At 41.5% G+C, this 138,304-nt stretch overlaps 7 protein-coding genes and 1 long non-coding RNA gene across 17 annotated transcripts; 3 read left to right on the top strand and 5 right to left on the bottom strand.

The window, feature by feature from the left end:
• Positions 1-10,878: 10,878 nt before the first annotated feature.
• On the bottom strand, positions 10,879-34,276 carry dnajb6b (DnaJ heat shock protein family (Hsp40) member B6b). 2 transcript variants are annotated; one of them, XM_053860375.1, is made up of 10 exons: positions 33,913-34,276; positions 26,641-26,729; positions 24,340-24,449; positions 24,187-24,246; positions 23,991-24,095; positions 18,453-18,575; positions 17,668-17,821; positions 17,527-17,597; positions 13,435-13,581; positions 10,879-12,366 (listed from the first exon to the last, which is right to left on the bottom strand). In XM_053860375.1, exons 2-10 carry the CDS (start codon positions 26,703-26,705, stop codon positions 12,257-12,259), a joined length of 945 nt encoding a protein of 314 aa, XP_053716350.1. In that variant the 5' UTR covers positions 26,706-26,729; positions 33,913-34,276; the 3' UTR covers positions 10,879-12,256. The 2 variants fall into 2 exon arrangements, with proteins under 2 accessions (XP_053716350.1, XP_053716351.1); XM_053860376.1 differs by lacking the exons at positions 10,879-12,366; positions 13,435-13,581 and having other exon boundaries at positions 16,560-17,597; positions 33,913-34,264.
• Positions 34,277-34,472: 196 nt separating this feature from the next.
• Positions 34,473-35,700, top strand: LOC128756334 (uncharacterized). Its single transcript, XR_008414221.1, has 3 exons — positions 34,473-34,577; positions 34,984-35,088; positions 35,160-35,700. It is a non-coding gene; the product is annotated as an uncharacterized LOC128756334 (long non-coding RNA).
• A 9,019-nt stretch (positions 35,701-44,719) lies between these two features.
• On the bottom strand, positions 44,720-68,787 carry ube3c (ubiquitin protein ligase E3C). Its single transcript, XM_053860690.1, has 24 exons — positions 68,648-68,787; positions 68,081-68,191; positions 67,602-67,655; positions 67,248-67,322; positions 66,868-67,002; positions 66,372-66,487; positions 66,102-66,259; positions 65,851-66,004; positions 64,573-64,793; positions 64,334-64,488; positions 63,703-63,890; positions 60,929-61,015; positions 60,676-60,833; positions 59,869-60,095; positions 56,857-56,961; positions 56,350-56,437; positions 55,466-55,563; positions 54,617-54,749; positions 53,539-53,786; positions 50,917-51,129; positions 48,764-48,952; positions 48,629-48,695; positions 47,733-47,863; positions 44,720-45,616 (listed from the first exon to the last, which is right to left on the bottom strand). Exons 2-24 carry the CDS (start codon positions 68,144-68,146, stop codon positions 45,446-45,448), a joined length of 3,237 nt encoding a protein of 1,078 aa, XP_053716665.1. The 5' UTR covers positions 68,147-68,191; positions 68,648-68,787; the 3' UTR covers positions 44,720-45,445.
• A 5,889-nt stretch (positions 68,788-74,676) lies between these two features.
• mnx1 (motor neuron and pancreas homeobox 1) lies at positions 74,677-77,080 on the top strand. The gene is made up of 3 exons (XM_053860711.1): positions 74,677-75,181; positions 76,238-76,398; positions 76,793-77,080. The coding sequence occupies exons 1-3, from the start codon at positions 74,677-74,679 to the stop codon at positions 77,078-77,080; spliced, it is 954 nt and encodes a 317-aa protein (XP_053716686.1).
• Positions 77,081-79,915: 2,835 nt separating this feature from the next.
• Positions 79,916-86,203, bottom strand: nom1 (nucleolar protein with MIF4G domain 1). Its single transcript, XM_053858363.1, has 11 exons — positions 85,227-86,203; positions 85,031-85,143; positions 84,083-84,278; positions 83,661-83,984; positions 83,463-83,573; positions 82,660-82,830; positions 82,255-82,376; positions 82,018-82,150; positions 80,961-81,092; positions 80,765-80,874; positions 79,916-80,292 (listed from the first exon to the last, which is right to left on the bottom strand). The coding sequence occupies exons 1-11, from the start codon at positions 86,043-86,045 to the stop codon at positions 80,115-80,117; spliced, it is 2,409 nt and encodes an 802-aa protein (XP_053714338.1). The 5' UTR covers positions 86,046-86,203; the 3' UTR covers positions 79,916-80,114.
• lmbr1 (limb development membrane protein 1) lies at positions 86,190-116,015 on the top strand. Of its 7 annotated transcripts, none has more exons than XR_008414088.1 (17): positions 86,194-86,457; positions 88,622-88,694; positions 91,831-91,870; positions 92,916-93,055; positions 93,571-93,674; positions 101,303-101,429; positions 102,262-102,330; positions 102,398-102,462; positions 102,647-102,719; positions 106,828-106,917; positions 107,865-107,941; positions 108,392-108,469; positions 110,854-110,927; positions 111,210-111,300; positions 111,884-111,950; positions 114,391-115,328; positions 115,651-116,015. XR_008414088.1 is itself a non-coding variant. In XM_053858370.1 (17 exons), exons 1-17 carry the CDS (start codon positions 86,395-86,397, stop codon positions 114,951-114,953), a joined length of 1,404 nt encoding a protein of 467 aa, XP_053714345.1. In that variant the 5' UTR covers positions 86,194-86,394; the 3' UTR covers positions 114,954-116,015. The 7 variants fall into 7 exon arrangements, 6 of the variants coding, with proteins under 6 accessions (XP_053714340.1, XP_053714345.1, XP_053714339.1 ...); XM_053858370.1 differs by having other exon boundaries at positions 93,646-93,674; positions 114,391-114,552; positions 114,868-116,015; XM_053858366.1 differs by having other exon boundaries at positions 86,198-86,457; positions 114,391-114,552; positions 114,868-116,015.
• Positions 116,016-117,131: 1,116 nt separating this feature from the next.
• rnf32 (ring finger protein 32) lies at positions 117,132-128,415 on the bottom strand. 3 transcript variants are annotated; one of them, XM_053858371.1, is made up of 7 exons: positions 125,735-128,394; positions 124,375-124,618; positions 124,169-124,311; positions 123,015-123,172; positions 122,513-122,621; positions 118,914-119,081; positions 117,132-118,637 (listed from the first exon to the last, which is right to left on the bottom strand). In XM_053858371.1, the coding sequence occupies exons 1-7, from the start codon at positions 125,747-125,749 to the stop codon at positions 118,413-118,415; spliced, it is 1,062 nt and encodes a 353-aa protein (XP_053714346.1). In that variant the 5' UTR covers positions 125,750-128,394; the 3' UTR covers positions 117,132-118,412. The 3 variants fall into 3 exon arrangements, with proteins under 3 accessions (XP_053714346.1, XP_053714347.1, XP_053714348.1); XM_053858372.1 differs by having other exon boundaries at positions 117,133-118,637; positions 128,295-128,415; XM_053858373.1 differs by lacking the exon at positions 125,735-128,394 and adding an exon at positions 125,151-125,726 and having other exon boundaries at positions 117,133-118,637.
• Positions 128,416-136,676: 8,261 nt separating this feature from the next.
• On the bottom strand, positions 136,677-137,970 carry LOC128756361 (uncharacterized). Its single transcript, XM_053860808.1, has 2 exons — positions 137,893-137,970; positions 136,677-137,596 (listed from the first exon to the last, which is right to left on the bottom strand). Exon 2 carries the CDS (start codon positions 137,592-137,594, stop codon positions 136,965-136,967), a length of 630 nt encoding a protein of 209 aa, XP_053716783.1. The 5' UTR covers positions 137,595-137,596; positions 137,893-137,970; the 3' UTR covers positions 136,677-136,964.
• Between the last annotated feature and the right edge of the window lie 334 nt (positions 137,971-138,304).

Below are 138,304 nucleotides of genomic sequence, written 5' to 3'. Positions count from 1 at the left end.
AAATTCTTATTAAATTGAAATTCTTATACAAATATTTTCAAAACATTATAAGACCTTTAGTTTAAATAAGGTGATATAAAAACTTGAATATAGCCACCATTCTGATTTATTGTGCTGTTGTCAAACTGACGCAAAATAAACAATAATATGTTGTTTAAATGTATGTATGGGTCCATCGTTTGATTCAGTAATATATGAAATTCATTCAAATTGAAAAATGTGTCTTCTTGTGGCAAATATTCTTATACCATTAAACTGCGATTATTTTTTGTTAAGCGAATCCCACTATATATATATATATATATATATATATATATATATATATATATATATATATATATATATATATATATATATATATATATATATATCCCGGTAAGCAATTTGAGAGATGTTCACATGAGCCAGTCAAATCTATAATGTTGGTACAGTGACAGCCCATTTCATAACTGGACTTAATAAGTCGATAAGGACTTTAAATCAGCCGGCACCGTGTGACCATGGTTGGGCTAAAACAAATGTCACATCTGATCAGCCCTCAAGTCAATTTGGCTTCAGAAAAAAAGAGGCTCTGTGGGAGTCCACAGTCAGTGGGGTGCAGCATGTGTGCGGCTGTGCGCATCTAAACAGGCAAAATCAATTTTCTCAGGATCAGCATTTTGACAAACAGAAGACAGAGTCACCCCACCGTGCCAAGTTTAAAAGCTTGTTGCTTTCTTAAGAAGATCAAACGTGCTGAGGGCTTGGACAGACATGAGAGACGGTCGCTGCAATCTGCTGTGTACTCACTCCCGACAACAGCAGCAAAGAAAAACAAGGATTCTCTCTCTGGGAAATCCTGGAAAGCATCCCAGACTGTTCTCCAAATGGGCAAACACACTGGGCGCTGCACTACCCTCTCCACAGGAAAATGACATGTTTGTTAGCATGTCAGCGTTTACGCGCAGGCTGAGCCGCAGGTGGTTTTAAAGTGCAGGAATCGAGAAACCTCTGGGAGTCGCTCTCAAAACCGGCCGTGACTTAACCAGTCAAGAGGACGTGCTCCCGTCTGTGCTTCGTATTCATGCCGAAAACCGCAGGGGCTTGAAATTGTTTTGGATCTGGTATCCAAGCCTACGTTCGTGTGGTTTGTCGAAATGAAGTGCTGTATCAATATTGCTGTCGTTGAAGGTGAAAGTAGAGATCAGCATCCAAACAAACCTTCCCGAGGCGATTCACCTGGCTATCTCGCACGCCGAGCCGCTCCAGACGTTTGTTACAACAGTAAGAGACAGATGATGGAGACGAGTCTCAGCGCGGGTCGGCGTCCGGCTGAGTGGGAAAGAACCCGCCAGTGAGAAAGCAAATCGTATCTCATTACCCCTTCACTTCCTTCTGGTTGGTTATTAGCGGCCAGCGTGATGACACGGCGCACACTGTGGCATTTTCCTCTGTTTCATCCCCGGCCCATCATGCACCGGGAGGGAACCCTGGCATTTGACTGCTGTGCTTCTATCAACGTCTGTGTGACCGACGTGGCTTCAATCGCGCTCACTGTCACTCAGCCTAAGTGAGTTTATCAACACATATCTAATCGCTGCACTCCGCCGGGACCCCGAGAATTTGCATACCAAGATTGCTTTCTTTTGCTCGGTTGAGGACGCTCCTATTTTGCATAATTATTAATGATAAAGAGTCGGTGAACAAATATGTCAGGAGGTATTAGCATGGCGTATACAACTAGATACCGAGGGACCTGTTTAGTGATGCGTCGGGAGGAGAGATGAGGGCGGGGAGCAGCGGGGTACGGGTTAATCAAAGACTCCGGGTGCAACAGCCCGGTGAAGCTGTTTTCAACTGCAGCCACTGGAGCGACCGTAGGGTGAAAGTTTGGCAAAGTCTGGCAGTATTTATGTTCTTTTCCCCAAAAGAACCATCCAAATTCCAGAACAGAAATATTCCTTGATATTCAGAATCACTGGGCAAAAAATATTATATTATAGCATATTTATATTATATTTATTTTGTTTTTTTCGAATATATTCTGAGTTCCTATTATTTGTTTTGTTTCCCTGACAGTCATGCAAGAAACCCATATAGTCATGTTAATGCACTACACCAATGAAACTAGTAAATCATTGAATATTAATGTGATTAATGACCAAAAAACTGATTAAAAATATGTCATTTTTGCTATTGCAGATTTTTTAATGAGATTATAAATAGCCTATATTCATTTTACTGTTTTATCCAGTTTATTTGGTACGTCTTTTTGTCACTGTTGCTACGGTTTTCTTTACTTTTCTTATGATGTAGTTTGTTGTTGATAGGGGACACCCTGCGCATGGTTCACTTTGGACAATGGGAGGAAACCAGAGTGTCCACACCTGAGCTCCACCCCATCACCACTTGAATATTAGGTCCTGAGGTGAAGCATGTCGTCTTTTGTCAACAGACGACCCAATTGTTTGAGGCTGTGGAAAAGTGAATGAAGAGTTCTGCTTTGGCCCATTTATGCTGCTTTAACCTATGAAAATGTCGCCGTTCTTTTGAAGTGATGCGACCGTCACTGATCACATATGTAAAGGCTGAAGAACCAGCGCGCGAAGAGTAACTTTCAGTTCACATTGTTAGAAACACTCTTCCGTCTCATTGCTGAAGGGGCGGGGCAAAGAAGCTACAGGAAAAAGACGATGAGTCAACTGGACGATCGCCGTGCTCTTTAAACTCGTGACTGTCCAAGATATGAATGCTTTTCAAGACAAAGTTTAATATCAGATTTCGCTCTAAACGGTCAGATTTCAAGTCGTCGCTGGGCAGGTTTACTAAAACACTTGCAGTCATCACAGCTGCTTCAGCAAATGAATACGCTGGTGATGATCTGCATTCTCTTCCATGAAAGCTGTTTGATGAGCACAGGCTGAACAACACCACGCTTGCTTCTAATTCAGTTGTATTTAGTCACAGACAGCTCTGTTTTACGCTGAATCACTTCCGATGAAACTTTAACACTCTGATTTCATTCTTCAGCGTGTTTCCAACTCCAGTGAGGAGGAGGAGGCGGAGCGACGCTTTGTTTCACATGTTGCTATTGTGACTCGTGTAATCTGTGCTCCATTGATCAGGGTTTTTGGCGTCCTCATGCACGTGGATGACACTTGATAAACCCTCGCTCCAAAGCGTTGTGCAACTCAGAGCTGGTGTCCACTTTTCTCTCCGGGTTTAGTGAACTGGCTTCTTGAATCGGGCCCCGGGTCGTGTTCTCTGAGGATGAAATCCCAGCAGCAAAGGTGAACTCTCAAACCGAGTCAGGAGCGGAGAAGTGGAGCACTTTCCTCTCTGCTATTAAGCAGAACAGCAGGAACCACCAGGAGGAGCCAGGCCTAAAAAAAGCAGCAAGTAATTACATCAAAGATGATATTTCTCCGGTGGAAGGAAAAACCCACAGTGGCGAACAGCACAACGTGTTTACAAACAGCCGAGTCACTTCAGTATTTCTGCTGTGTACCATTAAAGCAGCGGGGCCATATTGTCTGTCATCTGTTCTCTGTAATTACCACTTTTGCACCGTGTCCTCTGTGGATAATGTTCAGCGTCTGTGTTCGGCACAAGGAGCTTTAACTGTAGACGCTTTATACAAAACAGCTGCACTGTTTGTTTGGTTTTTTTTGAGACAGAGAGGAAAATGAATAAGTCAGACAGTGAGGCTCAGTGGAGGGTAGAGATGTCCTCCCCGCGCTCTTTGCTAAGCACACGCCGGCGTGGCTCTGCGCGGAATAATGGCGGCGAATGAGACGGGCCCAGAGCGACTGTTAAGTCACGGCAGCACGTTTGCACCAGGATGGACGACCTTTTGTGAGTCCTAATGAGGCCCTTTCAAGAGTCTGGAAAACAAAACACACTGTCACGTGCAGAGTAATAGCAGCTCAGTTTAAAAAGGCTGCAGAAATGTAAGTTTGTAATAAATTCCCGCTACTGTCTCATGCCGTCCTTTTAATGAGGCGCCGGCGACCGTCTGCTCCCAAATCGCTTGTTCTGCTTTATTTTCTTTCCATCTCTACCAACAGATGTAAAACATTTGTTCGACTCTATTATTCATCAGACTCGGTCTGTTCTTGACTTCTCTGCCCGACACTTGTTTTTCTGAAGAGCTTGTTTAACGCTTGGATTTTATTTCATTCTAAAGCCAAATTCTGCTAAGTCATCATCATTTGACATCCATTTAGTTTCTTCCAGGGTCACAAGAGGATCGCGCTTATCCCAGCTACTTTGGGGTACAGACAGGGACACCCTGGAAAGGTCACCTGTCATCACAAGGGTACATTTTATTAGACTTAGAATAAAGCTTTTATTTATCAATTCAAATCAAATTTGGTGTATTTCTGGCTATTTTGAATTTTTTACGTTTTATTGCATTATGATGTATTTTTTCACATTTTCATGTGAGTTTATAAAATCATCAAGTCTTGTTCATTTTTGTTCCCAACGTTTGGTTATAATCATACATTAATATAATATATAAAATGGCCACCTCTGTCTCTATTTTTATTTATGTATTATTTATTTTGTGCATCAATTCCCTGTGAACCGTGTTTGCAGTGTGTTGACGTGTGTTGTGCAGTTTTCACATTCACAACAACAGTCTTAATGACGCAACTCATAAAATTATTGCTATAAAAGTGACAATGAGTCTGTTTTAAATCAAGCTTTAAAAATGAAGCTCCAACGTTTGGCAGCTCTGTTTCGACATCACAGTGAGCTGAAGTCGCCATCTGTGAATTGCAATTTAAATGTCAGGTGGCATCGAGAGGCGTGAGGTTCACAGACACCCCCCTCCACACACACACACACACACGCACACACACGCTCAGAAAAGGCGCACCATTAAGGATAACCTCAGAGGTCGGAGGTCGTCACCGCAAGGTCCCGCTCTTGCCTTCCCTCAACAAATAACTGATAATGAACTTTGACCCGCCGGTTTTGCATGAGAATAGAGGTGAATGTTCCCCACACACCCTCTCCAGCAGCTCCAGGACCGTTTTAAACCACATCCAAATTTGATTTTTTTGAATTATTTCAATGAACCTATTTAGGGTGTGATTGTGGGGGGGAGGTGGGGGGCTCATCTGCATCACAGATTAGGGTGCTTAGAGGAAAATCAACCATCCATGATTCATTACATGTTTCCTGCTGAGCCTCGGTGATGGCAACCGTCCTAGCAACAGGATCCTAGCAACAGCAACAACTCTCCACTGCCACAGCAGCCTATCACCAACTTTGATCAAAATGTAGCCAATGAAGAGGCGAGCAGACATATAGACACCGGAGGAGGGAGGGAGATCTCTGCAGGCTGACTGTATTTCTCTTCAAATACTCATCTGTCTCGTGTTCTCTCATGTTTCTCTGACCGCCATCACGCCATCCGTCCTCTTTCAACCGCTGAAGCTTCCTTCACCCGAGGGATCCCAAGACATTCCCTGGCCAGGACAAATGAAAATACTCTCATTACCTGCCGCTGGGTGTAATCTGTCGATCTCTGACCATTCATCTTTTTATAAAGCCTCCACTAACACATGGTCAGTGGCGCAACCTCAGACTGATCAAGACTGAAGCCAAGAAGCTGAGTCAAGTGAAGCCATGGGACAGGCTTGGGACAGGATGGGACAAGTTATTAAAAGTGCTTATATCACATTAAAAAATCCTGTAAATGCACACTTTATTTGAAGATCCTGAGTATATTATTATTATGATGTGTGAATAGTTTCTCTTTAACTGTAGACTATGTTGGTGAACGTATATATATATACACGCCTAAATGCATTCACCTGCCTGTGCGACAGCCTCCCCTCCATCATGCACCACCCTTGCAGTCCCTCAGTCCATCTCCCTCTACTCCAACGTGCCATCTCACTCACCTTATTATGTGTGTATCAGTCATTAACCGTCATCGGTCGAGGTCTGGGTCGTCTGCTTGTTACATTCTAGAGCTCTAGTGTAACTTGCTGTTGACTCTCCTGCTTTCTCTTCTCATGTAAATGTCAGTCTTGGCGTACTTTGTTCGCAGCTGTCATCTGTCACCACGCAGATCAGAGTGACCGAGAGCGTCTTTTTAGAAACATGATGTGCTAGTTCTTAGTCATGATGTTTCACTCAAATGTGCTTCTCTCCAGCTCAGAGCCATTTGGCTCATCAGCTGAGCAGGTGAGAGCAGCAGGAATCTCACCACATCACCATGGAGGGAACAGGAACACGCCAGTGTAAAGACACAAAAACCCTCTGCAAAGAAATAACTTTCCAGCAGACCTCATTCTTCGACTCATCTTCCGCCTCTCGCACACAACAACTCATCCGTCCATCAATCTTCCTTCCTCACATCCATCCTCCCTGTCAACCCTCCATTTACTGACCTGGTATCTGCGAAGTATCTATTCATCTTTTCATTCATTGTATTTTTGTGTACAACGCAACTACGCAGTAATAACTACATAAAAAGAAGCCTTGTGTCACTTAGTGCAGCCATGTGTCTCTCTCTTTGTTAGTTGGGGAAAGTGGGAATAAGGTAGACAATTTATAAGAACACACCAGTGTCGTCACTTGGCTCCTTTCCAGTCTCTGAGAAATGTAAGACGAAATGGTGCGAACTACATTATATCTAATATCTAACGTTTCAGAAAGTAACATTTATCTATCCGTTGACTCCACTTCATATTTTTGTTAGGTCCCATGAGCTGGATCTAGATGGTCATTACATACAATGCACATGCACAGTTCTTGGCTGCAGGAATCCACAGCATGGCTGTTAAAGTGCCGCACCTACATCCCAGGGAATGGTGGGTATGTTGGTTGGAAGTAAGCAGACCAGCAGATGTTACAGGTGAGGGTGCGGTGCACAGTGACATTAGCATTGATTTAGTAGGAGGTCTGTTTTACTGTGGTTGAGTTTGTCGAAGTCATTTCCCCCCACAAGAATGTGATTCAAGGATCTGAGACAAATGGTGTCAGAAGAACCCTGCACTGTTCTTCTGAACAAAGAGGTGGCATCAGGTGAAGAAATGTGACAGACCTCCATCACCCACCGCCAAAACATCTCTCCAAGATTTGATCCTTTGAACACTTCAAATGTCTTGCCTCTGTGTTCACAGTATCTCTCATAACATACAGCAAACTGACATTCATCCATATACTAATCCATCCCTCTGTTGTGCCTTTGATATTGTACTCCTTCTGTTCTACACTAGTTGAACGTCACCAACCCTTCTATAACCAACAACGTGCCTTCAACTTCACAAGTGTCCACCCAGCCAACCTTCGGTTCCGCTACATTTTACTCACGGCACCGGTCATATATTCACTCATCCTTCTATCTGTCACCCTCCGTCTATATATCACCAGCTCTTGATATTTTAACTGAGAATATCCATCTATACGCGTTCCTCTTTGCCGCAGAATGACAGGAAAATCAACCCATATTTCAGGAGAATATTGTTGATGTCTTTTCTTGATCTGTGGGATTTCATTATGAAGGGCTGCGCTGTGTGTGCTGGCCCGGAGTGACGTGTCTCTGCAAATCCATCATAGGAGAGCTGATAGACGGGCGGCTGAAGAGGAAGGGGAGGATGTCGAGATGATGGCAGTGGGCGAGACACAGAAACAATGTCATCACCAAACACAGATGCTATCATTTAGCCTCTGGTGTAACACAGGGGAAGAAAGGGCAGACGACACAAGAATGAAGGAAGATGGCACTGGCAGATATAGATCAATGTTTGGAAAAACAAAGTCCACCTGAGTTCTCTGAGGAGATGATAAACCATTGACATTGGTATGAATAACTGCTGAATTCATTCAAAGGCAGGGTGAATGGATGAGTGGGTTAAAACATGAATAAATGTGAAAGGTTGATGGGTAGATAAGATCTGATGGATATGTGAGTGGATGGGTGTACCTGCGGCTGGGTGGAGGGACGGATGGATGGAAGTACACATCAACTAGTGAGGAGGTGGATGGATGGATGATGGATGAATGGAAGTACATAACAATTGGTGAGGAGGTGGATGGATTGACGGACGGGAGCATGCATGCATGCATGGATGGATGATGGATGAATGGAAGTACATAATTCGTGAGGAGGTGGATGGATTGACAGATGGGCGGTTGGATGGATGGATGGATGGAAGTACATGTGAATTAGTGAGAAGGAGGATGATGGATGGATGGATGGAAGTACACATCAACTAGTGAGGAGGTGGATGGATGGATGATGGATGAATGGAAGTACATAACAATTGGTGAGGAGGTGGATGGATTGACAGATGGGCGGTTGGATGGATGGATGGAAGTACATGTGAATTAGTGAGAAGGAGGATGGATGCATGGATGGATGGATGATGGATGAATGGAAGTACATAACAATTCGTGAGGAGGTGGATGGATTGACAGATGGGCGGTTGGATGGATGGATGGATGGATGGATGGATGGATGGGTGGATGGGTGAATGGATGGAAGTACATGTGAATTAGATGGATGGATGATTGTGAGTACACACTGATGGTATGTATGTATGAAATAATCTTTTGGTAAATGACGGATGAGTATCTGGATTATGTCTCTTTGTTGCTCCGGCAGCAACAGGACACACTTGCATCTTACTTCGGTACATTACATTGCACCCGCTTGAGCTCCCGTGTACTGCGGTCTTGGTGGACACTTCCCATGTCCCGCCAGTTTCACACTGAAACTGTAACCGGTTCAACAAGGAGAAAGAAAAGAGAGCAAATAACATAAACAGTGATGAACAGAACAGAACCCAATCACAAGGCATTGAAGCATGAATCCGTGTTTAGCAGATTGTAGGACATAAACTGGCACTGGAGTGCCACTCTGTCTTAATGCTATAGTGATGATATGAGAGCATGTGACGCCCATGGCCACATCCACCACACTCCCCTGGGCCCTCACAGCCTGCCTGTGTAAACGGGTGACTACGCCTGAGATAACAATGCACCTTTACTGTCCCGTCCCCGAGAGGTGGAGGCAATCACATTAGCTCTGTCATCCTAAATGTAAGGAGCAATGTCATCGCAGCTTGTGTGTGCGTTTGGCGTCGCGGTGCTCTCTATCGATCGTGGATGCTTAACTTCATTCTGCGTGCAGATAGGTTGTCAATAAACGCACCACTACACGCGGGCGAAAATGGGCCATTTTTCTTCTGAAGGGAGGCAGACGTGGAGTGACAGGCGGCGGTGAACTGTCACTGCGCTCCTCAGCCCTCAGGAGGTTGATGTCATCAGAGTGGAAGTCAGCAGGAGGACGTGTTTTCTCCCCAATCACCCAGACTTGTGCAATGACTTTGGAAGGCAATTGAGGGAGATTGGCCGCTGCCTCCACACAGTATAATTAAACCCTCAGAGACGACTGGCTGCACGGGAGGAAGAGCCAAATGAGTTGCGGGGTCATGTGCCTGCGTTTGGCCGTATGAATAAAACAAAGCGCCGCGCGCTCACCCTAAATAATCTCAGAATACTGCTGCCTCCCAGACTAGGCAAAATCCACGCTGCAAATCCTGCTTCTGTGCATTTCATTTGGAGGGAGATGGTGAAAAAAAAAAACTCCTCGGCACTGGAGTGAATGGTTTGTCTTCCTTCAACCGCGAATGAGGAAACATGAAGTGAATAAAACAATGTGTTGTATTGATGTAGGATAATATTTCATGTGATGTTTGATGCCTTTCCTTATGGTGTCCCTCAGGGGTCAGTTTTGGGTCCTTCGCGTATTTTCAGATTGCCCTACTTGGGGTGGATCGTGGTGTCGTTCCTGTTCAATATTCGGATTTGAACAGATCATTCAAGATGCGAAACATTTTGCTGTGACATTTCTGAACGTGAACGAAGAACAAGCAAGATGGCTTTCAGCGTACGCTTGAACTCCGTGATGACGGTCACAGCCCAGTCTGCGTCAGGATTGGAAGGACTCTTTTTCAAAGCGGTTTTAGATTGCGATCACAAAAGATGGTATGAAAGACCGAGGTCAGTCAGGAGACCCTGATACGATGATGTTCAAGGCTGACATTGCAAACCGCCACTGTTTCATTGTCAGAACATTACTCTGAAAGATGGTGGTGTGAAGTGAGTAGAAGGTAGAAAAAGTGTCTCAGAAGCAGAACATTTCACTATGTGATTTCAGTTGTATTTCAGTTTCAGTAGTGACATGGTCAAGTTGGGTTTAAACAGCCACAATTGAGGAACGTGGGGGTACAGGCTGAGGGCAGACACCCCCCCCAGACACATTCTGGAAGAGAGTCATCGGTGGATCTCCGCATGTACTCTCAAGTTCAGCCTCAAACCTGGCATTGTGTTATCATAGTCGTGAACCAGAGTACACTGTCATACAGGACGAACAAATGTGTGTTCATTTCTCAGAGGTCATCACTGTTCTCCATGTGTCCAATTTTAAAACCAGTTGAAATCGTTCTTCGCAGCTTCCGACACTCAGGTTTTCCCCTGAAAGCATAAACGGCCACCTTCTTTCAACAAGTTCCTTCCAAACTGCCTCCTCAGTTTCCATGACAATTGTTGACATTTAGAATCTCGGCATCCCCCCAAAAAAACTGCATGGAATCACGACATCATCAGGCCATTGTGGGAGATCTAGTTTTGGCTGAGATCGAAAGTGAATTGAATTCTGAGCTCCCGTGAGCCACATGAGCTGAGCTGCCAGGCCAGAACTCAGAGGTTTGTGTCAGAAACTGTTGTTTGTCAGTTGTGCAACCTTGACGCTTCTCTCCTTGCTCGCGCAGCTATAGATGTGCTTGTGTGTGGTGATGCGGGGAACATGTCATGTAACTGACGTACACATACAGTACTTATAGAAAACCCTCAGCCAGGACTCATGTTCCAGCATTTAATGGCTTACATAGAAATTGAATTTGTTCACAAAGCACAAGGTTGGTCAGAGGCAAACGAAGCGTTTCTGAGGACGGCGTCTTCAGAACGGTGCTCACTGACGAATCTCACAAAGGGACGAGGGAGTGTTTGCTCAGTGGGATTATCGAGGCTAATAATGGCTGATCGTCAGGGTGATGTAGGAACCAGGAGCTGCTGTAATAAGCCTCATATATTCCAAGGGAAACATGGTATTAGCGTAGAAAGGTCTATTTCTGTCATTCTCACACCAGCTAAGTCTTTAAATGCTTCGAAAAAAATATTCGTAGTATCTTCACAGCTGCACCGTGTCTGTCTTACAGCAGTCAAAACTCCCCCCACTCCCAAACCCCACCTGAACAGGAAGGGAAAAAGATTCATTTGCATTTACAAACAGCACAACCATTTGTTTACAGTATAAATGTGTGCGCCTCAACCTGTTTACCACCTTCTGCTTCTTTGCCCCTTCATCCAACTCATTCCCTTCATCATGGTTCGGTACTCTGCTGCTCATCTCTTGCGCGAAACTCAGGCACTTGCGTACACATCACCTAGAAACTAAGTTAGCAAAATAAAAGCATCAAACCAAAAACTCGAAGAAATCATCCAGGTATTAGAATATGTTTCGGGGGTCATGATATGGGGATATCTGACTTTGTAGGTTTCAAGATATTCACCTCTTTAGGCTTTAATAGTGTTTCTATTTGATGCAATTGAGCTGACTGAAAAATGAAGATGTTATGGATTTTATGAACTGAAAAGTCAACAAACATTAAGAGGAAATATGAGCCCCAACAGTGTCATTCCTGGAGGCTAAATTCAGCAGACATATGTTTGTGTAAGTTTCGCTTTCTATTTATTTTCAAATTCTCCACCTTCTACTTCTCGTATTTGCAAGTTTCTGGTTAATAGGTGGCGTCGAACTGTCCCGGCTGTTTAAGTGTGAAGCAAGAACAGTGACACAGTCATATCACAATATGCAGTGGAGCCTCAGATTAACACTGACCCCAGTTTTGACTGTTTCAAGCTCTCATTGGCTGGAAAACAAATGAATCTGTAGGCCAGATTTGCCCCCCGAGAACTTCAATTTGAGACATGTCATATTCCCAAATCCTCATGTTCAACCTAAAATTCCCTTCTCTGTCTGACTTTATTCATTTGAAATCTTAAAATGACACTTAAAAACATGAACAAGAGGGTATACGTCATGTGTGGCGCGCACTAATGTGGCCTATCTACTCATCCGAAAGTCAAACACTGAGATACGCATCTAAAATCTCCAACAAAATTTTTACACTTGGCATTCAGGCAGGAAACGTATGTGTCTGTGTTTAAGTGCTTGGATCTTCAAGTGTCCTCAAAAAAAGGAGCCAAATCCGCTGAATCTGGGAACAAGTCGTGGCACACGTTTCCGTCTGGACTCTGCCTCCTTCTGCCAGGGTTTCTTCCTCTTTGAGTCTGTGTGACCTGCAGTGGAGAGCAAACAGTCCAGGTTCAGGTAAATCATAACGGTTCTAATAAGCGGCATATGAACAGTACAAGTAACATCCGATCACGACCTGCTCGACTTACGTCCACCCGTAGTTACGACCACGGCCAGCAGGAGCTTTTTTTATTATAATTTTTTTTTTATTCAATGTCTGGCACCGCAGCACGTAGCAGCTTAGCATCGCGTACGACAGTTACGGCATCTCGCTCTCACACACTGATCTACCACTACAGTAGTACCTATAACCCTCACGTCGGCCATTTTGAATGGCATTCGACCTACATCCAAACTGACTTACAACGGAACCGGTCGGAACCGATCCCGGTCGTAAGTTGGATGTTACTTGTTTATTCCCAACCACGGGGAAGAACAGCAAGGTATCAGAAGAAGCAAAGCCAAACATACAAAACAACCAAAACAAACCAAAAATGACTTTAGCATTTAGCATCTCAACTGATAATGATATGATTTTGAGTGGTTGACTATGACCAGACGTATTTCTACGTCGCTATTGAGTCCTAACCTGAACCATGATACAGTGAAGCTCTAGCTGTTCACACACTGTTGCCTCACCTGCCAACGACGATTCTCTCTGCTTTCCACTGAAACAACCGCTTCCAAAGTTTGTCATTTTCACCTCCAAAAAAGTTGCACAGGACAAGTGCGGACAATAAAAACATCAAAAGGCGATTGTTTGCCTGCGAGCAGACGCACGCGACAAACTCACTTAGCTAATGACGGCGCTTATCTGAAAACCCTGTCTGTCGGCCGATAATGGCTCGGCTCTTTCGCCTTGACTTTGTGAACCTGTGGAGCGAAAAACCTGGGGCGACCTCTGACCTCTGCGGAGAAGAACACAGCTGCTTAATGAACACCTCTGTCCTCCCTGTTTACATCTGCCAATCAGCCGCGCCACTTTGGCTCGCCGTCTTTTGTGCGGCCGTCCGACACAAAAGCCCACAATTAGCTGCGCTTATTAAGGCTGGATGCTCTGAACGCAGGCCGCTGGCTTGGTAATGAATCAGCCCCCGTGCGGGCGGGCGCACCTCTTGTTACAGCCAGACTCTGCAGGCCGTGCTCCTCCTCTTCCTCTGAGGGATTTCTCAGATAGCGCTGGTGCAGGCCCAGGCCAGGAAGCGCGCTCTGTCTGTGGCGACGGAACTCGTCCTCCCGAGGTTCCTCGGCTCGCAGCTCTGCAGAGGAGAGCAGAGAGCAAATGAATCACCGCCTTCTCCACCTCCGCCGGTGGCCTGCGGCGCTCCGTCCTGCAACAGATCTTTATTTACTTCTGTCAGCTCCTGCTAGGAGCCTGGTGACGGCGTGAATTCAGATCAGACATGTCCAGCGAGTGGGAAGCTTTCATGTAACAGACAGCAAAGAGGTAGATCTAAAACAAGAATTTCCATTGAAGTGCACTTCATTTATGCTTTATCCGCCTGACTTTATTGTGATTAGTCATGTAAATAAAATGTGATTTGGCTACTTTTTTCTCGAGGTAATTTACATTTATATTGAATTAGTGGAAGGCAGGGGTGGGTGGGGGGGCAGACTTATTATGCTGTGAGATTACAGGCAGATCTCATCGCCATTGTGTCGTGTAATTAAAGCAGTGAAGAGGGGAAGAAAGGAGGCCAGATGCTCGGCAGGCTGAGGCGGTGGACACTGCACACACAGCCTGTGGTGGGACTGGAATCACAGTACTTTCACGTCTGAAGTAAAATGCTTGAAATAAGTGACTTGTGATAAGCCTTGTATGGACTGAGTTACTTTTTCACCCGAGTTCAGTCAAGTATGCACATGTTATTGGCAACTGTTGCGGTGCAATATGGGACTTGCAGTGTGAATGGTGGGAAGCTTTTGACCACCAGGTTGGTTTCTCAGCTGGCTTTCCACCTCTTTAAGGCCTAGGACATGTTTGCGCTTCTTCATGATGAGGGGACTCGCCATGACTCGAGCCACATCTGTGCTAAGCAGAAGGGTTTCTCACAGCTTGTGGTGGCTTCTATGACTTGTTCTGGACGCTTCTCTTACTTGAAATGGGGGCTTGTACTCAAGCTTCTTGTTCTGAACTTTCCTGACTCGACAAACTGACTGACCCGTTTGTTGAGACTGAAATGCGACTTCATGGCCTTCGCTTGTTTTCTTTGATGGATTTATTGACCGTGACTTTACAGCGGTGTTTGACATGCAGTTACTTCTGTCATTAGGTTGGAACTCCGGATCCAAATTCACTCATGTAACAGTCTCCAGTCTCATTATATCGCTGAGACTGGAGTATTGTTGGAGCAGACTTGTGTCATTACAGTCTCCTTGATATCCAACTTGCCACTGATCCCGGCACCACTTTATGCATTATGCACAAAGGTGCGTAGCTCCGGGGTGGAGCGCTCAACACCGCGTCACTGGCACCCGGAACACGTGACGGCAGCGCTTCTAAATGAAGATTTGTGTTCACGTCCTCTAACAAAGCCATTGTAACCAAGAACTCGCGGGACATTGATCCATTTTGAGTAGATTCAAGTCCCGAGACACTTGTTTGCTGCACGTTTTCCTCGCGACTAATGTCAGCAGTGAAACGAAGGGGCTCACAAGCGCTGTCTGTGTTTTCACAATGGAAACACTGCTATCTGGTGGACAAACAACGCTGGTGCACCACCCGGGTGGAGAATTCACCGTCACACATTACAAAGTAGTTTTAATAGTTTACCGCCAACTTAGTATACAGCGAATGCACCTGAAGTATCGGCAGCGAAATTCCCATAAAAATACATGCTTACAACGATGTTAAGGTCGATTAACGCAACGCCTCTTAAGAGCCTTTCACGGTGTCAATGGAAGAAAATAACGCCTGAATATTAACGTCAACTGGTAATGCTTATTTCAAGCCAGCAGAGGGAGCCACCGCACCCCACTGAACACGCCTTTTCATTCTTGCTCTGGAAGTCAAAGGCTGACGAAGTTGCATAAACAGCGAGGGGTTGGTTTCTCGCCACTAGAGAACAGAAACCACTGTCTTGGCGTGGCTTCGTAGATCCACTTCCACAGGTCATGTGAGTTGTTCCACACCAACATTACATGTCACATACCTGAGCCACTCTCAAATATTGACAGGCCACCAGAGGCTTCTTCACCTTGGACTTATCTCTCTTCTCTGCTCGCTCCTGACTGGGCTCTTGCAAAACATGCAGCTGGGCTTGTGTACATAATCTGGCCCCGAGCACATTCCACAGAACAGACTCGCGCTTCTCTGTGCCGGGCGTCTTGGAGGCAAGTCAAACCGAAAAGCACACCAAGTCCATGTGGCTCTTGAGTGTTCTATTGTGAAGCAGAGGGACGGATCTCAACATGTCAGTGTCACTGACCACATATACGATTCAGAGAACAATATTCTGTGGCAGCTCTTCCAATGGACCCGGTTCTAAAGTCTAGTGTTGTGGTTAATACCATTCGAGACCAGAGCAGAGAGAGACCTAACTGGATATAGAACAAAACAGTTTGCTCCATGATAGCGTTTCAGTTCTTGACTTGGTTTGGAAACATGACTACCACCAACTACAGTGGACAGTATGTTTCAGATTGTATCACACTGATGAATACGTGCTCAGTTTGACAGTAAATGTGGGGGCGACTGCATCTTTTAAGAGAAATTCATCTCCTTCAAACAGCTCCAACCATCACCTTCTCAATCACCATGTGGTACTCTGCTGCAACAGACAGAATAAACAGGCCTGAGTGGAAGTCCTATTAACTCTGACCAGTCAGTTTCATTCAAATGAATTTAGCGGCTGCTTCCATTTACATTCACCAGCCTCATGGTGAGGTCAAGCCCAGTGTACGAGAGAATTTAGTGTGAGGTGAAAAAGCAACCGTTGAGAAGTGCAGTGTAACTTGTGAGGTCATAGGAAATGTTGCTCAGAGGAGCCCCACCTTAAACATGAACCAGCTACCTGTCATTCTCAGGCTTCATGAGGCTGGATTTAGTAAAAGCGGTGTCAGCAGGTAATCCGTGGGGTGCGTCCAAACCTGTTGTGAGTCACTGCCACTCATATGGATTAGTTGGTTAAGAAAATGGTGAGCAAGTATACAGTAGAGTGAAAACAAGCCCGTGGTTGGAACGTGATCAGGCACAAACACACGCTGCTTCATTCAAGAAAGACACAAACAAAGTGAGTGGATACGACTTGCCACAACAAACAGAATTGAGATTTTATTTGAATTGTTTTAACAGTGAATGGAAAATATGTTAAGCAATTGGTTCATCGTCGATGCTTTGAATTTCAGAAATTACAGTGGAAGTAGAAAAGCAGCCTGCTGTTATCATGCAGAATCAACCTGGTGCTTTCAAATACACACACACGGACGTAAGACTATGCACATTCATGGAGATTGTTTATTATCTGTCGCTCAGCTTAAGCACACACGTGAACATAGTAACAGCAAACTGGTTAGCAGGGTGATGTTCCAGACATTAGGGTGAGGTGATTAAGCTTCATTGTTAAATCGTTCGATGAAAGAGGACATGCGAAATCAAACTTACACAATTTTCTTTTCTTGCAACAAGACAGACCCCCAAAGCACAATGCATTCATGCAGGTTGTGTCATGAAATACTGGCTACTTGGCAAAATTGAAATTAAAAGAAATGGAATGCTTGTCGTTTTGTTCAGTCTGTTTTTGTCAATAAATAAAATGTTGGGTTTTTTTTTTAAAAAAAACAGGGTTTTCATCAACTAAGTGCACACCAGTAACTAACCAATTAAGTCTTCATGAAAAGTTTAGTTGACAATTTTCTCTGCATGAATGCATTATGGTTTGGTAACAGGCAATATTTACTGAGAAAAGGGGACTATTTCATATCTTCACAAGAATGTTTGTGCTCCTTAGGTAAAGAAAAGAAATCCCTGGGCTGATGAATGGAATAAATACAAATGTACAAATAATGTGGTCATTCTCTTCCCTCTAAACCAGCAGGAAAACTGTTCTTCCAGATGCAGGACAGAAAGTAAACTTCCTCGTAGCCAACACAGTTCAGTGAAATAACGACAACTTTTTTTTTTTTCAGCTGAGGGAAACTCAAGTTTGGTCTAAAGCAGCGATGAGAAAATCACTTGTTGTCCAGTCGAAGCATTTGCTCCTTACCATTGACTGTTAAGGACTTTAACTGACCATCCTCCTCCACTTCCACACGCTCCTGTCCATTCTCCACGATCCTATGGGGACATGAAAAACAAGCTTGGCTTAGAAGATCTCTTGCCTTTTAAACTCGGGGTAAAGAAGTACCGTTTCGTGGTGATTTTTTTGCCGTTGACGAACGTCGTGGAGGTGGACACGGATCTGAAGTTACCCATCCCTCCACCGCCGCCGCCGCCTCCTCCGCCTCCGAACGAGGAGAAGGAGCTGAAGCCTCCGCCCATGTCCCCAAATGAACTAAAACCTTCAAGGAACATGAACAGGAACATGTCGTGAGCGCCATGTGTGTAATACACGTAGTAAACTGAATAGACAGCGACATCAAAATACGTGTGCTAATCCCTAGATTCTCTTCAGGCGTGACTGTGTTGTCTGTGGGTGATGGGTTGAGTCTAAGCCCCGGTCACTGAAGAAAGAAGGAAAAGCATGTGTTTCGACACAGTGGAAGTCTGCACTCTGAATCATGTGGAACGTAGACATAGCTGGAATATTTTGAACAGTGCTCAAGACCCATTAAATGGTATCAAAATTCTGAAGTAGCGGGTGAATGAGACTGCATCCTTGAGATAAACTTCTGGACAGGCTGATTCATCGGTGAGACAGAGCTTTCCAGCCTCAGTGGAGTTTGTTTGTTTGTTCATCCCTGTTTCTCCAACCTCCCCAGGGTTTAATATCCACCCTGGTGACAGTTCAAAATTTTAGTCTGACACAAACACTTCACCTACTCCACAAGCGAAAGACAATGCTGCTGCATTACACGACCCACAGTCAATTAACGCTCACAACGGAGCAAGTTTCTGCACCCAAACGGCAACAATCTGCTAAATTATGGACTGTATTACCTGGATGAATTTGAACACTTGGTGTGCGCTCACCTGAATTAAACCCTGAGAAGCTGAATCCGGGGAAGGCTCCAAAGCCATTATCCATCCGACTTCTGCTCATCCCTGTGTGGCGACTGTGACTTCCCCCAAAGAAGTTGTCAAATGGGTCATCAGCTGAGGACGGAACCAAGGGAAAAAAGTCACGTTTTTAAACCAGTCTAGCAGAAAGTGACAGGCTGGAATGAATACACATTTCATAACCTGAACCCAGTGAGGCCCAGCGCAACAGCCCCCAGAGGACTCGCGACTAATAATGTCGAGACAATCTGGGCGACCCAGCCAAGATAAAGATGGATCACTGGCACCGTTTGCTAAGAAAACACATGACCTTGAATTTATGGAGACAGAAATACAAGAGCTGAGTTGCCAAGTCACTCTTCATGAAGCTCCAGACTAGGGATGCACCGATCAGGGTTTTTGCTGCTGATCACCGATACCGATCTGACAATGAATTTGTAATGAAAATGATGAGACCTTCTGTGTACGTGAAAACATGAACCATTAAATCATTTTCATTCAGACACATTTTAATATACCTCTTCAAGAAGGCAAAAAATAGAAAAAAAAAAAACTTTGGTGCCAAAGGACAACTGAAAAACATTTAAGTTGATGTGAGACGTTGCAGTTTGGTGAGTCTCTTGAGACTCTGCTATGTCTGTGAAATATTTACATACTGGCTGCTTGTAGCGGGACTCCGAGACACAGTGCACTGCATTTATGAAAGTTTCCACTCGGGACTTCTTCGACAGTTTCAGATTCAGGTGGCTGATAAACACTGCACCTGACTCGAAAACGGCGATGGGTCCGCTTGTTTCTGTCTCCACACAAGCGACACCTGAAAAAGGCTGCTCATCTAGCTCGGTGAAATTATAGATTATTTCTTGGGCAACTGGCTCATCCAAATACCACGCTCGGACACGCAGGTGCTAACAGTCTGCTGCTGAGGAACCAACGGTCTCACTTTCATGAGCCCGCAAAACTTAGTGTTCCGTCAAGTGCTGGTGCAGGTGCTTTAAATGGCGCGTTTAATTTGAAGGTGCTTCATGTGCTGCATGTGCTGCAGGATGCAAACTGTAAATGACAGATTGAAAGAATCTTCACTGTAGACCACCGCTTCACGGCTGCTGCTGAGTGAGCAGCAACAAGGGAGGAGCGGATGTGTCACACGTGATCGGTTGTTGTGATCAGCAATGACAGGTAGTGATCAGCATTCACTGGTCACGCTGAAATCAGCTGATCACGATCAGTGGACAATCAGTCGGAGCAGCCCTCCAGACCGAAGTCACCCAGCTCTCTGACAGCACCAAGTGGGGAAAAAAAGTATATAAATAAGTAGACAGAAATTAATGAACAGCAGAACAATAAATGATCAATATAAAAACTGTTTGTTTTTTTTTTTACTTTGGAAGAACAGGTTCCTTTAGATTACTGTGTCAATAGCTGAGCCAATGATATGACTCAGTGAGGGAGTCAGTAACCGAACTCATGCAGTGAACTAGCACACAGCTTCATTCACGTCTTTTTTCTTAGCATTCGAATTCCCAGAAAAAAGGTGATAAAAATGTCTTTGTTAATGCGACGGGGTCTGAAGAAATTCAACTAAATTCATAACCCATTCCAGTGCCAGCTTCAGTGGACACAGCACCACAAAGTTGTCGACCAATAGCGCCGTGTTTAAAAAAAATCGATTTTCTGATTCTGAATCGATTCATACATTAATTCCATAAAATCGATTCGTAGGTCCAAAGATCAGATTAATTAATTTACGTTTTAACAGATATTGTCCAGGTGAAGTCCAACCTCTTTGACGCAGGCGCGTACCTGGGACACCAAAGTCAAAACAACATGCCTCCTCACAGTGGCAACACGAGCAACGTGCCGGGTTTGAAAACGCCTGAAACGCTCAAAGCAATGGTCTGGCACCATTTTGGGTTCAGACACGACCAAACCAAAAATGCGCTCGACAAAAGCAAAGCAATTAGCATGTTACGCCTAATGGAGGTATTGGAAGTGTTGTAGTATTGCGGAAATATGACCCACCTCACCTCCTGTCCAAGCCATCCACCGGGCCACAACAAATGAAACTCGAGCGAACTTTACCACTAGCGGGTAATTCTGCACGCTCTGTCAAAGTAACCGAAGCGATTGCGGGCTTCATTTGCAAAGATATGCGCCCGTCTTCCGTCGTTGAAAACGAGGGCTTCAGGCGTCTAATGAAAGTAACAGAGTCACACTATGTTACGGTGTCTCGCAAACGTCTGTTATCCCAAACATGCACCAGTCAGTCAAAGAAAACGTGAAAAGTAAGCTTCAGTCAGCAGTCAGGGTGGGCATTACAAGTGATACGTGGACATCTTCGCAATCTTACACGAGTCTGACAACTCACTATATTGATGAGGACTGGAATCTCTTGTTGTACGTACTACAGACCACAGAGAACTGTTCGCGTACTGCGCAATGACCGTCAGGTTGCTGTTAAGTCAGTAACCAGCACTCTGTTTACATTTTCAGTGGCTGAGAACATCTTTTTTTTTTCATTTTGATAATAACATAAAAATGCATTAGTATTAAACAGCAGCATCTTTTGGGTGAATTTTAATGTCATATTTCTAATAATGCACCAGTCCCATGAGCAGTCACATCTGGCGTTCTGTGTCTGGATCTTTATTATCATTTACTATGAATCCTTCATTAATTTCCTGTTGAATGTCAATATGATACTAGTATTAATACGTTGCGTAAATTGTCGTGTGATTATGGCAACAGCTCAGAAAATGGTTTTAAATACTAACCTGAATCGAGATTGGATCGGATCGAATCGAATTGAATCGTGATAATCGATTCTAAGTCATGAGAATCGGAATCAAATCGATTCTTGAAATTAGAATCGATACCCAGCCCTACCGACCAAGCTGATACCCACCAGACCACACAGTGACCCGGGCAGATGTTGCTGTTAGCGTTTAAAGTGGTGGCACAGATTGCCACTGTGGGCTGGTGCATCTTACTTCAGAGCTGCATGGCGCATTTTCCTTTAGCCGCAAATGGAAGTTTTTATAAGCAATTTAAAAAAAATGCATTGTATTACATCATTGTTGGTAATGTATTAATAGTTTTTTATAATATAATATTCGGCTGAAGATATTCGGTAACCAAATATTCAGTGCATTTTTAGTGAAGAGAATTCATGGACGCCCTGTGTAACCCTTTGCAATAGATCAGAAGTAAGATCTCAAAAATGTGAAAGCAAATGTGAAAACAAGTGACAAATTTAGAGAGACAAAAACTTCCAAGCGCTGAAAAGCTTAACAGGGATCAAAATTCGAGTAGTATTGTATTGTTTGAATGAATGAATGTTGTGGTTGTGAAAGTTTTGAAAACCATCACAGCTGATACAACTGGATGCATATCTTGAATAAATACATGAAAAAAGACAGACACGAGACTGCACATGACAATGGCTTGTAGTAAGGGAAAGAATCATTATAAAAATGTTTTATTATTATTATTATTATAATTAATCAGGGTCAGCCAAGTAAAACAATTGCCCAGGGGACCCTGCATCTCAAAGTGTTACTGTGGCAACAGTTACTGACTTCATGTCTGTTAACATTTGTCATTTGACTCAGATGCTTGTTTATTTGTTGTTTATCAAGTTATTTTGGTACAAATAGATGTTTACAGCTGTGTTTTTTACAAATCAAGTTGTTAGTTGTCAGTCGTTGACATACTGTGTCGGGAGTGGGTGGGGTTTGGGCGGGGTTATGGGTTGGTGGCGGGGGTTTAGACGCACGTTTCAAAATCCTGACTAAAAGCCAGCTGCCATCTGATGACTTCTATGGAAAGCCATCATCCTGTTTGTGTTGAATATGTAAAACAAGAACATAGTTTGTTCAAGCCAAGTTTACACTCCTGAATTTACACAAGTCCACAGAGCAACTGCAGAACCACGACTGGATCACCTGGGTTATGACATAAGCTGACGCCCAACCTTCATCCTTGTTTACTTCTCCACGTTTATCCGAGAGTGAGCGCAGCTCTCCTCTGAGCCCTAAGCGCCCCCTCATCAACCCCCACCTCCGGATTCTGTGGTTGGAGAGTGACAGATCCACCAGACCAGCTGCGATTTTAAAATGACATTTAAAGACCGTCTTCGTTGCTTCTCTGGAAGTTACTATTTGTGTTTCTAATTTGTACACTGCAGGAACAAACATAGATAAAGGCATCAATAGCGAGATACGCGAATCAATTCAAGATAAAGGTCAAAGATCATGATTACACATTTACTCAATCCCCCACTCATCCTTATCTTATGGCTATGGTCTGATACTGTATTTCGGCAGTTAACAAAAGTCTCTGTGGACTCTTCCAGGAACATGTCACACGACACATGCACGCACACTTAGTGTTATTACATCTGCTTTTGTTTAATATGGAAGCTATGTTTGAAAACATTCCAGCAGAGTGATGCAGACGCTCAATTTAATCCACTGCCTTGGTCTGAACTCCATATTTAGAGCTGTGCCGGGCAAAAATACACAGGCCTCCCAATCAGTCGGATCCCAGACAACCAACCGCCCCCACCTTCAGTTTTAGCATCCCTCAGTATCGATTCAAATTAATCCTGTTTCTAAATTTACACACCTTTCTTTCTTTTATTTTTGTAAAACCCTGACAAAATAGTCATACAAACAGTAGTATAATTCAATAAAGTCCAGTCAAGCTGCTAACAATGGAGAGCAGCCAGCTCGACCAAAAATGCGTACATTTAATTTTCACCATTTGCATATCAGCGTAATAGAGTAAATTAATATCTTAGGGTAATGAGACAGATCAAAATTCAATTGTCCAAGCCAGAAGTTGATGTACGAAATAGGGGTTACAATTTAGACTGGAGGGGTTACATAACAACCATTAAATCAGTTGCCCATTTACTGCTTAATACTGTTGTTTGAACTTTTGGTGGAGCATTTCAGGGTTAAACAGAGTCAGGTTAAGCAATATACTAATCAGTACTTCATGTATAATAGTTGTATAACACGCCACTCATTCCATTCATTAATACATCATTTATGGTGATGTGTGTTCCCTAATCTTAAGTGTAAGCAAAACACATTAGCTGGATTAAAAATCTATCTACATAGATAGATAGATATATTTACATCATCACAAACTACTTCATCAAACATGAGACTTCATTATCACAAAGCTGCACCTTCAAACGCTGCACCTTCAACATATACTGTACAGATACTGTAGTCTTGTGAAACTATGATTCACATCTTCCCTGACTACAGGACTACAGTATCTTGTTGTTGAAGGTGCAGCTTTGTGATAATGAAGCCTCATGTTTGATGAAGGCAAGTTGTCAAACACGGATAAGGGGTTTGTGATGCAATTCCATGACATCATTGGGAAAATAAACCTGAACATATAAATCTTTAAGTACCAGCACAACTACAGCAACAAAAAAGTGTAATGTCACACTTCACCGGGAGAAGTGGGCGGTCGACTTTGCCGACAACTTACCAAAGAAATGTGCAAATGGATCCCTGCCACCAAAGAACTCCCTGAAAACATCCTCAGGATTTCGGAATGTAAAGGTGCTGCCACCAAAGTGATCATGATGACCTCCTGTGAAAGAAATGAAAATACAGCAGTCAAGAAGTTAATAAAAAGTTAAGCAATGATAAAACATCTTTCTTGGTGCAGAACATCATCTTACCTCCACCACCTCCAGACAGACCTTCTTTACCGTATCGGTCATAAATATTCCTTTTGTTTTCTGTATTGAAAAGAAAATGAAGCCACAAACACGTTAATTGAAGGTAAAACGAACAAGTTCAATGGCTTGATGCAACAGAAGCTTATCACCTACCATCTGAGAGAACCTCATATGCCTCTGACAGTTCTTTAAATCTCCTCTCAGCTTCCTCCTTGTTATCTGGATTCTTGTCTGGATGCCATTTCAAAGCTAGTTTTCTGTACCTGAGACACAGGTGATCATGAACGTTGATTAGCGACAGTCGTAATCAAGTTTTGAATCTCTAGATTTAAATCTATGTATATGAAGTTATGTCCCAGTCATGTTCATGCAGGTCTGTTTGGAAAATTACTATCAAGCCCTTGCTCATCCACGTCATGAGAAAAATGGGTGCGATGAGCATTATTGGTGAGACTCAGAGGACTGCATATTTTGTCAATTTCAAGACGAGTGACAGGACTGGAAATAAAGTATATTAGTTGTTAAGTGCAAGAAGCTTCGAGGACCTGACTGCATTGGTGAAAAAGCAGATAAGTGACGGAACCTGGATATTTCACATGTATAGGCCAGTGGCATGGCTGTATTGTAGTGCTACTTTCTGCACATAAAAATAGTTTATTCACATGAAAACATCAAATAGGAGCTACTTGATGATGATGATGGACGGGGCCACAGTGGATGCAGGATTTTGTTCCAACCAATGAAAAGAATACCCTTTCACCAATCAAGTGTCTGAAGACTGTAATTGTCAGTCAGGTGTTGCTTGTTTCAGATGATACCTGACTGGCTAACCTATGTGTAATTGTTTGTTTGGAACAAAAAACTTGCACCCACTGCGGCCCTTAGAGGACTGGTTTGACACCCCTGCTATACTACTTAAAGAAAAACGAGAGAGAATTTTCAAATGAATTTATTAGCTAATGACTGGACAACTATATTTGGATTTGTAGTTTGGAATGAAACCTGAAGTTATTTTAAGCACACACTTGTGCTTAAACTTATTGCTGCAAACATGGACATGGGGCACCTTTGGGAGAAAATCGTACATTCATACATGTCTCCAACAGATTATTATAGAAGTGTCATTAAGGACGAAAACATAAATGTTGTCTTAAAAGACGTCCATGATAGAAAATGAAAAGGAGCATGTATGACTGCCATAAAGAGCAACACAAGCTGTACAACGTCTCCTGATCAGATCTCTGAATAAAGTCCTGAGGCACGCCATTGCACACTTGCTGCAAGGTAGTTTCCAAGGTTGTCGATCTGAGGGTGATCTGTGAGGTATTGGCTGAGGAAATTTGCAAAAGTGAGAAAAAAATGTTTGCCCTATATGGTTGGTCTGGACTTGATGGTACCAGCTGATAATAAGGTGTAATGATGGCTAAGATCACCTGACAACAATCCTCCTTGAAGTGCAGACCTGAATACTGGCTGAGGCCCATTCACGCACCTCCAGTAAAAACTTCAGCTTACCTTCACTTATGGGCGCACAGCGCAAACCATCATTTGTCCAATATAACTGCCTGACGGGTGGTGTTATCTCAGAGATGTGTAAAACAAGACAGCATCTATACTCTGATGAATATAATGCTGACGACATATTACAGTGCAGTCTGCACAACAGAATGCACAGTGCTGTGTAACAGATTAACATACACCAAGTACTCATAGCAATGTATTCAAAGTGTTAATGTGAGTTTGTGTATTCTTTTTGCGTCCTGAGTCCAGTGCTTGTCCATGGATGCTGCTCCTCTGATGCAAGACATTAAAACGCTGAACCAGCAAAATCTGCTGTTTTAGCCTCCCTCCCCTATTTGTGAGGTCAGGAGGTCTTTGTTGTTTCTGCTCGAGTAAGAAGGACAGCTGTGCATTTTCTTTCCTCGAGATAGTAGATGTCTCTGTTTATTGTAGTCATGGCTGCCAAAACAACACTTGCTATAAGATATGTGTCCGACAGGAGGGTCTTTATATATACGTACACACATAAACATTTTCCATCTCCAGCATTAAGAGCTGGCATTTTGTCCTTGGTTAAATATAGTGTCACACTATGTTTCATGCAACGCTTGAGAGTCATTTTTCTATGTGTACACAGCTATTACTACACATAAAACGGCTGAATTATTACAGCAGTTAAGATACCTTTTGAGACTCTAGTGACAAGTTCCAATTACAAATTTTATGAATACATTTCTTAGTAAAACAATTCCAAACAAAATGACCTAATAGATACCAGTCTAAGAGTTGCTTCTTCGCAGCAAAATAAAAGTATATTTAACAGTTCATCACAGGAGGAGAAAGTAAAAACAAACTAAAAATAAATTGCATACAGAACTAGACTCTAAAGCCTAAACAGCCAAAGGTGCCAAACCAGAAACTGCTTGCTTTAAACAACAAAGAAAGAATACTCACGCTTTTTTGATGTCATCTTGTGATGAATTTTTATGAACTCCCAATATGTGGTAGTATTCCGTCATGGTTCTGTTTTGTGCTCTGGGCCCCTGTAGGGAAAAAAAATCAAGTTCTGTTAAGACATGTCTGCTTGCAGAGAGCAGCCAGTGATTGTCGGATGAGTGCAGCCATGTGAGACGGGCATGATTCTTCCCTCCCACACCAGAGGTGAAAATCTGGATGGACAAGGCGGACAATATTAAAACCGGGTGGTAATACTTGCCAATATAATCAACTCAACTAAAATAGAGATGGGGGTGGTGGTGGGCGAGGGGTCTTACTCATTTGAGCTCAGCAAACTTACATAATAACTGACAATTCAGCTCTTATTCACCCAGGAGCAAAAATACAAATGTGTCAGGTTGAAATAATGCCCCACTGACAAATGTTACCATGAACAGTTTTAAGACCTGGTTAAAGATTTGTTGACCAATGCTTTACAAATTATGATCTTTACTAATACATGCAAGCCTGAATTAAAAAAAAAAGTCTTCACCATTTACAAACCCATCACATCATTCAGCACCAAAGCCCCATTCATCTTTAAGTGCTTATATTTTGTTTGCACTTAGGAAACAAAATGTCCAACAATAAATGAAAAGATGGCTGCGTTCACCCTCATATATTTAATCCAATACAAAGTTGGGTTGGGCAATTCATCTACTCCAATTAGAAATCATGGGAAATAGCAGTACCATCACGGTGACCTTCAGTCACAGTATCGATTAAAAATGGACAGAGCAGCTGCTTCGTCTCCACCTTGACCACTAAAGGTCGCTGTGTTACGAATCTGATTGATGGTGGTAAAGAGGTGCCTGAGGTGCATGAGATGAGCTCCCATCAAATGGTCTGCTACTAATATTGAGTACTTTGGTTCAGCTAAAAGGAGACGACTCATCATTTGTTGTTGTTTTTGCAACTTTCACTGAGAAATGTAGGACTGGCCACCAAGCTAACCACTTAATTCGTAGCATGACGTCAGTTCCAAATCCCATCAGTTTGTTATGAGTGGAGATTGCTCTTCTATTAATATGCTTACTTCTTATGCTTTATTTGCTTTGTTGCTAAGCAGTGTGCTGTTGTATTGTTCTACATTTGATGAGTGTATACTGTTCATATGTCCTTTGTTATGTATTGATTCCATAATTCAGAATTTAAAATTACTTTGCGCTTTGTTAAAACTGCTTAAATAATTTTCGTATCGATAATTTTATTAGAGATGCTTCGACAACTGGCGAGATGCATTGAAAACTTCAAATGGTATGATAAAATGGTGTGATCCTTTTTGTGCCATACTATACAGGCAATACTGAAATTGCAACTTAACCATCCCCCAAACAATCTACACATGCCGCCGTAAGCTACATGGTTGTGGTTTATCTCAACAGTAATTTTATATTATGACCAAGTCAAGGCTACTTACTCCATGGTCAATGGTGTCTTGTTTATCTGCTATTCTTAGCCTGTGGCCTTTGCCGTTTGTGAGTTCTGCGAGTGGGAAAGTTTGGCAGCTCAACAAGAGACTACTGATTGGACTGTTGCGCTCTTGCCATTCTTTTATGACACCTCGGGTGGAAGGTCATGTGGACCTTCAAATGGCTTGCAAACCTTTCCAATCACAGTATCAGATCCATAATAATATATCTCACTTGTACAATACACAGGACAGTCAGAAAATCAGCACTAGTGAATGAAAAATTAATAAGATTTTCATTTGACAGTTGTCATTTATAATCTTTGTTTAGATTACACAGTTTGTGTCTTAGGGCAGCAGGCTTAAAGCAGTTACCCCATGTTACCCTACGGAAAACATCACATCATCCATTTGAAACCTGCCAAGGTCGGGAAAAAAAAAACAACCAGATTGTGGGCAAGTACAGAAATTCATAAAAAAAATTTTTTTAAAAAGCAGATAAACAATAACAAAAAGGACTGGCCAAGACTGGAGATGCCATATCACCTACTTGAAACCAAATTGCAGTAGTCACAATTTAAGTGAATTAATTCAGAGCATTCAAACCAAGAAACACAAATGACAGCGACAGATACATAAGCAGGCCAAAATATCAATCCAAAAAAAAAATCAACTGTGCCATTTTAATATGTGCTTGCAGTATCTACACTTACACCATCACATTCAAGCACTGGAGCCCAATGTGTCTGAGTAGATGTAAGCACTCACACGGGAAAAAGCTCGGTCTGAAGCATTGCCGCTCCGCTTCACTGCACTTTCCATATTGCAAAAGATGTGGGTCAGTAATTCCCATGATGCTTCTGGGCAGTTTTACTTTAAGGTTTCAGTCCAATATTAAAACATGAAATAATAACCACCGAAAAGAGAAATGTTGACATTTACCATAAACAAGTGAGGGGCTCAGCTGACAAATGGTTATTCAAACAGGACGGCTGTCTCTGTTTTTTTACAAACAATGCAATTTACAAAGAATGCAGAGAGCAAGTGTGATCCAAAGTAAGTTCAGACAGCCATGGATGAAGGCATGAATGTTTTGAGGTTGGGGTTTGAAGCTCTTGCACAATGTTAGACCAATGGTCACCAGGTAAGAGAAGTGAATGTTTCATATTATTTCTGTCAACCTGGGGGTTGTTTCTTCACCTCGCAACACCTTCATGGAGCACAGAGAAACTTGATTTTCTGGGTTTCAAAGTATCACAAGCATCTTGGCTGTCGACAGTCACAGCTGTGTGTAAAGTAAAATTGAAGCATCGAAGTACGTCACTACCTGTGGGAACACAGATGTAAAATAAACAAAATAATAATTCATAAATGAACATTTCCTTCCACGTCTGTCACAGAGTGTCTTCTATTCGAGATAAAGTTTTGGTTTGTCTGAGCTTCTTTTACAATGTTGTTACTTAGCTTGAAACAAAGCAATGTTTGGCATATCACCTTTATCACTAATGACATCAGAGCAGTAATTTGGAGCCACCAAGATTGAAGTGCAACTGAGATTGGAGCACACAAATGACACTGCAGGCTGATTCTCAAATTAGAACTGTGAGCAGAAAAAGATCACTAAATGTGTTCCGCTATCAAAATCTATCTTTAAAGCAGTGATTTGGCAGGACGTTACAAGTAACCTTTGTGAGCAAACACTTTTAGACAAGCTCAGCACAGAGGCTGTTCAAGTTGTTCTCAGCTGGCATACCAAAATGTCAACCTTTCTTGACAGGCAAAATGATGCAACAGATTAACATGATTAAGAGCTTAAATGCGAGCCATATTTTATTACTGATGTATAAATACAATGTAAAATATTTTCATGATGAAGATTATCATTTGGATTGTGCGGGGAGGATAGCAAATAGACAGGAGGATGGATTTTTGTATTCATGCGAGTCTTGGCCGCAGGCTTCAAGTCAGGTCAGAACAAGTTTTCATAAAGATTCAAACGAAAAAAAAAAACTTATAGGGAAAATCTTCAGACTCAAGAACTCAAGTGCACATCATCAAATGTACTAGATGCCCAACATTATTTCACAATTTAAAGAACAAGCCACAGCTGAAACATCAAGGTCCATTAAGTTTTTTCCAAAAAAAATCCTCAACTTTAAAATGAAACTCCTAACGTTGGCAGTGGTGTTGGTCAGATAGTGTAAAAGCAGTCAGTAAGACGTTCCTTTGTCAAGAGCAACAGCTTTACAACGTCTCTGACTCTTGGCCCCATCTTTATCTCCTGTGAACCTCTTCTCTGCTATTGTGAACCAACTGTGCTAACAGCAGTCGTGTATATAAAGCCATGTCATTTACATCATGCCATATCTTTAAAAAAAACTCAAGTTGGAAAAGCAGACACTACCACAGATCACAAGATCTCATCAGTCCCTACTTTAACTACACTGGCACCAAATTGATACTGAAACAATAAATATATAGGCATTCTAAAAACATTCTATCACAAAAATCCAGCAACAGTTCTTCAAGCTCCCACATGATTCTGCTTTGCATGAAAAAGAGTGGGTGTTGCAGTACAGTACTCTTAGAAAGGAAAAAGAAGAATACAACAGCGCACAACAGGTGCGCTTCGTTGGTACTTTAGTCTGAGTGTCAAACACAATGTGATTCTACAAGAAACATTCTCATCTCTACACTTTATTATATTTAAACATAAACAAAGGATGATGATGGAGACAAACTCCAGCAATACATTTCAACCTAATGACTAGGCTGTAAGAGAGACTGTAGTATGTCAAACACATGTAATACAATGTAAATGTGAGTTTGATCGTTAATGCCAGAAAGGTAAAATTTATCATTGTGTTTTTTGCGCATATCAACAATCCCTAGTTGTCATTCATGTGAAATTGATTTACAATGTATTGGATTTCCTTTGAGACGGACTCATTGCAGTCAATAAATTCTGAATTTCTTCAAAGAGACAGATATTGTGATGTGTGGAGGACGAATGTTCTTGTGATATATCAATAATCTTAGAATACATGTTAACATGGGCAAAATATTGTGGCAGCACTGTATCATGAGGGACCAGGTACCCGGGCCTAGAGATGATTCATGATTACAACTATGCAACACTTGGATCACCCAAACTTGACCAGTGTGTACACCACAGCCTGTTAAAAAAACTAAGTATAGGTAAACGTGTGATGTCAAATGCGGACTGGTATTGACTGTAGACACATTTAAGATGCTCCAACTGATCAACCAGTCCACTGATCATGAATGGCCAAAAAGTGTGCGATGGGTATGTCACTGCCTTTAGTTGCTGACTACAAAAACTGATCACCTGTGGCAGCCTGCAGTCTGCGGCAGCTCTGTGTCTATAACTATAGTATCTATGAGCCTCAATGATTTAGCCAATAAGACAAAGGAAAAAAAACTAAGTTGATAAAATGGTAAAATAAAATCTAAGTATCATCTTCGAACTATCACAAATTCAGCATCTGTCAAAACCTAGTCAGCAATGATACAATTTGGGCTTGAAGTTTGTATTCCCCACAGAGATCTCAGTAAATAACTTCAAACAACAAACGCACTCTGCATCAGACACAAACCGTATACCATAACAAACGGAGCAGTTTGGTGGCAGCCGTTTCGTGTTCGATCCTGAATTGCACTGAAAAGGAAGTGCTTCAAATGAGTAATGTTTAGGTGTTACGTCCTGCTTCAGGTTTCACAGGTCAAGGCGGTCTGACAAGTGACTTGTCATGAGATAATACTGTTATGCATCCAAAGGTCAATATCACTTCCACATTACTGTAAATCTGACATTCAACTGAAAACAGTAACAGGCTCAAGAAATCAAATCACATGAGCAAAGTGCAGCCAACAAAAAGTCATATTCTCTTCTCATTAATCACTGAAATGCCATATTGGCAAAAAGCATGTTTAAAAAAATACTGAAGGACAACAGTAAGTCTCACTTCAGCATAACATTTTAGGTATGTATATTCTCAAAAGTGGTATTTAACAGGCCAGGTTGAAGACGATTAAATTAAGGAAATGCTGGTAGTTTTAAATACTTGTGTAAATAGAAACAAGTCAGGGAATTAAAAAAATGTGATTTGCTGCCAATAATATTGAGGGTTTTTTTAAGACAGGCTGTGGGATATAAAAATTATTTCACAAGAAACAAACAGGAGGCTACGAAGACTAATGCACGCCAGTGAAATCCAACCACCGCTTCCTAATCTCGCCACATTTGCCAGAAAATACCTTGCTGCACCATAGTGTTGACTGTGAGCGCTTGTTTAGCAAAGCCGGACGAGTGGTGGATGGAAAAAGGAGCAGCAGGTCAGGTGACAGTTTAAAAATGCTTCTATTTGTGAAGACAAACAGACCACTTCTCTTGTAATAACACCATATTTGTGCCCAGTAGCATGATAGATGTAGTGTTTACTTGTTGTCGTGATGCTTAATCACGTAAGATTTCTGGCACAGAGAACACCCTTCTCAATCGTTGGTGGGACAGAATCAAAATCATGAGGGCGCATCATGGACATGATGTAATGTTTACTCCTTGGTCATGTCGTTCAGTGAGAAATAACATTAAGAATTTATAAATTAAATATTATAATACATAAAAGTCACGCCTGAGTACTAGTTGCAGGTCCAATGAAACCCTGGAACTTATTGACCAGAAAATACGGTATAATGTTGTGTTTTTATTTAGAATATATTGCAGTTGAGAAATAATTACTAAAGGATAAGATTACAGCAACGTATTTGTTCTTAGATTAGAGATTTCAATAACAAATAGCCATTAAGTATAGTGCATGGGATTACTGTGGCAACGATCCCAGAGAAAGGTTGGCCTTGAAGACTGACAGCATATTAACAGTGATGTCAGTAACGATATTTAAGGCAGGAATAAAGTACCATCACACCTAACATGTTGGAGTTTTTGATCATACCAAGTAATGTGTACTGTTCAAGCCAACCATACTTGTGGTGCATGGGTAAAACTAGTCAAGTTGACATGACATTGAATGGTCGTATGGTGATATATTTTTCAAGCATCGCTAGTAAGAACAACCTTTTCTGCCCAGCTTCACCTGGTTAAGAATGACGTTAATTTTGGCAGACAATTTGTCATGAACGATGCTTTTATGAGCATCTCGTAGTGTATTTATTGCAGCATTTGCTGTCAAATGCAGTTCGTTTTGAAATAGAATCCAACTGCTACAGGCTACAGTCAAAGCCGATAGTTTCGATCCAACTGGATGCTAACACGTCCATAACAAACCAAACTGGAATGGTCTGAATTGCAACTATGCAAAAAGCAGTAGTAAATACTGTGTGACCAAGACTGTTTTCTAAAGATACACAACATGGTGGCCAAACAACGAAACCGTCTGTAGCGATGCGACATTCCGAAGTTGGATACTGGATCACAGTGCGCTGGTACAAACACAAACGGTTCTCGGTTTTATCCTGTTAGCCTGGGCTGCGTTCCATTTCATTTACATTTAGCGATGCAGCTAGCATCGCAGCTAGGTCTCGCGACATGTCATGCTGAGCAACGTTTAATGGGAACGGTGACATTAAAAGCACAGTTTAGTGACTTTCTCCTGATTCGTTTGCTTTTATTTTTCTAGGGTCACGGTTAAATCCTTGTGAAACGGCAGCGGTCTGTCCGGGCGGCTAATGAAGAGGAAGCTAGCAACAACGATGCGCCGACACATGGCGCACAAAGAGACGGGTTTTCAGCGAGTCGGCGACACACACGGCGACATACAAGGGCAACCCGCACCCACCTAGTGATGGGAAACGTCGGCTCCAAGCGGCCTCTCGGACGGTCGTCTCTTCGGCCTGAGTGCTGGGACTTGGCTGCTGACGGCTGCTCGCTGCTGGTGTCGACGAGCTCAACACGCTGCTGCCTTTGGGGACGGTGGGAATATTGCGTTACGACAACGGGGAGTTTCTAGAATGTCGTTATCAGTTCTCGTCAGATTACGACGCGTTATCAGCATTTCCATCACTTCCCTTAAGAGACAATGACGTACAAGGTATATTTTGACATTTTTTACAGATTAAGATTTGTACTTGACATCTTTATCTCGTTTCTGACACAGAATATTTACATGAGCCTGAATTTATCTTTCTAGATAAAATACCACTTGTCTTATGTCACTTGCAGCCTAACTTTAAAGGTTCCTTAGTAGAGGTCATAGATACTGTATACGGTTGGACAAATAAAGTCAGGATTTTTTTGTCTTTGATGCAATAAGGTACTTGCTTTTGAAGTCAGAGACAGATTCCAACCAAAGCAAGATTTAATTTATATTGGATAAAATTAGATCAGATTAAATTCGATCACGTTTATTCTTCCCACAGTGGTGGAAATTCGACTTGTCACAGCCGCAAACATGAGAGTGACAAACACCAGAAATTAGCATCCACAAATGTCACAGATAACACAGTAAGAACAAGGACATTCGGCACAGAAAATAAATATGATCCATAAATATTATGACGAAAAAATTACAGATATTGACAAAAAAAAACATTGTATATGAATATTCTCACATTCTTTGCCGAAAGTGGAGTTTTTATTTTTTGTTTCATTGTCAAAGTAAACCATTCAACAGACAAATGCAACTGTAGAGGAAACAATCGACACCGAAAATGAGAGGTTAAAATAGGCAGCGGTTCAAGTGTTGTTATCGTGTCACACGGAAAATAAAGTGCCTTCACTACTTTTATAAACCTGCTTTGATGGAGTTCTTAATTTCGTTCGTCATTTGTGTCACGGTTATAACCTCGGATGCGCTGCAGTTTGATCATGATAATACTGAGGGTTAGATTTGTGTTTTTGCTTTATATAGCGACTGCCCCAACTGTACAGAACATGTCGTAGAAAAAAAATCACACTGTGGCTTGAAAAAAGTGGGCAACTATTGAACGGTGTACAGGTCAACGATACAATCAAGGTATGGCCAAAAATAGATTTTAACTATTCACTAGTACAGTGAAGATATTAATGATGTTTGTTTTGTTCCAGTGAAATGAAAACTCCTACAAGTCCCTGAATGCAGCGCGTGAAATCGTTGACTGTGGATCTGCTTAAAAACCTTTGATGTCGACGACCCGACGTTGCTGACCTCTTGTACACGATTACTCGTCCCATTCGTCATTGATCACTTGAGTTTTACAGTTGGATTAAATCAAAGAATATGAGCAATCGCGCACTCGATCATAACGATATATACTAGTGCCCTCTGACGATCACTTACGGAACTACAACACGAAGGCTCTCTCTCTCTCTCTCACACACACACACACACACACACTCACTCTGTGTACATACACTTAAGCCCCAAATTCATACTTTTTTGTATGAATAATTTTTTGTCAAAAAAGGATTCTTTATTTTTTCACTTAGACATCAGTATATCGCTCCAGATTTTACTTAAATAGACCACACAAGATTGACTGAACCCATAACCAATTTATTTAAGGTAGAAAATGTAAATAAACATCTTTGACAGAGTGGGAACAAAAAATCACACAAAAATCCAAAATTATTCATACCCTGCCTCAATACTCAGTTGCAAGTTTTTTTTATCATGGCTTCCATGCAATGTTTATACTTGTTCACACGCTTCTTGCAAGTATCGGCAAGAATTCTGTACCATTCCTCCTTTGCAAATGTTCCCAGATCTTTGACGTTGCAGGGTTTTCGTCACCCGTTTCTTGAGCTCCAACCAAAGGTTCTCAATGGTGTTTAAATCTGGACTTTGACTTTAACATTGATATCATTGTTCTGGAACCATTTCTTCACCTCATTGGCCATATGTTTTGGATCATTGTCTTGCTGGTAGGCCCAATACTTCCCCATGTCCAGGTTCTCTTCTGCCTTGAGGTTTTCTTCAAGATTCCTGTTGTACTGCTCTTTCCTCGTGATTCCTCCCACTTTAGCCAAGCTGCCAGGTCCATTGGCAGAAAGGCAGCCCCACAACATTATGCTTCCACCTCCATAGGGAGTGTGTTCTTTGATTTCAAGGCTTCACCCTTCTTTCTCCAGATGAAAGCCACATCTATATGCCCAAAAAAGCACCATCCTTCTTTCATCTGACCACAGAACAGACTACAAGAAGCTTTGATTCTTCTTTACGTGTGTCTTTGCAAAGGTCAGACTAACTTTTACATGCTTTGGTTGAAGCCATGGGGTCTTTCTTGGTCGATGTCCATAGAGGCCACTTTGGTGCAATATCCGCTGGAGTGTCTGTCTTGACAGCATCACACCCCTCAAACTCAGTTCCTTCAGAACAGCCTTGTCGTAGACCATGGATTGTTTTCAACATCCTGCTTGATCTTGCAGGCAAGCCGAGGTGACACTATTGACTTCAGTCCACATCCTTTGAGGTTTTTGATAGTGTGAAATTTGTGGTACTTCGGATGCAGCGTTGCTACTAATGGTACAAAACATTCCCTTCCTTTTTAGCATTTACAATGCCTGTTCTCAAGTCATCACCGAGTTCTTTGGTCTTTGCCATGTCAAGTCTTAAAACTAAAATGTCAGAAGCAAGTCAACTTTTATAAACAAAAACTGGTTAAAAAACAAAATGCAAACTCAGACCCTCAGAGACGACGGTTTGTTTGAATATCCGGTGGCTATCGGACTTAGTATCACTGGGGTATGAATAATAAATGGTGGCTTTGTTGTTGAAGTTGAATTAATCACCTTGCACAGTGTTACCTCACATGACATGACTGGTCATGGTTCCAGGCTTGCCCACATATATTATTTATGTCAAATCTAAGAATGTAAGGTGAAATATTAATGTGTAACTGAAAAAATTGATTGGATGGACGGAGGGATTCCACATGAGGAGGAGGTGTGATGGTGTGGGGGTGTTTTGCTGGTGACACTGTGGGGGATTTATTCAAAATTGAAGGCACACTGAAGCAGCATGGCCACTACAGCATCCTTCAGCGACATGCCAGCCCACCGGGGTTGCATTTAGTTGGATGATCCTTTACTTTTCAACAGGACTATGACCCCAAACACACCTCTGGGCTGTGTAACCATGACGGAGAGTGATGGAGTTCTGACTTGACCTCCACGGTCTCTGGACCTCAACCCAAGTGAGATGGTTTAGGGTGAGCTGGACCGCAGGCTGAAGTGCTAAACACCTCTGGGAAGTCAGAATCAGAATCAAATTTATTGCCAAGACTGTCGGAAAACCATTTCAGGTGGCTACCTCTTGAAGGTCATCGAGAGAATGCCAGGTGTGTGAGCAAAGGGTGGCTGTTTCAAATAAACTAGAATCTAAAACGTGATTTCACCTTTTCTCATTCATAGCTTTTTTTGACGGCTTCAGTGAGAATCTACAATATATATATATATATATATATATATATATATATATATATATATATATATATATATATATATATATTGTAATGGTTACGATGTGTGTGTGTTGGGGATCTCGCGAGAGTGGTGAGGTGCGGGGCTTTTGGTTCGAGTTCCGGGTGAAAGGTGGTGAGTGAGTCTTGAGTTTTGGGAGCGGGAAGCAACGACACGTTAATAATTAAAGAAGCATCTAACTCTCATCCGTCTCGTCCCTGAATCCTCCGGACATTACACTGGTGTCAGAAGTGGAGCTTTACGGACTGTTTCCTGGATTTTTTTCGCTGAAGCATCAGAGGAGTTCGTCGGGTGCGGTTTGCTGTGCAGGAGCTACAATGTCCATCGGAGCCGGAGCGCGACCTAAAGTGAAAAAGGAGCCGGTGGATGACGATTCCGAGACGGAAAAGTTTTGGAAGTCACAAATGGAGCGTGCCACAGAGACAAAGATCCGTCTGAAAAACTCGGTGAGGCGCATGGCTGCGGATGCGGGGTTGTGTTCGACTACTGCCGCGCGTGACGTCAGAACCCCGACACAGACGGAGACTGTCTTTCACGGTGGGATCATTAACCGCCCTCCGTGCAAGACGCCCAAGTACTCCGGTAGATCAGACTGGCAGGCGTTTCATGCCCAATTTGAACTCCTTGCTCTCGCTGCTGAATGGTCAGAAGAAGTTAAAGCACTACAGCTGGCGTTGTGTCTGACTGATGATGCCCTGGCCTGCTTGCTGCTGTTAAGCCCTGAGGAGAGGACGGATTATGGGGCTCTTGTGGGGGCGCTACAGCGACGTTTTGGCCATTGTGACCAACCCAGTGTCCTGCGTTCGGAGCTGGCCAACAGACGCAGACTTCCCGGGGAACCTCTTCGTGTTCTGGCGAATGACATTGAGACCCTGGCCCGGAGGGCCTATGCCCACATGCCCCCTACAGTGCAGACGGAACTTGCTCGGGACCAGTTCCTCCAAGCCTTGACACCCAGAAGTCTGCGCATCCAGACCCAACTAGCCCACCCGCGCTCGCTTCAGGAAGCCATGGAACTAGCCTTGGAGCGGGAACTTGTCGAGGAGGGCGTGGAAAGTGGTGGACCAGTTTCAGTGAGGACTGCGGTGCACATGGAAGCTGCTGAGACCATACCCAAGTGGGCTGCGGAGATGACTGAGCTGATCAGGGGTGTGACAATCCAACCACCAGTACGGAGTTCTCGGCCCCGCCAGCGCTCACGAGTCTGCTGGGGATGTGGACAACCAGGCCATCTTCTCAGGGAGTGCCCCAGGTATGCAAATAACCAGGGAAACGACCGGGGGGGTGTGGAGATGGGACGACACTAACCCCCCATTATGAGTCCCAGGTGACAGCGTCCATAGCTGAGGCAGCGCAAAACTTCGACTCAAGAACAATAACTCCATTTTCCCCTGACACGGAATCAGCCATGGTCGTGGGTTGGACACATGCTGGGAACTTCTGCCATGTTCCAGTCACCATAAACGGGGTCCCCTGCACAGCTCTTGTTGATACGGGTTCTACAGTGACGCTGGTGCGACCTGACATGGTTCCAGCAGGTGAAAAACTGGAGCAAACTACAGTGCAACTAAGGACAGTGACAGGTGACCTTGCACCGATGCTGGGGAGGCGAAATGTTCATCTGATGATAGCAGGGCTGACTGTGGATTTCATTGTATGGGTGGCACTGATCCAGGACTCATGTATATTGGGACTTGATTTTCTGCACTCCCTCCAGTGCAAATTGGATCTCATGGATAACATCTTACATGTCCCAGGGGGAGGTGCAGTTAAAATGACAGGCGCTGCACCATTGACTGAACGTCATGCCCTGGTCCAGAAATCCACAGAGTCAGAGTCCCATGTTACAGGTTCCAGTGTCCACTGCTCTCAGCCCCATAGTCCTCACCAGCCTGTTTTGGCTCAGCCACCACCTGTAGAGCCCCCTGCACCCTCTGGAGACACAGCTGCCACCGTGGAAGGAACAGCCAGATTGGCTGCAGTAAGAGAAATCTGGAGGAAGAACTGTGACCAGCTGGAACTGGGGCAACAGGAGGAGTTGTGGAAGGTGCTTGCTGAGTTTGCCCACATTTTTGCGCTCACGGACAACGAGGTGGGGTTGACGCACCTGGTGCAGCACAAAATCGACACTGGGGATGCCCTGCCCATTAAGACACGTCCCCGTCGCCTGCCACTAGCCCATCGGGAGGCTGCAGACAGAGCAGTGGATGAAATGCTGCAGGCTGGCATAATAGAACCATCAGATAGTCCATGGGCCTCAGGGGTGGTGATGGTGAGGAAAAAGAACAGTGCCAAGATGAGGTTCTGTGTGGATTATAGACCTCTAAACAATGTGACCAAAAAGGACTGCTATCCATTACCCCGAGTTGACGAGGCATTGGATATGGTGTCTGGCTCCACTTGGTTCTCATCACTAGACCTGCGGAGTGGATACTGGCAGGTGCCACTGAGCCCATCAGCGAAACCGAAGACGGCCTTCTGCACCGACAGGGGCCTCTGGCAGTTCCGGGTCCTGAGTTTCGGTCTGTGCAATGCTCCGGCTACCTTTGAACGACTCATGGACAGAGTGCTGCAAGGTATGCCCCGACAGGAATGTCTGGTGTATTTGGACGACATCCTGGCACATGGTCGTTCTTTCGAAGCTGCGTTGGAGACATTAAAGCAGGTCCTGGGAAGGGTGGAAGCTGCAGGTCTAAAACTGCACCCGGAGAAATGCCGCTTTATGAGGAGAGAGGTTGAGTTTTTGGGTCACAGACTGGGGGTTGAAGGGATCAGCACGCTGGAGGAAAAGGTGCATGCTGTGAGAGATTGGCCTGTCCCAGCCAACCATAGACAGTTGAAGAGTTTCCTGGGTCTGGCCTCCTATTATAGAAAGTTTGTGAGAGGTTTCTCCTGCATAGCCGCTCCCCTCTATCGACTTCTGCAGAAGAACGAAGTGTTCCAGTGGTCACCGGATTGCCAGCAGGCCTTCAGCTCGCTCCAGACAGCGTTAACTGAGTCTCCCATCCTTGCCCCTCCTGACCCTGGGTTAAAGTTTGTACTGGATACGGATGCCAGCAATGTGGGAATGGGTGCAGTTTTGGCTCAAGATGCGGATGGGAAAGAGCATGTGGTGGCTTACTTCAGTAAGTCATTCAGCAAGGCTGAGCGCCGGTATTGTGTCACCAGGCGGGAGCTCCTGGCCCTGGTTTCAGCGATCAAACACTTCAGGTATTACCTGTGTGGGCGGCCATTTATCGTCAGAACTGACCATTCTGCTCTACAATGGCTCATGTCTTTTAGGGAACCGGAAGGTCAGGTGGCACGCTGGATTGAAGTGCTCCAGTCCTACGACTTCACAGTGGTGCACCGACCTGGGGCGAGACACATGAATGCGGACGCCCTGTCCCGTCGCCCTTGTGCACCTGAGGGGTGCCGGTTCTGCGAGAAGCGGGAGGTACGAGAAAGAGAGCTGTGCGCTGAGGAAGACACCAGCCAGTTGGACAGTAAGTCAGGACCTGTCTGCAGAAGTATGCTGGCAGTTGACGCTGCTGAGTGGACGGCGCAGCAGGAGCAAGACCTAGACCTCCAGCCCGTGTTATATTGGATAAAGAGGGGCACGAAACCAGCCAGGGATGAAGTGACCGGGTGCTCAGTAACAACAAAAGGACTGTGGACCATGTTTGAGGCACTCAGGGTGAAAGATGGAGTGCTACAGAGGGCCTGGAAAGAACCTGCTACAGGGGAGGAGAGGTGGCAGGTAGTCGTTCCTGTGTCGCTGAGGGAAGCCGTCTTAAAAACAGCTCATGGAACTGCTGGTGCTGGTCATTTTGGCGTGGCTAAAACACTCCGCAGGCTCCGTCAGGGATTTTACTGGGGCCGGATCAGACGGGACACAGAGGACTTTTGTCGCCGATGTGACCTCTGCGCAGCCTACAAAGGCCCTCCTGATCAGTCCAAAGCACAGCTGCAGCAGCAACCTGCCGGTGCCCCGATGGAGCGAGTAGCTGTGGACATCCTGGGCCCGTTCCCCACCACTGAAAATGGAAATCGCTTCGTCTTAGTAGCCATGGATTATTTCACCAAGTGGCCCGAAGCATATGCAATACCTGACCAGGAGGCGGAGACTGTGGCTGACGTTCTGCTGGAGGGCATGTTCAGCAGATTTGGAGCACCAGAAGTGCTCCACAGTGACCAGGGGAGAAACTTTGAATCGCGGGTCTTCGCTGCCTTGTGTGACCGGATGGGTGTGCACAAGACCCGGACAACCGCCCTCCATCCCCAAAGCGACGGCCTCGTGGAAAGGTTCAACAGGACCCTGGCAAAGCAGTTAGCCATCTTGACCTCAGAGCACCAACGTGACTGGGACAAACACCTGCCTCTTGTCCTCATGGCGTACAGATCTGCAGTCCAGGAGTCCACGTCCTGCACCCCGGCCCTTCTCATGCTTGGTAGGGAACTCCGTACGCCGGCTGAGATTGTTTTTGGTAAACCTCCGGATACGCCCACTGTTCCTCCTGGTCCGGAGTATGCAAGAAGACTGCAGGATCGCCTGGAGTCTGCTCACGCCTTCGCAAGAGACCAGCTAGATAAGGCGGGTATCCGGCAGAAGCGGAACTATGACCTAAGGTCGAAGGGAAGGCATTTCCTCGCCGGGGAGCTGGTCTGGGTCTACCGACCTCGCAGGAAGAGGGGGCGATGTCCCAAATTGGACTGCCATTGGGTGGGTCCCTGCAAGGTGAGGGAGCGTCTGGGAGAGGTGGTTTACCGGGTGCAGCTGCACGACAGGAGGAAGAGTGTCGTACTCCACAGAGACAGACTGGCCCCATATAGAGGTAACTCTTTATTTCCTCCAAACACTAACTCTCCAGTCTCTACCCAGAGGAGTGAGGAAGTGGAGCCAGCTGCAGTGGTTGACCCCCCGGAGATGCAGCCGACGCGACAGCCCGGGCTGGCCACTCCGCGACCGCAGAGACAGAGACGGCGGCCGGCACAGTTCAGTGATTTTGTGGTCCCTCGGGGCGAGGGACTTTGTTGGGGGGGAGCTGTGTAATGGTTACGATGTGTGTGTGTTGGGGATCTCGCGAGAGTGGTGAGGTGCGGGGCTTTTGGTTCGAGTTCCGGGTGAAAGGTGGTGAGTGAGTCTTGAGTTTTGGGAGCGGGAAGCAACGACACGTTAATAATTAAAGAAGCATCTAACTCTCATCCGTCTCGTCCCTGAATCCTCCGGACATTACAATATATATATATATATATATATATATAGTACAGTATATGCCAGCATGCCAATCGCAGTTTTCTATTCTTTACACTTACCATCCAGTAGATGTCGCAGTTTACTAACATTTAAAAGCAACGTAAAAAGCCTTCCAGGAGAAACACACGTTAAGTTAGGTTTTAATATGTCAGTTCAGTTTCCATTGTCCAGTCTGTATTGGGATACATATCCAGTCTGTATTGGGATACATATGGTAGATAAATAAATGACAGAGAATTAAAACATTAATAATATGATCTTTTTATTTCAATCATGAAAAAGGTCAGTCAACACTCCAAAACTCCTTCAAGAAGACGAATGTGTGGGTAAAAAAAAAGGGTTCTGCAAGCTGAACTCATCATAACCCAAAGAAATGAAATGACGCGGTCCGCGTTATTGCAGCTTAGAATCGAACTGGGCCCGAAATGACAGACTCACATTGATTTTCGATGGGAAATGAAGGTCGTCCTCGCAGTTACAGCCGACTGAGGCTGCTGCCAGCCGAGGAATCAACGTGACCGATGTCTGAGGACTGTTCTGGACGTTATGGGGCTAATTACAGTCATCCAGCAAGAATCACGGCGATAGAGATCATCACGCTCAGGTCATTATTTCTTGCGTTCAATAGCATTTTTGACTTACTCATGCACCCACTTCACTCCTTGCACCTGCGGAGCTTTATTCTGCTGATCTTGGAAAGTCCTTAGGGACATCGGAGGCGCATCCTTGAGACTAAGGTCGGAAAAAATAGCCCCAGAAAAGCGCGAGCGCCGCCGGGATCCTTGTAAACTTCGGACACGGACACAAACATTTTACTTATCACCCTTCTGAACGCAACTACATTCCACCCAACCGGCCTAAAAATGATCGCACTTTTGTTTTTGCTGTTAATTTTTTTTTTTACCTGTCCCAACCATTCTCTTCCAACAAGCTCAGGTCAGGTCACGGGGGCAGCAGATGAAGTAAACCAGCCCAGGAGGGATGTATAAAGGCAACCAATCAATCCAAAAATATCCCTCCTCCTGTATAGAGGACTGTCAAAACAAAATGCTTGAGCCTCCTCAAATGACTTCTGTTGTTTGCTTCACAAATCTAGTTTTATCATTTCATTTTCATTACATATTGCTTGTGCAAATATTACGCGCCTATAAACCAGACCATTCAGTGTAGTTCCTGATGCACCGCCCCTTTGCAGCCAAAGTTTCAACTCAATAATAAGATTATGACCACCAGCTTCAAAGGATAAAACACTATAGAATTTGTGTGTGCTCCTGTTGCTTATGGCATGTCATGTATTTGGCCGGTCCCAAAAGCAGCACAGTAGAAACATGTTGGATAAGCTACAGAATTTCATCACAAGTTCATCACAAATAGGGCAGCATGAGTGTAGACTTCCCACCGACAACCCTGATAATACTGTGATAATTTCACAAAAGTAGGCGATGAAAATGGCAACCAACCGTGCAAAGTAGACAAGGAGTTGCTTATTTTGTGCAGAAAAACAAGGGCTGGGCACGTTAGTGTGGCACGTTCGAGACCCGTAAAGAGGCCGCCAATTATTATGCAGTGAGGATGATTCATAACGTCCTGCATTAAGTTTGTCAGTTATCATCAATCACCAGGTAATAGTCTTAAATAAATCTCATACTAATTGAGATGAATCCCTCATTTCAATGACAAGTCCGGTTTTTAAGACCCAATTACGACTCCGAGTTCCCTGGCCCAGCAGATATGAAGGTTTCAGAGAAGAGGTTGGCCGTTGCACCGAGGAGGATGGGGACATGGACTCGTTCCAAAAAGCGATGGATATTCTTCGCTCGGCCCGCTCCGTGCCGCACCAGAGGGCAGGTGGATTTATGACAAACGCACACAATCTTAATTTGTGCTCAGCCCGATAATGCATTTCAAGGCCAGAATAGTTCTGCTCAGTGTTTCTTAACTGGATGTTTCTTTAATTATATGTCAGAGGCCATAAAACTTAGGAGGAGATCTTCCCACAAAGCACCATTTTATGTCTCAGTCATTACTGTAAATTACAAATGGAAAAAAATGCAAAAAGAAAAGTGTGTTTATTGTTGCCATAGGTTCCTTCTCCACCCTGTTTCTAAACGCTTCATTTAATACCACCAGCATGTAGCCTCCTGGAGCAAACTAGGCATTAAACCTCAAACAGGAAGAAGAAGAAAGAAACCTGTACAAAGTTGTAAACATGTACATATTCACACATCTAATACTTCCAACTCATCTAGCAACAAAACAACATATCAACACAAAGGATGGCATTTGCGCACTTTTGTATTAGTGATTGAGATTATTAAAATACGATTTTCAGAGTCACCTTAGAAATACATTACTGTGCCTTTCATCCCGTCAGTCGGTCATTCATATTTCATCACCGTAGAATGTTGCCACTGAGTCTTTGGTGAAAACAACTGCCCAAGTATGTGCGATGACAAACAATTAGGTCTCAATTTCAGCATACATAATTATTTATCTGAAAAAGGATTCCACATTTAAATACTCACTTAAAATCATTAAAAAAAAGGCTTCTCACTCCATTACTCAGCATGGCGCGCGCACACACGAACACACTAAATCAGTGCTTTATTTGCCCTTGTCGTCTTCCTAGTTTCCCCCACCATGTCCGAAGATGTGGGAGGAGACGCCGTCACCCTCCTCAGCTGAGTTCGAACCCAGCAGCAGACTCGATGGCATACAGGAGTTTGTTCCTCATCTGGTTCTCATCGCAGAATTCTGGCAGCTTCAGCAGGTTCATGCAGGTGCTGGCTGTAGGTAGTCGGTCCAGATCCGAACCGCCGTTGTGGATGCAGAATGCTGGGTAGAGCTCCTGCACACATGGGATCGTACGTGTCATTTCACATGCAACAACCCAAGCGAGAATTTGACTGATAATGACTTCTAAATGAAAGAAATGTAGAGTGTAGAGTTTACACCAAACCCTGAACACTGCGAGAACTGTTGTCCAGATCTAAGAGTCGAACATGAATATGTCATGGTGCTTCACTCAGCTGTAAAACATAAACCAACTATGATATATGAATCACTGCTATCGGCAGACCAATAACAAACCACAAAGCGAAACCTGGCTTTGGCCCGCTTTACCCATTTTATGCACACCTTCTCTTTGAAACGCACTTCAACTACTTCTCAGTACGTGATATGTCTTACTGTTGCTCCATCCATGAACTGGATTTTGTGTGGAAAGATTCACTCTTCTCACCTATAAGATTAATAACAATTTCATTCAATCTAACCTCTTGAAAACACGAGACAATTCAAGCTAGATGAAGAAGCAGTGATTCGGCGCACGGTGAGATGATCGCAGTGTCCAAAGCAATCCACCATTAAGCAATAAATGTCAAATCCTACGAGAGGATGAATGTGGAAAGAGCGACATTAGCGGTGAAGCTAATACGGGGGAAGTATAAATTTAAGAAATAAGCCGGTGGCTGAGAGGAACTGGATTGGAAACTGGCCACAATTTGACCCTTGGCTATTTTAATGTTGTCTATCAGGATTCTTTTTTAAATCAAGCCTCCTGGTGATGAGACCGCCTCATCTGCAGACGGTGACCGTTTCCATCAGGAGTTCATCCACCTGATTTCCTTCCTGCTATTTTAAGTTAGCATCTACAGCCACATCAGCTCGATTAAATGGCTCTTCGGGGGCTTCGCTGTAATGACCCCATTTTTCTGACAATTACCGTATTAAACTATCGTTGCTTATTGAGAAAGTGTCATTAGTGCGGCTATCATTTTAGAAAAAAAAGAGTTTCCATCATCTTTTTTAAACGGCTTCTCCTGACAGTGCTATTTCTCCTCTAATGAATCCTGGGCTGTTTCAAGACAGCTCATTACGGCTTAGCTGGCGCAAGCTGAGAGGTGGGTCAGAGGCCGCACCCCCCCACGAATTATCGCCCTGTCCAGCGCAGGGAAGAGACTAGTGGGAGGAAGGAATCATCTACCGGCCGGCCAAAGTCAAATTGATTAAAGGAGGAGGCGTTGCCACTCTTAAACATAAGGAGAAAGTGATGCCAAGAACTTTAGAGGCTTTTTTCATCAGGTTTTCACTAATGGCAGCAATAAACTACAAGAGAACCAATCATAAGATGATTACATAGTTAGACCAAAAGAAAACTCTTTAAACGGCCCACAACACACTCTCTGTATTTTTATTTCCATCCTGAAAGTGGAGAGGATTTCCCTCAATCTATTCAAGCACTGTAGCTGCTTTGGACTGCGACATCATTCCGGAAAGCAGCCCATAATGACTCATAACCAGTGGATAAACAGAAAAGAAAAGCCTGGTTGTTTGCTCTCTAAGCCAGAAAGCAACAAAAAGTTCTCTTGTGAGGGCCAGTCAAAAGTTCAACCTGCTACTGAGAACTGAATGGTAATATTTGCCCAGACTGAGTTCAAACATACCCACACTTTATTTCACATAAAGACGTGTTCGCAACTAAAACACAGGATGTGGACGTGAAAACTTTCAAAGTCTGGGTCAATATTACTCACACTACTTGCATACCAAACGCATTGCACATATCCAAAAAGAGATTTTTGATTTCACACTTAAGATTTTTGAAAAGCTATAGATGCTCTCTGAATTTCTGCAGCTGGAGACGAATGTTGTAAGAACATTCTTTCTTCATGTGGTCACTCTTTGACAGTACAAATATACACCCATTTCACCTACCATAATATATGTTGTACTTTAACATAGTCAAGAATGCACTTGATGATTATGTTTGTGTGTTCATTTACCATTATGCTTGTTTATCGAATCATTTAATAATAAGATTAAACTCCTTTCAACTTTAAGAAAGTACTATAATACTATACAACGACGCATTATCGATAATCTACTAACACTAGTAATGACAAATAGTCAGCAGCGAAGTAGAGAAGAAAAGACGTGAAAAGGGGAGCTGAAGTCTAATGAACCTTAAAGCCGAGAAGTGGAGGTCTGGAGCAGCTAGTGACGAATTTCAGCAGCTTTCGTTTTTCCTCATCTGTGAATCCTTCGACGACTTCCCAAAAGGTCTGGATGACTGGGTGAGTTGCTGTGTAGCCACCTAGTAGGATTAAAGATGTATTTTAAAAATCCAATACTGTATTTAGAAATACCAAAACCAAATCAGCAAATTTGGACAAAGACAGAACATGTGCTCTGTACATTTATTTACATTGCAGACCTCTGCCAAACCACTCATTTGGCCCACAATGTGATTTTGTTTTTATTGCAATGTCATTGTCTTACTTATTGTATCACTTAATTTCAGGTTACATATTCTGAACGTTACAATGGCAGAAGCACTACTGTCTTCCCATTAGAGACATTTGAGACACAAAGAAAAGAGGAATGAGTGAGACTGAGTGTGTACAGTATGTAAATCCAAACGAAATGGGAGAATACTACCAAAATCGAATCACTTTTAACTTTAAGCCCATATTCAACCAGGCCTCACTGTTTAATTGAAATACACCTACCCATTCCAACAAACACAGCATAACTACTGCCGTAACAATAGCCAGAAAACTAGGTGACCCGCTAGCATCCAAACATCCTCCAGAGCAGAGGAAGAGAGTCTCCTCTAAGATACTCACCGGACCCTCACACCATCTTTCAGGAATATGCTGCCCATCTTGGAATTAATTAGTGATACTTGTTTCCTTGATATTATTTCTGTCCTAACACCCGATGGGACTTCAATCGTGAAGTCATAAATGGACTATTAATTTCAAGGTGTGTTCAGTCCTGGTGCGTAATGTCATGATCACCTTGGTAAACTCAAGTGATGAAAAGCTTCACCCAAATGTATGACGCTCATTTCAAGTACCTGAGTAGTTGGTGAACTTTTTTAAGTCATCCAGACAAATTGGCACATGAGCTCCAGATATCAGCACCTGTTGAGAGCAGATCAGATATTTGTACACGTGATCAAGTGCAGTGTTTCACGACCATTTCTAATGACCTGGATCTCCTGCTGGTCGAACATGCGCAGCCACTCCAGGTTCACCACATTCGCCAGGCCTTGTCTGAAGGCCAGGCAGTGAGGTCGAATCTGCTTGTTCAATCTGTAGTCAGCCACAAGATGGATGTAGGCAATCCGGTTGGCTGTCGTGACAGGAATGTCCTTTCCTCCCACCTTCAGTTCGACCACCTGGATAAACCACAGCAGGAAGCTATTTTTTAATTGACATTATTCTGAGCACCTGTCAATGGGTTGGTCTGCTTAATCAAACGTATGCCACTGCAAAGACATTACATTACAGTGAATTTTGTTAAGATAGTTTTATTCTGAAGATGAACAAATAAATGAAATTGGGTGTTACACATTGAACTTAGCTTCTTTGCTTTCAAAATGTTCCAATGTGGTTGTCTGCACTTGAGAGTAAATAATTTAAATTCATAAATTGAAAAAGGGCACACAACAAACGTGCCAAACTTTCATTACAAAAGTAGAACTAAGTATGACTCACATAGGATATCCTTTTTTTTTATTTTCAATAAGTGAATCCATAATCAACAAAAAAAATCTTGTTATCCTCCTGTTTTTTTCTTTCCTTCTAGGGACTTGGATGATTCCAGTGAAATTTGTTGGAGCCTCTGGAATTATCATAGAATCAAAATAATTGACATTGCACTTGTACTTATATAATATACTAATATAATATACTTAATATTCTGATGAAAAAAATCCTTGAAAAGAAAACAAAACGTTGTGTAGCACACAATAATTTACATATTATACACACGTAACATCCAACTTACCACCTGGATGGGTTCCGACCAACAGGTCCTAAGTCAGATTGGACATAAGTCGAATGCCATTCAAAATGCCCGACGCGAGGGTTATAGGTACTACTGTATAGGATACACTATGTCAATCTGTTGCGTTTTTAAGCAACTTTTTCGATTGACTACTATTATATATCAAGTACGCGATGCCGGCTGGCTGCCATAATTGCCGTACGCATTGCTGGCAGCTACATGCTGCGCTGCCAGACATTGAATTGAAAAAAAAAAAAAAGAATCTGCTGGCCGTGGTCGTAAGTACGGGTGGACGTCTGTCGAGCAGGTCGTAAGTCGGATGTTACCGTACTTGTATATTAGGTACATTCAAGAGTTACAACATAAACAATAAAGGCCACTGACGTAGTCCGGCAAAAACCTCCTGACATCTCCACAAAGGTATTTGAAACAGTGCGATTGAACTTCTAATGTAAGTGGTCCCACTCACTTTGCCCTGACAGGTAATCATTTCCCGCTTTTTTCACCCCCGCAGCGGATTCTGATTATGTGCTAATGTAAGAGAATTACTGTCGTTATCTTGCTTGCTTTGGTTATCTGCAGAGGGCAAATGCAGGGCAGACAGCTCCCGGGTGTGTGCCTAATCTCTCACAAATTGTTTTCCCTATCGCGTTTGCAATGCCCTATTTGCGGCCAGGAGTGCTACATTGTAACTCAACCGTTTCAGGTGGTGTTTGAGAAGAGCTAATAGGAGCCGTTTAGGTCCTGAACAAATATAGGCTCTCAGTAGAGTGCTTGCCTTGGTCCAGATATTCATCCTGCAGGTGGTCTCACGGTGTTGAGCTCTGAAGACAACATGCTTAAAAGCCCCAGCGAGGCATGATCAGAGGTGTCATTTCAGTAAGCGATAGTCAAGTGGTCGACAGACTGCCTCAACTGCAGCAGAGCTGGGGGTCACTGAAGCATCATGCTTTATCTTGGCCCCAGTTGAAAAGCCGTGCATCAGAGAGAAATTAATTATTAACGGCACAGCGAAGACACCCACACGAGGGGCATGAATGAGAGGCAACGTTTACACTACAAATAACGGAAATGACATATGCAGTATTTTCCCCAAAAATAAAAAGAAATTCTGTTCTGTTAATTCCCATTATTATCTCAAAGCCACGGTTTCAAAAAATCCTGCCGGAAACCGTGCCTTGTAAGAATTATTTAGTTATTCCTTTCCCAATATATTGCTAGTAAATAACCAATGCCAAAAAAAATTTTCACTGAAATTTAGAATCAACATTCAATCAGCATCAAGAGTACCACCCACTATTGCTCCCACCAATTCAAAGGCAAAAGTTCACCATCACACAAATTTCTCTATACCTGTGCTTCTCCCAGGTCATTATTGACCACAGTGAAGTTGAGGCCCAGTTCCTCTACGTCTCCCTCATAGCTCTTGAGGAAGAGGAGATTACGGTACATCTCGGGGTCCAACGAGGCAAGATGGTGAATGTCTACATCTGCACTTGTACCCAACAGTTTGGACAAGAAGAAGCTGGCGAAGGGCAACTCCACCAGCATGTTCTCATACAGCGCCTGTGACAGAACATGAACATTCATTAAACAGATTGCAATAGACGACAAATGAAACACCCCTGATATGAACGGTGATGTGATGCAACCCGTAAATACGGCTCCTTCAGCATGACCAACAGCTCAACACAAGACACAATTCACCTAAAATCACGCAGGCTTTGTTTTCACTTCCTGCAAACTTTATAAATACCAATTCTCACCTTGACCTCTATTGCTATTAAGAACCACCAGCAGGCAGGTGAGTCATAAAACCCAAAGCTAATGTACTGGAATGGTACGAAAAAGAGCCCGAATACAGAGGTCTTAATAAATGATAGCGTTAAAACCCTAACTGCATCAGCTAAATGGATTATAAATCTAGTGAATTTCCATAATGCATGCATCTTAAACACACATTCACGCTCTCTATCTCTCACACACATACTCGCTGATACAGACGCACGTAAATCATGGCTATTTTCTAAACACAGGTTAATTGAACAACTTCAAACATAGTCCGTTTTTATGCAAAATAATCCACTTAGCATCTCTCTTGTGGCTACTGCTCATTTCAGGCCATATGTGCTTGTCAGCCCCTTGAAACCTATCAATAATACTTGCTGGGGAAAGCTAGCACGAACTATTAGTGAAAAAAAAACCTCCAGGCTTATTTTTCTCGATGCCACTTACTTTATTTATGGCTGTTTATGGCCAGAAATTGTGCCAAAATGACTCTGGAAGGAATGAATTAATTATTACAGCCCAGGCCTTTTAATATAAGTGAGTGCAGTGGCAACGCAATTAAAGCAGATCGCAGCACCATCAGGTGGAATAAATGCCAGCAACACTGCAGGTGCATTCTGTTAGCTGCCAAATAAAGTCTTAAATTTACAACATTAGGAATCAATAAAGTAATAATGCTTCAGAAACGCATCAGCATCAATCAGGGGTGCAAACAACGAACACCTCTAAAGGGGGGGACTGTGAGACGGATCGATGAAGGAAGGAAATAAGTGTATCAAAGAGGAACAAATAGAGAGGCCACTTCTGATTACACTTGATATTTTGCTCTAATGAGAGGTGAACGAGGCACAGGGACCTCTGCTTATGAGCATCATGAAAGATGGGACTTTCAAAAAAAAAATAAGCCTCCATCAAAACTTGATTCCATCCATTAAAGTATGAAGGATAAAACAAGGGAGTACGCTAACTCGCTTTACACTTCCACATTTCCGACTCAAGCATCTCTGCATGTCAACCAGGTGGACAAGTGAGGAAGAAAGATTAGGGCTGGACTCTATTCTGTTGTTCAATCCCATTTCAGTGAGTACCTCTGGCGGCCATGCCTGCCAGTAATACATCACCTCCACAACAATGGCACGCCTCGGACATTAATTAACATTATTAATCTCCTGTGTCCTTTGAGCCAGAGCGTGCATAGTGCATAGTGGTGATGCAATCGCAATCCATATAAAGGCTCGCCTTTTATCCCTGGCAATAACGGCACTAAACAAATATCAATATATCCCTTAAATGGCCACTCAAACGTCCATTTTTATGGAGAAAAGGGAACTTAAGAAAGGGTTAATTGAAAGTCAAATTCAAATTAATTTCCCCTTTCCTAATTGCCTGAACCATTAGCAGCAGACTATGAAGAGCACAATATCGAAGGAGGAGAAGATGAGCAGCAGAACCTGCTGATTGACCATTTCTCACTTGAAGAGATTATGGAGATGGAAAGGAGGGGTCTGAGACAAGGGGAGGAAAGGGGTCGACCTGTGCCACTTTGGAGTAGGGAAGAAGAGACTTTGGTGTTCTTGACTGTAAAACAGATCAAAATGCTATTACCACATGCTTTGAAGGCTTATTTATGCCCTGTCTGTGGGGCTTGGCTGATTTAGTGCCAGTCAAATGCAATCACTACACAAACAAGAGGTAGGAATCATCGGCTAATGGAAGCCCTAATTGAACGCCGACCGCTTGTCATGAGGTAATTCGTCTCTGGAAGAGATGATAGTCACCCCCCTTGATAAACAATCACTAGCACATGCATTAAGGATGATTTAAAAACATTAGGCTCTAATAAATAGTCCCATCGGAGGAAGGAATGGACTGAAAAACAACTCAGTCAACAGCTTAAGGAGGGGCCTCATTAAAACCAAGGCTTGCTCAAGAGCCAAGTTCAAGTTCTTACACCAGTCCAAAAATCCTCTGAAGTATTAATTGACAGCTATTTTTCAGGACAGTGTCACTTTTTTGGAACAAATGCAAAAAGTCGATACGTACACAGACAGCAAGGTCAAGTCTTGAAACAAAAGAACCGCAATCAGACTTTATCAGCTAATCGTGTCATTGTAACAATGTAACTTCTGGAGTTCCTCTAAAGAGAATGTATTTAAAATTAGAATAACTCTGTGTTTTCGTACTTACTTTTCCGAGAATTCGACCCAGAAAGTAGTAGTGTCTCGTGAAGGAGTCTCCAACCAGCATCTCTGCAGCAGGGCTGGGGTACAGTAGGCCCTCGTTGGTGGTCTTAAAGAAGCCCTGGTTAGGGTTGAAGCCTGACTTGAGAAGCTCGTTGAGGAACTCGCGGAAAATCCCGCCTCCATCAATTCCTGCTTCATCTAGACCATGAGCGTTCAGCAGATGTACTCTTATTCGTTTCTTTAGGTCAGGTTCTATGGAAAGAAGGCACAATCCATTTGATGCTTAAAAACATCCAAAAATATATATATAGTTGTGATTTTATAAATTGCAGCAGCTTTCAGATGAAAATTCTGTACTTGATCGATAATACTGTATTTCAGTTGTATTTCAATTTACACAAAATAGGTGTATATGGAATTGGATATTTCTTTCATTAAGACACAACAAAAATTAAAAACCACAAACATCAGATTTCATTTCTGATAAAAAACTACAATTTCCACCACAAAGAGTGGCATAGTAGTACTACCTGTTAAAAAAAAGGCAAGGTCTTTAAAAAAGAAAATGCAAGAAAGCGTTTTCCTCACCTGCAGGATATTCAAAACAAATTCAGTAAAAGGTCGTCTCTCAGAATAATTAATGTATAGTGATAAATCAGAGCAGCAATAACTTATAGACACATAAATGATATAGATCATGTCTTAAGTCTGGGTATCCTACTACTCTTTTTAATCAGATTGCCCAGCCACGGTACCCTTTCAAATTCAAACACAAAGGGAGGTGACTTAAAATAATTGATTCAGCTTTTATGGGTTCCATTATAATAATCTGAGGTACAATTACGCTTTACTGAAATCCAATACTCTGCACAAGGAGAGTATCTAACCTTCAGCTTAAAGGATAACCTGAACCTTGATTCGCCATATTAAGAGCTTAACAGCAGTTTTAGTAACACTCGCCACATTTATTAGGCTGCATTCACATCTATTATACCTGACCAGCACACGTACATGAAAAAAATTCAATACAAATACTGAACTGCAGATTTCAATCTGACAAAAATAAGTAGAGGAAAGAGTACCGTTTTCAGGGGACAGCTTATCATAGGCGTCTTCATAGATGTAGTTGCGTCTGATAGTGACATTGATGCCATTAGGGAATGGCCCATCTCCCTGCACGTCACGTTTGTCAGCGTAGATTAACCTCTGGAAGATCTATGGTGCAAAGATCACTCTCAGTAAGGGTTAGTTTCACTCAATTTCCTCAAGGAGTATAAATGATACAGGAAGTTATAAAGCTTATTAAGTCCCTCACACTGAATTAACTAACACAAACACAATAAATATATTTAGTGTTGATAGGATTTGTTTTTAATCACACACCATCACCATCCCTAAATTATTAACCGTTGTTCATAGTTAGTAGTTCACAGTGCAAAACATTAAGATATTAAAAAATTAAAAAATAAAAACATTGATGGCTTCAAATGGATATCGAACAGAGTGACTAAGTAAGTAGCAAAACAGTCTTCAGTTACAAATACATAGTTTCATAGACATTTAGAAAGAAGTGTTTGTTTTAAAACGAAGCATGAAGGGACACAAGTCATTTAATGCACATTATTTATGTTAAGAGACTTCATTTTAATTCATATGCACTCTTCACTTCAGTGTGCAATTGAACAGTCTATGTTTCACACTAACAGTCAACAAAGCGATTGAATCCCTATTAACCCGTGTAAAAACTTTGAGAGAGAAATAATGGATTTGCAGCTTTAATAAATCAATTGACCCGAGAACAGATGGGGCTGTGTTTTCTGCAAAAAATGGTTTAAGACAACATAAATAATGCAGATTTGTTTGAAAGTATACACGAATACAAGATGATAGCTCTTAGTCTATATTCTGTACATTGAACTACGTTTTCCTACCTTGACTCGCTCTTCGAAAGGAACTACAAAAGGAAGCTCCGTGAGGATGGCGAGATGCCTCTCTTCTGACACCGACAGCTGAGGTGGCTCAAGACCAACTGTACAACAACCCAAAAGAATCAATCACTTTTCAGTTTGTCAGTTTTGATGTATCGTGAAAATTAAGACTTTTGTTGTTGTGTTGTTGAGTGGTGATTTTTCAACTGTATGTGTAAACAAAACAATAGTTGCTGACATTTCATTTTTAATGTGAACATAAACAATATTTTTTTGTATTCTCATGCAAATAAGCTGAAATTTTATTTTAAATTATTATTCAACAGTTAACTGCTAAGCTCTATCGTTCCTTGGTCAAAAGAAATGAAAAAACAAAAATAGGAACAATAGCTACTGCACTTCACCATGAACACTCTGTGTCCACTGCAGCTCAATTATTCTGCACAATTAGTCAACCTGATCTGCATTTTCCCATCAGGTTTCCATCTTTGCGGAGAAATATGGCCCCTGAGAAGTCAATATGTTGCTCGTTCATCAGAAGCGGGCCTGTCCATTTAAGGAAATGAGAAAAGGCCGGGCAAACACAAGCAGCAGATGTGGCCGAGTTCATCAGGTACTTTCACACTAATTGAATTTATCCTGTAGAGCGTTTGAGTGACATTAGAGAGATCACACGCACATTGTTAGCGGCTTGTTTTCACACCACTTTTTCACAGGAACCAAAAAAGCTGATCTGTGATTTTCATTCGGATATCTAATTCCAGTCATTTTGAACTCAAATCACACTTGGTAACTTATGTGACGAGTAAAAAATAAAATTAACAAAGTCAGGTACATTGATAAAAAGTATAGCTAGAATTAAAATAAATAAATCAAATACAAGTTACCATCAAGAGTCGACTGCAGAGGTCCAATCCGGCCCATCCTTCGCGATCGCCATACGTGTCTTGCAGAAGGAACATACAACTGAGTGACCTGGTGAAAAGCAAATGAGCAATGATGTTTACTGCTAGAACTGGACTTGATAACTCAATTTTGATACGAATATAGTATTCTGTATTTTGTCTGAAATGTAATCATGAAGACACTTCATAAATAAGTCAATGCACACCAGCCATAATGTGTCTCCCACAAGCCTTAAGTCTTTTTTTTTTGCTTCCACACCAGCAGAGCACATGTTAACCAATAGAAAGTCATTGTTATTTTCGGGCCTGGAAAATCCTAGAAGAGGTTTTGTTTAGTCAAAAAAAGGTGGACTAAAAATATTGCTGTAAAAAAAATTAAGATTAAAAGGCGTAAAACACACTGGGAAAGGAAACAATATTCAATCATCTAGTCCTTATGTAAATCAAAGAATGATCAAAAAAAAATTCAGATCAACAGTTTTCAAACACCTTATCAGCTCGGATGTTGACCTCCCCCGAGAGCCAGTGACCTGTGGGACAGAAGGGCCGTCTTATGTCCCGAGCCTTCACCATCTTCACCAAGTTAGTGATCACCTGAAGATGAACCATAAAGACATAATACATAAAGACATCATGCACTGCGGCAATATTTTACACACGATATAAAAGCAAGCCTTAACCAACTGAAGGCATACTATCAAAGAAATGCATGGGGGATACTTTCTTCACCAAAGTCCAGTAATCAATGTTTTTTTTCCTATATAAATTATTCACAATGCTACAGGTCTGAATTGTCATAATAAATATGTCACATGCACACATTTTAATCTCATAATTAATGCTTCATTCAAATATACAGTGGCGTATATAACGATTTTGAGGAATAGTTTGTTACTCCATGACAAATATGCGCAATAAAGTCGATATATGTAGGGTAGCGTTACTGAAATAGGAGCAAGCATTTGCTTGCAGCCAGCAGGATGAAATTTCCTATAAATAAAATACATATGATATATATATATATATATATATATATATATATATATATATATATATATATATATATATATATATATATATATCACCATCTCCTGAATCTCCATGTGTGCCAGTTCAGTTTGGTATTGTCTGATCCATCATATTTTTTCCTCTGGTGTCTGTCCAACAGTTTTCAAACTCTTCTCTCTCGGTTCTTGTTCATGTTCACTTCCTTGCTTGTGATATGATTTGCCCAAAAGACTACTAAGACTATGACTATGACTACTAAGACTATGATCTGAGAGACTTGACTCCTGATAATAATCAGCTCTGGATTATGCGCTTTCTGGGTATTAAACGAAGGTAATGGATTCATAGTCAACAATTGTTGCATTGTCGTTTTTATTGCTGCACCTTCACATATTGATTACTGCACTAGGGAGGCTAAATTTATGTGAATTATCATCAAAGACAGCCCTCATTACGCAGCATAGATGTGTCTCTCCCACTACTGCAGGTGTCATTTTCATGACAAGTGATGATAAGGAACGATTTTTAGATCACCAAAGCAGCAGTGAATTTGACGGTCAGGATATTTTAAACAAGTATTTGACATAAAAAAAATCATATCATCACATTAAGCCTTTCTCACAAGACTTAAGGCAGCATAACAGTAAAATCTAAATTACCTTCCATCCACATTTATTGCAAAAAGCATTAATCCTTTGTTTTGGCAACATGGAAGTGGCTTGTCTGGCCCACCACTGTCAGACATCTGCTAAATAACTACACACATGTCATTGCGTAAAGATTTGTTAAGTGACCAGTAACGCCTGGTGTTATAGTTTCACTCGTTTGTTGGCAGTAATATATTCAGCCAGGATTGTTTCAATCGAACACTTCTTCCCTAAAGCACGCCATTTTCATAGAACCACGATCAATACTAGCCAGTCACTGAAAGGCAACGGGAGTCCGTAATAATGGCAAGTGCAAAATGTTGTAAAAAGAGTGTAGCGATGGGTTTGGAGCAGACCTACCCCCTGACTCCACGAATGAATAAGCATTCCTTAATTAGCCCATCGGGTTAAGTGCAAGCCTTAATGGGCCTTTCCAAAACTCCGGCATGACACCCTTCTCTAAACATGGCCAAGAAGAAAGTTCCATTAGCAATATTAATACAAGCTTAGTTGATCATTTTCATTCAATTAACTTCTTTCAATTAAATAGATAGCTCGACAATAGAGGTGATAAAAGATGGGGAGGGACAGCAGGTGACACGAAGCAAACATTAACGTGTTAGGGGTCAGCAGCGTTAAACTGACAGTAAATCCTTCTGTTCAATTTGGAAAATGCGTTTTCCCTGCTCCCCACTTCTTTAATGGGTCGTTTTAGCTGACAAAAGGCCTTCGAACAAATCTTTTATGAAAATTTCCAACGTGGCTTTTCTCGGAACAGGATTGTTGACTTCTTAATTCTCCCTTCTTTGACCGTGGAAGGACTGATGGACTACTTTAGAATAAGAAGCGAAGAGGGAAGGCTGAAACAAGAAAAAGAGCCAGGGAGAATCTGGTTGATGTATACTGCCTTATTTGTCTGGGTAAATATCCAGCAGATGTGCAGCATCACACGGGGCACACTGTCTTTATCAGTTCATGCATGCATGCTTGATTTTCACCAGCAAAGAGAATGCTGCTAACTGCTAATGAATTGAGAGCCAGTTTCAATTTAATTCTCAAATATTTCTGGCAGAAAGGAGGCACAATGAGGGTGTTGAAAAATAAGGCGAGAAAATAAAAGGAATTTTGATCATTTTAAATTAATATTAATGCACTTTTACGTGACTTAGAACACTTGTTTTGTATTCATTTGAATAATTTTATAATAAACAGATGCAAACATTTTGACTTCAGCTCCGTCATAATTTTGATTAACTAGGTTGATAGTACACCTTTCACATTTTAATCTACACACCTTGTATGTACTTGGCTTGGTGCAGGGTTAGGGTTAGATAAATTCCACCTTAAATAAGGTCATTAGGTCAAAAGCTCCTCAATGTCATTCAATAACTGGGCAAGTCTATCAATTGCAAGGAGACATGTAACAAACCGTTTCCATGGCACGGCACATGGCACATGGTACTGTGATTTGTTGAGCCTAAGATGACGAATCGAAGAGTAAATGAGGCAATGTATAAAAGGGGCAATTTTATATAACAAAAACAATCATGAAAAAAAATGTACAAACTTGTGTAGATATTAAAACAGCCCATTAAATTAAAAAGAGAAGCTTTTCTATTTCCTATATAATTTAATCATCATCATCATCATCATCATTAGTTATTGGGAAGGAATTGAAGTCACAAATCAAAAATATACTCAAGTTGTGTTGTGTTCCTTTGACAACGACTTTGCTTCAAGTCATGCTTTAAAAAAAAAAAAAAAACTCATCACTGAACCACCTTTTGGGACAGAGCTGGCACACCACAGTTCCAATATATTTTGGAGCAGTGTGCAGCTGCCTTACCTTGAACAACTGTACCCAGCGTTTCTGCTCAGCTTGAATACGCTGCTGTACTTCATTGTTGGTTTTCACGCCAACACTGCGAAAGGCAGCCATGTACTCCTCTCGATGTTCTGCTTTTGTTTCGGGATATGCCAGCTTGATAATTCCGAGGCACGCGTCTCGCAGACAGCGAGACAGTGTCACCAGCTCGGACAGTGTGAAGGGCATCATGGAGGACTGTGTCTGACCTGTTGAGGGCGAGAATGAATTCAAGCGTCTATAGCAAATATTGATTTTCACATTTATCTGGCAGCCTGAGAGTGCAGTGCTGCTGAAAACAAGCCACAATGACAATATATTATTTTTATAAGGACACTTAAGAAAGGAGATTGAAGCTAATAGATGGATAATCAAGTGCAGAGGAGGATGTACTCTTTTAGAGGTGATAGTTGGGATCCTTTTTGGCTGCACTTAAACACAACATTAACACAACCATCTTGATGTTTAAATATTATGTATGATGTGTAGATCTTTTTTGGGAATAACTTGTCTGATCTGCAAGTACTTAATTGACTTCATGATCATCACGAACTGCACTTCATGATCATTCAATGATTTCTTGTTCCCCAAATTAACATCTAGAGTGAAATAACTCATACTACTTTCAGGTGATGTAATGGATGGTAGAGCACATCAGTTGCTAAAATGGATGTGGCCAACTACTTACTGCTTCACTATCCAGAAAGATACACTTCATTTCTTGTCATAACTACAGAGACATGAATAAGGAAAGGAAATCATATTGATGTATTTGATGAACCCCCCTACCATCAATTTCACTACCAAAAAACTCGCTGTCATGCACTGAGATAAGCGAGTGGCTGAAGAGCGAGCTGAAGAGATAGAAGAGTGGAATGATGCGGTTGGAGTCTTCAAATGACATAGGAGAGCCTCTAGAGATCAGCTGCAGCAGCGGTACCATGGACCTAGAGAGATAGAGGATAATGACAGGAAGGAGCACAATTTAAAATTTAATGTTCAAATGTTTTCTCAAATTTTTATTAGTTGCAAAAAAACTCACCCTGTGATCATTTTTGTTGTCATAGATGTTATCAAGTACCATAGGTGCTTCAGAAAGCGAGCGTTGAAAGCTAAACTATAAAGAAGCCTGCATAGGAACAAAGAAACTATTTTGTTATGCTTCCAACAAAATTGCATTCAAATAGACAGCATACTACAATGACATGAAAAAACCTATGTATTAGAACAATAAAATTACTAGCCAAACTATTGGCAACTTTTAAGAGAGGTGGAGCACATAAACTAACATTTTCTTCATGGAATTTTCCTGAGCCTTTAATTCCTAGTGAAGACTGAAAAGCGATTAAATGAGCCATTAAGCTTTATTTAGGTGGGGCACCGTCCATTAGTAAACTAGTTGCGGGCGATGGTACCCTGCTCGGGTCATAAACAGCTCTCCAGCTTCCTGCTGGAGCCCCATTTAACTTAATAGCCAGGATCGAGACAATGGAGGACACAGGAGGTAGGGAAGACCAGTCTGTGACCGCTCAGCACCAGCATGTTTCCACACCACAGTGAATTACATGATAACACAGAGGAGGGCTTGCATACCTCGTTTTAGTTGCTTTGCTCTCAACTGACTGTGGCACCGAGGTGTGAAGCAGCTCTTTGTTCAAGAGTGTATGTTTGTGTATGCTCCTAAATTGCTCAGCCTTTCACACAGAGGGTGAGTGCAGGCGACAATAATGTAGTAAGTAAGCGAAAAGACAAAATAACATTCCCCTGAACACAAAAGGCTCTTGTCTGGGTTGTAGTGTCAACATGAAGAGGGCTTCTCGTCTTAATACGTTCTAAAATTTGAGTACAAAATGTCCCTAAAGTGCAAGATAACTGTAAATGAAGGGACAAATTAACTAAAAATCAGTTTCAATCTCTATTACAACAACAGGTTCACAAAACAAACCAATGAATGTTCTGAAGTACAATCTGGAGTAGTGTGATAATTAGTGGGGATTGAAAAGCATCAATGTTACTACTGTTCTATAAACAAGTTTAGAGAATACAAATAAATACAATCATGTTGTGACAACTGAGCGAGAAAAACTGAAAAACATTTTTTTTACTTGTTTCTCAGTGTCAATGTTAAAATTAAAATTCATGCTATAATCTACAAAATCCCATTCAGAGGTCTCCAAAATTGATATGACTCTTGAGGACAATGCGGCAGACAATCCTCAGTACAACTTGAAAAATGGCAGAGGCATAGCGTACCATCTGTCAGTGATACAAGACTCGGCAGAGAAGTTAGTAGGAGTGCTGAGGACTCATAACAAGTGACGTGGGTGTTTGATTGAAATGGGAAACAAAGCACTAAATGCCAGCAGAGATGCTGATTTACGGCTCAGAAGAACACAAACCCCCATTTCAATCATGGAATGAACTGCTAATAAACAAAGTCAGGGCGTCACAGGGGCTACGTACGTGTGCGTGTGCGTGTGTGTGTGTGTGTGTGTGTGTGTGTGTGTGTGCGTACGTGTGTGTGTGCGTACGTGTGTGTGTGCGCGTGTGCGTGTCATTGTGTGTGTACGTGTGAAACACAGCTTGATGAATCATACTCGGAACGTTTCATTCTACAGTAACAAAAGCATATATGTGAAGAATTTAAAGTATTCAGTCTGGTGCAGCTCATATTGGATACCCAAATACAATTTTATTTCACAATCTTAGGACGACTAGAATTTACATTCAAAATAAAAGAAGCACGACACCACATCTGCGTACATTTATCGACGTAAAGGCCAATGGCGATATTTGTTCAAACTATCAAATATTTAATGTCAACAATCAAACATACCATAATAACTAAATGATAAAATAAATAATGACTAAAAACAGCCATTTTGCTTTTACAATGAAATCTAATGAAAAGCTTGAGTGCAGCTTTATGGAAGATTTTACTTATTTATTAAAAAAAAAAAAAACGTGGTGTGCTTTGTTGGCTGTACAACTGGCAAGCCTCTTTTTTTTTTGCTATAAGGATCGTAAATCAGGCCAGGATGCAATTTGCTCCCCTTAGCCTCTTGTAAAGCTATCCCGTCCACTCCAACCGTAATTAATCTTTCTCAGTGAGCTAATTATTTTGTACAGATATCCAATAATGATGGAAGACGAAGGGCAGGATTTATGGTAAAAGCGTGGGGAAGGAGGATGCAGTAAAATTAAAGGGATTAGGGAGTATACTTTAAATTCTTTGAAATTCTCATCAAACATTTGATAGCACAATTACAAGCTGTACAGCACTCAAATACAGAAGCGCTAGTTTCAAGCAGACCACTGTCAAGATCTAAACACCACCGGTAGCAAAACTGATAACCAAATGTAACGTTTGTTATTTTCCTCCGTACATACTGATAACCCGAACCACACTTACAAATCAAATGGCTTTTACTTATAATTAGCTGTACCAAGTTGACTGTCAATTAAGAGTACTCTCAGATAACACAACGTCAGTCAATGCAGCATCCACCTCCCCCTACACAGCACCTCTTGACATCATGGGCCTAATGTAATCAACCTGAGCAGGGGTAATTGTCTACATCCCGAGCTGACAGTTTCCCTGACGTCCCCGCTTCCTTTGCCGGTAGTAAACGCAGATGGGTGCCGGCCACAGATAACTGCCTGCCTTGCTTGACTGTTATTTACATTACTGCTTACAATGCACAAACACATTTTTCTTTATCGATGGATGGGTGAACAATCGAGAATAATCTTAAGACAAAACAAATCACATTTTCTTGTAGTCATTGGCTGAAAAGGTTTTTGAACTCCACCTACCTGACCTTTGGCACCATGAGACGATGCTGAACCATGAGTGTGTGGCAAATAGACGCCATCATGGTGAACACTTCTTCACTGGCCGAATCCCTCCAAACCAAGTGAAGAAGAGTGTTGGTTTGCTGTTTGGTGTCCAGTTTTCGGACACATTCTTCTGTCACAAGCTGTACAGAAATACGTCGGTCTTCCTTTAAAAACAAATAACACATCATCAACAGTGATGAATGGTGTCTCACTGTCACAACCAAAGATGCTTCAGATAATGACTAAAACATTTGGCATTACGTGAAAGATGTGGTGTCAAAAATAGTCTATATATATATTCACAGGAATATACAAAACGTTTGATCTTAAAGATTATCTGATAATGGCACATGGAAGACAAATGCAGGGGAAAAAGGTGCACAAGATTACTAAAAGAGAATTAGATCAACAATTTAGTTGCTACAATGTCAATATCTTCTTCATAATTCACTGAATTTTAGTGTTCTGTGGATTGTGTTTGGTGCTAGATTTATGATTTATTACAATGAATACGACAGAATGTTCACTTTACCATTACGTAGTGTGATTCGCCTATGTTAGTGGTTTTAAAACATTTTATACCTGTAAATATATAAATGTGGTTTACCTGCATGTTTGGTGGCTGAATATCAGTGATGTCATCTTCATCTTCTGAGTCGCTGCCCACCTCAGTTCTACTGCTGCTCTCAGACACTGGCAGCATTGGTAACAATGATTGCAAAGCATGCAGGTACAACAGCAGACCTTCCTCTGACAGTGAGCCTATAAACACACATGCTCAAGATCAGTTGTGTTGAAACACACAGTAAGAATACCCGAGAATGCAAAAGAATAAGTGCAATGTACCTAGACAGTTCTCTCCAACAGAGAGGACAAAGTAAAAGAGCCATGGTGCCTGACTTTGTGCAACTGAAGAGGCGCCAATGGTGGTTTGGAGGGAGCTCAGGAAGGCCTCAAATGGGAATGAAAGATGTGGGTCCGACAGCGCCGGAATAAAAAAATGAAAGATCTGATCTGTGAACGGCGCCGAGATGAACTCCTCAGTGAAAGCTGCGAATACAAACTGCCTAAAGAAATAAAAACATACACAAGATAAATAAATACAATAGCATAAATAGAGATAGTAACACAGAGACATAGATTTTATGATCTCCTCTTGAGCTGTTTCTGTTCATTGAGCAATTCAATATTGTCTTCCCAAACAACGTTGCTTTGTTCAACCCACATCTGGTGAGCCGACTCAGATAATTAGCTGTCAGTCACTGTGTACACAAGTTGCTTCAGCCCGTGGAAGTAAAAAACAGGTGTTTGAAAATCCCAAACAGAGTGTAAATATCCTGATATTCGGTTATTTAGCAGCAGGAAAGTCAGGGAAACTTTTACAGCCAGCTGTAAATTGGTCAGTAGAGCAATTACTGCATGCACACTGATTTAGATGCAACTACAAATGTGTTAAATTAATGTTTCTTTAAATTTTCCCCAACACCATATTGCATATATTCGGAATGTGGACTTACCTTAATTTATTTTGGAAATCTCTTTTTTTGATAGATCAATAACTAATAACTGTTACAAAACACTACACAGCTCATGTCATAGAAAACATACATTGCAATGTATCTACGGTATGTAAATGTGGGGAGACTGCAAAAACCACAAGATAACAAGAAGTTATGGAACTTGTGAATTTGGTGTCAAATGGAGCATGAATCAGGTGACCACAGTGGCTCAGAACACTTGAAACATCAGAAACACTTGTTCCACTCACTCATGTCTCTAAGGATTGGCAGTAGTTCAGTGGGTGACTCTTATTTGTTGCTAGAGCAATAGAGTGTCTCTAAGTCCGGGCAGATGTCGTATATAATTTTCTATTGTTTTCAGTGAATTGCAATGGATGGCAGAAATGACTCCATCTTCACAGAGCACTTTTATGTAACCAACACAGAAAGTGATCAGATAACAAAATGTGCATTTCCATGTGGGTCTAATATAAGAGCTAAGCAGGGAGTTGGTACTCCCTGCTAATCCATCAAAAGGTTCAATCGGACAAGAAATACACAAACAATAAGTATGTAAAGAAACAAAAAAGATATCACATTCTTCAAGTTTGCACGACAGCCATACCTTGCGCCTTTTGTGCAGGAGGAGTAGGTAAAGTGCAAAGGTTTGAGGATGTTCTCCAACAAAGTGTTGGCCATAGGAATAGAGGGTGCATCTGTGTACTCCAAACTCGAAGGGAGTCTGTGATTCACCATAACATACAACGACCTGTAGTAACCTATAAAACAAAATCAGTAAACTCAAAACAGAACTGAAACAATAAATGGGTTATATATGAAAAAAAAATTACAGAAAAAAGGAACCTGTGAACGTACCTTTCTGTACCACGTAGTGCAAAATCTGCTCAAGTAGTGACGCTACATTGTTTGTATCTGAAATAAAAGGAAGATACGTCTTCTCCGAAGAAAATATTTCTACCATCCGCAAAGGAACTGCAATATTGAAGCTGTCATCATTGCAGTTCTGCAGAAGCCTATAGTACAGAGCAAAGAAAAGACATTCAGGGTTATTGACCCCTCTGCAACCTTACTTTGTGTATTGCATGAGCAGCAAATTCTTGTATCTTTCACTGAGCTGCTCTTTACCTGCAGCAAAATCCCAAGATCCTTCGGATTTGAAACATGCATGTCTGTCTCTGTGGCCCAACCAGGAGCTTCACAAACTGGCTATTGTATTTCACCATGTTCTGACATAGCCATATCTTCAAAAACAGAGAATGACAATATTTAAGTAAATGCACACATTTTTGACAGTTATGTGTCCTGAACCACACAAGTACAGACAAAGAGTTTGAACACACCTGATTCAGCGGGTTTTTTTTCTTTATTTTTACTACTTACTACATTATAGATACATATTGAAGACATCAAATGCTGAACAACTCAAGATATGTTTTATAGTTTAGATAAATGAAAGTCGCCACCATTTGCTTGACTGACTTACATAATTCAATATGTGTTCATTCAAATCTTTGATGCCATCAGTGATAAGCTAAAATATAAATAGTCATGAAAATTAAGAAAACGATGAGAGGTGTGTCCAAACCATTGGCCTGTGCAGTAGATATTCATTTATTCTTACCAATCGATATGTATCCACACTCTGTCTGTAGAAAAATATAAGTTGCCTTGATAAGAGACTAAGGGCTGGACCATCCAAAACGTGTTGACTGGCTTGGCTGACCCCCTCATCAAACTTTGCCCTTTGCAAGGAGTACTAAGAAAAAAAGGAAAGATGTGACCTCAATAAACACACATTGCTTTGGTTTTAGAGTTTTCATTTATGTAGTTGGCTGTTCTTAAAAATCCTCACAGCAATGACGCAAGCACAAAAATAATACCTTTAACATCTTAACCTTTTGTAGCATCATCCTAGAATAAACAACTATTACACTAAAACACTACATGCAAAGATGAATTCAGAAGCATTCCATCAATTTTAAATGTTTCAACAAAACACACCTGTCGTTTCAAGTCTTGGTAACCCCGAACGTACGACTGGATAATGATGGCATTCTTGAGACGTTTCCTTTCATCCTGTGTAGTAAAAAAAAAAAAAAAAGTTCATTGTCGGATATTAAATTTAGTCCAGGGTGAATATGTACTTATTAGTAAAACATTCAGTCTGTGATTTCAAGAAATAATTGATCTTCAATGTTTGTAGACGGACAAAACTGTCCAACAATATGGAGATTGTTATTGCATTTCCATACAGGAACAATGTCATAACTGTCATAACATTAACTTTCAATTACTGGCTTTACAAATAATCAAAATCCACATTCAGAGAACTATAGTGAATACAGTTTTCATTACCTCTCTTTTTCGTCTTTCTTCTTGTGTGCGGTGCAGAAGAGAAGCTTTCTCCTCCTGAGAAATGGCAGAGAAAGAAAGAGAAGCTTCTTCATAAGGAATTAGGCACTGTTAAGTTTTCCTTATAGACCTTGATTCACATTATACTGGTTCTTACATGTGATATAGGTGGATGTTCCAGACACTCTTTCAATGACTCTGAACTTTCATTGACAATGAAGCCACAATAAGCAAAAGAGCTGATGTGCATAAATGAGATTTAATTTAAGCTTGTCTCTGGTCACGCAATACAACTGATCACATTTTGATCTTCAACTCAATCTCTGGGTGATTGTGCAGGCATTTCTACAGCCCATGGCTTGTAGAAAATATTTGTGATATTCTACATTAATGATAATAGCTTGCTTATGAGAACAGTCTCATTTACTTGCGTGTTTTTATACATTTCACTCGCAGTTCATGACGCAATGATATCTACTGACCTTTTTACTTGCTCCTCCAAGTGACACCTTGGGTCTTGTCTTGAACTCTCCTTCAAAGCTGAACATTTTCAGATCCTTCCCATTGACTGGTTTGGAACAAGACACTGAAGTCTGAAAGTCAAAGTAAAATAAAACGCATTGTAATGAGACTCAAAAAGTACTGACGACATAACAAAACAGCGATTGCTAATCTACGAATATAACCACGGGTGTAAAGTACTCTTAAATACCATGTGTTCCTTTATAACAGGAATATACGACAACGCGTATTAGCTTCATTTTGTTAGTAACAATGGTTAGCTTGCCGGTTGTATTAGCTAGCTTATGACTCAGCAAATGTCAGCCACCAAGCACTGCCTTTCACTGTTTGTACGTGGTTACAACAACAGACATCATACTTAAGACTGTGTTTATATATGCCGTTAGACTTAAATCGCTCCGAACAGCAAGAGAGTGAACATTTTATTGATGTTAGCACTGTAGCTTGTTAGCAGGTAAGCGTAGCAGTTAGACAGGCTAACCTATTACTATTCATCCATCAAGTCAACAAATTATACAATCGATTACCTTAGAATTGTTAAACGTGTCGTCAATACACAAAAATACTAGGTGATTTTACTTAAATCCAAACGTGAAACCGAATTCTCCTCTCCTCTCCAAAAGTCAAAACAACAGAGAACAGTCAAGTTAACTGATTCCGCTTCCTGTACAACGGACTTGCTGATTGGACAAAAGACACGTCACTCAACATTCAATATTGAAGACTGGCCCGCCCCCGAGCTCGAAGAGGAGAACCAAGAAGCAACTCATAATCTCTCACTTTTCCGCTTTTAAGAAAGAGACCCTATTATTGGTATTATTAGCATTAGCATTAGCATTAGCATTAGTATTAGTATTACCATAGTTTCACCAGTTATTAGTGTTATTATTATTACTATTATTACTATTATTATTATTATTATTATTATTATTATTATTATTATTATTATTATTATTACTATAGTGTAGCGACCTGGGTGAAATGTGTCACAAAGGACCGTGGGTAGTGAACTTGTTGTGTAAATGTTAGTGTTTAATTTAGGTAAAGCAATAGAAAAGTGTTGTAGTAGTTAGTTAATTTGAACGGTAATTTAGGGTTACAGTAATGTTAAATGTTCAGACCATGATTGAAAGGATGAGTGATGCAAATGACTCTCGCTCAGTTTACTGGTTCAAGTTTGAATAAACGGTCGTCACGCTACTTGAGCTGCCTGCTTCTTTGACTATAATAATACAATAATAATAATAGATTAGAGGTTATATTGTAGTACTTGCATTAAATTGTTGCAGTAAAAATCTCTTTGTCTTAATAATATTCATATGATATGATTATAAAATATAGTATTAATATCTTATCTTGTCTGAATAATATTTATTCTTACAAACAGCAAGTCATGTTTAGCTTGAAGTACAATATGTTTCAAGTGCTCAAAGTGTCAGCTGCTGAGTCCATTCTTGGATTCACCTGAATTTAGTGCATTAAAGGAGACAGCACAGCCAGGTCCCTCTGGCTGTTTCATAATGAACACATTTGCCGGTGGTAATTAATATATAAACTATTCCAATTTGTCACTATGATTTGTATTTTAGTTAATTGTGAAAGTAATTACGGTGGAAATTAACAGCTTTCAGGAAAGAGCAGCGTTTTAGGGTTTGCCTCTTTTATCCAGGGGCTCCGTATTAATTTTCTCTCCTCCTCAGATGTGATGAAAAGAGGTGATAAATCTGTGTGATTGGTGAAGGCCAATAGGAAATGGCTCCATATTTCACTGCTACTTTAATAGAAATATTCATGCTGGAGCCCTTAATGAAATTAAAACTGGTGGTCGGGACAAGATGCCTGCGCAGAAATGCTGTTGTTATCGTAACCACCGGCAGCTGATGAAAATCCTTTTGTTTATGGACTGAACCCAAAATTATGGCCTATATATGATCAATTGTACTGATGGATTCTCTCTTTCTCAGCGGTTCATTAACTGAGCTACTTTTGTCTGGTAAACAAAGTCTGATGCTGTCTCAAGTCAATATTGTTAATAATAAACAAATACGCACATCTTTCCATCGAAGAAAAATTCTAACCATACTTTGTTGAGGCATGTTGCATTACATTGGAATAGGCGACGCAGTTACAATAAAGAGAGAATCAGTCCCAGATTGGGAGCATTCAAACTTAAGGAAATGTACCGTGTGACTTCATTCATCTATTAAGCAAAGAATTAAGAATAGGTACTGTATTGTCAGATATGTTTTCATGTAACTTAGTGTCAATACCCTAGAAACTCCCAAAAAAAAGTGGAATATAAATTGGTTTATAATAAGTATTAAATATTAATAGAAAAAACATGAAGGGAGAAATCTGGAGAGAACCTGACCCGTAGCACTTTTTGTTATTTCACCCAGTCAAAGAGAAAGTGGAGCACAATAAAGGCAAGATTCTGGTCGGTAAGTGATATATCAGTTGTACATGAAAAAATGTTTTAATAAACTCTCACATGAACTCTCTCTTCCTCGCACGCTATCTCTCTCTCTCTGTTTACAGCAGCTACATAAAACGAATGGAAGTTTGAACACATAGGATCATAAAATGTTTTATTAATCTACTGTACGTCCTTCTTGCCCAGCAGCAGCAGCAATGGTCCGCCCTCCCAGGTCATTTTGCTGAATGGGTCTTCAGAAAACCACTCTCATACAAATGAGTTCTTGCGTCTATGCATAATTGCTGTTTGTGCTTGTACTGCAGGTACATAAGCTTCTGTACTGTATATGCAGCAAACTTTCTACAAGCGTTTCCTTCTTGTAATGAAACTTAATTTTGTAAGCCTTGAGTCTGAACAGTTGCTGAGCGTTTGAAAAATTCTCTGTCATCAATTCACCCTGGTGGCACCTCTGCTGTGATTAAAGTTTGGTTGGATTCATTGAGAAACTATAGAATTATGTTATGTATCAGCTGGCCTTTTGTTAATTCAGAAACTGCACTGAACAATCAATCCATCTGTGCTTGAGCTAAACACTGTCAGAAAATAAACTGCGTAAATGCTGAAGCTTTAGTAGTGAATAGTCATTCCCAATGGTTATAATGACTTCCTTTGACAAGTGACACAGCTCGAGTCTCTCAGAGAATAGTTCAGTAGAATGTCAGGAATAGTTTATTTGACTTCCTGCAAAGTTGAGGGTGCAATATTGGTCTCCTCTCAGTCACGGTCATAACACACCTGCTGATCGTGACGGACCGTTCTGATAGTCGACTATCTTAACAATTGGTCGACTCACAGACTCTTCTTATTGTAGTGTTGTGAATAGTGATTAAAATAGGATAAATAGGATAATAGATAAATGGTTGCAAAGACTTTGGCTTTACATTTTAATTGCGCAAAATATGCTATAGAACATATGTTGCAGATGTTGCATTTCAATTCTTTGATCTGTACAATGTGAAACATTCCCACAGTTTTGATGTTTCAGCTCACGATGATAAGACTTGTCAACTCATGATGGTGTCTGCAACTAATTAAATAATCGAGTGTTGTCGACTGTATTGAATTGTGGCCAGTCCATTACTTAGGAAAACACCCAAAAGTGATGTGAGAACCAAACCCTCGATAATTAAGTACATAGTGAATCATCAGTGGAAAGAAGAAGGTTGGATTGTGTTTTTTCAGTGAACATCTCGTGAGGTTTTTTTTTTGTTTCATGTTTCACATTCATGTTTTGCATGAACAGTGCAGCACCGTTCTGCCAGCCTGACTCTCCTTTCAATTTATTCTCCAATTATATCCTCACTCATAAACCAATGAGAGACAAAAGTTGAACATCATCTAATACAGTTTAACATAATGCAGGTTTCAATTCCAATAGAATTACAATGTTTAGAGCTAGAAATCATGGGTATTTTGCTTTATTATCATGATTGCTCAAATGCACTTCATTTAATTTTTCAGGAAATGAGATTGAATCTTGACAATAACAGATCTAACCACTCCTCCCGTCTGTTCTCCCACCCCCCTTCTGTCGCTCCACATCAATCTCACTGTTATCATTCTGTAATTGGTCATGATCATCAAGGTCCACAATTAAATGGCAATACTTTACTTGAAAAGTACCCGCTGACTTGTTGATTTCCCCAGAGCAAATAAACGTCCCCGGAGCGTGGTTAGCTGATGAATTGACAAAAACTAATCTGCTTTATTGGTAGACAGGTTAAGGGCAACGGGGTGTCAATAATTCTCGTCCTGACCTCCTCTTCCATTAACTTTAAGTGGCTTATTAGACCCAAGTCACCCGGAGCCGCGGGCCTATTACATCTCTGTCCTCATCCCGTTCCACTTTTCAATTACCAAAGAAAAAACTGCTCGTTTGTCACAAAATGTGCTTAATTTTCACTTATTTTGACAGCGGTTACCCACATTACCTCACCAGTGAAAATTGAAATTGAAATTGACATTTGTACTTATTTTCTAAAGCTGGTTGTTGGCATCCTAATTTTAATAGAAAAGGGTGGGATATTTTCAAGGGTGTCAACCACATAAAAAACATGCATTGCATTTCATAATGCTCCTCATTCGCAGAAACCCTTTGAGCAAATATTTAAGTTGAGAAACATCAAATTTGTCAAAAGACAAATAGTGATAGTAATAATATAGTAAAGACATTACATAATGTGCTGAACAACAAATAGTGACTTTTTTACCTCTTTTTTTTATCTTTGTTTAGTGGTTATGCTCTGCAACACAGGGTTCACAGGTAAATTAAATTATTGAGGAGTTAATTTGGACCAAGATGTCTAATTTATTCATTCATACTTCATCAACACGATGAAGCTCAAAATGACCAATATTGTGTTGTTGTTACAGCTTCTAATGTGTGTTACAGTGTCATTTTTAGAAATTAGAAGTTAAACTCAAACGTATAGGACACAGACACGTGCTTCAAGCAACAATGTTTTCTTTCTTTATTTAAATGGCTTATATAATTATGTCAAATTATAAATGCTATATTTCATCGACCTGAAAACTTTTTTCAGTAATGCTAGCGTGAATCTATTCCATTGTACAGTGTAAAGCCATGTCCTCCAGTAATCATCCATGTCATATTCGAACACTCACTCGAAAAAGCAAAGGAAAAACGGTCATTTTTAAAAAAGAAAGAGAAACCTTTCATTATGAATTCGAGTGCAGTGTAAAGAGTTTTTTTTAACACTCTGGTTAATGATTATCATATCTAATTGTTTTGTTATTTTTGTCAAATTCGTATATGTCCTGCCATCTAAAGGAGCAAGACACGACGATCGTACATCATTCTGGGTGAATCGAGGGTGCCAGCTAATTAATTTGGGACCACCGCTCCATTATACCGGGTCAAAGTGCGTCTGTCGGGTTGCGGAGCTGCGACAGAAGGAGGGCTTTCACCTAAATTTCCCTGATGGCCCCTCAGCTCCCGAGATAGCGCCAGGCATTGTTTTTCACGAGGTCTACATTAATTTCATCTGAATAAAGTCGCATCACCTTCAACAACACGTGCCAAGAGGTGGAGCTGCGGTGAAGAAAAATGTTTTTTTCTCCTAATGATCGTTGTTTGCTTGAAAACGTGTCGTTCAGCACGTTTCGAAAGCGTTTTTGATGCGTAATGCGCAACACCTGACATCTAATAATACCAAGTTGTTATAATACTACTAATAATATAAATATAAATTAATAATTAAATGAAATGATAGTAATTATTGTTTAATTATTTTTATGAAAACATAAAAATGAAACAAAATAAAATGCTTGTCACACTACGTCATTTTGTACCCGAGTAAATGTGAGAGAGTGATGCATTCACTGACCTGGCCATAGCCTCGTTTATAATTTGAAGGCCACTACCTTGTGTCTCGCAACACGCCACATAGTCGTGTTTCGTTTTGGCAACAGCAATGTTAAATACTATTAATAATAAAGAGCATTTTTCACAATATTTTCACGGATATATAATCTCTATTTGGAGTAGGAACAATCTGTGTAGTTATTCTCTATTCATTATTAAAGCATTGGGACAAACTATGGATCCCGTCCTTGCATCACTACTTTCAAGAATTCATGTTTGTTTAAATAACAGTTTTCAAGTGTTTATATCAGCAAATGTCAACGATAGTGCTCAAGCAACTTACGTTAATGATTTTAAGCGCACGCACAATGGCACACAACAAAATATCAATTTCATTATACTGCTAAGGTGAAAAAAATAGAAGTATATGGTTCCTACGGTATATTGAACTAAAACGAGTTATAGTTATTTTTCTAGAAATGTAGTTATTATTAATGATTAAAGTCGATTACTTTATTGTAAAATTTACTTGACCTGGTCATATTGACGTATTGCACATAACGTTGCAGGGTGCAGGGAAGAGGGGCGTTGTTGGTCCGATGGGGTCTTGGTCCAGCCCCCTGGGGGAGGCTACACCAATCGTCTCCATCTGACAGAGTTAAGTGTCACAAGGATATCGTCGCTCACACTTCGGAGCCCATCAGAACTTTTGAGAGGTGGGAAACCAGCGCAGTGACCGCGACCAGCCAGGGACCATGGAGAAATCGAAGAACTTTCGCATTGACGCGCTGCTCGCTGTTGATACTCCCAAAGTGCAGACGTCTCCTCTGGCGCTTGTGACCTCCCTGTCCTCCTCATCTCCATCCTCCTCCATCACAGCCTCGGAGCTGACCACCACAAGCAGCAGCGGGGGTGAGTCTTTACGCACAGAGACGCCGTCTCCCCCGAGGATTCCCACCTGCGGCTTGATTCCCAAACCGGGGTTCCTCAACAGTGCGCATAGCATGGTTGGATTACACCCCCAGAGCAGCGCAGGGATCCCGGCTCAGGCTCTCTACGGCCACCCAATGTATACCTACTCCGCAGCGGCGATGGCGGGCCAGCACCCCGCCCTGTCCTACTCGTCATACCCGCACGGAGGAGCACACCACCACCACACCGGCGACCCCATCAAACTGACGGCCAGCACCTTCCAGCTGGACCATTGGCTGAGAGTTTCCACGGCTGGGATGATGCTGCCAAAAATGTCAGATTTTAACTGTAAGTAACCGCCGAGAGGCGCTCAATTAACATACAATAGCTGCCAATTTACTTTGACACTGATGCTGCGTTTATGACATCAGTAAACCCCGGTGTCCGACTCACTGTCGATGTGCGTAAATCTCGGCATGCGATTGAAATCACAAACAATTGCAGGTCTGTAGCATGCATGTAAAATACAACCATCAGTAGAGCACATGCATGAAATAAGAAAAACGTATATTTCCGCATATTTCTCTCCGCAATGGAAGAGAAATACGGCGTTTTCCGACAAGCATTGAACGCAGTGCCATAGCACCGCATTCATGGAGTCGGAAATTCTAAGCAAGCGATAACTCAGCAGCAAAGACTGTCAGCTCTTGCTTATGAAAATGAATAATCTAAATATATATTGCTGAAAATGTACACATTGAGCTGAATGATTTAGAGGTTTGTTTTTAGTTACGCATCCGCCGAGGCAGAGCTACTCTTTCATCCAGTGTTTCGGAAGCGTCTAATTCTACAAACGCATCATATAGCGACACGTTAGATTTTGGATCCAAACTGATCAACAGAATATTGTCCTCTTCCCTGAAATAGATATTATAATTAGGGGGGAAAATGTCAACAAATGACCCGCAACATAATAGTGTTCCACCTCCATTGATTAACAACAGTTTTGATATTAAAATCAAATGGACTGGATGTAAAAATAATTAATACAGGAATATATATATGATATGTTAAAACAGCTTTTTGTACTTATCAGACGGATGAAAAGAGAGTGATGATTTTTCAGAGAGGAACTAAAATGGACATATAATGGACAGTGGGAAAGTAGCAGACAAGTGAGAAACCCACAGTCGACATGCTATGTGCCCTCCAGAGACTGTCTTTTTTGTTTCTACTCGTTTTGACAAATTTGGTCAAGATGAGGTGACAAATATCTTCTGGTAGGACATATTCATACCGCATCCTTAAATTTCGCAATAATTTGTGAGGTTGTCACAACAACAAAAACAGCAGCTCGTGTAATGAATTCAATAGTTGTACTATAATGTTGTGTCCTATGTGCAGCTCAGGCGCAGTCCAACCTGCTGGGCAAGTGCAGGAGACCCAGAACTGCATTCACAAGCCAGCAGCTGCTGGAGCTGGAGCATCAGTTCAAGCTCAATAAATATCTGTCACGACCCAAGCGATTTGAAGTGGCCACCTCACTCATGCTGACCGAAACTCAGGTAACATTATTTCAAATTGCATTTAAAAAAATCATTCAAATTCACAGCAAAGTTTTAATCGTGGTACATTTAGTTTAATATATACAATGTGATCTGTCTGTAATGTATTCCTCCGTCGTGTTCTCAAGGCTGCCACTAGGGCTTTTAGTTTGATTAATTTTGAGCAAAAAGGTCACCGAAATGTAGTTTAATTGGTTTTTAATGAGTCAAAAATACGACTTGTCTAAATCAGGTTCATTATCAATGGGAATAAACAGATCAGTGGTAAATTGTGTATTTAGAGTATATTGAGTGTGCACTATGCATCACTTGGAGGAAGATCTGTTACAATAGTATATGTTGCGTCTCTTTATTGGCTTTACACTTAACAATGACTCTTTTGGTTTGATTATAGGTTAAAATCTGGTTCCAAAATCGCCGCATGAAGTGGAAACGGAGCAAGAAGGCCAAAGAACAAGCTGCACAGGAGGCCGAGAAACAGAAGGGAAGCAAAAACGCTCAGGACAAACCGGACGCACTCGAGCAGTCGGACTATCACAGCAAGACCAACGCTAAGAACGGCAGAATACGAGATTTCAGAGACAGTGACGACGACGAAGGAGAGAACTTCACCTACAACTCGTCAGACTGCTCCTCGGACGACGAGAGGAATCACGCCAGTGACATCAGCCCTCAGTCTTAGGGGAGCGCGATTCGGTGGAACATTCGCATGAGGCGTTCGACGCCATCATACGTCCGTTCACGCCAGCACACACACTCGCGCGCGCGCACGCACACATACACCTAGCTCAAATGCAACAGTTTAAATGGTGATCCAGTAAGGTTATAGAAATGGCGATGAAGTTGAAGCCTTCGTAGAAGCTAATGGATGCTGCGCGTCAAATGCAGTTGTTTACGAATCGCGTATTGTGTGGTACTCTAAAAAAAAGATAACATGGCGCAATCTCAAAGATAAACACAGACATAATGATAAAACAGTTGTGTGTAAATACCCAAATATGCAATTTGTTTCAGTAATTTCTGGCTGGATAACCTGGTTGGAGTTGTGTTGCATTCACATCCGTCTGGCCCGGGTTGGACCGAGGGTCTTAAAACTCAAGAAAGTTGATTTTCTACTTGAATTCCTGAGAAAAAAAAGAAACGGCTTCGCAAGATATTAATCATTTTCCTTGTTTTAATGACATAACGGGCATTATCTTTACATCGGCCGTGAATGCAACTCGACTTCCGCGCCTGCGCCTTCATTTTTATTGGAAATAAACGGCAACAAATGTAAATGCTAAACATAGGCATATATATATAAGACAGTGTTATCGTCACTTAGACACAGCGGCATTGTTTCCGCGCAAATATGTAAATATTAACCACAATAACGTCTGGATATTTTGATCTCTGTACTGTTGAAATCAAATGTTATGTTTATTTTTATAAAACGTATTTATAAAAGATAAGTGCATGTATAACATTGTTGTTTTGCGTCTGAATTGGGCGCAAGCCATGTAAATAAATGTTTGCTTTCTTTCTTTTTGTATAAAAGGTGTGTGATGTTGACGGAGACGTGCGTTTGTCTTCCTCCTCTGACAGCTCGGGTCATGGGAATGACTGGTAATAGCGCTGTCGGATCTGTGCAAACGTGCAGTGAGAGCAAACAGCAAGTAGGCAGCGAGACGGAGGAAACATTTCACACCACACTAGCAATGGGCAGCTCGTATTAATAAAAGCTTTAAATTGCCACAGGACGCCGCTACAGGCCTGACACAGAACTAAACCTTTGGAAAAGCACTTATTCTGCCTCAGCACCAACGCATTCAAACTGTGACATGAGGAACTAACAATTTAAGATTCAGAAATAGATATGGGAAGATGACCAAGTCAAAGAAATAGTACACAATGATTTAATTTGACTGATATAAAACACAAAATATGACCTTATGTCCATTGACTAATATGAGGAGCCGTTAATTCAAAAGACTGGACAAAAGAAAAATGATTTTTAATGTAGCCTATATTAACATAGACATGTCAAATAATCAAATACATAATACCACAGCATTATGTACTTTAGATATACTTTATTAAACATTCTTTAAATTTATTAAAGGATTCTCAATGCAAATCAAACAACAACAATCAAATATATTTTTGAGTGTTGAACTATGGATCACACATCTAAATATAGCACACTATTCCAAATAGTTCTGATAAAATGAGCATTAAGAATGCATTTGAGCCTTTTTCACATTTATTTAAAAAAAAAAATTTTTTAAGAAGACCTAAATGAGCTATTGAATGAAGAAAAAAAACGAGCATAATTTTGAAAAGTTGGCTAGAAGTGGCCCCCCAGCTGCACTTTGCCCACTCTGGTCTACACAGCTTGTGCCCTGTCATGGAGTGGTGATTTATCTCGGGTAACCTTTTTTAGCTGGGATATAATGTGGAGTGGTTTTTTATTAAATATTTGCATTTTATTTTTTATTAAACTAAATCAAGTTAAGATTTAGCTCTCTGAAGCTGGTCCAGGCCCCATTATGATTTTAAATTTCTGAGTCAAAGTCATTTGTTTAGGCACAAACTAGTTTACTTGCTAGGTTTGGACAAAAACGTCTGATTGGACACTAATCTAAACATTATCTAACATTCACTTTCACGAGTATTGATTAAGTCCACATACGACTGCTGGCTGTTCCAGCTGTTCATTTCTCAGGGGAACATTGTTTTAGCATTAGCATTGCTGGTTATCTACAGGTGTTTGCGCTAGCTTCAGTAGACACCATCAAAGTTCAAACGAAGGTCAAGCCCAATAAGACACACAGAGTTGAAAACCTGGCATCACCCAGGCCCAGAGACAATGGTCAGTGTATCAGCTACACAGTGAGGCCATTGATCCTACTATCTCCACCCTTTGACACCCAAATTCACTAGTTATAGCTTCAGTGTTGAGATTCTTCCTCACACCTCACCGAGACGGGAAAATAACCCGCCACTCTCTTAAAACTTGGGAGTCGCTGAAAAGCTTTGACCACCGTGACCCAGCTCTGACCCCAGGCCTTGGATTGATACTGGCCACACCATTAACAGTGATTAATAGCAAGTATGAACTGTAACAGTGGTACTCTGCTATGCTGACCATGTGGTGACACTCAGCAAACAGGACGGACCAGACTCAGGTCCTTAGGTCATTGCTTCATGGAGTACAAACAAAGTAAATGTTTTGAGCAGCCGACTTGTATGGATTGTTTTCACAAATTCTATTTGCAGACAGCTGCAGGACACAGCAGCTCTTCTTGTCATCCTCCACATGAGACACAGCTACCAAGCTGACTCATTTTAGTGAAACATTTTCCAATAGAAGATGGAAATGTTACCATTACCATTGTGGTAATGGTCAAGGCCTTGGGAAAGGCCTTGACCATTACCACAATAATGATGTACTCAGGAAATCTGTCTAATCATGACACCAAGATATGTCACAACATCCAGACTCAGCGTGCACTAGTGATGGATCACATAAAGTAATTTAGTTATGATTTTATTCCCTTCTCCACAGATGAAACAAAGTTGTATTAGCACCAAATTTAATGGAAAACAGCTCAACAGTCATAAGGAAGAATGAAAGAAAAAACTCATCAAACTTCATCAAAGATGTATTTGTGAAATTGATTCCATCACAAATATGAATATTTACATACACGACAAACACATAAGTAAAAAGGGTGTTACAGTTTGAGCTTGGCCTCTTTAGCATCCATGGCTCTGGTGGCAAGTTGGGCCCGCTCCAACAGCATTGCTGCCTGCTCAGGTGAATCCTGAGACTGAGCATTTTTCAGGAGGAAGTGGCTGATGAAAAGCTTCAGGCCTTCTCGCAGCATTCCTAACTTGGGAATCCCTGAAATCCTGATGGGGCACAAACACATTGTATCAACAAGTTACACCTATTGTATGTATACAAGTAACATCCGACCTTCTCAACTTACGTCCATGGCCAGCAGATGCTCTTTTTTTTTTTTTTTTTTTTTTTTAATTAAATGTCTGGCACCGCAGCACGTAGCAGCCCGGCAACGCGTACGACAATTATGGCAGCCAGCCGGCATCACGTACAACAGTTACAGCAGCACAGTAGCCCAGCATCTTACTCTCACACAGCCATCTACCACTACAGTCGTACCTATAATACCCGTAGGTATAATATACCCTTGCGTCGGCCATTTTGAATGGCATTCGACTTACGTCCAATCTGACTTACGACCAATCCCGGTTGATCGGTGTGCTCTGATCAGGATTTTTGCTGCCAATCACCGATACCGTCACAACCAGCAGCATGTTAAAATTATACAAAAATGTATTGATTGACATGCATCTCTCTCACCTTCCAAATATAGTGACCAGATCCGCTGGCTGTGTTTCTTTCAATAACTTGGTCAACACTTGACGAAGGAAGCGAACTTTGGGTTTGTCCAGTTCTCCAAATTCAATTACCTGTAAAAATAAAAGCAGAAATTGTGGTGATAAGAACAATGCAAGTCATAAAAAGTAAATTGTCAGATAGAAAAGTGTTTCGTCACTTTGAGAATTGAGAGTGAAAGGCACTTCTTTTGCAGGAGCAGAGTGACGAGTTGGATCAAGTTGTTGAAGGTGCTACTGGACAGGTTGGCAATCTCCCTGAATTTATCCCACAGGCAGAACTGGAACGTCATCTGCAAAACACAGTTCAGCCTTTAGCTACCTGGTTTTTCAAGGATTCATGTTGTCGATGCAGCAATTAATGACTTTCTGAGGACCACTTCCAGTTTCAGTGAGAGAAGGCTTGAACGACAGATGTAATCTCCTAATCCGTTTTGCAGTTTACATGTGAAAAACAAACTTTCCCAGCCACCTTTTCTTCAGTGTCTTTGAAGAGCATCAGGCTCTGTTATGGGCGATAGCAGCAGGAAATGATGTTTGTCATCACAGCTGAAGACAAATAATATCAGAGGTGTGGGAGAATCCCACCACCAGGAGGTGAAATACAGGTCAGCTAAACAGAGTGGGTGGTCACACAGGGGGATCTCGGGAGGAGGTCAAGTGCACTAATGACTTGTTGCTGTGCTTTCTGGTTTTAAAGTATAATTGGGAAGACATACAGTAAGGGAGGAGAAACTCACAAAAATCAAGAAATTCACTCCAGGATGAGTCAGCAAAAGGATGCTGGGGATTGATGGAGTATAACAATAATGTCTCAGTTTCCTTATCAATATCATACACATTTGAAAACACTGGTTTTGAAGTCAATAATTATTTACTTTAACAGCTCACAGTTTACATTCAAAGCTAATTTACTCTAAATATTGTAAACAATGTTACCAGATTACAATTATGTTTTCAAAAATGTCTACATTCCAGATAATTAAAAAAGGGTTGTAAATCATAAACACATGATTCTCTCTGAATAACAACAATTCTTTCAGCATTACAGTCAACATCTAATTACATTTATTAATAACCTAATTTAAATTTTGACTTGCATATGCCCATTCTTTTTAAAGCTCATTATTTACCATTGCTGTTACAGTATCATGCATTAGGTCGATACATCATGTCTTTTCATTATCTTCTGATTGTTGTGTAACCTGGCAGGAGTACCTGGAAACGTCGGTCATGAGAACAAAATTTCTCTCCCAGCACGGCGTAAAAGGCATTAAACGTTTTCTCCTGCAGACAGCAGTGCATCAGCACATGCACAATCTCTCTCTCTTGCTTATCCTTCAGACCCATCCTTCACAGAGAGCAAGCAAAGGTCAATACATGGTCACTGCTGAAGCAGTAAACTGACACTTTGTTTTTAGTTGACAGTAATTAACATAGAGAGTGACAACAAACCTCAGCAGCTTCTCAAAAGCATCCAGATAATCTTCACTCGTCATGAGGACGCAGAAGATGTTTCTTCTCACGTCGGTGTTCATCCTCTGTTTTCGGGCCAGCTCCAAAACCTTGTTGCTGAACTGAAAGCAACAAAAACAAAATTTGAATATCTGAAGGGCCCTATTACCTAGTTTACATTTTTCGTCAGCATTTAAAACACCAGATACAAAAGAGCAAATGGTTCCATCTATTGTGCCAGACTTCAAAAGGACAGCATATATTTCACTCAATGAAAAAACATCAAAAAGAAATATAAAGTAAAATAACTTGCATTGAAAATGTGTGCAAATGCACACCTTTTGCATACTGCATACTTTATATACATAAACTTTTTGCCATCGCTTAGAAGTAGAAACAAATCACCTGTCCTTCAACAGAGCTGTCTTTGGAGGATGTCTTTCCTTCTTCATTGATCATCGGCGCTCCACTCCAGGAAGACCCCACGATCCACCAGCGGCCCACTTGATCCGCACTCAGGAGATTCTCCAGAGAAACCCTGAGCTTCATGTCACTTCCAGAAGCACTTCTATTGATCTGATTCAGACAATACAATTAGTTAAAAAGCGCCACATTTTTTTTTAATTTTGGAAGCAAGTGGCGCAAATGGTTCTCTGCTGTCCTCTGGTGGATTAAGTTGGAAAGCACAGCCCAAAATTAAAACGCACGATTACAAAACTCGAGGCTTTCAACTTCTTAAATCCAGGCACTCAACGTTCACTCATTTACGACTAGTTATTCCGAGGTTGGAGCCTTCCACTTAGAGACGACACAGTACTAAGTGTGTAATTAACCTCAACAAAAGAAATAAAAAATATTCAGTTCAATCTCTTCGTCCCTTTGTTCCCATTGCCTCTAATAAAGGACTGAATTTATCAAAACTACACACAAACATTACCCTTTACAAACATGAAACAAACACTATCCGTAATTCCAGACAGAATGACAGGAAAGGAGCAATAAATAACTCCTTGATTCAGGTCTCCACGACATCACATTTTGATAATTCCAAACAGCATTTCATAAACCTTTTTGAACTAACAGCTACAGACTTGATGTAAGGAAGCTGTAAGTAAATAAGTTAGTGTTTAGCTTCAAGCATATTAGCATACTGAGTAGCAAAAGGTCAAATATATGTGTACAAAGTGAATAACAAAACACTAACAAACCAAAGTTCTCTGTAGTTTCCTCAGTTTCTCTACAGGTTCTGGATCATAGCCTGGGATCTTCCTCATGTCGTTGTTCTTCAACGCCATCATTGTCTCCAACATAAACCGCACCTGAGATCACATAACCACAGTGTTTAACAGTGACATAATACCTACCGCAACAACTACAAAAAAACTATAACAGTGACAGTCACATACTCTGGTTTGATCCTGAAATCTGGCTCCAGCTTCACTGGCCTTGCGTTGGGCATCAACGATAAGCTCCTTGAGAGCCAGTGCATCGTCCTTCCGTAGAGCAAAACCGACATTCCGGAGCACAAACAAAACCAGCTCGATGTCCTTCTCTGTGAAGGTTGCCAGTAAACGTTTCAGGATATCGAAAATGAGGAGCGAGTGAACAACATGGAAGTTGTACAGGTGAGCAATAATCGCCACCAGGTTGTTGCACTCCTTATCTTCACTCTGGTCTTGATAAAATTTGTCGAACTTTCGCACTACTGTTTCCAGAAATTGAGCTCCCACCTAAACAAAAAAAGCAATACATCGTCATTTAACCACCGTTTATTTCTGCTAAGGCAATTTTTTATTTTCATGCAACAACGTATTACATAAGTTCTTACCTCCAAACCCACACAGTGATGTATGACGCTGATCAGAAGAACATGCTCCATTAGCAGCCTGTCTGGCATCAGTGTAGGAGTGACACAGGCAGATAGCAGCACCTCAGTTAATGTGTCATTCATGTCTTTTCGGCTACGGCTCATGTACAATTCCTCCAACTGACCACTGATGTACGCCATGTTGGCCTCACTCAACCTGATATTCATTTTTTTGTGGGAGAAAACATAACAATTTTAAGTAGAAGTACAATACCTCCATAAGCACATTTTATAATCACAATTCAGATTTGAGTGATATGAACCATTAATACATTTGTTTGACAATATTAAGTCTCATTTTCAAATAGATACCAAATTAAGACCAAGTTCCCTAAATCAATTGATGACATTGTCTAAGAGGAGTGGCAATCGCTTGTGTCCAGTAAAGTGCATGCAATCGAGGGTGGATTATCCATACACTGAAATGGGCACGTGCCCAGGGCACCACCTTTGGGGTCGAGACTGGGCAGCAAGCAGTTGGACCGGCGAATGGACAGAGATGACACTAGAATAGTTAAATGAAAATTTGAGTGCGGTTACTCTAAATAAAATGTGAAGTCGGTACCGTACTTACTCCCTTAGCACTCCGGGAAAATAGAAGCCTTGTGTATGCACTTTACAGACGCATCAGAGATCTATTTGAGTAAAATTGGTCCCGAATGAATGGCACCGAACTCAAAGAAATTTAGGTAAATGCCTTATTTTGACTACCCTCATTTAGCCTTATCATGAAGTTGAGGTGGCAGGAAGATCAGGCAGCTTGACAGAGGTGGACATATGCATAAGTACAATATAGATTTTCCTGAAGCAGACATTTGCCTACACAATCTCTGTAAAAACAGAATTTTGCAAAACAAGTTCAAAATTGTCCAGTCCTGTCGAATGTACTGTATAAAATTAAACCATCACCTATTGACCAGGCCTTTAACATTCTTCTTCAGCTTTTCCAGTTCAGCTTTACGTTTGTCATCTTCAATGTTGCGCAAATGAGGTGGAATATACTTTCCATCAGCAGGGGCCACCTAAATTTCAATGGGCATAGAGAAAACAAAGAAATAAACATCACAACAAATACAAGTGATACAGACATCGGGTGTGCACTCACAGGATCTGGAGTTTGGATATTGGCAGTTTCAACTTCTTCATCTTTTTCTTCCTCAGATTCCTCTGAGTTGCTTTGACTAATTTCATCCTCAGTATCCTCCTCTTCATTGTCCTCTTCATTTCCGTCATTTTCATCTGAGTCCACTTCTTCATCACTTTCATCACAAGCCATCTCATTGTCAAGACTTTCACTGTCATCTGACAGGTCAGGGTCGTTTTCATCCAGCTTTTCAAAGTTGTCTTTAGCAGCATCCATGTTGTCGTCGCTCTCATACATCCCCAGATCCTGAGAGCCAGAGTCAATCACACCGAGGATGTAATCCAGACCATCAGCCACAAATGACTGAGGCAACGTCTTCTTATTTTTTCTTTTGTTTAACCTTAAGCATTTCTCCAGCTTCTTTATCTCTTTGTCCTCCTGCTCATTTGCCTCTAACAGCGCCTTCTTTCTGGATTCTTGAAGCTTGTTCTTATTCTTCTTTGTTTTGGTCGACTTTGGCGAGATGTCTGTTTTTTGTTTAGGTTTTGCTTCGGCTTCTCTCTGTGCCTTCGTTCGAGGAGGTGCGTTGTCAGCAACTGCTGTTTCACCATCAAACTTCTTACCTTCATAATGACATTTCATTTTGGCCTTTTTCAGTTTTCGCTTTTCTTTGCGTAATTCCTTTCTACTTTTCTTTTTAACAAGTTCGAGTGGATGCCGTTGGTATTCTTCCTCTTCTGTGCCGCTTTGTAACCTGACAAAGTCACTGACGGCAGCCTTGTACTTACCTAAAACGGCACCTCGCTTCTTTGTGTTTTTCTGCTTGGGTTTACCTTTCATGATGAAAATTTAAAGTCTGTATCATCCAGTGTAAAGCAATGAGCTGCTTTACGTTGTTGATTACGTAAATAAACGAATCTACTGAAGAAATATAGGCACAGAGATCTTCACATGTTGCACCATGAGGTTTGTTGATTTGACCCGTGATCACGTGACAATCTCTTTCCGGGCCAAGCAGCGAAAAAAATGGACGTCGAGTGATGACGTTGTTTATTATGGGGCGTGGCTTACTCTGCTAGCATGTAACCGGGTTCCCTCCAGTTTAAACTGTCTTTGAAGCTGTCAGCGCAGTATCTGCGGAGGAGTGATCACCCTGGCTCTGGCGCAGTTGTTTCTACCAATATGAAGAATGGACGAAGACGACGTGACTATCAGAGAGCAGAATTTCCACAGTCAAGTGCGAGAGTACATTGTAAGTAACGCTTCGGAGCGGCTAGCTTGCTAATAACGTCCTCTAGCGTCTACGAATGCTAACGTTAGCCTCATCTGTCACATCGACACAATACATAAATAAGTCAGTCATTTTCTGTGGCAGAACTGAAGCCTTGTGTATTTTTGTAAATGGCCGTAATATGTAGTTAATTTTACAATTGCACAATTCACCAAACGCACGTATTGAACATAAAAAAGAGTTATTCGTAATTGTGCACCATAATAACGCGTCACCCAGTGTGATGAGTTTTACTACAATAAACTTTATTTGATGATTAATAATACAATGACTGTTATACAACTTCACTCTCGTTCTGTGTAGACGTTAAAAACAACTCACACCCATGGCCATCGCAATGCTGACGTATTTGAGCCAACTTTTAATATCAAAGAAGAACTATTCAGATGTAATAACTTACAATCGTGTTTGACTATCTTTGTTTCTTATGTATTTATGCACAGGAGTGAAAAATTAATTAAAGAGCCAAGACTGCTTCTGGCGCTAAGTCTTTGAGAAACATGTGTTACTGTGTGTATTGTAGGATCTAGTATTATTATCATCGTTTTTAACAGACCACAATGCACAAAGATCTAGCGTTAGAACCAAATTATTTAGCTGACAAAGGAGAATATCAACATCACGCTACCAAGTGGAGTTACGTAATGTTCAGCAATAATTCATATATTCTAATGCCAAAAAATATGGAGCGAGTGAACAACATGGAAGTTGTACAGGTGAGCAATAATCGCCACCAGGTTGTTGCACTCCTTATCTTCACTCTGGTCTTGATAAAATTTGTCGAACTTTCGCACTACTGTTCCAGAAATTGAGGCCCTCTACCCGTTTTTTTGTGTTCACGGGTCTCACACAAAAAACATATATAAGGATTCTAAATGATGTGAGTGATCAAAACTCTTCTGCAAACACTGTTGAATAAACATGTTTGTGTTGGGAGATAAAAATTAAAAAAAAAAGTCACAATTTTTATTTTTGCCTTCAGTTGTGTTTCTGCAGAATGTGGCAGTGGTGCGTGAAACCACTTCAAATTATTATTGGTTATAACCTTCTGTCAAGAGTTCATTTTTCATCAGTGTGTGAAAAATGCTATAGCTTCAAGTTGCGTGACAATTGAGATTTGTTTCTTCTTGTTTGTCCCATTGCAACGAAAATAATTTTGTATGTTATGTCATAATTCAGAGAAACAGATTTGCAGCTGCATTGCAATGCCTGGTGACCTCCCTGAGGACTGTTGCGGTTGTTTGTCAGTACTTGTTTATCAGCCCTGTGCACCTAATTTCATTCTGCGGTCTCGCCCTTTAGCAGGCCAGTGCTGTTGATAGTTTAATGCATCAGTTTAAAAGACACCTACAAGTCTTACTTTAATTACCACAGATCTGTTCGCCATGTAGTGTGGAGGGCTGAGTCATATTCTCAGCTGAGCTCAGTCATGGTGAGATGTGTAATGTTGAGTAGGTGAAAAGTGCTGAAGTCTGCGCTGCTATCATTAGATGCGTCCCCGTCACTGTCACTGTAGAAGGAGGAATGTGGAATGTGATCGTTGTGTGAGGCGGCTTTGGTAGTTTCATGGTCACGAACGATAAATAAATTCCATGAGCTCTTTTGCTGTAACCTGTTTACAAATAGATGCATTTGTATATATTCGGTAGCAAGACTTATGCATGTCATTTACCACTGAATTTTATCCATCAGCTAGGGACCTAATTAATAATGTTCAGCTGAACTCTTTGCAAAAGCACACTACAAACTATTGACAAGTCCTAGCAGATGACCAAATCATGTTGCAATGTCTCTCAGGTGATGCATCTCTGTGATAGGATTACAGATCTTCTTACTGCTCAATGCAGCTACAGTATGCCAGCTTCTTCCTGCTGGCATTTAAACACCAAATTAAACACTGGACGAATGTAAACAAAATTATACCTGGTATTTCATCACTGAACACAGTCAATTTGTTTTGTTCATATCTTAATTTAAATGTGAAATGATATGTCATTTCAGCATAGATCTTTGTAATTGGTTAGTATTGATTTTAATCAGAAAAAGTCAACCTCTCTCTTGTTTCCTTTTTTCAATCCTTGTCTAGGAACATGTGGACCTTCACCAATTGTGTTTCCTGTTTCAGATTTGCTTTCTCCTGTTTGCTGTCCTCTACATAGTGTCCTACTTCATCATAACACGATACAAGAGGAAAAGTGGTAAGTACATCTGTATAATATGATATCTCTGTTGCTTCATGGAGTATGAGCCTTCATTTGCCTGAATGCTTGAATGTGACCCGTTCTCGGGCTTGGTTGTTGGAGTGGAACATAGATGGCGCTCCTGCTTTGATGGACTGCAGAACAGTGGGTTAATGACATTACCAGTGCGTCTCAAGTATCTCAAAACAAACTGAGCCAGGGAGGAGACACCAGTGGTGATGTTTGAATCTGTCTTGAAAAATCAACGAAGACCGCTTTTGTGTTTAATACCGGTTGAGTCAGTGTTTTTCAACCTTTGTAAACTCACAGCACTCTCCGTTCATTGAAAAAATCCTGAGGCACACCACCAAAGGAAGCTTGGCCAAAGCTCAATTGTACTTAGTGGAAAGTCCTGTACAAAATCCCTTCTAATTTGAGAAAGTCTTAAGATACTGACACTTGCCATGTTATTTGCAGAAACAAATTGCAGAAAATGTATCTGTTAAAACTGTTTCCAGAAAGGGGTGGGTAATTTGGCAAAAATGTATCTTGATTTATTTATTTATTTCAAATAACTGTTTAAATTGTGCCACAATCTCACATGTATTTTTTTAACTTGTAAGTTTCTGGTCAGTGTTAGTTCTAAAGGAAAAACTAAAATCTGACAATTTCGGCCAAAGAACTTTATTCTAGTTTAGATAATTACCAGACAAATCTTCTAAATTCTTTGCCTCAGCTTGTTTCATAACTGCAATTATTCTTTCTTTCTTACATATTGGAGTTTATTCATTATTTATTCACATATTCGGGAATTTAGCGTTTAGTTTTTAGCCAACTTTTTAACAACAAAGCAAACTTTGATAATTTGCGGGTGTAAAGTTTTGAAATGAGACACGTTAGCGTTGGCTCTGTGGTGCAGACGTCCTTTGGCGTTGCAGGTCCAACAAGGGACAATCCATCATTCTGCTGTGCAGGTCAAGTTTGAGGCACATCAGGTTTAAAAACAAGTCAAAGTTGTGCATTTGACTGGCTTCCTCGCCGTGGGTGTGTGGGAAGAGGAGCACTATGCGCAGCTCTGCAGCAGGTGATGAACTCATCAGCGCATCAGCATACAGGGGTTAGACAAAATAATGGAAACACCTTAAAGCTAAAAAAGCTTTAAGGTGTTTCCATTATTTTGTCCACCTTAAAGCTAAAAAAGCTTTAAGGTGTTTCCATTATTTTGTCCAACCCCTGTAGATGTATAAGTGTATAGAAAGAATAAAGAATGATCACGTTGGTAGATTGTCAACACGGTCTTATTGTTCATGAATTAACGTCATCATGTCACCCACCTCTATCTCCGGACAAATGAGGTGAAACTGGAAAATTTCCCATGGCACACCACATCACTTGCAGCCAAAGACTGACCTTGTTAATGCAAACTTGAGTGTCTTTTCGTCGCGTGTTCTCTATCTTTGTTGTGCTTTTTTTACTTTTAACAACTTTGAGCATTCAGTGCCTCTATGCCTATTCTATAGAATATTATTGACAGTATCTTTTTCATTGAGTTGTTGTAGTAAATGTTTGCATGAGGAAAGCATTATTGGCCACTGGTGGGTTGATAAAATTGTCAGCATTTTGGGAAATATTGACAGGTACGAAAGGTGTGAATGATTGCTTGTTAACTGTGGCTGTAGCACGTTCCTTCCAGACTAAAAAATCTTCTATTGACAGCCCTAATTATAACCTATTGTACTAGTAAGATATGACTGACAAATCTAACATTTTTTTGATTTTGCACATAACTCCCCAACTCTGTAACCAAAATTATCTACTGTGGACAATAGATGTACCCCAACCCTGTCCCTGTCCCTGACTAGTCTGCACGGGTAATGAGCTTCAGATGTGTGCAATAAGGGCACACTTGCTTTTACAGAGAAACCTTGCCAAACCGTCATGAATACAAATAATAAAAAGGCCAAACAGGCTCTGTGTAAACCTTCTCTTATCACCTGACAAATATATTTTCGTCTTGGTGACCTTTTCTTGAACACTACCCATTTTGGAAACCTGCTTTGCACATGTAGAGAACGTACTAACCTTAGACGAATGGTGCATGATTGCTGAGTCTGTGGTTGTTTTTCTATATGCACCCTGCAATGGACTGCTGACCTGTGCAGGGTGGCGTCTGAAGTAGTCGGGATAAACTCTCCTTTCTGCAGTCCTATTAAGGGAATCATTGGAAGAAAGCAAAAGGAACAGGTTGAATAGGTAATAAATGTTTTCTCAAGAGCTAAATACATGTCCAGTTGCCTTGTCTGACTAATATGGGCATAGTGTTCTGTATGAATGAAAACCAGGAGGATCCTCTTGGACTGCAGAATTAAAGCTGAAACCTTTGCAAAAACAGATTCTAGGTCTGGATGACTCGATTAAATTATATAAGGTATATTACTTCTACTTTTTTATATAAGGTATGGTTACTATTTTTCACTTCAATGTATCTTCATTATTTAAGCTGACATATGGCACAAACAGTCGATTGCTAAGTCAATCTGCTGTCAACCAACTAAACTTTTAGTGAGTGTATAGAACTTACTCGCCCAAAAAAGGGGCTCACACTGCATATTTTGTTGGACCACCTTAAGGTCTGATGACACATTTCTTGTGACATTGTTTCGATAAGCTTCTGCAGTTTCATAATATGTATTTTAAGTGGCGAAGTAAGTTTTTACCAAGATCTTGTATTGATGCTGAGCAAAGTCTTCTTCCATACATCCAAAAACTCCCTGGACTCTATGATGGTCAAATGATGGTCAAAATTATGCCCCATGCTCCCTGAAGCACTCTTTCTCAATTCAAGCCTGATGAATCCTGCCGTTGTCATCTTGGAATATGACCGTGTCGTCACAGGGAAATAAACCCTGGTCATTCAGCATTGGCATTCACTTAGTTGTCCTCACATGGCATGGTCATGTTGCGAGACACAATAGAAGGTTTGTACCTATTTCTTTCCTGAAAACCAGGAGTGACTTTTTCCCAAGCAGCACGTTTAACCTCAAACTGCAGGCCTGATCATAAGGTCTATTATATAAGGGGGGAAGTTCGTCTTCTAAATGTTAATTGTTGGTGTATGAATGTTAGGCACTAAAGTTCTTTGCCCCTTTTTTAGATGACCATGAGGACGAAGATGCTGTTGTCAACAGAATATCGTGAGTCATTTTTGTTTTTTATTTTTTAATTATTGTTTATTAATTTATTTTTTAAATCATAAATATTTCCAAAAAACAATTTGGGATTCAGATTTAGGATTTGGAGAGCAATTTAGCATTGGGGAAATGAGAATAATCCGTTGAAAGCTGTCATAATATCTGAAGGTTTGATGTTTGTTGTATTGATACATACTTGGACATTTTCATATACTTGATGGCTGTCAACTTAATTTTCTTTTTTTCCCCCCTCTTGATTGTTTTTATTATATGTGGGCACAACTTAAATCAAGATTGCTTAGTGAAGTTATAAAGTAATCTAAAGTAACGTAAATATAAAGTATAATAATTATAAGTACAATAAATAAAATATTATGAACTTATCATCATGGTTGAGATGTACAAAGATGTCAACGATAGAACCAATCTTGCACGATATTCTAGTGACTACAAACTGGTTGTCATCTGCTCTGTCAAAAGTTGCTCTGGCCACACACACAAGTCAGGATATGAGTGAGCTAACTTGCTGATATGAAGGGCACATCATCATCCAACTGAAGAATTCATGAAAGATTTTTGCCTATTGCATTTGTTAACCTTTATTTTTCCATTCCTTTCAGGCTATGGGTGGATAGATGGGCGGTCTTTAGCCACCCTCTCCTCTCATTACTCTACTATAAATCTGGTCAAAAGTCACTTTCAGTCACACTAAGAAATGATTTACTATTTAAAGGATTTAAAGTCCAATATCACTGTAAAAAGTTAATTCATGTGAAAGCAGGTGTTTGCTACATTCTCATAATGCCACATGACTATGTGGAGCCAAAATCTACACTCAAATCACCAGTACATTATGAAATGATGAAACATGCTCAGGCTGTAAAACAAAAGTCTTTTCTCCGATGCTTTTGCACGCAACTTATTATTGTTTTTACAATGATCTTATCTCTCACTGTCTTTCCACTTGCCAATCTATTTATACTTTGTATGTGTCATTGTGTTGTCTACTCTTGCTCATGTTAGTTTTTTTGTTTAATTTTTTTCACAGATTGTACTTATGCACCTTCACCCTCGCAGTTTCGGGCGGTGCCGTCTTCCTACTGCCTTTCTCTATCATTAGTAATGAGATCCTGCTCTCATTCCCTAAAAACTATTACATCCAGTGGCTCAATGGCTCCCTCATTCATGGTGAGTGGATAACACTCTTTCTACAATGATTCTAGAGGTTCTTCCGTGTAAAATTATTTGTTTTATGTTTATTTATTTGTTATATTTTTTAATATTCTCTTTTGTGCTCTCCTTTCTCTTTCAGAAGGTGTTTTGTTTATGAAAATGCCTTATTATATTACTTTATCATGTAGTCTGTCCTAGTTATGTCTCATATCTCACTTTATGTTGTTAATTTTTCAAGTAATTGGTGGGTGTCCCTTCAATATTTGTTACACATTACTCTGATGATGGTGATGATGATGATGAGAAAAGAGTATTAAGTCTATTGAGTATTTTCTTGATTTGAAGTGTCTTTTTTTATTGTTATGGCCCTTTAATGGGTTAGCGAATTGTCGTTCTTCATTTGACCACTAGATGGCAGAGATGTCCACGCTAAATCTTGAGTCATCAGTGACGCTTTTTAAATTCGAATTGGAAGGATTTCTGTTGGTGAAGTAACATGCTGTTGTTGACCGCCTTTGTCCTGTCTGCAGGTCTGTGGAACCTGGTGTCACTGTTCTCCAACCTGTGTCTCTTTGTCTTGATGCCGTTTGCCTATTTCTTCTTAGAGTCTGAGGGATTTGCTGGATCCAAAAAGGTAATCTTGAGTTGCGAAAGTGTTTTGTCCAAAACTTATCATCAACATGACAGCACAAATTATTGAATCCTAACTGGAGCTTCATGTGCCATTGTATCGAAAAATCTGTCACTCTAAGCTAGTGTGTTTTTGACAAACATGCAATTCATCGTAACGGCTGCTTAGAGAAAAGATGTTACTGTATAAATCAAACATTCTGAAGCCTGATTTCTTAGTTTTCAAATCTTCTCTTAAAGTAGTTTTGTGTCTCCCATCAGCAGAAAAATGCAAAAATCCAAAGTCAAGCAACCTGGCAGGATCTCTACAAGATCACTTATTTGATCGTGCAAATGAGTGGTCTTCCATGGTTTGATGTTGTGGCATTTAGTGGAATTGCTTTCATAACTTAATGAATCAGTTGTTCATATGCTCTTATTTTCATACATGGCTTCAAAGCCAGGGTAAGAAAGGTTTTGTGCTCATGTTTACACATATAAATTGGAGCTTTGGAAAAAAAGGTTGAAAGATTTTTAGGCCAGCACATTAACTAGGCAGATTATTAAGTGTTTCCCCTCAATGGGTGTCTGTCCTCTTGGAATCTTTTTAAAGTTAAAACATATTGTCTAAGTAATTTTTAATCTGTGTTTTGCTTTCATGGCTCATTGCTGCATAGCAGCAGGTGTCTTCTCATTGCCCTCTCCTTGACTTGTGTCACTAACCGTAACTGCCATCGCAGAAACCTCATTAACCATGAAAGTCTGAACCTGGTCTTCACCCAGCACCACATCCTGACAAAGTCCTTCACTAAGGCTGTGGGCCGCAAACGCTTCACCACCACCACATCGGCCCCACTGATTTAAGGCCTGATTCCTTGTCACCCTTTCCCCAGCCCCCTAAAATAAAACTTCAAAAGGACAAGCTAATAATCGAGTTGTAAGGCTCAGCGAACTTCCTCATTTAATTGATTACTCCCCCCAAAAAGGGGCTCGGGGCTCGTGCTGCAAGCGTCTATAAAGTTGCAAAGACATGACAGCACAATAGAGCTTCATGGAATGGAGGGGATAAAATTTACTATTAATGCATCGCTATCCTGTGTCACAGTTTGAAGCCCCTCTGGTTTATATCGCTTCTGGCAAAAGAGCATAAAATTTGTCTGTACTGTAGTTGGTTCTCAGTCCAAGAAGTTGTTTCAGTTGGCTTTCTAATCTAACTGAAGCGGGGCGACGACCTTTTCTGGTGTCAATAGGGTCCTAGTTTTACATCAAAGTCTTGGGTATTTTAAAAATGAGAGGTATGGATTACCATACCTAAGTACAAAGTTCCAGGATATTGTGAAGCAAAAAAAATGGTGCAGTGACTGTCAAAAGCTCTGTATTTAACCTCGACAAGTAAAAGCCAAACAAATCAAAGATTAAACTCCTCTCCTGACCATCTTATGTGCTAGAAAATGTAGTCAAATAGACTTTTTCAAAACATAAAGTTGACCCTGTGGAAACTCATTTTTATGTCTGCCAAACTGCTATTGATCAAACATGAATGTTCTCTGGGCTGTTTTATGTTGAGCCGCATGTTCAGGTACATACAGTAAACACTTGAATTGTGCAGGGGAAGGGGCGGAGGCGACACTCTGGTTCCCTTAAAACCGACGGGACTGCAGAATAAATCATGGGCTGACAGCAAAGGAAGTGTAAAACACAGATCCACTTTTTTATCATGTGATATTTTCCCTTTTTCCAAATAAGCGCATTAGAGCACAATGCCATGCGTTTTTTATGTGACATTTTAACCCTCTGGGCCAGCGTTATGGCAGTGAGAGGTCCTTGTGACTGCGGAAATGAAGTGGATGATGAATTTCTCCACTGATGTTGTAAGTCAGCCTTTTCATGTGGCTGCATTTACGTTTGACGATGTAGTAAAAGACGCCACCAGAATAAAGATTGAAATGTGGATGTTTTTTTCCCCCCATTCTTTTATAATGTGAACAGTTCAGCGCTTCACAGCTTCTGTCAGCTGAGTGATTAATTGTGAAACAAATTGTCCAAATTGTGGATGAATCTGAAGGAGTCAGGGTCCTGATGTCAGATTGTTATGATCCAGCTTTATTTGGTGCTATAAAATGTCTCCCACTTAACTGCAGGGCTGTCAAATCTCAGCTGAAGAGCTGTGTCGTTCTCATGTCCGGCTTTTTAGTTTCTAGTTATGTTTTCCAAAACCAATGTAGGGTTTATTTCAGCCTCTAAATCTTGTTTATGCACTAGAATTGACAATTCACTTTGAATGTTCGAAGATTGATTCCTAAAATACCCAAGTTACTCATATTTATACTGTTACTACTGACTGAACAGCAGGGTAAGGTTATTCCTCAGACACAGATTTTAAAATAGAGAGTAAATTGTTCAATATTAAATTATTTGTGTACATTTACAATTCATATTTTGATTAAATAGAATTCATTGCACCTGTCAATCTGACCTGAATAAGCATTTTGGAACGAACATGAATCGCTCTAGATCCAAATCGACATAAAGTTTTTTTTAATCCTATTATTGGATGCAAAGTGATGACATGACTGGCATAATATGTCCTTTTCATTCTGTAATTGACATGATTATTTGTGACTTAAGCCTAATAAACACAATGTTACCCTTCCAACTAGAGCCATGTGTCTGCCAAACCCCTGCCAAAAAAATGAGCCAAGGTCTGAAGAATTTGCATGGTTTACATTTTGTTGTCAAAGAGGAAATTTCTTTCTATATTAATGTGCTGAAATAATAGAAACCGAGACCTGCAAACATTTGTGTACTTAATGTCTGCAGTCACTGTGGTTAAATGCTGACCGACAATAAGAAGACAAAACAATGCATGCAGTAATTTTATGCTGAATTTCTTTTAACGTGTCCATGAGTCTAACCCAGAGGATTGCAATGTGTTTGATCCTTAAAACGAGTTGGAACGAGTCTGACCCCTTGACTGACCCAGCGTAGGGCCAACAGGTTTCATCTGGTAGTTAAAGAAACTCCTCATCAATCTCATCCTAAGCCTTAACCCGCCGATGATGAGAAGTGTGTTTATTGTGGAGGGATGGGGAAGAGGGGAGGGGGGCGATACAGAGAAACGTCTCGCCGAGCAAACCCGCGTGGTGTTACTAAGATACTCGTCTTTGTTTGTGCTCCACAATGGAGGCTCGGATATTTATTTCAAATCTCCTGCAAATGCAGACATTTTTCCCAGGCCTTTCTCGGGCAGGGCCGGTCGAGAATATAAAGTGGTGTTTACATACCTTTCTCTAAGGTCACAATGTCTCCCTAAAGCTGTCTGTTACAATGTTCGTTACCATGGTAACATATTAGCTTCAGCAGGGAATTTAAAAACGATCAGGCGAGTTGCTCAGGTTTTTTTTTTTTTTTTTTCCTGTTTGGTCCCCCCTTCTCCTCAAGTGAGTCAGAATTCCCCAAATAAATGCTGATCACAGAAACTTTTTTTATTTTATTTCAGTATGGGACATGTGTAAAATTGATCCATGATACATGCTATGTATTTAGTTTTTCATCTAGCCACGCAAGCTTTTTAAGCTTTTTAAACTTTTTACTGACATAAAACTCTTTACTGAACTAGAGGAAAATCGAAAATCGAAACCTGTTTTTTTTTCCCAGATATCCAGCAGAGGGCGACCCAGTTAATAGATAAAAAATGGTACACAATTAATTGCAATTAATTATAAGGCTGCCGCATGTTAAAAATATACCTTAGAGTCTTATGCTTAAGTAATGCTATGTATGAAGCTGTAGTGAATCTCAAACATATTTTGATAACACTTTAGATAGTGAACGATATAACCATTCATAAACTAATTACATGTTTATTTACGGTTAATACTTGGTAATTATGGTGTTGTTTTGGGTGCAATATCTGTGACTATTCAAGCAAAATCTGGTCAGTTTTTGCTGACCAGATTTTGGTCAGCAAAAACTGACCAAAATCTGATCATAACAAGACACTTTGCTGACTAGTGTCTTGTTATGATCAGTCATAACAAGACACTAGTCCATACTTACTGCTGCAAATACACTTATGAATGAGTAGTTTACTTGGGGTAATAAATGTTCCCTTATCTAAAGTTTGACCCATATTTTTAATTAAATCGATCCAAGCCCCCTGTGGATAAGTAAAATCAACAACAATGGATTCCAGCTTCAAATATAATTTGAATATAATATAATTTGAATGGACACAGCAGCCGCTAGTAACAGTTATTTTACATCATCTGACCGCTTAGCCATTGCTACATTTATTTAGAATGATTTTACCGAAAATAAAAGTTGAGCCAACACTGACAGAAGTATAGGGGTATTATTTTTGTTATATCGCGGCTTGTGACATAAAAAAGAAAATCAAACAAAATCAGACTGTCTCAAGTCTAAATACGCTTACAGAAATCTTACAGAAAAAACTTTGAAGTTGCTGAGGCACCTTGTTTTTATATGTTGATGTTCATTTCTGTATGATCTTGCAGAATAGACTATAAGTTAAGTTTTCCATTTTTTATAATTTCTATTTTGATTAGAATGTTTTTTGTGGTTATAACAAGAAATCAGAAATGATATTTAACAACTTTCTATGTCCTATATATATAAGTGAATTTTCACAATGATTTTTGATTAAACTTTTCAGTTTCTTTTTCTCCCACTTCATGTTGACCGGCCCTTTCACCCTCCTGAGTCTGGAGTATACGATGTGATAGCAATCATTTTCCTTGCTCTCGCCTCTTTTGGACTTTAATAACAAGTCTTATTAAGACTCTTTAGAAGTTCATACTGCAGCTTTACAGGTTAGTATCCCTCTCTTCTGCTTTTTGTCTTTGACACTGTCGGTGTGCTGAGGCAGACTGCTAGAAGGATTTGCTAATAAGGTCTGGGGGCATCTGGCATGTCTTAACCAAGGAGCCCTTTTTTTGCTGGGGAGCGCAAAAAAAGGAAGCATGCCCCTCCCGCACATACACTTTTGGCCTTAGTTCCACACGCCACTGCTAGTGAGCAGAGGGATTGTCGGCAAGATGATCTCTGCTACTGACTGCTGACCTGTTGAGGATTAATGTCAGCGACATGGAATCTCCTGCAGCACCTAACTTACTTCCTCTGTCTACAGCTGTGGCTCTCCAACCAACCAAAAAAAAAAAAATCCATCGTCATTATCATAACTCTTGTTCACATTATTCTGTCATGGTGGTGTGCCTCTTCCAGAGTTCCCCTCTCACATCAAAGATGGGGTCAGACTAGATATTTCTCAACTTTTGCTTCACACCTCAGGAAAGTGGGAGATTAAAGAATAATGACCAAAGCGGAGGTTTACTTTTAAAATTGTGTGCACACATGAACGGATGCATGGTTGTTTGGACACTGTCGTCACTGCACTTTCTTGGAAGTATTTCTGTCTTGGCCGAGAACATCTGCAGTGATCAAGCACCTCGCTCCATGTCGGTGTGAGGATCCGGGGATGCTGAATATTTCAAAGCTGCTATATTTAGAGTTAGCTACACATTTAGAATGGCAAGAATAGAAACTCTCAACGGGCGCCCTGGATGGCATTGCAGTTCTTTATTTTACCAGTTGACAGTTTTATTTTGATCAGTGATGAAGCCCTAGTCTGCTTTAGCTATTTATAAATGTGATCCAAAAGAATTCACCTTTGTTGTTGAAAACAATTCACTCTTGTTCCTGGATCGGTAAAAGTGCACGTTAATGCTTATTTGCACATGGATTTATCAATAGGAACGATCAAGACATGCAGCTCCACATTCTCAGGTCCACTTAAATGACAACACTCATTCTTTTGATGGGGGATGATGGAAGTGGAGGTGACAAGCGTTGCCTTTGCCCTAAATGATCTGAATGGGTAATGATTTGAGCCTTATGAATGATTGAGAGACGTATCTGAAGGGAATACACCTTCAGCCGGGTATGGGCAGCTTGTTAAGGTGGACTGGTTTGCTTGAGCGGACACATGACCTGCCTGTGGGTTCTTCTTGTCCTGATGCATCCTTAAGAGACCGCATGTGGGACAACGCTCAAATCCCTGAAAGCATTCCTCTCTCACCTCTCTTATATCCGGGAGCTAAGAGGCGCTCAGACATGGACTCCTCTTCTCTCCTGTCTCTCTCACTTTTTCCTCTGTGTCACTCACCACATTGTCCTTGCTAATCATTCTTAAGACCGCCCGTTCGCTGTCCATTTGGTTTTGGGACGTCTAAAAGTTGAAATGACTGTGGCTCAACATATATGATGAGCACTTTGATGGTTCAAAAATTTAAATTAGACTCGATTGGGATGTAAAATGAGGGATTGCATTCTGTTTTCATACCACCAAATTAAAAAATCTGATTTGAACCCTATCAACTATGAGGTCACTTGTAGCATGACTGCATTGTTCACTTCCGCCACACTGAGGCACTCCAGACTCTACACTCAATCCATTCTGTTGCCACTGCCACTGTCGCTCAACCCTGACTTGTTTTTTGGGCTCCTAGAAGGGACAGGAATAGGATTTCATCTGGTGGAATGGAGGATAAAATCCTGATTCAAAGAATATATTGTGTTTATAAATAATTGTATTCTAACCTTTAACAAAATTATAGAGGTGATAGCTAACAATGTGTGGTAGTGAATGTAGCTGATTTTGAACGTCAAGCTACAATTTGAAAGCTAAGTTCAATTGTATTTGTCAAACCTAAATGTCCGACTTCAAAAATGGAGCTACAACTCCTATTTTTGTCTAAAAAACAGACGCAATTACATGAATGACAACTGTATGGATTTGTCACATATTAAAGCAGTTGTTTAACAGACAAAATACATTCAAAGAGAGACCCCCCCCTTCATCTACCTGTTGGCAAATACTGAACAGCAACCACAGAACTATTATGTTAGCTGGTAACAAATTGCTCATATGCACCCAATTTAAGCCGCAGAGCAGCCTTGTTATCCAGGGCCTGGCAGCTTAGCCGTGTGTGTGTATATAAGAATATCTATCCATCTTTCGCTGCAGACAGCTTGGCTCTCCAGCAGGGGGGAAATGGAAACTGTGTGAACAGGTAGAGGAGAACTTTATTAACCACTCAGCAGTTTGTGACCCGGAAAACCCAAATTACCCCAAAACCCTCTCGTCTGCGTGGCCCAGAACACAGCGGCGCTCGGGGTGCTCTTAACCATGCCCAGATGTGGGGCCTGCACTTGATCGCAGACAGTAGCTGACCAGCCTTGCAAGCACCCCGCCCCTCTTTTCTCTTTTTAATTTCACCGCCAGCCTCGGCTGGTGCAGCTTTATAGACCACAATATATGGGTATAAAAGAGCAGTTTTATGCAGGGATCAGTGAGAGCGCTTATGTTATGTTGGTATCCTGTGAATGAAAATGGTGGTGTTTATTGTCAGTGATGGGGGAAGAGGGTGGTGTAGGTTAAGAGGCACTGACTGATAAAATGCTTTTGATTACTTAAACAGAGATGTTGAAATCCAGTGTTCAGGTAAACTTGTTTGTGAAAAGAAGTGGCATCATTTCCCAAAATATTAATCAATGAATGCACTTTTTAAATTAAATGCAGATTAAAAGTTGTACAATACAGTTAATAACTGAGATCCATTTTCTCTATTTCAGGGCATAAAGGCACGCATACTGGAAACATTTGTGATGCTCTTCCTCCTGGCACTGCTCATTCTGGGAATCGTGTGGGTGGCGTCAGCGCTTATTGACAATGATGCAGCCAGTATGGAATCACTTTATGGTATGTTTTTTCTTTGTTCTGGTAGATTTTAGTTTGTATTCAAGGGTTAAAATCTGATCTATTTTTTTTCAATGTTTTTCATTTGATCCTGAGCCAAATGAGTCGGATCAAACACCGATTTAAACCACACTTGGGTCAGAAGGTACCATGTTTCAATGTTTAGCCTAATGGATTCACTTCAGTTGTACAGTTTTGATACACTGTCCTGACCAGGCAGTGAAGTTGGTGCATCATTTATTGACGTGACATTTACATATATTATATATCACAGCCAGCTCAACAAAATGGCATCGCTAGTCACTTTAATATCCTCAGTCACTCCCCAACCTATGTTTAAAATGGCAAATTTAAATCAATCTTGACAGGATAAGCCGCAGCCCAGTCCTTTCATCCTCTTATCTTTTTAGCTTCTCATCGATGAGGTCTCTGGAAGTAATTTGTTTGGCACTAGTGTCCCAGGTAAGAAGGAGGTTTTGGGGAAAATTGGATCTGTATAATCTGGGGAAGGGCGCATCAGCTTTCTTGTGATATATGATATTGTGATATATTTTTTTAAGTTAATGGTACAGCGTATAATTTGTGGTCGTGTATAGTAACTATATTTTGAATATTATAAATGGCTGTGGGATAAAAATTAGATTTGTACTTAAGTTGGTTTATGTCAACATTTTTAGCTTCTGATCCAAATCAGCCTTGTACACTGACAGCGAGAAGACCTTGAGGGAAGTCTGAAGAGAAGTTCCTTCTACATATGAACGTGTCTGTTATGTAACCTTAAAAAGTTGGTTCCTCCCTGAATTTCAATATCGACCTTGTCTAATGTCTCCTGCAGACCTCTGGGAATTCTACCTGCCGTATCTCTACTCCTGTATATCACTGATGGGTGGACTGCTTTTACTCAGTAAGCATCTCAAATTGAGGACAATTGACGTCAATCGTTTTGAATTAACTGTGCTTTCTCAAAATAGTGTGCACTCCTGTGGGATTGTCGAGGATGTTCACTGTCATGGGCCAGTTACTGGTCAAACCAACGGTAAGAGAACTCAAGTTGTAAACTGCTCAATAAGTTTTATGGCCAATCTTGTGTCATGCTTCAATTTGAAAAAAGTGTTGCTCAATAGGCATCGTCTCCTCCTCTGGTCTGCCATCCTTCTAGTCCCACTCGGCCGTAATTATAAACTATTTCATCTCTTCATCTCTTCCTCCTCCTCCTTCAGATCCTTGAGGACCTGGATGAGCAGATTTACTGCATCCATTTGCAAGAGGAAGCCCTTCAGAGGAGATTAAACGGTACGTCTGTGGGAGATGTGTTGGCACGTTATAAAGGAGCGTTGACTGGCCTATTGGGTGTGATCGAGCATGACACGCTGGATCAATTAGCGTAGAGATTTCTGCCTAGTTTACAAGCACACGCAGACACACACGCGCACACTTGCCCTCAGACACACACTTAACACTGGCCTTTCCCCAACACTGTCCCACCTTTTGTAACCTGCTGAGCTGCAAAGCAGCCAGACAGACAGACAATATTTCATGGAAAGGAAGTTTTAAGGCTGCAGGATGACACTGTGATTCGTGGCAAACTCATGCCCAGGTTTAATGTGGTGGCCAAGAATAGCTGTCAGTAATGAGATGGAAATGAAAACTTTTCAAGATCTTTTTGGCTCTATGTTACTGAAATAAAAAAATCTGGCCCCTGTCTCAAAATCTATACAAAGGGTCATTTTAAATAGTTTTATAGATGTGCTGACAATAGGAAATTAGTATGGCTGTCATCCGCGCCTGATCATTCTTAGTTGTCCAATTTATTTCTCTTCGGTCTATGTGTACATTTCTTATTGCCCCTTAATTATTTATTTATGTTCTGCACATACAGGAAGTGCCTCTGAAACCAAATTGAGGCTGAATACTGAATATCCAATGTGGCTGTTTTTTTTTTTTTTTTTTTTTTTTTTTTTTTTTTAATGCTATTTTTTAGCATCCCATAAATAATGCACAATACATTTAGATAAGTTTTTCAAAGAAAGTAATTGTTAATGGAATATTCTGACATTTATTTTATATATTGCAGTGGCCTTTGCATTTTAAAAAATGCACAACATTTTTTTTCAGTCACATGAGGCCTTTGGACAAAACATTCCAAAAAAATAGAATGCATTAAAGTGGATCAACCCACTGATAACTGATTTGTTATCAGTTATTGTCCTTTTGGCACAACTAATGTTCTTATCCATAGTTACTTTAAACTCACTCCACTGAAGGCTGAATGTAGTTTTTTTTTTCCAATATTCGCCTCATGAAAATTTCTGTTCTGTTTATTAAGGGTATTCAATGTTTGCAATGAGCATCAAAACAACACTGTTTGGTGTTATCATGGAAACAATTTGTCACAATCTTTGTTTGAGATTTTTTTTCCACATTGTATTCTTTCTATACGATAAGCTACAAAGTATGACAAAAAGTAACGTCATTCTTAAAACCTGTATTCACTTTTGATGTTTAAATTCCTTGTCAGACATTGAATAGTCTGAAAATGCAGGAAGTTTTTGAGAGAAGTTCCAAGACCTTACCTTTATATTAACTCAAGCACGTAACCAAGTGTACAGATGCAAATAAATGCAGAGAGTGATTTTCTTTACAAACCAGGGAGGTAGCTGAGATCTTCCCTTGATAATGCTTGTTTTCAAATGCCTTGTCGGCTGCCTTCATTGACCACCACCTCAGCATCTGGTTCTTAAGGCTCATTCCTCACTGCCCAGCTTTGAACTATCTCACAGAGTAATTGTTAATCTGTTTCTTATCATTTCAGTACTCTTTTGATCTCAATGAAGCAAAACACAAAACAAAAAAAAACATCTGTTCTCGGGGGACATGTTTTTTGCCGATTTGGATGCTTAGTTGAATTGCTTGAAGTAGGTGTGCAATGTTGCACTACTGTCTGCAGCTGTGACATGGATGGAATGGTTGAATCGTTAATTTATTTAATGTTATTGTTTTATGGTGAACTAGAGGGTGAGTGAAATCATTCTTGGAGAATGTTCATCTGAGGATTTACCTTTTTAATTTAGCAAACTGTGAATGCAGAGCTTGCATTAAAGACCGCCTGGTATTTCTTTGCTACACTGACAGCCCAGGGTACATGGCAGTTCAGGAACAGTTCACAGGACAAACTGAGCAATGAACTGACTCTCTGTAGGTCCGCTGTACCCTGTCCTCTAACTGTGTTTGTGTTTTTAGATGCGGATGGTTGTGTTACATCAGTGGCTGGACTACTGTTTGTGTTTATGACTTGAGTCTTTGTTGTCTAACCACATGTCATTATCTACTTTTAATGACATTGTTTAATGTCGGCGGCCAAAGCGTTGCCGTTTAAATCATGTAATTGGCCGTGTGTAGCTTATTTCACGGTCATGGGATTTACTTTGGAGAGGGAACATTTTTGGTCGACAAAATGTGTCAAACCATTGAAGACATGTCATATTTTAGACGTTTTCTTTCAGCAATAATGACAATATTGAGATGAGATGTGTGCTTCACTGCTTTTGAATTCCTCCTTCTAATCTGGTTGTGTTGGTAAGGAAAGGATTTCTTGAGAGCTATATGGCTCATGGGAAAGCCGAGTTTATGCATATTATCTTAGACGTTTGGCATGGAGATGAGGATCTGTCTGGATCAACCAAGGCTAGGTTGAACTGTATGAGTATGTCTTGTTACAGTAATGTTTAATAACAATCTTAATCTTACTTTCTTTGTGCTTTTGTGGATATTTTTTTAGGAACTGTCACACCAATGTTAGATCCACACATATAGATCAATCTATGCTGTAAAGTTGGGATTATCATTGATCATACTTTTGTGGCCAGGGTCTGTGTTCTGCACCAAAAGTTTTTCATGTCTGGTAAAATACGTAGAAGCTGGCTTGCTATATTAGTACATTGCAGCACTGGCAATGTGACACTGTGCCCTGTCAAGCCCCTGATCTGCTGATAAGTGAGCAACAGTGCGCCTGTCCAGATGCTATGCGGCACAATGACCTTGCCAGTGCCTCTGTTGTCTCAGCATGGTGTTTAGCATATTTGTGGATGACGTAATTTTTTGACTGTGCTGAAGGTTGGAGAGGATACAATGAATTACTCTGGGCCTCCCTACTTGCCAGCAGCCTCACTCAGCATCTCTGCCTCGCTGTAATTCAGTCTGTGACTTGATGTTGCCAGCAGAAGGCGAAGTGAGATATATTTAACTTCAGTCTGAATGATGTCACTGTAGATACTGCAGATGAGTCTCACTTTTTTTCCACATAGAAAAACAGTAATCATGTGGTTCTTTTGTTAATTCTTTTTTAATCTTTTCTTGCGATCCTTCCCACCTATGGGTTTGATCTGTGATTTTCTTGTCGGGGTTGACAGATAAGACCGTGTTCAGATGTGTTATGTGCAAAGATGATAGATCTGTTCATAGATGGCTGAGCAGGTTTTCCTTCCCTGAGGTGGAATTCTGAGTTCAGCTGTGGTGTAAAGGAGCACTTGAACTGTCCCTGACATTTCCTGTTGTGTTGTGACTGTGTTTGCTTGAAGGGTTTAAACTTTCCCGGCTTAGATCCCAGGACAGGTATCGGCGAGGGCACAGTCTGTTGGGCCTTTCTCAACCGTGCATCTGCCTTATTTTCCTTGATAAACCATCCAGACAGGGCGTGTCATAACAACAGCGTTGAGAAAAATGTTTGATCAAAGTGATTGGTCCTTCACTCCTGCAGTAAAGATGAAAGATGGTATTTTTATTGCATGCTAGTAATGGTGTTACACTGAACTAATTGGTTTCATTTGCCAAACACCCTAGGGGATGCAAATGGATACTCTGCCACATTTGACTGCAAGGGCCATCGATGCTAGCGCCGTGTGCTGGAAAAACACAGCGTTAAATAGATGAATTAGCCTCAGATGAGCCTTGCGGCTTTCTTGGAGAATCCCTGACTGTGTTCCTCGCTCCAAACTACTAGTCGTGTCATGTGCCCGATGTCTTCAGACAGAGATTCTTTATTTCATGCTCTGACTAATGTTTGGTTCTGGGGTCACGATGTAATAAAAGTTTATGTATAATGTTCATAAATCTTTCCGTTAATCAATCAAAAACATACTGCAAATTAAAATGGCAACTATCTCAGTTATGGCAGGTGATATGTTGTCAGTACAATATGGCTTTATTTTCTAGCATGTGCATTCTTTTGTGCTTGCATAGTAATTACATTTTCTGGGTATAAGGTTTTTACCTACTGATATCGTGATATTCATCGAGAGTGCATATATCGATTCAACTTACGCTGTTGATAGGCATTTGTCCTTGTAGCCATCATTATCAGCAAAATTCTATGTGAATCATTTGCCGCTTTTTGTTTTGTCAGGATCTTCCTTCCACACATATAAGCGAGGAAGCTACAACCACCATCTTAACAAAGAACTGGAGAATGTTAAAAATCAGAGAAACAAACTGGGTGAGTAATTTGAGTAATCTGAGTTGATTGAAAGAGGAAACTTTTTTTTTTTTTTTTACAAAAATCATTTTGCTGACTAGCAAATGCTTTCTTAATTTTGGACTTTTACCAAAACTGCCGGATAATTTTCTATTCAGTTCAGATATTATAAATGAGCCCACAGGCTTGTTGGTGGTAAGGTGCAGAAGGAGTGGGGCGGTAAGCTCAAAGGCACTTAGGATATTGAACAAGATGCAAACTTTATATTGTAGGCAGCCTTTTAGTGATGTCATTAATTTAGAAGGATGGTGAATATAAAGTGCACTTGGCAAACTTCACGGGCTGGCAAGGTGGGTGCACTTTGAGAAAAGTAGAACTAACAAGCTTTGAAATGAAGAAAAAAAAGTCAATATGACACTGACCAAAAGGTAGTCAAATACACATCGTAAGGAACACAGGTGTCTTCTGACTATATTGGAGTGTGTTCAGAAAGGTCCAGAAAATGATTGATAGCTCCAACATGTAGTGTACCCTGATAAAAGTGTCTTTGCAGTCTCTACGTACTGAAAAGTGTAATTCGATTATAAAGAATCGAAACTTCTTAGAGCCCAATTATGGGGTACTAGTAGAAATAAAGAGCATTTCTTCTTCTGGCAGAGTTATTGGGGTCAGGTTATTATGTGACAGATCCATAAAAGTCCACTGAAGACTGTCAGCCACAAGCAACAGAAACGATTGGTTAGTCCTTTGAATCATCCTACCAGCTTTCGGTTTCTCCTTCAATACCTAAGTAGAAGGAAGAAATTGATCAATTAAATTTTTGGACCTGACTCATTTGTTGTAAGCCATCACTGGTGTGAACATGTGTTGATCAATATTTCAGCTGTCCATGTCTTGAGAGTATGTGGTGATTAAATGTAAAATGTGACTGGTTGGGAATTTGTGTTAAAATACTGTCTCCCTTTCAGAGAGAAGGAAGAAAGCTTCAGGTTGGGAGAAGAACTTGTTGTATCCCATAGTGATGCTGATCCTGCTCACAGGAACGGTGAGCGAGCTATCATTAAGGCCAAGCTGTTTACCTATGGCACGCACAGCCTGCCTACAAGCCTCTGAGATGAACGCCGACACCTAAAATACCATTTTCTGAAGTTTTCTCAGATCCTGGGTGTGGAAGGACTTTCTGTCTAATAGCTGTTTAAGGAAATCCTTAATATCCACCTAAAAGGCAGATTTTCAGCAGATTATAGTGTTTAAAGCAGTTTTTACTGTCTGATGTAGTTGGATAGTGTAGAAAGGACATGTGAGAGACATGGCACGTGCTTCCAGCAAACCCTGGCTGTTTTATGTTTGGAGAAGCTTATAGTTGATTGTGAGAGAATCATCGGACTTCCTAAAGTTTAAGTATATTGAGGCGCCTGATACTTTGCGTATTAAGTCATTCTCCAGATGATTATATTTTGTGCCGGCTAATCTTCTTCTTCCTCTCTGTCTGCAGACAATTTCAGTTCTCATTGTTGCGTTGAACATACTCTACCTTTTAGTGGATGAGACTGCCATGCCCAAAGGATCAACGGTAGGCCTATGTTATTTTACCCTCCACAGATAAACATAGACACACATCCAGTAGGAATACTGCAAAAGCCACCTCACTGTCTGAGCTGCTGTGTTCCTGGCGGCAACATAAAGAAAATTCCGGATATGCTCAGGTGCACTCTGAAAGAAAGGACCTGTACAGATGTTAATCGGAGCTCAATTCTGTGCTTCTGTTTTGTTTTGAAAGCTCATTGAAAGTCATTTCACAGCAGTGTGCACATTCAATGAGCTAGCTACGTGTCTCAAGTCCACAGTGACGGAATTTGTTGCTTTTTCTCTCCTCTTCCGAGGCAGACCTGAAGTGGAATGACTCTCACAGATTCTCATCTCTTTCCAATGTGCAATGTGTTTTAAGCTCTCCTTATCTCCTCTTATCTGCACCGGCAGAGGTGTGTGTTTAATGTGTGTATGCACATTTGTGGTTGCATTCTTGTCTGAATAGGGGAAACATGATGTATCCTATTTCTCCCTCATTTCACATCTTGTGGGCAACTGCCAGCGCTGCCCTCAACACTCCAATTATTTTAAGACAAGTTTTTGTTTGCCATGATGCATCACAGAAAATCCCCGAAATTACACTTTGTTATAATGCTCAAAGCTGTCCTAACAGTGTGACCCCACTTAATAGCTTTTGCATTTGCTACTCTGGATCAGCGTCACGTCTCTGATCAAACAGTTTTATTAGAAGAGAGTCACAGCCTGGATGTGGAATCGTCCTTTTCTTAGACGAAAATCAAAACCTGTAGTATTGTCAACTATATATCACCTTTCCACGACCGTTTGAACTGCCTTGCTTTAAATCTGTGCAGAAATTCCCTCACGATGTCAAGAAAGGTGATAAGGGACAGAAAATGATATAGCAGGTTGGTGGTGCGCTTGAGGTTTGGGGTAGGTAATGTCAGGGCAGAGATATTCAGACTGTGGGAAAGTCAAATGAAGCCCCGAGGCAGTGATTGTTATGGGGCGAGAACACAATAGAATTGCCCTGTCAATGTTTGTCTTCCCTTCAAGCTCAGCATCCTATCGTCCTCCTTTACATACCGAGCACTTCCCACCCATCTCTTCAGAATAGGGGATGGATGAAGATGAAAAGAAGGAGAAAAACAGGTGGAGGAAGATGAGCATGAATGTTCAGTGGGGAAATGATTAAACTGCACCTTCTGTCAAATGGATTGTGTTTTACTGCCATTAATAGAGACCCATAAAGCCCAGGCTAGGCGCCACACTTGACACTTCGTGAACAATATGCCACTGGAGGACTGGATTTTCATACCATTGTGTCACCAGACTCACAAAATTACATAATCACTACACAATTCCCAACCTACAGAGATCGGAACTGTTAATGTATTTCTTCCCTGCAACCTGTTTCCATCTTTGCCCTGCTGCTAACAAGTGTGAAAAAGGCTCCATTTCCACCATGGAAACCATATCAATTATTTATCTGATCTCATAGTCCAGGGATCAAAATGTTGACGAAGCTAAATTTGTAAATGTATCGCCAACACCGGGACAAAATCGTTGCCACTTGGTGACAATGAGTGGCCACAAATTGCACCAGACTCTGGTTCATACAGGCAGAGATGTCTCGTAAATGTTGACACAAGCTAATGGCTAAAATACCTGCGACAAGGGACTTTTCTATCGTATTCCGCCAGATCAACTTGGCTTTATAAAACATACATATTTATTTATATATTTATATAATGTTCTATACTCAACTACTCAATCCTCGTTGTACCCCAAGTGCTCCTGTTACTAGATGCTGAAAACGTGTTGGACAGGGTTGAGTGGGATTTTTTTGGTTTCCTACCATGCAACAAAAAATGGTTTTGATGCAGTTTTTTTAAATTGTTGCATGTGTTCCCTCAGGCCAATCTACAGGCTCAGTTAGATTAGAAGTATTTTCAAGTATATCCCTAATACAGTTATTGTGGCCCTTTAGGAGGAATGTCTGGTGACAATTTAAATGCATATTAAATGCATAAAAACTGAGTCACATTCCATGAAACTCTGGCCGGACAGCAGTTTGACTGATAAACATTTTGCATATACTTGACTTATGTTGGATTGTTATTGTCTACTCATGTGTGTTCTCGTGGTGTAAAAGAGGAAAATGGACGAGCACAAAACAATGGTGGCATCAAACCCATCTTAACAGTAGCATAGCTTATCAATTACGCTAACAACCGACAGTAAAATTCATATTTAATAACTGATAGACTAGTCGTTGCAGTTTTCAAATTTGGTAGGTCACACCTCACACGCACCTGGTTTAAGGCATCTTGAGAATGCATATCTGCTGCACTCTCATTCAGTGTTGGTGTGACAAGTTGGTCACAGTTCCGTTGCTGTCTTTTTCAGGAGCGAGGGATCGGGAACACATCCCTTTCCACCTTTGGCGTGGCTCAGGCAGCACTGGAGATCCTCCTCATGTTGTATCCTTTCACTGACACCCCCCTTCACCCCTCCCCTCCATACAGGTCTTGTTCTTTCGGCCTGAGTGGCATGCTCCATGGCCAAGAGCAACATTGTCCAGCCATTTCTGTTTGCCCAGGGCATTGTTTACCTAGACTCAGTCCGGAAGACATGCTCTGCTTTTTCGTCACCTTTTATCAAAGCTGAAAAGGTGCAGATTTTGGACACTTTTGTTGACGACTCAATGAAGCTGATTTGCTCCCAACAGAGTGTTGTTAGTCTTTGACTGATTTGCTGAACAGCTATTTGATGGTCTCCTCTGTCGTTGGCTTCTATAGTCTTCGAGTCTTTGAGGGACTCACTCCCAGGAAGGACGACACAACCATGACGACGGTAAAGCTGGGCACGAAGGGGAAGGGAGGGGTGGAGGAGGCAATGGTGCTGACAGTCTGCCTAAGATGCTGATGAGTTTTACTTCCCCACTTCCTTCTTCCTACTCCAAACTCCCAACTGCTCACTAATGTTTTCCTCGGGGGACCCTGAATGGCTTCAGTTGATCTGTCCAATATTTGTTTGTGGGTTCGGCAAACAAGGGCAAAGTGCAAGCTCTTTTCTCGTACATCAGAGGCCGGCTGGGTTTTTCTCCTTTTTCTTTTTTTTTTGTGAGCAGGATGAAGAGGGAAGCTTGGAGGATGTGTGTTCTGCATGGCCCATAGTGGCATCCATTCATTTGTTAATGAGTTTGGGAGTGGTGAGGCTTGTTAACTAGCAATGACGCTCCAGTCAAAGGACAATAGAGAACCTGGTAATGAGCAACTTCAGAGGCGCCAACTGTACAATATGTGGAGCCAATTTAACATCAAGTGGAGTGTATGCGTGTCTTTGCCAGCATCACTACAGAAAGTATTGTTCTTTTTTGTATAATTTACGTTTTAAAACTAAAACACTAATGATACATTTCTGTTGAAATTTATAGATAATTGGTTGCAGTGTGTCGATTTTGGTCCTGAGCTCAGCTCTGCCCGTGATGTCCAGAACCCTGGGTGAGTATAAATGTCTGTGCAAACATCAAGGAAACTTAACACGAAATGGTTTGGGAATAAATGTATATATACAGTATGCCATCTTTCAGGGTGCAAAGCTAACTGTTATCACTGGCACTGCTCTTTCTTTATTGCACGGATATAATCGTGACACCGGAAATATGGTTTCCAGATATGACCTTGAGAAATTGGCGCTTTACTGCTCAGTTAATGTGTTGTGAGAGAGTGCTTTGAACTAAGCTGATATCTATAAAGCCGCAGACAAGAGCATTGATAACTCCTGTATTTGATATGGTATTTCACAAGGTAATTACCATTATACCCTTTTACATTAAGCATTTCCGCAAGTCTTAAAACCCAATCAGTCAGTTTCTCCCGCAGCGTTGGACAGAGCCATTGGAAGGGAGAAAAATGATCGGTGTAGCAACATCACAATGGCACTAATAAACATGCCGAGAGCCAAGCACAGCTGTTCAAATAGCACAACAGTGATGTGTGCTGTGTGCGAGTGTGGTGGTGGTGGGAGACCAACAGAGTGGAGGATTGGGCCGGCGTGAGCATACACTGACTCATCTAGAGCTTTACAAAATATCAACAGGTTCAGCTTTGTGGCGCTGAAAAGATGAAAAGGAATAAATGTAAGGGAAAAGGCCTCACGCACAACAGGCGGAGAGTTGAGTGAGACGTAAAGAGACTAGGAAGTGTTTTGTGGGTTTTGTATGATGTCAGCTGGTTTTGTGAATGTACTATCACTGCAGTGTGGGAAGAAAGTAGTGTGTCCGCAGTATCACAGCTCACGCTGGTGGTGCTCGATTAGTTCTACCAAATAGCAGTCGCATGGTCATTTAAACTGACAGGACAGAAGGGAATTGAGTATTGTGCTGATGTTCAAGGTTTACACTGAAAATTGGTGTGATTCCTGCTCAAGGTGTATGTTGTGGAGAAAACCAGCCAAAAATGAATCAAAAACGCTTGTCACTGAATTCTTTCTGGTCTCGAACATATAAAGCTTCTGTAATCTGCTGTACGATTCAAAATACTTTCTTGGGCTTTCATGTTCCGACAAGACAAGACAAGAGGATAAGAAACATACGAACAGCCTTACATCTACATTCACAAAAGTATTTTCTATAGTGAACATTGTGAAGATGGGTTTTGAGTGAAAGACCATTGTATCTTATCTTATCGGGCTGATGCTGTTGTGACAGCTCAAATGCATCAGCCATTACCGTGTGCCCTCTGGATAGATTTTCTGAAATTACTAGAGCTGGATCAAAACCTTTGGCAATATAAATTAAATTAGTCAGACCACAGCGGGAGACAGAATCGACTGGGGTCTGTGTAGTCTGCCCACTGGTCTCTTTAGAAGCAATTCTGTTAAAGGAGCTGGATGTGCGCTAACTGCCCACTGTGGCTGTAAATATATCTCTCCGGACAGCACATTGATTGCCTGAACTAATTGACGACAAAAGGTTGTGGAGCTGGTACGAGAGCCCGACAACACCAGAGCTGCTCCATGATCAATGTATCTCCTGCATGGTTCTTGGGTTTTTATAGATTTAGTGTAGTTACCCGTTATCTTTCTCATTCTGGCATGGGTTCCAAGCTCAGCGCTCTCATTCTGAAAAACCTGTTGAATTGTGACTTGCAACTATAATGTGCACCAGCGCGTCAATTCCTTAAAACAACCTGTTACCAGTCCACTCTCGTACGGTGAAGTGGACCAAAATTTGGTGAGGCTCATGGAGGCTGCCAACTTGTTCGGATTCTTCTCTACACAGTCACAAAGCACACGTGTAATTATTGCTGATGTGAAGTTAGTGTAAAGAGAGGCTTTAGAAATGTTTACTGAACTACGTGTTTATGATGAGCTGACTCAACTATACAGTAATTCTATATTAAACGATACTACCAATAAAGTAGGCAGACAAAAGACATTCATTTAGTACTACAGGAGTGGAGTTTTCACACAGACTATCAACTGCTTCTATTGGAAATATACTGTGGAAATACCTTCTGCTACTGCCTTACCTGACCTTACCAGGACAGCATTTCTGACACTAATGCTTATGGACTTTCCAGCAGTCACTCCTGCTACCTGACCACAGCTGCAGCCGTGTCTAAGTGAGGAATGGCCTGCCGAAAAGTGTATCATTCTGAGAAAATGAAGTTTGATAAATGGTCAAAGATGCAGATTTCATGCACTTGTGTGAAAATTTGCCAAGGCTTGAGTTGCTCACTTGTAAATGGCTTGGAATTGGTCATTGTCAGGGAAAGTGGACCTTGTTTCAAGACTGTGCCACAAGAACTTTGGTCCTAAATTTCCTGTTCAGTCTGTGAATATGTTGGAAATATTTTAATTGTCTAATTTGTCATCATCATTTTCAGGTAATATCCTTGAAGCCTCTTCTTGATCGATCTGACTTTCTGCCCCTGACAGGCATCACAAGGTTCGATTTACTGGGCGATTTTGGGAGATTTAATTGGCTTGGAAACTTCTACATTGTTCTTTCATACAACTTACTCTTTGCCGTGGTAACAACGCTTTGTCTCGTGAGGAAATTCACCTCAGCCGTGCGGGAAGAGCTCCTGAAGGCATTGGGTAATGTATTCAATATTTTCTTTGTGCTTGTCATAAATAATTCATTCAGGCTTGAAGAGAATGTGACTGACTTGACTAGTAAAACTAGTGAAAACAAACATAAATGTAATGAAAATGGCACCAGGGTTTGTCGTGCTAAGGGAGGGACACATGACAGAAGATGTCCTGTGTCTGTGTCGGCTCACCGTGTTGGATGTGGTTAAGAAACTGTCAGAGAAACAGAGGAACCGGGAGGGAAACAGACATCAATACCTTTAGCTAAGTGAAATGCTGAGGCTTTTAATGACATCTCGCCGCTTATCTTTCCCTGCCCAGGTCTGGATAAATTGCAACTGTCAAACAGCCCCACAGACCCTGAATCTGGGAAGCTCTCGGCAAACGGGCATCAGAAAACTCTGTAAAGGGAGCCATAGATCAACACACACACACACACACACACACACAGCTTAGCACAGCCATGGGGAGATTTCCACAGGACTGCTGATAGGTGCGAGGGATTGGCGGGAACTTAATAAACCCCGCCAGTGTCTGACGGATGCTGCAAATGGAGGCTGAGAGCAATTTAGCTTCGTGACATTCCATCCGCTGTGTCTCTGATGGGAGCTGGGACGGAGCCAGGGATGAGGCCGACGAGTGAAATAAGACTGGCATCACTGCAGTGACCTTGACGTCGGGCTCAAGCAGGACTTTCTCCTCCTCTCCCTGGCTCCACTGGAACGTTCAGAAACTCTACCTGTTTTCCCTCAGCCCCAAGTCGCAGTCCTAGCTTAAGGCAGGTGGGTGTTTTGCTTTTGTTCCCATTAAAAGTGAATCTTGCTCCTCCATTGGTTAACAACTGCAGGAGTTGAGTTCAAAGCTACATGTCAAGATATCTGATGTTCCCGGGAATAAAGACACTAGAATAAAGTGCACTAGGTGAAAATGTGTCATAGCCATGCAAGTGTTTCTATTGTCTCATCGGGAAAGGGATTTTTATTTGGCAGTTTGCAAGTGCGCTTGCGTTGTTACAAAGATGTCATTCTTGTTTACTGAGCTAAATGCGTGCTTACACCCACACTACTACGATTTAAGTCATTCATGTATGTCATTCTTTGATAGCTCCATGACAACTTGGTGTCAGATGAACTCGTAGCTCTTCTCAAATGGACAGATGAAGTTTCAAACCAACAGGAAGTTGTTTTCAGGTAAAATTCCACCTCAAATAAGGCTTTATTATTATTTATTCTGCATGTATGTATGCGGGTGTAGTCGCTTAAAAAGGGCAGGAATTACATTTATTTTTTATTATTTTAATGGTAGATACCAACATTTTTGTGAATACTTGCTTTTATTTTAACAAGTGTGTGAGTGTATATGTGGAGTTTTATTTTTGGCTACATCGTGGACTGCCATCAGTCAGAATTGTGTCTGAAGCAATTTAATTCCACATGCCCAACAAGTATAATAAAGGATTTTGGCTCATACTGGCAATTACATAAAGCGTACGACTCCATCCAACTGGCCCCTTACACAATCTCAAAGACCTCATCATGATATGATGAAGAGATCTGCTCCGTATAAAAGTGGTTTCTGGGCAAGTCATTTGTTTCCTCAATTCAAGATCTCAAGCCTTGACATCCATTCATTTATACTAGATGCAAAAACTAGATGATCAACGTTATCGTAGTAGTGTGGCTGTTTGCCGCGGGTCTCTTGAACTGCTGCTGGTATATTTTGGGCTTTTGCGTCCACAGACTCGCCACAAGTTCAGAATTGTAATCTGATCAAATCCAAATAGATAAATGGTGACGTGAAGTCTGCGGACATTTGTGCATGGATTTTATAGAAAACAAGTCATCACCAAAATGTTTTTTAAATCACCAACCTTGCTTTTATATTGTGTATCTATGGATATCTTTGTCATCTTTTCTGTTGTTTGGATGAGGAACTTGGGCTCTGACAGCATCCTCTCTGGGTCTGGCGCACTGCGGATTTCTATTCTGTTGTAAATAGTTTTTATATCACCAGTCTGATGCAAACATCTTTACGTCTTCAAGTGTCGGAGAAATGTTTGGTGACTCAGGCTCACTTTGTTGTATTGCTGCATTATCCTCAACTGTGATGTTTATTTGCCCACAGAAACACCCCAAATGCCTTAGACAGCACCCTGCAGGCTTCGTGTTGAGGTTGTTTCTGTTGTTCGTCCGTAGACAGTTCCACTGTGATTCCTGTATCCGTTCGTCCCACTTCCGTTCGCCATGATTGTATCGCCATGGATTCATTCATGACCTCTCAGACTTGATTGTTCATTTGAGTCGAGTTCCCCGATGACGTAAATGTTGTGGTGTCATAAATGTAGACGTCATGTGCCGTCAATGTGTTGAATGTGACGTTTTTTTTTGGGGTTGGCATTTTATGCTTTATTTTCCCTTTTAAAAAAAAGTGAATGTTGCTGTTTGCCTTCAATTGTTGCTGAGGTACAAAGACCACAACTCGATGGCTGATGTCAACCGACACAACATGACTGTCCTGTGTGACTCACTCTAGACTGGTGTTAAGGACTAAGGCTTGACTTCAGAAAACGGCAAACAAACATAACTTAAGAGTGATGTAAACCTACTCTTTAACCTTCAAAGATTAAATGAACTTCAGGTATGATGCAAAATGTACAACCACTGGAACAAACTATCATTTAGGCTGATGGAAATAGATTTATTTTACTTGACAATTGAGGCGTGAGAAAATGTTGGGAACAATAGCTGCCGACATATTGTCAACTCCCAATAGTCATTTGTGAAGCCTGAAGTCCATGAGCATCTTCAAAGTCATGTAGTGTACAGTGGAGGTGCATGTTCCAGTTGAAGTCAAAGTTCTTTAAAGCGAGGACCAAAGATCTAATTCAGGTGGATCTTCCATCAAAATGGAACGTAAAGTTAAACAAGCATTCAATAAATACTGAAAACTACACAGAAGGCTTGTGCTGCATCGAGTTTTGTTGTTCAACCACCGTTCTTGCAGCTACATACAGAATATATGCAAACTGCAGGAGAATGCAGGTAGAGCTAACAAATGATCACAATCGTCGTCGTTTCTGCAGCACATCTCTGTCGTGAGTTTCAGCAAAATGGGACGCTGCATGTCATTTTTAGTATGTTTTGTGAATGTACATTTTTTTAGTATTTGTCAGTTTGCTCAGTGGACAGCGTTATTTTTTATGTTTTGTGCGTTTGGAAATAAAACTTAAAAAAAAAAAGTGGATTTTGTTTCATGTATACAAGAATTCACTCTCACTTTAAGTCCATCAACTAGAATCAATGAGAACGGCTTAATAAATGACTCACAAAATCGAGTCAGCTGCACTGGATGATAAAACATTTATAGTTATCCGATCATGTGTCCGCACTTGGTTACCACTCGTCATGACTTTTGAACCAGGACTCTTTCAAAGCATGAGTCAAACTCCAAGTTGCCCAGGAGAGCCTGAACTTACCATGCTGTTTTTCTGCAGGAGGCTGCCAGCAATCTAAATCTATACACTTGTCACAAGAATGTATCATTTATCCTGAAATTGTGACAAGCGACAATGTCATGCGGTAAATATGAAGCCTAGTATAGTTGGAGCAAATAAAGATTGAAAACCTCTTCCCGGTCGAGGAGACGAGGGCTGTTGTAGTGTTGTAGTAGGGGCACAACAGAGAGCAGACAGCAGAAGCTGAAGCACGTTTACATTGTTACATAGCATTAATCCAAGAGTTGCCAAGTCCTGCTCACTCTTGATGTTCAGTTCTTCTCTATTCATCCAGTCCAGGACGTAATGATTTGTCTCCTCTGGTGCAAGTCAAGCTCTACTGTATGGTTTTTAGAGGTTCAGTCTACCGGGTTTAGATGAGTCTCCTATGGTAGACTGACCTACAGAGGGGGCAGGAGGGTCTCCTGGCTCCAGCAAAGGTTTCCAGAGCCTCTAAACAGTGCTGGTGGAAGAGATGAGAGCAGGACAGGAGAGCGGTGCGTCTCTGACTGTGGCTCGATCCATCGGCTTCTGTTTCAGGGAGGCTGCACAGAGCAGTCAGGCAGATTGGACACTCCCACACGCCGCGGCTCATCACCTGTAGGACAGGGGAAACGGTGAGGTAATCAGGCAACAACCCGAATAAAAGATGTGACCCACTTTTAATGACTCTGAATTGAATGATCAATATGCTATCTATTTGCCTTTGATGAAATTACACCTCCATTACTCGACAAACAGGAGACAGAGCTGAAAAAGCGCTCTGAGGTTTCAAAGGAGAAGAGGAAGGAGGAATTGCTGAGGTTCATGGATGGGTTAAGAAGGATGATCAAGATAAGTTAAGGCGATAGTAGTGGGCTCAGTTGGTTCTGACCTGGCTCTGTAGCCTCGCCCAGTCCTCCTCATTCAGTTCAGGACTCAACTTTCTCTCCAGCTGCTGGAAAATCCGCCGGCTGGATGACAGCGATTGGTCGATTTCACTCAGGAAAGCATCCGTGTCAGTGTGAAGGTTCAGGACGAAGCAGTCATTCAGTTCCTGCAACTGATGACAAGAAATCATTTCATTGACACAAAGGTTTGTCAGACGTATGACAACAGTCAGGAGTGCGTAGAGTCATATCTGCGGCACAATAGTTGTAAACCAGGAAGCTTAATTTTTTTAGTTTTTTTGTTTTCTTTGACCGATGGACTAAATCTGTCCTATATAAATTCATATAAGAGTAAGAGAGAGATTATGTATCAAAACATTCACAGATTATTTTCAGATTCAATTGTTTGATCGACTCCTCTTCTGATCAACCCCGACAAACACAGCAGCACGACTTCATGTCTGTGACAGTGTAGATGCCCACAAAATTGCCTCCTTACTCTCTTTGATGAGTCAAAGTCAAGGCTTAGGGGCCAAACTTGGCCTGAGTGGCCCACTCACCTCCAATGCATCTTGATAGTAAGACTCATGACAGCATTGTTTTGAAGAAAAAATGATCGATGGCAACAATTTGGAGTGAAGCTGTTGAAAGCGCCAAGGCAGTGACCAACAGTGTCGGAGTGTGATGACAACTGGAGGCCTACACGACGTAAAATCTTGTCGTGTCACAGAAACTAATTTTAGGGATAACTTGCAGCAGTGCAAGATGAAACTGAAAAGCATGTGCCTGAGTGCTCAAGATGTTTGCAGCTTCATGTTGGCGAATGCATCGATATTTGTTGCTTTTGCTGTGATAAATTTTTATTTAATGAATTACTTTTTTGTTTCCTCAAGTTAGTGAGTGTGAGTAAAAAAAGGTGTATAAAAGGTGCACAAAGCCCTGAGAAGCTAGAAACTAAAATTGGCTTGTTTAAGTGGCGCATACAGATGAACTCTTATATACGGTCAAAGACACTTCAATACATATTTACATTGTTCAGCGAGCTACCTGGACTGTGTTTAAAATTTCAACTCAAGTAGCAGAAACTGAATTTGTAATAGGGTTGGACACCCTTGCTCTAGAATAAGTCAGGAGTACACATACAAGTAACATCCGACTTATGACCAGGATCGGTTCCGACCATCCGGTTGTAAGTCAGATTGGACGCAAGTCGAATGCCAGATGCGAGGGTTATCGGTAATACTATGTCAATCTGTTGCGTTTTTAAGCAACTTTATCTGTTGAATACTATTATATAGCAAGCTGTTTACAGCCGTAACTGTTGTACGCGTTGCCAGGCTGCTACGTGCATCTGCTGGCCTTAGTTGTAAGTACGGGTGGACGCAAGTCGAGCAGGTCGTAAGTCGGATGTTACTTCTACTGGCCCCAACACTGTTAAACCAACAGCAGCAAAAAGATACTAGCTCATAACTGGGCCTCCCAAGCACATCACAGTTGGGAAAACCTAAAGCAGTGTTTATGCCACAGTGTTTTGCACTGTAGAGTCGCAGTGTTACCATGAACATACCTGTGCCACTATACTCAGGAGTTTGATCGGAGAAAGTATTAAAAACAGCATTGAAAAACAAAGTATTAAAAGCTTTGTTATGCTGTATCTTCTTCACTTATTGGATCAAACCTTTTAGACAAACTAGCACTCTGACGTTTGTCTCATCCTCTCAGCCAGTCGCGGTGACATCAGAATTGGTTTACAACAAGGACTTTTATCACTAATTAAACAGCAGTTCAGCATTGGGATGTAGGCCTTTATGAGCCTGGCTGACTTTTCCACAGGCAAGACAAACAGTGAGGCCTACTGTGAACTTTGCCTCGCACCAGAGCTGTCGCGAACACGAGAGGACTTGAGAGGGAGGGAGCAAGACACCGGCTAAGGGTTATCTCACAGCAATCCATCTAGATGTCGATGGTGTCCCCGTAACGTGTTGACTCATGGTCCAAACTGCAAAGCGTAAACAAAAATGAAAGCTGGAGGAGAAGATCGGCCGATAAGACGTTTTGAAAATGCTGTTGTCTGTTGTTCGTGTCCTCTTCAGCGAACACCTGTGCTTCTGTGGAACAAACAAGCGTTGCTGCCTCCTGCTACGGTGAAGAGAATGGCTTCCTCTGCCCCGCACAGGTCCCAGCCCAGCACTAACATGCCTGTTTGCATTACAGTCAGCTAAGCAAATAAGTCTTGCCCTTGAAAATCAAGTCAATCAGAGCTGTCAGCGCCTTGGTGCTCAGCGTGCAGCTCTTGAAGATCATCCCCAGAGTGACAAAAGATACCAGACAATCTCATGACCACCCACCAACTGCTGAATCACACTCACAGAATGTAAAGTGACAGACGTCGTCCATGACTCGCATGTCGACCCCACGTGGCCTAGTGTGTTCCAACCCGAGTCAATTGGCTCCGTACATGTGGTTCCTTTGTTCACGCGACATGCGAAGGCACAGTTTATAGGGCAGATGATGGACGCCGACAGGGGGAGGGGTCGGACACTACGATCTCACGGACTTGCCACTTTTGCTTTATCAGCCTCCGTGACGCGTAAAAGCACTTTGTATGATTACATGTTTCGCTATATGGAATCTGAGACTTGACGACACTGGACACAAATGTTTGGAATGTTTCAAAGTCACTGGGCATTATCTTATTGGTCACACACAGTGATGAATTACACACAGGCATGAGGAGAAAAGCAGATTTAGCGCAGTGAAGCAGGCGCTGACCAACACTGGGGTGAAGGAGGTTCACTAGGTGGCAACCTTCCGTCACTCTCTGCATCACCTGGTCCATTTTAATGACCTACAGACATATCTTCAGGTCACCCTACATCTGCATCAGGGCAGAGAATCCAGCACATATGAATCAGGCCTCCATGGCTAAAATTGTCCAAAGCCATATTCCGTTTTGGGGCCGGGGGTTTACCCACCAAATACGGACCATGCCTACATCAGATTACACGTAGTACACATTGAAATTAAGATGGAAAAGTGGTGCAACTACAACAAGCAGCCAAGTAAGTCACGTCCACCTGACGTAGCTGGGCTGAGGTGTAGCCCCCCACCAAAGCCTCAGCAACAGAAAATAAAGAGTTCAAATTCTCAAAAACAATAGTAACGCAACTGCATTTCTCTAACACATGCGATAAATGTAGATTTTAGAAATGAAAGAACCAGAACACGCTTTTCTTACGTCTTTTTCATGAAAAGGAAATGGACAGACCTAATCTGAACCAACGTAACATCAAGTCATGGAATTTGCACGCTGTTTGACTTAAACACAAATCTCTCTGTACAAGTGGACAAACAGAGTTCATTCACAAAGCATCAAAGGCGTAGGAAGAGGGTGACAGCAGGTGAAGTCTGTTTGGAGGTTAAAACTGGGGTCAGAGAGTCCCTGAAACCTCTCAGCCTCCACTCTTCAGAAGTGATGTTTGCCCCATCTATGTTTGACCGATTACACAGCCGAAGAATGTCACGCTTGAATGTACTCTGATGAAGGAGACTTTCAGCTCAATTAAAAACAATATGCTATTCTGTAACGAAGTCTAAAACTCACCTTTTCTTCCAAGAATTTCCGCCTTAGTTGTTTGTCTTTGGGGCAGACAGTTTTCCGTATTTCATGGAACCTCTTCCGGGCAGCGTGTCCTCGCCAGCAGGCTTGAATTCTGAAAGTTATTAAACCTCAATAAATCCAGGACTGATGTTCTTAGAATTGATCGCACTGGCAACAATCCCAAATTTCAGGCATTTAACCCTCTATTCAAATAAAAAGTATATTAACTGGCTCATCTGTGCACATAGCAATAGACACCTTGGAGGAAGGAAGCTAAATTATGAACTTCAAACTGAAGGATGTACAACATTTTGCACATCAAACATGAGTTCAGACTGGCTCCTAGAGTTCTCAGAGAAAGATGACTGATTATACAAGTCTCTAGCGACCTTGGAAACACCATCGTCTTCATGGATCTTTTAGTTTTGTTCTCAAGTAAGGAGAGGTCATGCTAATTCCCAAGCGTTTGTGAGTTTCGTGGGAATGCCATTTTGCAGATTGTCACCTGGTTGCGCACAGATGTTTGTAAAGACGTGCGCCGTCATGGATCACCCTTGTTTCATATTGCTCTGTTCGACACATGGGACAGCACTTTCTTCTTGAAAACCTCTCAAAGGACTGCAGACAGGCTCGGTGAAACACGTGGGAACAAGACAGCAGCACCTGAAATAGGAGGAAGTAAAAAGAATCAGACTTCTTTTCTGTTCTATCCAGGTGTTAACCATGTTTAGCAGCGTTATTCTGACATGACAGTACTCTTCTGAATGGAGACAGTTTCCAGTTTGAACTGTGCGCGCCCGGCAACCGCCTGCCCTCATGCGTCGCAGGTATTTGTGAGCTTTACGTCGATGTGTATTCAGGCACATGAGTGAAAGTGTGTATCCAAGTCTTATTTGCTAAAGGGCTGGAGGGAATCAACATGACTCCTGGTGGGACACTTGGCAGTAGGAGCATTGGTTTCTCTACCTGTGAGGCTGAATGGTGCTGTCTGAAAAGAGACAACTGCAGTTTACTCAGAAGTCTCCAGACGCAGGGGGGTAAGTGATTTCCCATTGTCTTTAGCCTGCTCAGCACTCTCCATCACCAGTGAATGGCCACCCGCTGTGCACTATTTCCCAAAGCTCAGATCTGACTGAGACTTTCCCTCCCTGACAGCTTACTATTCAGCGATGTACGAAAAGCATCCAGGTGAATGCTAAAGTAAAAGAGCCATTCACGAATTCTATCCTACAATGGCGGTGACATATTATATTTTACATTAAAACCTGTCTATTTTCAATATTGCATGAACTCGCATTTAATACTTTGGCAGCGCTCAACCAGTTTACAAAGATGACCACATTCCACTTTCATTTGCCGGTAAATGGACCTTTCTTTCTCGCAGAAGAACTAATATTTACACGTATCCACGGCAACCATTCTTTGTGTGACTGTCTTTTCCAGCATTCTTCAGTCAATTGGAATCTCAAAGTGGGTCAGAAGGGCGCAAATGACCCTCACAGTAGCAGACTGATTGCTACATGCTGACGTCACAGCTGAGTTCTGAAGCACTGCGGGTAAATTTGTACAGTTGTCTACACAGATTATATGCGGCAGCGGGGCGATGCTGGGGAGGAAGGGTGTGTCTTGGTGTGAGTGACTGGGAGTGTTGGGGAGCACCTGTGGCTGCAGATGAAACGCCTCCTTGCATATTGCGCAAGGATGTTCTGATTCACGCTCCTGAACCGATCGGCTCTTCACCTGACTCCACTCATCCTCGCTCAGACGCTCGGGAGGAGCGGGCACCAAACCCACTCTCTGAGCTAAAAGATGGTGAGACATCAGGCTTCATAAATAAATGCAAAACAAATGAACAAGGTTGATACCCAGAGTTAAAGGTGGTGGAGTCACATCCAGGACATATTCTCTGTCACCCACAGGATCCAGCTCCACATGTTCCTTCACCATCACTTCATTTCTCAATCGCAAAGTTCGGGGTGCTTTCAATTTGTTTCTGTGCAACGGGTCGGAGAGCAACAGATCCGGAAGAAAGAGGGTCCGGTTGATGTGGTCTTGGAAGGCAACTGAGGTGAAAACCAAATTGCGAGTGCTGTTTTTAGACGGCAAACCCTGAAAAACATCCAAATTGACAAATGAGCTACATTCATTATTGCACCGGGGGGTAAAGACGCTCTACAATACTTATTTCAACCCAGTGTCTGTTGAGTCATGGGGTCAACAAATGTATCAGCTGCCTTTAAACCTCCCTTTCCTGATACCTGAACTTTTCAAAGGAAAGAGTCATGATGTCATTTCTGATGCGCTAAAAAAAGCAACCCGGTGACATTTATAGCAAGGTGCCCTCTCTGGAACTGCGTTTTACCACCCCACTACTTTCTTTATTAGTTGGCACTTCCCATAAAACGTAACGGCCCATGGGACAGTGACTCAACGACGCCCGATCGAACCGATTTTAAAAATAGCTGAAAAAGTCGTTTAATCGGAAACAGGGTCACAAAACAGAAATATGTTTTACGTCAGGAGCCACAAACCCGTTCCACTGCTGAAGGTTTTCATCAGTTTGACTCTCAGGTGTCTGGCAAACGCCAGCGATTCTTAGAAAACATCCGTTGTGTGTATAAGCTGTCTTGCAAATCCTTACCCATTCACATCTGTTATGACCTTTAAATTATTAGTTTTAGCTTGTACCAAGCAAAAGCTTGACTTAATTTGTGATATAGTTGTTGTCAAATTAAAACCAAACAGTTTAGAATGACTGAAACTTCATGAGTGATTTAATGTAATCTCTCATCTGACATCTGTGACGATATTGAACACGCAAGTGATGATCGTGAAGACACAAGCAACTTGTGAATTTCACTTGTTTACAGACACTTTAAAGAGGAAGAAGGAAAGAAGCCTTCCGTTCTTTGTTCTTGAGTTTTTTTTCGCCTTCTTCACACGGATATTGTAACATTCTAATAATGATGAAACGTATTTCTGGCTATGTATACACTGTACATGACACTGTCAAGACATCGAACACAGGTCTCAGGTCTTAATATAACAAGTATTGAAATATTTCACATGAATAAATAGATGATAAAACACTCAACGTGTGCAGCGATTAGCCGCTAACGTCACGCTTTTTTTTTTAGCACCAAAACGACAGTTCACTGCGGCAGTTGAAACTAATATTTTAGTTTGTTAATACGAGACGAATGTAGTTTAAAAGGAGAATCAAACCTTCCGTGTCGCCATCCTATCAGCGGAGTGTTAGAGCGGCTGCTAGGCGACAAGCACCGCCCCAATGTCAGTCAACAATCTCGCCGGTGATTGGTTGAACAGTGAGCTGTGATTTCCCTACACTGAGTTGAACGTGTCAAGCATTGTGAATCAATGTACAAGTCAAAGCACAGCTCATCTACAAGTTGCTGTCTGTGCGAGTGGCTGTTCTGACACAGAGACAGGAACATCTGTCCAGGGTGTCACCTGTCCCTCACTCGATGCAGATGGGATTGACTTTAGATATCAGAATTTCATTGAATTTTGACCGGTAATTGATATTCAGCTGTTTAATACAGTAGTAAAAATAAAATTACATACATTCATATATAGTTGATGGGTTGTGTTATGTTGATCAAACCCATCTTTGACTAAACCTCACACTGGTTGTGTTGGAATAAGAATACTGTACAGTGGAAAGCATTAAAATACATCAACATCATTTTTATTTCACCTATTTTATGGACACTTTTGTTCTTTTATTTTCAGCAAAAATATTTTTTTTTCAAATTTCAACATTCTATTGCAAAGTAATGTTTTTTTTTAAGATATTAACCTGGGCTATATTTCCAACGTAACCTTCAACATGCAGGATTTAACATACTACAGATGAAGTGACAACTATACTGGGAACTGCTTCTCTCTCCGTGTTGGCATCTTACTAATGATTATTTTATCAGCCAGGAGTTGTTGGGGATTGTTGGAACCTGACCAAGCGAGGACCGTCTGCGTGAGTCACCGAGCTGTCGTCAGCATAAGCGCTGAACAAAGCTAAGCTCCTCATACCTGCGCTGTGAGCTCAGGGATCCCTCCCAGGTCACCCCTAAATGGAAAACCATGCACACAAACACGCAGAAGATGTCTCTCTCTCTCTTTTTTTTGTGAGGCCGATGAAAAGTTTGCTTCAATTATCACACACAAGGCCTCTCAAAACGCTTTGCAGACTTGATTGACTTTGATGTGTTCTCCCAGAATTGGTGAAAACAGATGGCTGGGGAGAGGGGTAACGGTGAGGCCTGTCCATCTGCCGAAGTCGTCTAAGAAAACAAAGTGAAGACTTGACTCGGGGAGAGGAGGAAACCCCTGAGCTTCTCAAGAGGCTGCTGCATTCTTGAGATTAGGACAAGAAAAACGCAGACCACTGCCGCTAATGCCCCAGACAAAGAGGTGGAACAATTTATAAGTTAAAAATGTGCGCTTGGAGCTCAATCAAAGGCCTGTCGTTCACAATGGCAGACTCAGGGCTTCGGTTTGTTGTTTTAAGTAAATAATCACGCTTAAAAGATAGGGCAGAGACCATGCTCCAGTCCTCGATGAAGCCAGCATTCTTCCAACTGTCATCGGGCTGGATTTCAGTGGGCACCTTTAGGTTCCAACATCAGCTCTGTTTGTCTTTCTTTATGGCTTTGTTGAAGACTTTTTATGTTTATCTGATTCTTTGTATAAAATAACAGTACAATCTGACGCTTAGGACTGGATCAAAGGACTCATACTGGAGGTGGACCATACGTGAGCCAAGGCAACTTTGATCACACGGCACCAAATATTTTGATTCCAAATACCACAGTCTGTTTGGTTCTTCAATGGCCTCCATCTTGAGATAAAGGGCGACGTTCATGGCTTTGAAAAGATGAAATCTGTCTCTGGCAATGTGGAGTTAGAATCTATTACCAATTCATAAAAGTACAACAGGCATGGCACTCACTGTGTTGTTATAAACATGAATTTACTGCCACCTTCCGATCACACTGTATGTCCAGTTGTACCCAGATCAAGCCGAAGTCACAGCAAGGGCAAAGGTCTGAGCTAAAACTGAGCTAAACGCTTGAATAAATACTTGGTCTCCGTCTAACTGGTTTTAAGGACTGTAAGATATTTGTTTGTAGCGACAGAAGCTAACTTTCTTAAAGTACCTAGTATCTATTTTCAGGTGTTTTCAAAACTTCCTCTTTCAGCTTCTCCCTTCAGGGGTGGCCACAGCGGATCATCCTCCTCCATCTCACCCTGTCCTCTGCTTCCTCTTCTCTCAAACCTACAAACCTCATGTCCTCCTTCACCACGTCCATAAATCTCCTCTTTGGCCTTCCTCTCCACCTTCTGCCTGACAGTTCCAACCTCAACATCTTCCTACCAATGTACTGGCTCTCTCTCCTCTGTACATGTCCAAACCATCTCCATCTAGCCTCTCTGACTTTGTCTCCTAAACACCTGACATGTGCTGTCCCTCTGATCTACTGCTCCCTGATCCTATCCATCCTGTTCACTCCCAGAGAGAACCTCAGCATCTTCATCTCTGCTACCTCTTCTATTATATATTTGCTGATAACATTGGGACATAAAGCAAACCCAGCACGTATTCTCGTTGTTATAGGAGCAACATAAAAAATTGTCTTCTGAGGAAGAGCAAGTTAGTCTGATGCCTTTTGACGCAAAATAATAGAGGATAGATGAATCGATAGGTTGTTGCCCATGTTGAGACGCCACCTACAGCCAATATGCTACTTGTGTCCTCTTCACTCACCATCTCTCTGCAGAACTGACACCACGGCCAAGAGTCAACCTGAGAGCATCAGACAGTGAAAGGAAACTGGAGAGCTTGTGAAGTAAGGACTGCTAAGATGTGTCTGCCACGGCTACTCAAGATTGTACCCAAGTGCAAGGTGTGCTGGTTGACAAAAGGCACGGAGACGAAAGTAATTTAAGAATTTAATGAACAAAGACGAGACAATATACAGACAAATAAACAAGTAAGGAGAACAAAAGGCACCGTAATCAGAACGTGGACCAGGAACTACACGTACTGGGAAAGAATCGTGGAGGAACGTGAAGCAACCATCTGGCGGCACAAGCTGGCGTCGAGGGGTTGATATCCATTGGAGGCTTGATGATCAAGTGCACGACAGCTGTGCCACTCGAAAAGCTGGAGGGAAAGAAGGAAGAGGAAACACAGGAGCAACAAAATAAAAGCATGAAGCAACACAGAGTAGACAAAGACAGAACAGTCAAATGGAGTGCGGACATGACAATGTCCATGACCAACTGGCGAAAGATTTCATCATAAGCAAGCTTTCAAATGAGACGAAGGAGTGTGGCAGCAACCAAAAAAAACGTATGAAAAGTGAATGGAAAGTGTGTCTGGTCTGATGGACATGCAGTTGCTCAGAAAAACGCCCCAGCTCTTGTCTCACCCGTGTCACTGCCCTATTCAGATTTTCTGACTGCAGACCTGCCACTTCACTGCCACTTCATGGCGATGATAAACCAGAGAGAGTGACAACGTTTAAATTCATCATCGACATGCGTGTATTGTCATATCTCAAATTTCCATAAATGGGTTGCTAAGTAAATAAAGCATTTCAACGTGTGTGTGTGTGTGTGTGTGTGTGTGTGCAGGTGCGTGGCCTGTCTCCAGTCATGAAGCGGCGGCGTGTCCATGTGATATATTTGCTTGTTGTCAAATGAGTAATTGCTGTGAGATACAGATGAGAGAGGGCAGCCCATAATGGTTAATTCACAATTATGTCAGCCAGCGAGATGAGCATGAGACCAACCACTTTGATAGGAGACAGTGGACGGGGACAGAAATCAGATTATTTGACCACCTGACCCGTAATGCCTCCCTAACATGACTTTAATCACCTGGAGTCCCTGAGAGTGATCCGGGCCGTGTCGAGGCTTGAACGCTCCTGTGTTGCCGGCTCCTCCAGCGCTGAGTCAGGCGGGTTTAGAAACACGGCGCTATCATTGCAGCATCAGGGAGATGGAGCCTCCAATGATTTGACGTGTCTTTTGTAAATGAAATACAAATCAGGGCTTATGGTTTCGCTTAATTTACTAAGTGCTACATTACCTCATACTTTGGACCTAACAATGGATTTGCAATAAATCTCGGCGCCGGTTGAAATGATGGAGGGGCTCACATATCACCAAATGTGCCAGCCCTTATTAGCACTTGAGAACATATTGATTGAGTATTTTGATTCATGTGCACAAGAGGGTACGGTGGCATTGAGAGGACCATGTCCAGTCCCTTGTGTCTAGTCGGGGACTTTCATGCCCACTCACCCCTGGTGTGAGCAGGCCCAGGCTAAGTGACAGATGATGCTCTACATCGGTAACTCATCTCATGTTCCATCCATTACTCTTCATTATTGCAGAGGAGTGACATCGGTGGGCAAACAGGCTGCAGTGGCAAGTGCTGCATCCTCACAGCCCTCTCTCTGGAGTTTCTATGTTCTCACTCAGGGTTCTTCCTGCAGTGTGTGTGTGTGTGTTTGTTGCGCCCTTTGATGGACCACCGACCTGAACCTGGTGGTGCTTATAGTATTTTCCTTTTAAGGCATCTGCTTTTATTTATGCTCTCTGCATTTCTTGTGCAAAGGAGTTCCACTATCTTACGATCTTGCTCACAAGTGACGGAGGAATGATGTGTGAGATCAACAGATCAGTGCGGCATGTTCAGTTACAAGCTGTGGGTTATGATCAAGCGAGGATACAAGGATAAAAATGTTTCCCTGAACCATGCCACCAAATAGTGATAGTGGCTCTGGCATCTTGTCAGGTTGCCTCCTGAGTGTCTCCGTAGTGAGGTGTTGCAGGTTTGTCCAACCAACAGGAGGCTCTGAGTAGACATGGAATATCCTGGGGTGAGATTCTTTCTTGACTTGAAGGACCTTGACATTACCTCAGCAGAACTGGAGGTCATTTCTGAGTTACAGCTGCATGGGACTCAGCTCAACTGTGGCTAAAAGGAAAAAAGTTGATAGATGGATATGTTGAGGCAAGTATCTGTCGGGATGAGTCATTGTCAGCTTCACATAAAGTCGACAAAGTAAGAAATTCTTATTATTATGAAATGAAAAATATTGTACTACACTGTGCAGTTATGTCACATTCCAAATAAAACAAGAACAAATACGTTATTTTATTGTATGTTTTCTTTGAGAACTATTTTTCTTGAGTGAAAAAAAGAGATGTCCCATAACAAAGCTGTTTCAACTGTATTCAGAATTTAAATAATAATTTGCTAAAATATATAGCTGATTTTTCTTGATCCTAATGATAAAAGATTTGATGGTAGTCTACCAAGCGTGGGCTCAGATTTCTTGTATACTCACAGTAAAAAAAAAAAAAGTGTTATCAGAATGAAAAGCAACATATCTTGTGTGAACCCCTGTGCAATGTCATTTTAAAAATACTTCCTTTTCTTGCTCGGCCCTTCACGATCAGCCAAAGGTTACAAAAAAAATGTGATTCAGGACAGGACTTCAATCATAACGGAAAACATCCAGGTAACCTTTGTGTTTCCTTGTGAAACAGCCTGAGCTGACGCCGTGATGTAAGGTCAGTTCTGCAGAAGCCGGGCTGTTGTGCGGCCATCTTTCTCCATAATGGACAATAATTGAGCTGAATCCATCAGAATAGCTGGAAATAGAGCACCATAATGGGAATAAATGGTTCACTGTGAAAGCATACGCACTTGAAAATCCTGCCGTTCCTGCTGCGTCTCACAGCCATTGCAACTGATGGTCATTCTGTCTCATTATCTACCATACACACGGTGAGAGGTCAAATCACGCGTGTGAAGCTGGACCAGTCGTCTTTGTGTATCCGTCGCTGTTGAAAAAATAAATGACAATTTCCTTTTATTGGTGATTTCATGCAATATGTTCCTTCTTAATGAGACTGATGTACAATATTCACACTGACCGACGTTCTCAACACCCATCAATCTCGCAGACGACCTCAAAAAATAATTCACTCATTCCATTTTTAAGGGACAAGGTGAAATAATTTACAATAGTTTCTCTCCAAACTCCACCATAAATCAGCCGCAGCAGCGTTTTCATCTGATTGAATGAATGCAGGAGCCCTGAAGTTTGCCCCGGCGCTGGGGAATGTGTTGGTGCTGCTTCTCATAAATGCCAAGTTCTTTGGGGAATAAGAATAAATATCACAACCACTCTCTAGAATTACCACGTAATTGGGGACTTTCCGTGTCTACACAGGACCCCTGCTGTCTCCGCCCACCGCCCCATATATAATGACATGGTGAATCCATGTTTAACTGAGCAGGGGTGGAATCATGGCCGACGCCATTTTTAATTTGACTTGAGTGTCACGTTTAGAACGCTTTGGATCTAGCCATTTTTTAAAAAGATTTTATTTTATATTTATTTATTTATATTTAACTTTTTTTAATATATGGCATTATTAAATAGATTTTTCCCATATAGGATCTTAAACATACAGTGCAATAGGTATTTAAAAGACTGAATAACTGTTATGTTATTCTCTGTTATTCTCCTACATTTTGAGAGTGCAGTCGTATAAAGAGATCCTACCTTGTCACATACAGGAGAAAAATCTGCAGCAGAACACTGCTGTCTGCTGAGCATCTTATTTATATTTATGCCTACCACTCTAGCACTGTTAAATAATACTGGTTTTGAGCTTCAATCTGCCACAGAGGACTTAAGATGGAGCTCACAGTGGCCTGGACACCCAGTCCAGCCAACCTGTTTCCAAAGTTATTATTGTTGTTGTTATTGATTTATTTTAAACAAGAGCAGAGCTACTGCCCCACATGCAGGAGTTCAAGGTCTTGCAGTGAGTGAAAGAGCATGTGACTGCTAGACAGAACGGCGCACGCCAAACGACTGAAGAAAGAGCTGAGCTAATAGGCCAAGCACTCACATTCCGACTCTGCCCTGTGGTCATAAACCCTGGGTAGTGACGGAGAGAACAATCTCCCCATAAAGGCGATTCAAAAGCTGGATTCTCCTGACAGTTAAGATGAGGAGCTCAGCTATCTGGGAGAGACTCAAAGTAGAACCATTGCTCCTCTACTTTGAGAGAACACAGAGAATGGACTGTGGTCATCTCAAGTTTTGGGCCGGCATATCCACCAGGTAGGACGTCATTCGTTTGTGTCTGAGTTTGCCCAGGATCACCTCAGTATTCCCTGGAAGAGTTGGAGGAGGTTCTTGTGCAGAGTGAAGTCTGCGCCTCTTTGATTTGGTTGCTTCCCCTAAAAACCGCCAACGAATAAGGAGGGGAAAATGGATGGATGACGTAGAGACAATGTTATTCATCGATACAAAGAGGTCTTAGATCCATCAAACACACAGATGAAGCTAAGAAAACAAATAATAACAATGAAAAATAAGGCCGATTATTAGATTATTAGAGTCAGAACTATGCTCTCATGAGTAGAGGCACCTTTACAGAGGTTTTACACTAAAATGTATTTTATCATTATAAACATCACCTTACAAATCTTTACAAAATGTCTTTATTTTAGCGTGCCTTTCCTTCTCTGAATAACATTTACCTTGTAAAGTTTTCCTTAGAAAACTTGAGTTGATCATGTGTTTTATCAGTAGATGTCACACAGATCCCATCGTTTTATTCTATAGTATTTCAAATTTAAGATTGCAATGAGGCATTTAGACGATTTGTATTTGTACTTGTATCAGTGTCCTCTCAAAAAAATAATAAATCATTGCTGCTTCATTCCTTCCTACCAAGCGATTCTCTCTCTGCCGTCATTCAAAAGAGTGTCAAGCCACCTCTCTCTCCCTCTCTGCATGAGGTCCTGCCCTCTTGAATGCATCGAAAACAATTTTGCGGGACTTACATCTGCTCCCTTGAATGTGAGGGGGTCACAGCCCACAGATCCGTCAGGAGAGGTGAAAGACTGCTGGCTGTTTGCCTGCAGACTCTGCAGCGCCAAAGCAAACAGGTGAGTGTCTCCTCTCTCCACACCCAAGCTGCTTTGACAGACAGTCACATGCAACAAGACACACATCAGACGGTGGGGACGGCTTAGCCCACTTACAGGCAATGACGGCTTTTTTGATAGTCCTCATCTCAGCTTTACGAGATTCCAGAAAGGAGGGAGTGTCAGGGAAATTCTACTATATTTGAAGGCGACATGAGAAGAATTGTTGACGTGCGAGAGGCTTTATTTACATTCCTCAGAGGTGTAGCACTCAACACGTGTCACGTGACAACCGAAATCAATATCAGGGGATTCCACCTCACTCTTGAGGAATATAACTTTAAAATATGAATGAACATTTTTGAATGAAGCTTTTCAAAAAGGCACCTAATATAATCAATGGATCACAAAACCACAATGACTTGAAATCTAGTTTTAAAAGTGTAGCCATACTCACCTTTCCTTTTAAATTAAAAACTCAAAGAACCAATAACCTATTAGCTCAAACACGTGGCTTGTATTGTGGTGAATATTACATCCAATACGATGTTCTGGGACCGGAGTTATTGGACTCATTCGGATGTAGAATTTTAACCTTGACTTTATGTAAATTGTGATGGAAAAAAAAAGCCAACAACAATAATGGTGGTAAACAGAGAGACTGACCAGCCCTGTCAGTCTGATTTACTTCAGCCACAACAGCTCTATTTACACTGCCATGACTGTCACACTATCGTGCTGAAAAACAGGCCGTCCCAGCTGGATGCCGGGAACCCAAGATGTCATACAAGCAGCAAAATACCTGAGCATCAGAACCTGACAACCTTTGAACTGTCACTCCTGGATTCGCCGAGGCTCAACAAGACGTGTCAGGCCAAACAGGCTGGCGTGTCGGCAGACAGTTGGACGGTCATGCAACCACAGACAAATTCTTGTATTAGGAAGCTCTGACCATGGAGATTTACTCACCTTGTGTACATGCACATGCACGCACGCTCACACCTCAGCCACGCAGCAGCCACTTCAAAAGCAACAAGGAGATAAAACAAAATGAATCGCAGACACATCAAGACTCTCATGCCCTTTAAAGCTTAATTATACCTGTTGGAGCGATGAGAGACACATCACAGAACCTAGTGATTAATAAACAAACGGCGCATCCTATAAAGCGCCTGACAAGTCTCTGCTCATCGCCCCCTAGACTCAGTCTGGGCTCAGGTGGAGGGTGCATATCAAAGTGTATCAAACCAGTATGAAGTCAGTTCACCCAAACTCTCTGGGGATTCTCACCCCCACCATCTCCGGCAGGTCCCCACTATGCCGCGCTTTCTCGCATCTGTCCACGTCCAGGCTGATGAGAGCATCGTCCAGACGCAGGTTTGAGCTTTCATCTTTCAGTGCCAGTCCCAGATCACTCGACTGAGGCTTTGTAGCCAGCCGGCCAGCTAAGTGTCGCGTTTGCTGGGGTTTTGTAAACAGACACACCTTTTGACGGAGGTGATGTGAGTGAGATGAAGTTACTGCCTGCTGCTGTCGCTGAATGAAGAGGTTGACCTAAGACTGGGGGCATGTCACCATCAGCCCAAATGCTCAGCTGGACAAATGTACAAGAGTTTTTTTTTTCTGTTTAAAAATAAAGGTGCAAAACAGTAATCACTTAGCAAGACAAATCAACAACAAAAACATTGTAATATGTGACTTCTTCAGTTGTCTCAAACTCAAATTAATTTGCCCAAATTGCACAAAATACATATTTACTGAACAAATTAGTGCATTAGCTTTCTGTTTCTGACAGGTAGAGCAAAGCAGGAAAGAGGCTGCAGCGTGTGGAGTGACTCTGTGGCTCTTAAGGTCCATCCTTACATCAGTTCTACTCAGCTTGTTCATGGGATTCAGGGGTTGTATATTTAGATAAGCACATACAGAGAGCCAGTTTAGAAAGGCACCCCTCAAGCTGATGGTTTGGTCTAAAGCAAAGTGAAGGAAAAAACTCCAGCCATGTTATAGCACATGCACCTGGAAGACTAAAAACTCCCATAGTACCCATCCGTTTTTAACATGGCTACTGTCATTGTTCACTTACCTCTATGCGTTTTTTCAGTTGGTATTGCTGTTTACCAATACATCTACATGGGGGAGCAGCCTCGAGCCAAAGTTTATGACAAGTACACTCTCCAAAACAAACCTGGTGGCTGTGGAAGAAGTATGACAAAGGACGAAACGGAGGCAGTATTGTAGGAGGCAGTGGTCGGTCAGACCGTAAAACATCACGAGTGGAGGATGGAGAATTTCCGCCAATGTTGTCTTCTTCATTTGAGCTACATATCAGGTAGCAGCAGCAACACTGCCCCCCCACAGCGTAACGTTGAGCATAAATGGGCCTTCTGAGGGTGTCACTGAGAAGGATGACAGTGTTGTTGAATATGTCAAGAACAGTACATGAAATATAGAAACTGCTCTGTGATATCGACTCGTCTCATCTGGTGGAGTCTGGACGGAGGATGTCCAGCAACAAAGCTGATAAACAAGACAGTCCCTCTGAGGTGGAAGGGGATTTTGAGGGAGCCAGGTTTGCAGGCACTGAGACTTTATCCTGCATAAGTAGCAGATAATGGACAGAAAGATAGAACATTAACCTGAAAACACATAATGAGGCCTTTCTATTTGTTGTTCGGTCAGACTCTTGGTATTTCTTAAGCCCCTCTTCAATCACTCTTGTTATGCTCCCTGCAATACACGTTCCTCGTTTTAAGCTGATTTGGCCATACAAATGTGATTTAGCCTAATCATTTCGCTCAGACAAGTTGGTATTGTTTGAGGTGTTTTTCCACCCGCCATTTGGCTTTGTTTTTTTTGCTGTACCGAGAGTATTGGAGTTGCTGCCAAAGGCACATGTTTACAGTCACACTTGGATTAATTCAGGAAAAATGGAGGCCACAAATTTCACCTGTTGGTTTTAGTTGAACTGTTCCTTCGCCTCAACAATTGAAAAACATAAAATGGCTGTTAAAGAGGAACATCACTACGCTAAAGCTAAGTAAGGGGCTTCACGACAGACGTGTGTCTGATGGTGTCACACGTTATGAATCCTCATTCAAAGTTTGCCTAAACTGTCACAAAACTTTGACTATTGCATGGTGCTAAGTAAAGCAATATTGCTACTATCATAAGCTTCTCCAGTCGTCTTTATTCCGACATAGATTCAACAAAAATGTGTTGCACAGTTGGTACAATACCAACATTGTGAGTGTAGGGAAGAACATTGGTGGAAATCAATCCTGTGACACACTTAACACAGGAACACATTCAGGATAAAACGGGTGATCTGTGTGGATCCTCGCGTCAGTGTTCAGACCAGTGGTGTGGTGGATTGTTGGGCTTCTCATTTAGCTTATCAACTCCTGTGATGGACCTTCAATCGATCAATAATCCTGAGTCGGTATGAAGGCTGATCCTTTTCTTATCAACTCAGCCTCGCTTCTTCAATAACTCCTGTAATTTTAATTCAAGTTCTTCCATTTTAGTGTTGAGGCAGGCAGATTTCTGAGTCCACTCCTTCTGCTTTCTCTGCATTGCCTCTTCCAGCTCGACCTTCAGCTCCTCCGTCTTCTCCATTCTGGCTGCCATGTTCTTGTTTTCTGCTTGCTCCTTCTCCAGCATTTCAACAAACAGGTTGTTGTTCTTCTTCAACTCCTCGTTCTCCGTCTGACTGATCAGGTTTTCGTTGCGAGCCTGTTCCAGCTGCTCCTTGAGCTCCAGGATGGTTCTCTCAGACTCCAAAACGGAGAAGGAGTACTTACCATGAAGCTGCTTCAGGTGGAACTTGAACTCGCCGGCTCTTCTCTTGGCCATGTACTCCCTGCATTGTAGCTTATACTGCTCACGCTTCGATTCTGCTAGCTGGGCTCTGAGTTTCGCATTAGCATTAGCTAGGTTTGGTCTAATGTTGCTCTCCTTGGGTTTGAAATTTGACTTTTTGTTACCGGACGCTTTCCCTCCAGAGTCGCTTCTCTGTTTTCTGTCGTCTGCACTTGCATGTTGCTGGGCTTGCATTTTTTTTGGCCTTACAGCTCCTTGCACTTCCGCTTCTTCCATCATGGCTGTTGAATACACAACAGTCGATGTTCAATTACATAGTTGAGCCAACAGACATGCACATGTGTCTCCAGGCTTATCTCAGTTGGCTTCTCATATTTATGCGTACATTTTAGCATTCAAGCGTGACCAAGAAGCAATTAAAAATGTTGGTATTCTGACTTTCATGATTGGATTTGAGAATGGATTCAAATGCAGCCGTTAGCCAAATGTAACTCAACATAACAGCCATTTCTCTAGTGGGTAAAAACAAAATGGACTACTTTCATGAAGCTGCTTGTATACGTATCATTGAACTTACACCAAAGTGCCCTGAATCTGGCCTCACTGTGTCTGGTTCGTAGTCAAAACAGAAAGCTATACACCATCACTACCAGAGCAGACCATTAAAGGATGATCCTTCTGAACCTTCTATATAACATCTGCTCTTTAATGTTGTGACATCATCGTGACATCATCATATTTTAATGGAGAAGCCACTGAGGTTGTCAGTCACTCTACTCAAGTGCTTTGCTACTGTTACCTCCACCATGGAAGTTATGTTTTCAACGGCGCTGCTGTGTCTTTCCTTCTGTGTTCAAAATAACTTGAAAAGTTATGGACGGATTTAGATGAAATTTTCAGGCGGTACATGAAATGGAACAATGAGCAAATGAATTAGTTTTGGAAGTGATCCAGATGATTGACCCAGGGTGATGGAGGTTTATGCTCCC

The sequence above is a fragment of the Synchiropus splendidus genome, chromosome 3, assembly GCF_027744825.2.
Source record: "Synchiropus splendidus isolate RoL2022-P1 chromosome 3, RoL_Sspl_1.0, whole genome shotgun sequence".
NCBI lineage: Eukaryota > Metazoa > Chordata > Actinopteri > Syngnathiformes > Callionymidae > Synchiropus > Synchiropus splendidus.
This window is presented reverse-complemented; position numbering and strand designations above follow the sequence as displayed.

Coding starts and splice junctions, on each gene's coding strand:
- ube3c (XM_053860690.1), bottom strand. CDS start 68,146: ATGTTCAGCTTTGAAGGAGAGTTCAAGACAAGACCCAAGGTGTCACTT. Junction 54,750..55,465: donor CTTTCGAAGAGCGAGTCAAG/GTAGGAAAACGT, acceptor TTTGCACCATAG/ATCTTCCAGAGGTTAATCTA. Junction 48,953..50,916: donor ATGACCTGGGAGAAGCACAG/GTATAGAGAAAT, acceptor TGGTTTATCCAG/GTGGTCGAACTGAAGGTGGG.
- dnajb6b (XM_053860375.1), bottom strand. CDS start 26,705: ATGACGGAATACTACCACATATTGGGAGTTCATAAAAATTCATCACAA. Junction 24,450..26,640: donor CAAGATGACATCAAAAAAGC/GTGAGTATTCTT, acceptor CCTGTGTCTCAG/GTACAGAAAACTAGCTTTGA. Junction 12,367..13,434: donor GAGTCTGGCTGTAACAAGAG/GTGCGCCCGCCC, acceptor TCTCCACTGCAG/GTCACACAGACTCAAAGAGG.
- lmbr1 (XM_053858364.1), top strand. CDS start 86,395: ATGGACGAAGACGACGTGACTATCAGAGAGCAGAATTTCCACAGTCAA. Junction 91,871..92,915: donor GCTGTTGTCAACAGAATATC/GTGAGTCATTTT, acceptor TTTTTTTCACAG/ATTGTACTTATGCACCTTCA. Junction 111,951..114,390: donor CGTGATGTCCAGAACCCTGG/GTGAGTATAAAT, acceptor TGCCCCTGACAG/GCATCACAAGGTTCGATTTA.
- rnf32 (XM_053858371.1), bottom strand. Junction 123,173..124,168: donor CGTTTCATCTGCAGCCACAG/GTGCTCCCCAAC, acceptor CTCCTATTTCAG/GTGCTGCTGTCTTGTTCCCA. Junction 119,082..122,512: donor GGAAATTCTTGGAAGAAAAG/GTGAGTTTTAGA, acceptor TCTTGTCATCAG/TTGCAGGAACTGAATGACTG.
- mnx1 (XM_053860711.1), top strand. CDS start 74,677: ATGGAGAAATCGAAGAACTTTCGCATTGACGCGCTGCTCGCTGTTGAT. Junction 75,182..76,237: donor AAAAATGTCAGATTTTAACT/GTAAGTAACCGC, acceptor TCCTATGTGCAG/CTCAGGCGCAGTCCAACCTG. Junction 76,399..76,792: donor TCATGCTGACCGAAACTCAG/GTAACATTATTT, acceptor GTTTGATTATAG/GTTAAAATCTGGTTCCAAAA.
- LOC128756361 (XM_053860808.1), bottom strand. CDS start 137,594: ATGATGGAAGAAGCGGAAGTGCAAGGAGCTGTAAGGCCAAAAAAAATG.
- nom1 (XM_053858363.1), bottom strand. CDS start 86,045: ATGAAAGGTAAACCCAAGCAGAAAAACACAAAGAAGCGAGGTGCCGTT. Junction 85,144..85,226: donor ATATCCAAACTCCAGATCCT/GTGAGTGCACAC, acceptor ATTGAAATTTAG/GTGGCCCCTGCTGATGGAAA. Junction 83,574..83,660: donor GATTTCAGGATCAAACCAGA/GTATGTGACTGT, acceptor ATGTGATCTCAG/GTGCGGTTTATGTTGGAGAC.